The sequence below is a fragment of the Stenella coeruleoalba genome (genome assembly GCF_951394435.1).
Source record: "Stenella coeruleoalba genome assembly, chromosome: 6".
In the NCBI taxonomy this organism is placed as follows: domain Eukaryota; kingdom Metazoa; phylum Chordata; class Mammalia; order Artiodactyla; family Delphinidae; genus Stenella; species Stenella coeruleoalba.
The window spans coordinates 69,958,028-70,072,051 of NC_137151.1; the positions used below are offsets into that span (position 1 = coordinate 69,958,028).

Genomic DNA, 114,024 nt, shown 5'->3' on the forward strand with positions numbered 1-114,024 from the left:
CCAAATGTAAAATAGATAGCTAGTGGGAAGGAGCTGCATAGCACAGAGAGTTCAGCTCGGTGCTTTGTGTCCACTTAGAAGGGTGGGATAGGGAGGGTGGGAGGGAGATGCAAGAGGGAGGAGATATGGGGATATATGTATATGTACAGCTGATTCACTTTGTTGTAAAGCAGAAACTAACACACCATTGTAGAGCAATTATACTCCAATAAAGATGTTAAAAGAAATAATAACAGTTGATAAAAGAGTAACAGGAAAAGAGAGGTTTAGTCATAAAATGAGGTTAGCTAATATTTAATAAGCTCATGATTCCCTAAGGTGTGCCAGGCTCTTTATGAAAGTTATTACATTTAGGGCTTCCCTGGTGGCGCAGTGGTTGAGAGTCCACCTGCCGACGCAGGGGACATGGGTTCGTGCCCCGGTCTGGGAAGATCCCCATGCCACGGAGTGGCTGGGCCCGTGAGCCATGGCCACTGAGCCTGTGCGTCCAGAGCCTGTGCTCCGCAATGGGAGAGGCCACAACAGTGAGAGGCCCACGTACCGCAAAAAAAAAAAAAAAAAAAGAAAGTTATTAGATTTAATAAAGGTGTTAAAACTATGGAAAAAAAATATAGTAGCTGAAATTTAAGGTTTTTTTTTAGTCAATCCTTAGATGATGTGGTTTATTATTTACCATTACATAATAAACCAAGGGAATAATCTAATAAACTGAGTATTTTAAAGAAAGCTAATTTGATCTTTGATGAAAACATCCATTTACATATTAATTTTCAATAAAAAAATTTGCCCTAGAAATAATTTTGCAGTCTAGAATTTTGTAAATCTAGTTCCTATTTGTAAAATTTGCTCCCAAATAGGTTCAACAGGGTTAGTGTTTTCTCTTTTTAATTGATTTTAGGCTTTTATCATAACAACTGTAGAAATTTATCATCCCATCTTTTCCTGAGAAATGGTGGTAACATTTCTCATCTGAACTGTTTCCAACCATAACTCATTACTTCATTACCTAGTTTAGTGATCTAAAGTAATTTAATATTTTACATGATATGAGGTATGATGGGGCAAAAACCAAGCTGTATTCTACTGCATAGCAAATGTAACGTAATAGTTTTACATTATTTTTTGCTTTTAGAAGCTGACTGATCATTAATCGTTATTCCTAAAATGCCAAGCACAGTTTACCTTATTCTAAAAATACTGAAATTTAAATACAAGTTAGGCACGGAATTACTCATTGAGAACAAAGAAAAAGAACAATTGACCATGCTGAAGATTGGTATAAAAGGGGTAGATTTTAATCAAAACAGTATTGGATAATTTTCTCATCTGTGACCCTGCATATTAAAAATTATGAAATATGTGAGGACTCTAATGTCATATTGACTCATGAATAAAATGTGTTTACTGAGTGCATAATTGCGCAAGGCCTTGTGCACAGATCCCATAGGGTCATGAAGAATAGAACAATCTCAGGAGACCCATTTAAGGAAACATTGAAAACGTATAGAAAAGATCTCTCTGATGGCTTCTGCATTATTCAGATTACTCAAAGAAAAGACGTTGGCACTGCAAGTTAAAATAGATATTTTATTGAGAAACTTGCTTTGTCAGTGAGTGAGTAAAAGTTACAAATATTTTTATTTAATAAAATTAGCATATCCTTAATTCTAAAAACATCTCTTAAAAGCTTTCATTATCTGAAACTGCAGATCATTCTGAGTCAGGGTTTTCTTTTAGTGTCTTCCATGGAAAAAGATGCTGCCAATTCCTGTCATGCAAATAACAGAACATGTGTAGTATGACTTGTTCACAAGCAAAACAAATTCCCCACTTGAGTCTGAGTTTCTTGCATGCATATGAATTAATATCTTTATTGCTGTAACTATAAAATTCTCTTGGTACAGCAATGAGGCTTTATGCTTACTCCTGAGGATTCTAAGAGTTATAATAATGTGGTCATATATATTTTTTTAAGTTATGTAGCAGACAGTTCTGCTGAAAAACCCCATTCCCCAGTTATAACTTAAAATTGGTATAGGTTAATACTACACACTAATGTGTAATTTACTTGTTAAGTACACTAGGCTTCCATGCAGGTTTTTTTTTTTAATTACATTTTTGTTGCATTAAAAGGGCAATGATTTAACCCTATAAATTGTTTTCTAAATGGTTTTTACATATAAGACACTAAAAGTATGAGACAAATAAATATTTGAAACGGTTTTAAATAAGTTAAACCAGTACTAACAGCTAATAATTAAGTAGAGGGCAACATTTAGTAATTTTCAAATTTATAAATTTTTATACATGGACACTTAAAAAAACTAAATTGTAAATGTAAAAATAGGATGTTAGGCATAGAATTTTAAAATCTTGGCTTGAATTACATAGTTTTTTCTTCTCTTTAACTGCAGGGAATAAGGTAATAGGTAATAAGGTAATCTCTGTCCTTCTGCCCAGAGATGCTTTGTGCAAACACCAGAAATGATATATCACACAGCAATAATTTTGCTGATAAATTTAAATGGATCTGCTCAAATTATTACTTTTAGTACAAAAGCTAAAGGTTAGACTATACTTCTGTTGATGAATTTTAGAGATAATAATATTTACAGAGGTTCTTATTTCCCTCCTAATGGCACAGATTAGTACGTTGGATAGAAAAGCAAGAGGAGATGAAGCACTTGTTTTTTAAAAAAGTGCTTCTAGTTTTTAATGAGTACTCTTTTTCAAGGGAATGGAAAAATAGAATAAGAAGGCCTCTCATAAGAATCAATGAAATCTTTTTTAGTGCTATCAATACGTGCAAACTGGTGCTATCAATACGTGCAAACTGGTCATAATTTAAGGTCCATATCCTCCCAACAGCTGCCAAATTTGGCAATTTGAAAGAATAGTAAATTGGATATTGATTTTGAAATTACAGCACGCAACTGCAAGGAACAATGTTTTAAAATATTGGCATAGTTTATAGTAATTATTATATTCATTATCAGAACTTTAAATTTGTTTCTCTTTTTTCTAAGTCAATTTCCTGTGTGTTTTACATACACATGAAATCACAGAATATTAGCACGGGGGGTGGGAACATGTCTTGTCAAATTTTACAGAAGAGGCAACTGAGGCTCAGAGAGGTTGTGATTTGCCCAAGGTCCCCTAACTAATAAGTAACAGATCTGGGGCTAGAATATGACTCCATGTGGGCTTGTCTCCTTTATAACTTAGGTCTTAAGGGATGGGGATGAATGCTCAATTTCTTTGTATCTTTGTATCTGTTGGGGAATGTTTGCATTAATAGCAGGAGGACTCTGTTCAGGACTCTTTTGAAGAAATCTGTAAAACAAGTACTCATCCCGAAATTCATAATTGTTGGTGATATGTTGGATGACTCCCCCTTGCACCAGTTTATCTCCGTATATCACAGCTTCACCACGGTCGGAGGCAAGGCCAACTTCAATTAGCCAGCTCACCAGGTCACAGCCACAGAAGGTCCCGACAGAAGTCTTTGCACCACACCTGTATGTCAAAGGAATGATTCACCCATATGTTCTGTAAATCTGGTATCAGCACTGCATGATGGAGGACAAGCAAGGAAAAATAGAAGGAGACAGGGAAAGACAGCATGACAGTTAAAAGGTGGCAGGGATGAAACTATTCTGAATGTAAAGGGTTTATTAAATTACCTGAACCTAGAAAGACCCACCAGAGAAAAACAAAATAGGCCAATAATGCTTGTGAAAACAGAAACACTTAAAACAAATGACTTAGATAATGTAAGTGCATCAACAAATAAATATTCTTTATAGAGTAGATGGTCTTTTATGGTCAGATGCATTCTATAGATAGCAATTATATATTTTATAAGTTATACTCAGTTAAAATAAATAATTTAATTGTCTCAGGAGCATTAAATAATATTTTTGCAAGCTCTTAAGAAGTGACAATTTTTATTAAATTACTGAAATCAAACTTTTTATTTTCTGCTTATCACAATACCTTTCTTCATGCCCTGAGCAAGATAATCTTACTGATATGTTAGGAATTTGCTCCATTAAGAAGCAGGCAGGGCTTCCCTGGTGGCACAGTGGTTAAGAATCTGCCTGACAATGCAGGGGACATGGGTTCCAGCCCTGGTCCAGGAAGATCCCACATGCCGCGGAGCACCTAAGCCCATGAGCCACAACTACTGAGCCTGTGCTCTAGAGCCCACGAGCCACAACTACTGAAGCTGCATGCCACAGCTACTGAAGCCCGTGCACCTAGAGCCCGTGCTCCACAACAAGAGGAGCCACCGCAGTGAGAAGCCTGAACACTGCAATGAAGAGTAGCCCCTGCTTGCCGCAACTAGAGAAAACCCGCGCTCAACAACGAAGACCCAACGCAGCCAAAAATAAAAAAAATAAAAAAAGAATGACTATTAAAAAAAAAGAAGCAGGCAAAGGGTAAGTGAGATCTGTCTTGCTATAAATCTAAGATTTGTTTTTCATAGTTGTTGACTATATTCCCCACACTGTACATTTCACCCCTGTGATTCATCTATTTTACAACTGGAAGTCTGTACCTCTTAATCTCCATCACCTATTTCTTTCTTCCCCCCAACCTCCTCCTCTCTGGCAACCACTTGTTTGTTCTCTGTATCTATGACTCTGTTTCTGTTTTGTTACGTCTGTTCATTTGTTTTGTTTTTTTAGATTCCACATATAAGCGAAATCATACAGTGTTTGTCATTCTCTGTCTGACTTATTTCACTTAGTATATTGCCCTCTAGGTCCATCCACCTTGTCGCAGATGGCAGGATTTCATTCTTTCTTTGTGGCTGGGTGATATTCCATTCTATATATATACCCCATCTTCTTTATCCATTCATCTACTGAGGGACACTTAGGTTTCTTCTATATGTTGCCTATTGTAAATAATACTGCAATGAACAAAGGGGAGCACATATCTTTTCTAATCAGTGTTTTTTATTTTCTTTGGGTCAATACTCAGCAGTGGAATTGCTGGATCATATGGTACTATTTTTAATATTTTGAGGAATTTCCATAAGATTCCTCAGATTTTTTTTTTTTTTTTTTTTTTTTTGGGCATGCTGCATGGCTTGTGGGATCTTAGTTCCCAGACCAGGGATTAAACCCACACCCCCTGCACTGGAAGTGCGGAGACTTTTTTTTTAAAATAAATTTATTTATTTTACTTATTTATTTTTGACTGCATTGCGTCTTCGTTGCTGCAGGCGGGCTTTCTCTAGTTGCGGCGAGTGGGGGCTACTCTTCGTTGTGGTGTGCGGGCCTCTCATTGCAGGGGCTTCTCTTGTGGAGCACAGGCTCTGGGCACGTGGGCTTCAGTAGTTGTGGCGCGTGGGCTCAGTAGTTGTGGCTCGCGGGCTCTAGAGTGCAGGCTCAGTAGTTGTGTCACGTGGGCTTAGTTGCTCTGTGGCATGTGGGATCTTCCCGGACCAGGGCTCAAATACGTGTCCCCTGCATTGGCAGGTGGATTCTTAACCATTGCGCCACCAGGGAAGCCCCAGTGCGGAGTCTTAATCACTGGACTGCCAGGGAAATCCCAGATTCCTCAGATTTAAAAAGTTTTTGATAATAAATCTGCTTCTTAATTATTTAAAATTTGTCTTCCTAATGCAAATGTGAGGGTGCCTCAGGTATGAATAAAAAGACAAGGGAAAAAGAAATGTAAAAAAACAAATTAAGTAGATTCTGTTCATTTTTATACAAGTATGCAATAGACAACATGAATCTGTCCACAAGCATTAGTTAAGCTGCAAAACCTAAAGTGCTTGATAATAGGAAACAGTGGATGAATATCAAGATGAAATGAGAAATAGGTGACAAAAATTTTAAAGCATTTAACCACAAATGAATGTACATTAGCGTTTCATATGAAAATTAGAAAAGAGGTTAATATACATGAAAAAATTTCTCAAGTACACAAAATCACAATATTGTAATATCAGTATTTTACTTAGTAATAGGATATCTTAATTTATGCTTTGCAACTACAAACATCACTTTAAACAAAAGCCTGAATGTTACACCCGGAGCCTGAGCCTTTTTCCTCCCCATTGATTTTAAATTTATAGACCTACACCTTCTAATCCAGATACCAACTGATTAATATTTGCTTCCTGATGACTGATCAGGCAGCTACAACCACAGCCCACGGAGTTGTGCAGAGTGGCAGAGGATTAGCCACTATGCAGGATGCAGAGCAGTCCCATCACCAGCCTGTGCCCATTTGCCATCTGGGATGGAGGCAGCCTGACAGCCCTGCAAATGGCAAAGGGCTATGCCAGTCGGCAATCACAGTGGGCCTGGCGGAGGTAACACAGAGTTCCTTTTTTTAAATTTTAAAAAGCAATTTTAAATAGTTGAAACTATCCATAGATGGTACTTTGAAATAATTGTGTTTGGGCCTTTAAGGGTGGGAAACTAATATTTTTTCATAGCTTACCATTTCCAGAAACTGGGCTAGGCGCATCATATAGATTTTGTGATCTAATGCAAACAACCCCAAGAGCCAGGTATTTTAAAGAAGAGGAAAACTAAGGTTTAGAGACTTAAACTTGCCCAATGTCACAGAGCTAATAAGTGGCAGATCCAGTAATTGAGTTCTAGTATTAGTCCCCACCCAGTGAGTCCCCTTTCCACGAGCTATACCAGGATACCTCAGTTATAATGAAATATAGTGGCATAATATTTGTACATATTCTGAATGGTAATTTTCATAAATTTTCAATTTTTCAGTTATAGACATAAAAGTATTCTTAATATCATGTTTTGTTTTTTTCTCTTTTTTTGACAACCAAAAATATTGGCACTAAAACATTTGTTTATTCTTTTCCTGCTGTATACTCCATACAGGATTAGAAGAATAAATATGCTGTCACAGACTGAAGATTAGGACTTGAGGTGAAAAATAAGCAGCAGAATTAATTAAGAGATAGAAATTTCATTTCATTTTCTTAACAATATCATTAGTAATATGAAATAGCATATGACTAGCATACTCCTAGGAGATGGGGAATATAAAATCACTTCTAAATACAATGTATCTCAAAGGTTTTTGAGAGGTACTAATGGCCAACATGAAGTGAATGTTCATATTCTGCTACATTTTGGTTCATTCTAAAGTCTTCATGTTTTACATGGAAATCAGAAGTTATATGGCATTTAAAAATGTAAAGATCAAAGTGTTATGGCTCCTAAATATGCTGTTTCTTAAACTATAAACTGACCCATAGCTATTTTAACTTTTATGTGTATATGTGTTATTGAAAATAACAATAATAAAGTTAGTCACAAGCACATTACTTAGCTGATTACAAGCCAAAATTAATCATCTAAAATATAATTATCTAGAACCTGTACTTACCTTCTTTCCTTCACAATGTTTTGGATACAGAGGTCACGGTGATAATGGATAAACTGTTGACAGGTCATTTTTATTTCCTCAGGAACAGAAGAATCCCTATTTTCTGCTGTTTCTTTATTGTTCCATAGGAATTCAAGTCTAAAAACCAAAATTTAAGGATGCAATTTTTAAGGAAAGAAAAGCCCTGAGAGAGAGCCCCTTCTTGCTTATCACCCCATCAACATGGCTGTTCCAAAACTGTCACTCACCACAGCTGTCATCTACAACACCCAGACATCCTTAGTCTCTGAAGCAGAAACATATTTAACCTGCATTTGGTGGCTGGGGTGGGGGACTTGAACATTTTATAAACCCTCCAGACATGCTGGACACATTTCAGTAACTACCAAAAAATGAAGTTTCTCTTTCTACATTCTACTGTTTTAAAACGCAAAAGATAACATATAGAGATCAAGTATATTATTTAATCATTTTCCAGTTTTGGTACCAGAGAGACAAATAGCGGGACCTGGAGTACAAAACAATTCTGTTTTGCCAGCCCAGACAATAGATCTGTTGACTCTTTTAACCAATCAACATTATGAAGCTAATAACTAAGTGCAGTGACTTTCCTATTGTGCTTTTCTTCTTTTATGAAAGGACTGTGACCCTAGCAACTATATTTTAGTTGCTAAATGCCCAGGGACCATTTACTGGGCACTTTTTATATAGGCAATAGGATAAATTCCACTAGCACTTCTAGTTTCTACTAATTTTGACTTTGAAAACAAATGAGGAAGTACGGATTCACCCCTCTACCTCCACCACTTCCTCCCACCCCCAAGGTGAAGTGTTCTCATTTCATTATTTTTCATAAAGAAATTCCTGATCTGAATTCAAAGAAACTCTTCACCAAGTTAATTTTAAAAAATTGAAATTTTGAAAGAAGAAAACTTGAGTTTTCTATAAATTGTCGGTTTGACAGAAAGAGAAATCCTGTTGTCAAACAAGAAAGACAATCAAATATAGACCTTTGGGGGCACATCACCTACTATTTCCATTTCTAAATACATTTTCAAGTTTCATTTTACTTTATGTAGTTAATGGCATAGATAGAAGTCAGTGTCCATCAATTCTTGTTAAAATACAAATTAAAATGTTGGATTAATGACAGCTCTTCTGTCATTTTCTCTGCAATTATTTACAACAAATATGTGAATCAGCAGATAACCTTTCTGTGGTTTCCTAGTAGTTTCTAAAGGTTTAAAAATATAAGTATCTTAATAGAATGGCTTTGTCATCACCTTTACAATTACAGCTTTATTTCAAAACTAAAAGTACCTTCTTTTGAAGGGTAGGATGATTAAATGTTTGTCCAATCCAAAGATGCCAAAGGAAATAAATCCCTATGGAAGAAAAAAAAGTTATATTTTATGAGTTCTAAAATAAATTTTAAGACAGAGAAATGATGGAAGCCAAAATATTAGTGCTTGGGGAAGTAAACCTCTAGTGATTAGAGCAACATTTTAAATAGAACACACAGGCAGTACCTCTAAAGTTCAGTGCCTGATGGCAGGTACAGTCAATCTCTGTATCCACAGATTCCATATCCATGGATTTAACCTACCGTGGATTGAAAATATTTGGGAAAAAAATTCCAGAAAGTTCCAAAAAGCAAAACTTGAATTTGCCGCATACTGGCAAGTGTTTACCTAGCAATTAAGGTGATGTAACCAACCTAGAGATGATTTAAAATATACAGGAGGACATGCATAGGTCATATGCAAATACTGTGCCATTTTATATGAAGGACTTGAGCATCCATGGATTTTAGTACCTGAGGGGTGTCCTGGAACCAGTCCCCCTCAGATACTGAGGGATGATTGTATGGTCCTTGGCTACCTCTTCCCAATCATCTTTCCTACTAATTATGACGGGTGAAAAAAGTGAGTGCTGAACAACCACACTGGCAAGCTAGCTTACTGGAGAAAAATGAAAACATTTAAGGGCTATATGACTTTTTTCCCCTTTCTAAAAAGAAAATAAAATATCTCCTATTATGCTTAAGTACTTCTTTATTATTTTTCTGTTAAAACTTCAGAAACTATAGAATTAACAAGCGCTATAGGTTCTGATTATAATGAAGTAACTGAAAAAAATTTATGTGAAATGAAATTGGCTAGTGTTTAGGGAACTGGAAATATTTCAAGAAATTAACGTTAGGGAAAAACTTGCAAGAGCGTCTACTTATAAATGTTAACTAACTCATATGGCCAATTATTTCAGGTTTAATAGGCAAGCGTAATGATTTCAAGTACTGTAGTTTTTTCAACCTGATAATTAATCTTGGGACTAATATTCTTTAATTAAAAAGTAAGGGATGTGGTTAAGACTTCGCCTTCCAATGTAGGGAGTGCAGGCTTGATCCCTGGTCGGGGAGCTAGGATCCCACATGCCTTGTGGCCAAGGGACCAAGACATGGAACAGAAGCAATATTGTAACAAATTCAATAAAGACTTAAAAAAAAGTGGTGCACATCAAAAAAAAAAAATCTTAAAAAAAAAAAGTAAGGGACTGAAGACAATTAAATTTTTACATCAAAATATTTTCCCAATATCTAAAATATTATTTACCCTTAAATATCCATTTTAATAGTGACATAAACAAAGACAACAGCACCTATCATATTAGTTCTTCATGGAATTTTAATTTCTAATTTTTAAACTGGGGGTGACAAGTCTACTTTGCAGATATTCTTGTGATGTTTAAGTGAAATAATTAATGTAAAGAGCTTAAAAATGTTTGGCATATAGTAAACTCTCAAGGAATGGTATCTACTATCCCTGGTCAAATTTTATTTATATACCACATGATTTTTTTTAAAGGATTTAAGTAACTGTAGTTCAAGAAACATCAAAATGTAAATGAAATGATGTGCATTAAAATAAGTTGCTAAACTAAAGGCTCAGAGAAGTTAAGTCATTTTGCCAAAGTAACTTCTTAAGGCCACAGCAAAGTTTAAAAAGAACTTGGAACATCTTGTCCCTGCTAAATTATCATTCTTTATCTCAAAACCAAAGCAAAAAACTATTTGGTATTTCTGATTGAAACACTCAGTGTGCATTCTGATGACTTTAACCAATATAATAATTCATCTCTACTAGGAGATAGGCAGCAGCTGTCAGCTGTCACGCATACCAGCAGCTGGCAAACAAACTAAACCCTTTTGATTTAAAAGAAAACAACAACATCCGTACCATCCCCCCACCCCCACCATCAAACCATCCAGGACAACAAAAACCCCTCAAAGTTCTCAGTAAGTAAATACCTGGCCAAAGTTAAACACAGCACAGAAAAACTGTAACTCAACATATAGTCTCCCAGGCTCTTGGTTGAATAGCCACCATAAACAACTGGAAAGATTCTGTAAAGGAAGGAGAAAATAGTACTTTAAAATGAAGCAAGCTAATCATTTCTCTCTATCCAGAACATAGTACAATAACTTATGTACTTAACAATTAGGAAGAAAAGAACTAAAGGGAAAAACACCAAGAGAATATAGAGGCTTTGTCTTTCAAACAAGAGGTTTCAACCTCTCTTCTTGACAGATGTCATTCAAGCAGCATCTATTCTGATCAGATTTGAAGCAAGAAGACATGAGCCATAATACAGAAGCTTACATAATACATCAGGACTTCGACTAGCCGAAGACAGGTCTGATTTTAAAATTAGTTTTACACAGTGAAAACAATCACATCACCGAGCAGCAGTTCTTGGCTGCATTTCTTACTTCTTGATTTTTGTTCTTAAACAGCAGTTAAAATGGTGCTGGCTGATATGATTCTATGTAATGAGCATCCCAGTTTGGAAAGGGTAAGGGGGTTTCTTCATGGGTTATATGGTCCATCTCCCATCGCTAGGCAAGTTACACTTGAACTATCACAAAGAAGTATACAATAACTGGTAATTCACTAAAGAGGACATAGAACTAATTTTAAAAACCCTTTAGTAGGGCTTCCCTGGTGGCGCAGTGGTTGAGAGTCCACCTGCCATGCAGGGGACCCAGGTTCGTGCCCCGGTCCGGGAAGATCCCACATGCCGCGGAGCGGCTGGGCCCGTGAGCCATGGCCGCTGAGCCTGCGCGTCCGGAGCCTGTGCTCCGCAACGGGAGAGGCCACAACAGTGAGAGGCCCGCGTACAGCAAAAAAAAAAAAAACCCTTTAGTAATCAAAGAAATGCATTTAAAAAATGAAGTGCTATATTTCACTTATAAAATTATCAAATAAAAAATTTATAATATTCAATGTTGGTGAGAGTACTTTACAAACCTATACTACTTCTTTGGAAAACAACTTAGTAGAATGCATCCAAAGGCACAAAAATATTTATATTCTTTGATCCAGGTTTCCCAACTTTGAGAATCTATCATAAGGAAATATATTTCACGGAGATGTTTATTAGAGCATTCTGAAAAACTAGGAACGATCCATAGATCCATAAGGAAGTGGTTGAGTGAATTATAATGCTTCTCCTCTATGGTTTATTGAGGAGCCATTTAAAGTAACGGTTATGAACACTTTGCAGCAATATGAAAATGCTTGACATAAGTCACAAAGCAAGACATAAATCTGAATGTATTATTAGAACCATGAAAAATGTATTGAAAAAGAGAAGGCAGTAGTATGATGGATATTTTTCCTCTTTTCTCTATTTTGTAAGTATCCATTGTATGAAGTGGTTATGTTATTTTCATAATATAAAATTATTTCTAAAAGTTTATTTATCTGAGGACTATCTTCTGAGAGACCATGTAGTCATTTATCCACAGAAGTCAGTCAAGGAATATGTTAGGAGTAAGTGGTCCTGTACACATCATGGAGATGCCTGGTTTTACCCCAAATTCTAGGTTCAAGGCATAGGATGAGTAAGTATTCTAAGCAAAATAAGCCATTGAAGCACTTAGGCAACAGAGTAATGTGAATTATTCATTCTTCCCCCCCCCCATAAACATTTAGCTCAAGATTAGGATTCAGATGGTTGAACTGCCACCCCCCTGTGAAGGAGCAACTAAGTTTCTCCAGATGCCTGAAAAAAACCTTTGCCAAACATTTAAAGAAATGGCCCCAAAACAAAATCAGAAGAAACATTTACAGCAAACAGGCCAATGATGAGAAGTAAACACAAAAACACATGTCGAGTCAGTTGCTGGTCTCCACTCTGTAGATACTGCTCCTCTTCCTGGGCTAATATGCAGCTCTGGGAGTTACAGCGACTCACACAATGTTCATCTATAAAACAGTAAGTACAATAATTTGTAATCAGAGCTTTTTATCTGAATGCATTTTAAATTCATAATGACTTCCTAAACAAACCACCACATATGCACATTCAGCTCAGAATCAGTATTTTATTTTAGTTGAAATCCAAGGAAGTCTCCTTCATGTTGTTTTAGGAGAGTTCTACTTGTAGAATGTTTTTATCCCCCAAAAATACAAGTAGTACGCAATAGTTCTCTTCTACATTATTTAACAATGTAACACACACACACACACACACACTTTTTTAAGGCTAAATTAATAACTCAAGTTTCACCTGTGATAAATCTACACCTTGGGGTAATTTTGTAAAAATGTAAAAATCTACACCTTGGTGTAAATAGGTCACGAATACCCTATTTTGGCTAAGAGCAAAACAAATTTACTACTACCACTTGCCTTTCATTAAAGAGTTTAAAATTTGCCTTAGAAAAGATCTTTAAGGAACCAAATAAAAAATATTATACACTTTGTTCTGTTCGCATATGGAACTAAGTCCAAATCACAACATGACTCTTCTCTGGCCTAAAAGAGAAGTGAGGGGCCTTTCGCAAGAAACCTTTATTCTCCCACCTCAGCTCCACTATATCTAAGGCATCAAATGCAGGGGAAAACATTTTTACAAAATAGATGCTAGTCTAACATACAGTCTTATTACAAAAAGTCAGAGATTAAAAAACACAACTTTACAGCTCTTACCTTTAAGCGAACAAAAATTTATACTTCCTAAAGGCTCTTCTTAGAAAAGAACATACACAACCATTAAACATGGTCTGGCACAATAGCTAATGGCATAGGTGAATGTTCACAATAAAAGTAGGTTAAAAGTAAAAAGAAACCAGGCTGCCAAACAGTTTCTGTAGTATGATCCCATTTTATAACAATTATTTGGGTACATACTGGTGTAGAAAAATTCTAGCAGTATATATAATAAACCTGGTCTTAAAACATTATGTAGAAGTATTATAAAAATGGATAAAAATAAATTTTACTATCTTTTATTTGCCTTTTTTACACATTGCGATATTTATTTTGCCTTTGTGGCGTGTCACCGTTTTGGCGACAAGGAATTAATCACATTGTTAAACTCTAAAAATTCTCATTTGTCCATGGTTTGATTTCCTTTAGACTTTCTTTATTTCAGGCTTAGGAATGGTACTAAATTATGTGGGCAGATGAAGTCCTTATATGATGGCTCTCATTCTATATAATTTTTGTAAAATATGATCAGAAAATCTAAGAAGCCCCTATAATTAAAAAAATTTTTCAGGAATCAGCATTATTAATGGAGAAATGATAAATAAGCAAATTGTAAGGGGATTTTGGGGGGGTAAAAAAAGTTGTTGAATCAAATCACATGTTGAGTTTGCTAATGGACTTTACTATTAGGTATACTGTATAGGGAAGAAAAAGCAAGGCAAACCCTTGGGAATTCTGATGTAAAGAAATATTAGCTTTAGAAAAGAGGCACACAAAACTTGAAACACATGTATCTGAGTGCCAGGAGGGGTTTCCTATTGAAAGTCAGTGAAGGCTCAACATCTGATGTATTTTTACTTCTTTCTATGGAAATAGGAATTCTACTATTTAAGATTCATTCCTAGCCAGCAGAAAGCAGTCAAGTACAAATCCCGCCTGAATAATAACAACAACTACTGCTGCTGCTACTATGTTTAATAAGCATTTAGTTTGTATACCACTCACTGTGCTAAGTGATTTGCACACATCATTTCTTATAATCCTCACAACATTTCTTATATAAAAACATAATGACAGCAAAACAGTTGACGTATGCTCCAGCATAAAGAGGACTTTTTAGGGTTTCCCTTTCTACTTTGATTAAAAATAAGGATGATCAACTGAAGGTACACTGCGATTTCACATAAATGTATTCGGTTGTCTTAAATAATTTGGAATTCAGACCATAAATGTGGTTTAGTCTCTTAGTCTATATGCCAAAAGGTTATTACTTGTAAAGATTTTTCTTATTTTATAAGAAAGGGCATATTTTAAAGCACATGGATTCCAAATGTAATTAAGCACTAACTAATTAGTCCTGGCCCTGGGGGAATGGAGTAGGGGAAAAGTCTCAGCTTCGAAAACAAGAGCCCCCAAAAAATAATGGTCCTTAGGGCAAACTTCTTGGAATTATCACTTGGGTTAAATTTATTGGAAAATTTCCACACAAATTAAAAATCAGTACCCTATGTATGCACAATTATTATACTATTTGTACTTTCTTTGAGAATATTCTCAAACAGTAGCTTCTATAGAAATTCTATATAGAGTTCTTTTAAGGCATAAGAATAAGGAATCTTTTGTTCCTTAGGCCCATCCTCATAGCCCAGATGCACTTACTTTTCTTTCTTTCTTTTTTTAAATATATATTTATATTTTTTTTTACTGGAGTATAATTGCTTTACAATGATGTGTTAGTCTCTGCTGTACAATGAAGTGAATCAGCTAAATGTAGATATACGTCCCCTCCCTCTTGGACCTCCCTCCTACCCACCCCATCCCACCCTTCTAGGTCATCACAGAGCATGGAGCTGAGCTCCCTGCCAGAGGCACTTACTTTCCTCAAACGAGGGAGTCACAGAGCCACTGGTGCTTATGTTTGCTACTGGTTCTGTGGATGAGCAGCATAATTCACCATTTCCCATGGAGCAGGAGCAGCAACCTACATAGACAAAATACCATGTGAGGGAAGAGTCCAAGCACAACAGGAATGGACAGCATGAAGAGATGCCAAGTAAAGCAAACCAAACCCCCCAAAACAAAAAAAAACCCTAACTCATTCATACACACACACAAATTTTCCATACAGCCACATTGTATGGGTATCTATCAGAAAGTATTCAGGGGCTTCCCTGGAGGCGCAGTGCTTGAGTCCGCCTGCCGATGCAGGGGACACAGGTTCGTGCCCGGTCCGGGAAGATCCCACATGCCGCGGAGCGGCTGGGCCCTTGAGCCATGGCCGCTGAGCCTGCGCATCCGGAGCCTGTGCTCCGCAAAGGGAGAGGCCACAGCAGTGCGAGGCCCGCATACCGCAAAAAAAAAAAAAAAAAAGTATTCAAATTCAAATGTCCTTATACAGAAGCTAACATTTAAAGAGTGGCAGACAAAGGATCAGTCTTTTACATATTCCTTTGTGTGAGACAAGGAAAATAAGGAAAATGTTTTTGTTTGTTTGTTCTCCAGCTGATATCTTTTTTGGACCCTCAGGGAATTCCCATAATTAATTAATTTTTTTTTAAGGAAAATGTTTTTATCCATGCTGTTTTATTAGTTTCCACTGTGCTTTGGGAAATAAGAATTTGACCACTTTCCTAAAATACAGCTTTGATTTCATCTCTCCTTGAAAACATGCACTAATGCTCTATTGCTAACTGCAGCTAATTCAAACTCCTTAGCCTGAATTTGAAAGCTCTCTAGGACTCGGCCCCTCTCCCCCTATCCAACCACTCCCATTATTCAACAAAGGCCCTTCCCTTCTTTCAGGACAATTCTCTAGTTGTCCTCCACAAACTTCATGTTTGAGTCTCCTGGCCTAATTTGACATAGATTTCATCCAAACCCTCTCCTCCTCTAAGTTTAGCTCAAAACTCACTTCTTTCAAGAACATGTTTCCTACTAGTTTAGAAGATGCAGTAAAAGCAGTTGTATTCTTTTTTTATTTTTAGATATATACTGCTGAAAGCCTCTTGCTGGTTTATAGGTAAACTGGTTTACACAAGTCATACTGAGACATCTGCTATAGAGCTGTAATTTTACCTCTATATAGTCAGAGAACTGCATGCAGTGTCCTTTAAAACATCTCATATATATGGACACGGTGCTCCTTGACATGGATTATAATAGAATAACTTCAGTGATAAACTGTATTAAAACTTAATGTACTAAAAAGGAACAACTCATAGGCTGAAACTTTCATTGATAATGTGCTTTAATTTTTCAGTAGTGTTCTTAAAAACAAAACAAAAAAAGATTTCAAAGTATAAAGACTATAATCTATAATAAGCTATGACAAATGTCTCTCTAAATTTAAGATAACGATGCCACAGAATAATCGAAAAGAAAATACAGAAATCAGCTGGCCCTGCCCTCTTACCTTCATAAATTTGAAGGCTTAAATTCACTAAGATAAAATTGTTAAGAAAACAGATATAAAGCCAGCCCATTCCAATGACATATGTATAGGGAACACACACACGTGGCAGTTTTTCCCTTCAAATGTAAGAAGGATGTGTAAGTGCCCCATTAGCCTTCTCATTTATGTATGTATATTTGCATGTTGCTCAGTAATACACCATACTTATTTATTACTTTTTTATTTTACCCTTTGACCCCCTTCACCCATTTTTCCTACCCTCTACTCCCTGCCTCTGGCAACCACGAATCTTGTTTTCAGAATCTATGAGCTTGGTTTTTTTTTTTTTTAAGATTCCATATATAAGAGAGATGATATGGCCTTCTCTTTTATTAACTGAACCTTTGCTCTCATAATAAAATAGGTTAATTTTCCTTTCGATTATAATTCCACACTTAAGAGTGTAAGCAAATCACGTGTCTCTGACAAATGTGTAGCGAGGGGCAGAAGGGAGTGAACTACTTTGGATTACTGAGATTTGGGGAGGCCAGGCTGGACATCTAATGTGTTACGTGTTAATACTACTAGCAAAGCAGAAGAGAGCAGGCTTTAGGGAAGGAAAATAACCAGACAGGTTTAAAAACCTTTTTCCTAGGAACGTGGGTGAATAGGCAAATAAACAAGTGCTTTGCCACAGGAGTTTTCAGGGTAGCTTCAGAAAATCATGGCGCATCTTATCGACCATGCATCTATCCATTCATTTAACAAATATTACTAAACATGTATAGGAAGCCTGATACCATGCTAGGTGCTGAGGCTATAATGATGGGCAAGTCAGTCACAGCACTTGCACTCTAGTGGGTTATACTGAAAATTTATAAAGCAATTATAAAGCAGTGAGATAAGAGGAGAGGGAAGTATAAACACTGCAGAAGGTTTTCTATTGAGATAAGCCATAGCTGTCTTCTGGCTCTCCATTTACTTATACAAAAGGTGCAAGCCAGTTTTCCTGCTAGAGATGACGATGACAGGATTTAAAGAACATCTATGGTACTGTTTATTTGCTATTTTTAAAGGACAGCAGAGACGTAGCAGAAGTCTCCGGGCTTAAGACACTTAGTTTAGGACTCCCCACACATGTTCGCAGGCCTTTGGTGGCCAGTTCTAAAACCCTCGCAGGAGAAGAAGATGTAGAGAGTGGTGGTCTTTACGCCCTGTCTGAAAACATAAAGTAGATGGATTTATAGGATAAATGTGAGAGTACACAAAGAAAGCGAGGAAGGAAAGGATGCTGGGCATGATCAGAAAAGTACTCGAGACTTCAGAAAAGTGGCTTTTAAAATCTTAGGGAAAGCATACACATAATCCTTGAAATTCTGTTTTAAAAGGGAAAATAGTCAAGAGGACTCAAAAGAATGAAATGATGATGACATAATCACAAAGGATCTGACAAAGAAATTAGTGAGCACCACCAATAAAATGAACTAAAGGAGACCTGATTGAAGCAAGGTTAATGTAAATCACTAGTTGGCAAACTACAGTCCTATGTAGTGGGAACCTGCAGTCCTATGTAGTTGGTATTAGCAGCATTAAATATGGAAACCAAGGCACAGAGAACTTGCCTAAGACCAAATAATAGTAAACTGTAGAGTCAGATTTGAACCCAGGCAGACTGGCTCCAGATCCGTGTTTCTAACCCCCATGCCATCTACTTCCAGTTTGGGAGGAAGGACAGGAGAGAGGAAGGAAGGCAATGTAAGACAGTAAGTTTTGTGGGATCTTCTTCCTTTTAAGTTAGTTAAAATGCTTTTTAAAATCTCTTTTTAAAAAGAGATTTATTTTTGCTCTTTCTTTACTTATTGCTATTTACAACTAATAGTTTTAAGATTAGTCATCTCTCTACTCCACACACTCTCTAAACAAAATAGGTACCATCATTTACACTTCCTAGCACAGTGGTCTATGTCTATGAAATCTCCACATGCACCAATGAATCCAAAATGCATACTCTATTGCTGAGTTCCCTTCACGAATTGAAGCAAACCCGATAACCGTTAACACATTAACAAAGTCACTGGTTAGGGTCATATTTTCACTTATACCAAGGATTGCCGAATATTTTCTATAAAGGGCCAGATAATAAATATTTTAGGCTTTGCAGTCCATTGAATCTCTGTTGAACGACTCAACTCTACCAATATAGCGTGAAAGCATCCATAGGCAATATATAAATAAATAAGCATGGCTATGTTCCAATAACATGTGATGGACACTGAAATTTAAATTTCATATAACTTTCAAGTGTCATAAAATATTTGTCTTTTAAAATTTTTCTTCAACTCTTTAAAAATGTACAAGCTATTCTTAGCTCTTGAAACATGCAGAAACAGATGGCCCACTGTAGTTTGCCAACTCCCAACTTTCACCATTAACCCTGCTTCAATCAATCCTCTTTAGTTCATTTTATTGATGGTGCTTACCCGATACAATGTTGTTAAATTAACAGACACAGGTGCTTAGTTTCCTAGAAAGGGCCTTCCTTCAGTTGTTACTCTTCTCTAAACTCTCAGGACCAAGGAAGTCTTAGGATTTAAAAAAAGATTATCCTCACAAAAGATTTATAAACAAGAATCTAATAAATGAACTTGCAAGCTCTTTCTATTATTGACTATGATTCAAATTCCTCATTTCATAAATACCTGTGATATTCAAGATAGTTCAAGGAAGTTTCCTTAAACAAAACATTTAGGATACAGGCTATACAGGCATGTAAGAGTTTCTTTATAATTAAGGATCATACTTGTTTCTGGGATAGAACTTGTAAAAGGTTCATGTTCATTTATCGGCACTGGACTGTCCTCGAAAGCAGTGCTTCCAGGCTCTGCTGCTTTGTGGTCTTGAGACTGGTCGAAAACTTCATAGCGTCCTGCTTGGGAGGTGCGGTACATACACATGAGTGATACGCTGGCTATCACAATGCTGCAGAACAGGGTGACTGCCGTGATGATCATCTGTCAACGTTGCAAAGAGACGTTAGGCCACTTTTCACAATTCCAGCTTGAAATCTTAATATACGAGGTTAAGGGCACTTTTTTGGTTGAAAATGCGTTATCTCCATAGCTATAAATGCTCTACAATAGTAGTTCTTAAAAAAGAGGAAGAGTATGGAAGGAATGTAAGCTACTTGAAGAGAAATTAGGGTTTGCTTGTAATCAAACGAGATTTCTAGATGCTTCTTTCACTATGCATCATGTCCTTGGTTTCCTCTACAAGTAATCTAAATGATTACTTAGAGACTTTTTCTTTACTTCAAAGATTTTGCTTGCTTTAGTACACAGTTCAAGTGTATTTCAACTAGAAACTTTGTTATGGTGATAATACTAAAAATAAGTGACTATAGCTAATACTTATTGTGTACTAACTATATGCCAGCACTAGTCTAAGTCATTTATATGGATAATCTTATTTATTCTCACAACAATCCAATAAAATTGAAAATTACAAAACGGAAAAAAAGGGTAAGAAATCAAAATCATTTTAGGAAGTTCTTAAAAAACACATCTTTGGGAGGGGCAAGGTAGGGATGTGGAATGAAGAGATACAAACTACTGCGTATAAATAGATAAGCAACAAGGGTGTATTGTACAGCACAGGGAAATAGAGCCATTATTTCGCAATAACTTTAAATGGAGTATAATCTATAAAAATATTGAATCACTATGTTATACACTTGAAACTAATGTAATATTGTAGACCAAACTATACTTCAATTAAAAAAAAAAAACAAAAACCACACAAATCCTTGGGAATTTCTGATTCAGCAGGTCTCAGAAGCCTCCTACTCAATAGCTTTTCAAGCACACTTTTTCCCCAAATACTTTTTGTTCTGAAATTTATATGTATGATACAATTGAAAGTCAAGAACTTGGCTTTTATTATTACTGCTAACTTATTAAATGGCTTTAAATTAATCACCCTTTCCTCCAATAAAGGGAACATAATTCATAAGTATGCTTAAGAAGACCCAGTTAAGTTTCAAATATTTGGAAATCCTCAGCTACAAACAGACTTAAACATGTGAAATCTTTTTTTTCAATTTCATTTTCCTTTTTATAGACATGTAAAATCTTTACTGCATTTTGAGGTGTGAGTTAACAAAGTGACATAGGATCACCAGTGTGATAGGCAATAAACTGGAATAGACTTTCAAAATTAATTTTAATTTAAGTATAGCAAAACACATTAAGAAGCTAAAGAGAGACATTCTCAAGAACAGAACTGTCAATAAACTCTTCTCACCTGCTCTTTTCCATAAAAGAAGGCTGAGTCAATGCTGTCTCCATTATGTTTTCCAGCTATCAAAAGAATACCAACAAGGAGAGCAGGAATCCTATAATAACAAGAGTTTAGAGGGAGAGAAAAAAAGAGCGAGAGAAAAAAAGAGAGGATGAATAGTAACTGTGTATGTGGGAACGTGTAAGCAAACAGAAAACTACCAACTTACCCCCAGCCAGATATTATGAGGATTCCAACAGGAATTTGTACCCTTTCTCTCTTTTTCAAAAGAAACAAAGAAATTGCTAGAAGGCCTAAGAATAAAAAATAGAGATTGAAAGATAGGTGATTACTCTTGATGTTGATCAGACTTCATGGAACTTTAACCAAGCTTATTTCAATAGTAGTCTGTAGTTCTTGCCCTAGAATTCGCTCCTTTTAAATAAATGCTTTTCCCAATATTTTGAAGCAAGTTTTCTTAATTCAGAATCATTCATGTTTTCCCTCCTACATTGCTTCTTTACTGAAATCTTCTTGTTTAATACATGAAGATTTTTTTCAAAAAGCCCAAATCATTTTGTTCTTTTGACTGATGTGTTTGGAATCGAAGTATATTTGGAAAAAAAATTTTTTTAACTGGATACAGAACGATTCTAAAAATAAAAACACCCCCACTTTGCTGGTGCTAAGAAAGTACAGGCAATTCTTATACAGGTTTTGTTTTGGGAAAATTCACCAAGTCTAAATGATGGACCTTAATACGAATATAATATAAAGTTAACACAAAAACAAATGTCTTAAACATTTAAACAAATGTTTTAAAACAAATATTTCAAGAGCTTTCCTTATATCTTATACCCAATTATTTATAGAAGTAACATTTAATAAATTCTACATAGCTATAGAAGCTTAGAACTTTAGGGCTGGAAGGGACCACTGTTCTAAATTAATGCCTTCATTTTTTTTTTTTTTAATGCCTTCATTTTATAGATACGTAAACAAGGGTTTGCCCAAGCTACACAGCCAGCAGAGGGCACAGCAAGACTAGAAACCCAGCCTTCTGCCAGAAGGTTAAGTCCTTCAACTCTGTCAGTGTTTCTAAAACTCAGATCTGTGGACCCATAGGGATCTGGAAATTTCTGTGAGAAATGTTAAGTCTTTTTGGTTTATTTGCAATGATAATCATCTGGATGACCATCTTACAACCAAAGTACAGTCTCGTTATTTCAGGGCTTACATCTGGTTTTATCTGAAGTTTGAGCCAAGTGAAGGCCAAATAATATCACAACACATAGTCCAGATGAACATTCTGTGGTAGTTTGAAGAAGAGAAAAGCAGCAAGATAACCAGGTCATAAACCCACACATCAAAGCAGAGCCAGGCCAAACCAAAAAAAACCCTACCCAGAGAAAAATGAGTTACATTTTACATTTCAAGCTGTGATTCAGATTAGCAAAATAAGATCCTTTGTCATGTCAATTAATTTTGCTAATTAGAGTTACTGAGCTTGTAGTTTTGTTTAAATCTAATCTGTGAATTTGCTTTGGTTTTAAAATTGTATATTAGCTGTATATAAGGAATTCATACCTAGATTTAAGATTATACAGATTAAGTAACACCGTGCTAGAAATAATACAAATCAGCACTGAGATCCTTGAGAATTGTTTTTCTTTATAGAGGACCCACACAGTACTCAAGTTCAAGAGACACTGTAATACCAGTGCTCCTCCCAATGCATTTGCACACTCTGTTTCAGGTTTTTAAAGTGCCAGGGAAGCAAGTAACCAATCACAAAAGAGTACCAACTGTGTCATAGTAGTGAGGGCACTCTTTAAAATTCCAACGTTTATCATTTCATTCCTGCCTTGTGAAAGTATTGACATATGAAGAACAGGCTTAGTCTAGGCCTGGATGTCTCACTGAGGAAGCTGTGAGAGTTCTTGCCTGAATCAGTTAAACTCTTTGGGCCTTATTTTCCTCCACTGGCAAAATGAAAGATTTAAACTAGACCCGTGTTTCCGAAAGTGCGGTGACTGTAGGTGGCACGGGGGGAACATTTTTTGACTAATTGTGTGTTTATTTTAACATGTGCTTGAAAAATTTTTAACTAACACATGAAACCTGGGATTTTACTGAGATAAGGCTAAATTTATTAAAGTAAAAAAAGTGAGTTAATTTTAAGGTGGAAAGAAAGGACAGGTGGTACGCAGATATGGCAAAATTCATGAGGATGGTTTACAAATGAGTAAAACTGAAAATGGCTGAACAGGATGATTTAAAATGACCTTTTAGGTCTAAAGTTCTGTTATATCACAATAATCTCAAGGTTATTCTTCATCGAGGTCAAGGAATTCAGAACAGCTTCTTTGGAGAGATTTTGGTATGCATGCTTGAAGAGGATATCAGAGAAACTTGGGGCTTTTTGACAGATTGATCTATATACTGCTCTCTTATTCTCATTATAAATTTAACCTTAATAAACCTAAGTATTAGAGATCAAGTTGGTTCATCTGTATTTGGAAATAAAGTATTCAGGCTCTTTTCACTTGACAGCTCGTGAAAACTCTTATGCCTTGCAAGGTGTACTTGCCTTTAAAAAGCAAACCTTCTCCTGTTTGCACTGAATTCATTTTGTATGAATTCCTCGCCACATTGTTGCTTCACTTCAAAAGGCTGTTGACTGAGATGGGTCCTGCTTTGATCCTGAAGGCATGAAATCAAAGGCCTGTCCGCCCCCCAACCCCGCCCCCAGCCACTTCCTGACACCTGCCTCCTAACAGGGTCTATAACCAGTGCTACCATTCTACAGTTTCCTTTTATGTGCCATTTTATAGGTTTGCATTTGTGGTATGAATACAAATCAGCCAGACTGAATGTTTCACAAACATACCAGAATGTACACACCCAAATAAATGTAATACGTCAAAAGAGCAATGTGCTAAAACATTTTGAATATCCTTTATGGGGCCAGTTGAAATGAAAAATAGTTTTTCTTCCTGGGTATTCTTCTCTTTCCATACCCTTTTGTTCACTTGTTTTTCTCGTTCTCATATTACTGCTCTTCCCTCTATTTAATAATATAGTTACATTTGTTGAGTGCCTACCATGTACCAGGCATAAACATCCATATTTCATTTGATTCTCAAAATAACTCTGTAAGGTGTGATAATCCAGGCTTACAGATAAGAAAACTGAGACCGCAAAAGTTAAGTCATTGGCTTAAGGCAGAGCCAGAATTTTTCATTCAGTTCAGTTGGATTCTAATAGCAAGCTCTGCGACACACCTCACATGCCCCATCCCTCTCTGCCCATTCTTTCCTTTCCCTACCTGCTTCTAGTGCCTTTCCCCTTTGATGGCTCCAAAGGGGAGCTGTGCTGACTGTGGCCTAGAACCCAAGACCCGGAAGAAAAAGGACATGTGACTGGAAACCACCTGAGCCCAGGCAGAAACAGAGTGATTGGGGAAGAGAACTCAGCTTTGCAGACTGTCTATGTTAGTGGGTGTAACTGCCCAAGTGAATGCCCTAATCCTGTACTACTAGACTTCAACTAGATAACTAGAAACTGAGGCCTCAAGTGATGGAGGAGAGGGGGACCTAAATATCTCTTCATGATCCAACTTACCTGTCCACAGGTAGGTGCTGTAGAGGGAGCTGTACAATAAAACAAACACCAGAATTTGTCCAACAAAATTTTTTTCTTTAACAAAATGCCATATCATCATTCCAGCACAGACAACAGACTGAAGAAAAAATTATTAAAAAACAGTCAGTCATACTCATATGACTCATACTCATGAGTTTTATTCACAGCAACTATAATTATTCACTTAAAATTATTACTGAGTAATTAACTATTTCATTCTAGTTATACTAAAACTTTGAGTTTTATGATTAAAAAACTTTTTATACCGAGCCTTTAACAAGCCTTCTATTTAATTGAAGTAGATAATGACAACATTCTAAATACTAACCTTATATTTAGAAAAGGTTTACATAGAAAATGTAAACTTCTTTCCTTTATGATTTGAGACATGCAAAGATTTAACTAGAAAAGTAAGATTATGAGAGAGTTTAAGTTGTAATGATTCAATTATTTCTATTAAAAAATGCAAAATTATCACTAAATGTCATTACAGTTGTCTTTCTGTATCCATGGAGGATTGGTTCTAGGACACCTCCTCGCCTCCCCAACAGATACCAAAATCCAAGGATGCTCAAGTTCCTTATATAAAATTCTGTAGTATTTGCTTATAACCTATGCATATATTCCTGTATACTTTAAATCATCTCCAGATTACTTATAATACCAAATACACTGTTAATGCTATGTAAATAGCTGTCGGCATATGGCAAATTCAAGTTTTGCTTTTTGGAACTTTCCGGAATTTTTTTTTCTGAATATTTTCGATCCATTTTTGTTGACTCTGAGGATATGGAACCCACGGATATGGAGGGCCAACTGTATTAGCCTCAACTTTGTATAGTTTAAGACACACTGCAGTATTTAATAAATTCGGCATAAATTAGTTGTAACCAAATTGTAATTGATTGTATTTGGTAAAAAAATACTTTTGACTTTATACCTGGAAAAACCCAACAAAGCGATTTTTTCCTCTATAGTAATATATAACCAATGAGAAAAACACAGCTTTAATTATCTGTAGGTTTACTAACCTGAGCGATGAGTAAATTAGTTGTAAGCATATGAGGAAGCTGTTTATACTTCTTGCTCAAAAGGAGAATAGCCAAAGACCAGATCTTAAACACAGAGGTTCAAAAGTTACTCAGGTTTCTTAATCTTTATAATCACTTATTAATTACTAACTGTTATTTTATAATTACTTTACTAATTACTTATTAGCCTCTTTAAAGAATTCTCTTATCCTGGTTCAAAAAGGAATTGCAATATTTTATTTACTTTAACTTGTGTAGCTCCCAAAAGGGCATTAAGGTAAACTAATAGTAAAAGTAAAGTAAAATAGAAAGCATGGAGAGATCCTACGGTAAATTAACTCCAAAAATGACAGAGTCTTTAAGAACTAGTCCTTGAACAGGGAGGGCCACGTTCCAACTATCCCTACCTTTGGTGGCTGGGGTGGGACACAGGCTCACAGACAACTCTTCAGGAAAGGCGCTTTAGTGGGAGACACAGTTACTATCTTGAATTTTCCCTTTTTGATTCCACCACATTGGCTCGTGAGGTATCTACATTCCAGGCTGTCTTACTTCAAACAACACACGTCATCCACCTTAAGATTAATTTTCCTGCATTCTTTATATTTAAAAGGATACCCAGTAGTCAGCTACGTATGCTGGTTTGATTTCCTTCTTTCTTCTCACCTCATTGTCCATCAAAATTTATATTGTCTCTCCCCCTATGAAACTGCCCTCTTATCAACGGGCATCATTTTTAAGAAAATGTAACAGAAGCAAAATTTCTTAAAAATTACATTAATCACACATTTATTTGTTGCCAGTATACATATTCATCCTTATCTCCTTTCCTTTAACAGCAAAAGTTGTCTTTTTATTTTCAGCCAGAATACTGTTTGAATTCAACAGGCAACTCAATCTACAAGATACTCTAGTTGCCAAGTGTATAAGTATTTAATCTGAGCTAGATATATCCAAAAGTTTCATTAACATTAAATGGATGTTTGGTCTTAATCCCAAAGATCCCTTCCTACAACATGATTCTACAATAGCTAGTATTTATATAGCAATTCACCATTTTCAGAATGCCTTTTACATATATTGTCTCATGTAATCCTTAAAACAAACCATGGAAATACGTTAAATTATTATCTGTATTTTATAGTTGAGAAAATTGAAGCTTAGAGAGGCTTAGGTAACTCCACAGAGAAATAACAGCTAGTTTGTCACAGGGCCAGGAGTCAAATCCAAGTATGACTAAATCTCATGGCTTGTCTGTTATATAACTCTAACTCCCAACTGGAAAGACAAAACTCAGAAGGCTGATACTATATTTTATGGGTAGGCTTTAGCTTTCTGTATTGCATAAGAAATTATATTTTTACTCCCTAACTTTCTGTTACCAAGCTATTCTCAAATTCATTCTGTGATTCTCATTCATTTTTACACTGAAACATACTTACCAAGGAGACCAGACTGATAATACTTATATCAAAACTAACATTCTGGATGGCATATGCCAATGGCTTCGGGTCCATGGTGGGAAAAGTCAGTAACCAGGCAGAGACGTACATGATTGGTGCAGACACAAATGTGCTTATTACCATCCCTGAGGTTATCTGCAAAAAATGAAGTCAAATTGAGGAAGAGTCACAGACTCACTTAAACAATTCTCGTAAACTTTAGCCACAGCACATTAAGGCATTCTAAAATAAAAGCAGGAGTCAGTAAAGAGACATCACAGAATCCAGCATGTTATCTAATATCATATTCCCCTTTTCTTAGAGTTCTTAAAAGAAAACACAGTTAAGTTCCCTTGGCTTCTCTTCCAGTCTATGCTCAATTTATATTTGCATATAACAATGCTAGAAATCCCACATCTGATGTTTATCTCCTAGATTCTAGAAAGTAAACCATATCAATGATCTACTTAAACTGATGACCAGTTTCCTTCCATACTATTTCATAAAATATAGGGCAATAAAAGCAATTTCAAAAAGAGAAAAATTACCATGCAAACATTCTACCGATTAAATAATGGAACTAAGCTTTGGTCAACAATTTAGTTCCTTCATGTTATATTTCAAAAACATCTGCTCTAATGCTGTAGATAACATGCTTAGACACTAATCGATGTTAACTGATTTAGCTATTTATTGCAGTTGATTATGTGGTATTTTGCATCTGGTGGTTGGATTATCAATGAATAAATCAGATTTTTTCCCCTCAAATTTTGAAAGTTACCCTTCTGTAAATAACCTTTAGGCTTAACTAAAATTACAGCATTAAAATACTTGAAACTAAAAAAGACTACTGAAAAAAGTCATGGCTGAATAAAGACCCCAGATTAAATAACTCACTTGTTACACGATGTTACATAATGTCTCTTTATTTATAATGAGGCAATTTACAGATATCAGATTCTCATAAAAGAATGTAGATTTCTGTGTTTTAAAAATTCATTTTTCTACTAACCAATCAAACTTAGAAAGTAATATATACATACAATCTCTACTTCCATGTTGAACTGTGTTGCAAAGATAGCCACTCCTGGAGCTACAGGAAAGACACCATACAAAAATGCATAATTCGATACACTTGCATGGTTCACTACACTGTTGCCCTTGTCCAAGAGTTCCACCATTTCTCGGCACAGAAGTGGCAGCACCAGGCTGAAGAAACAAGAAAGGCATCATTTGCTTGGTATCAAAGTATGCTGGTCCCCAAATAGTAAATTGCTCTAGTGAACTTGGCATTAGGTTATTCTTCTCCTGCCCGGAAGGTATCATTTTATTGAAAGAATAAAAAATTCAACTTGGAGCTACTTAAAGTAAAACAATATTCTAGAAATACTTCAAACATCAGGAATTAGGAGGAAAAAAACTAATTTTTTTTGTTCTATGAATAATTTTCTTGCAAAAAATCTGTAAAAGTTGTAATTATAACTGCTGTTTCTTGCTTTCCCTATTAGTTCATTGAAATGTTAAAAGAAAAAAAGAAGACTGACAATCTGAGTAAACTTTTTCAAGAAAATTACTAAACTCATTCTTGGAAAAATAAATAAGTGGACCTTTATTATGATTAGAGGTTTAAATGGTTCAGGTAATGATAACAATGCTACTCAGTTAGATTTCAAAAACCAGTAGAGAAACAGGTATCTTACAATTAGCTCTTTATCTTAATAAAGAAAAAACGTTTAGCAAAGGGAACTGAAATAACTGAGGTAGAGCAGAAAACTAATGAAATCCAGATCTGGTGAAGAGTTAATTATTAAACAAATCCTCCAGGATTCCATAGAAAGACCATATCAACAGTAGCAAGTTAATGGAGCTTTCCTTTAGAAAGAACAAAACCAAGGTTAATATTGTCACAGCAGCACCTACAGACATGATCTCAGATGGAGTAAAGAACTACTCTTATGTGTTTTTTTTTTAATTAAAAGAAGAAGAAATTACGTAATAGAGATCAAAGAACCAGAAAAAAGATTTTTAAAATGAGAATATTTAAATACTTATAAGTAATGGTTGGTATTACTATTATTGTTAGAACCATATTTATTGCTGTGAAAAACTAAATAAGGGACTTCCCTGGTGGTCCAGTGGTTAAGACTCCACACTTCCACTGGAGGGGGCGTGGGTTCAATCCCTGGTCGGGGAACTAAGATTCTACATGCCATGCAGTGCAGCCAAAAATTAAACAAAAAAACTAAATAATACTTTATTTCCAAGAGCATAACACCACTATTAATAATCTTCAGAATTTATATTCATTTTTATTATTTTGAAAATATAGATACTATTTCATATTGCACTGGTCTCATGAATTTAATTGTCTATACAAGAGCTAAATTCAATAGTTAAATATGCCCCAAGTGCCTTGGGATAATCTTGTAGTAAAATTATGTCACCTTTACCAGGAAGTATAACTCCACGTCTAAAGAGCTAAGGAGGCTGAAGGAACTATCAACTAAGGAGCTAAGAACTTTTCATTTACAGGCTAGGATCAGATGGTTAATAATAATCATTCCTACTGACTTACCTATATTCAGCCACCCTCAGAATTTTAGAATATTTCCCTCAAATTCATGAAATAGAAGTTTATATTCAAAATTATTGTTTTCATCATGGCCAATAGGATTTTAATAAATTTAGAAAACTCAGAAATCCTGCAAAATTCCTTTAAAAATATGATCAAACTAGGACACTGGAAGATATTAAGTAAAATTATATAAAAGCTGAAAGGAGGGCTTCCCTGGTGGCACAGTGGTTGAGAGTCTGCCTGCCGATGGATGCAGGGGACATGGGTTCGTGCCCAGGTCCGGGAGGATCCCACATGCCGTGGAGCGGCTGGGCCCGTGAGCCATGGCCGCTGAGCCTGCGCGTCCGGAGCTCCGCAATGGGAGAGGCCACAACAGTGAGAGGCCCGCGTACCGCAAAATTAAAAAAAAAAAAAAGCTGAAGGTAAACCAATAGTCTTTATCCTCTGACAGTAAAATGTAAAGAGTAACCTACATGGAAATGACTTTCCACAATATACCAACATCACATTTTCCTTTAAATTGTAACTACTCAATTAGGAGGGATTACTACTATCAAACTATTTAATGGAGAAAATAGAGACATATCCCAACGAACGGGCTAAATAAGGCTTTCACAAAGTACAAATCCCCAAGTTAAATAAGTGAAACTTACAGTTTAGCTGTGATGAGAAGAATTAGTACAACAAATGCTGACTTCTTCAGTTTCTTTATTTTTCCTACCATTGTAAGACCAAGATAAAATAGAGCTGATCCAGAAAAAGAATTCGCAAGTCCATCAAGAAAATTTTCCATATATACGGGCACTTTTTGATCAAGAATAAAATTGAAAGCAATGCCAATGAAAACCATAAATACTATTGGGTTCTGTAACACATGCAGAAGTCCAAGTCCCACAATTTTCACTTTGTTTTGAGAAGCATTTGGAGTGTCTTTCCATCTCTGCATTTCACAGAAGATAAACCCTATAGGGTTTAACATCATAAGAGATATTGGCGCCACTAAGTAAATGTACTGGAGATACTCTGGGTATGTCGTTTGATATAAAGCTTCAACTGCAAAATACAAATTAAAATTGATTTTTAAATGGTTACCACAGAAATATATTAATAAATTATGAATATAATGTTTTCCATGCTTAATTATAACATATTGTAAATTAACCTAAATAGTGTAGAATGACCTCATTACCCTAGTTTTGGAAAAGTATGTTTTAGTAATAAAGCTGAAAAGGAAAAAAACCCCACTATATTAAATGACATTTAGCTTATAAAATGATAATCAACTTTTAAAAAGTACTTTTAGTAAAACCCACTAATTGTTACTACTTAGAGGCTAAGACTAGTCTCAATAAAGGGGCAGAACTGTAGAATTCTTAAAACAATTCAAAGTAAAAATCTACTAACAAAATGTTTAAGTAGTCATAGCAATAAGGTGGTTGTTGGTTCTCTTGAGAGAGAAGTTTCATTGGAGTGGTGAGGCAGAAATCAGAGCACAGAGAACGCAGGAGAGAGGAGGAGATAACAGACTAAAAAATGAGCACTGAGGGACTTCACTGCTGGCACAGTGGTTGAGAATCCACCTGCCAATGCAGGTGCCCTGGTCCAGGAAGATCCCACATGCTGTGGAACAACTAAGCCCATGTGCTACAACTACTGAGCCTGCGCTCTAGAGCCCGTGAGCCACAACTACCGAGCCCATGTGCCACAACTACTGAAGTCCGTGCACCTAGAGCCCGTGCTCCACAAGATAGGCCACCGCAATAAGAAGCCTGTGCATTGCAACAAAGAGGAGCCCCCGCTCGCAGCAACTGGAGAAAGCCCGTGTGTAGCAACGAAGACCCAACGCAGCCAAAAATAAATAAAATTAAATAAATTTATTTTAAAAATGTTTTAAAAAAAAGAGCACTGAGGTGATGGAGTCCAAGCTATATAGGAAAAGAAGTGAAGATGGGAGATGGCTAACAGATAGATAGCAGAGTGGTTAGAGACTGGAGGTCCCTGTGAAGTTCAAGAAGTAGGCGTAGCTGGAAGTTTAGGACTTCACAGTAAGTCAGATATTGAGCTATTGGATTTAATATTTCCCAGATGACTGGGTCCAGGATGTGACCATGGGAGTTGGTGGCTGAAGTGGAGTACAGGAAAACATCATTGGAGGTGAGGAGGTCAAGGAACTGAGAGAGCAGAGAATTTGGTGGGTACTTCACATGGATGCTAAAGTTAAACAAGATAACAAGCAAAACTTGGGAGTAGAGAAGATGACAGTGGGCCAGATATTGGTCTTCAATGAATGAGGAGGAATGACGCGTGAGGTCAGCAGATGACAGCAACGAGGATGAGCAGTTTAGCCAGGCAGCAGGAACCTCAAAGAAGCAGTTTTTACAGAAGAGAGAGAATAATGGCCTAGCAGTGGTACAGTGGCTATGAGGATGCCAATCCTGCCTACCCACTGCTCACATGGTATGCAGGCGATAAGAAAATGAGCAGTCTCCATTGGAGAGGAATGAATGCCTTCAGGAAGGAAGACCAGTGAAGACGCTGAAGAATTAGAGATGGAAAGGTGGATCTAAGCAATGTTTGGGAGGAGAATACAGTAAATTCACGTTAATGCACATTTAATGCAAATTCAACTACACTTTCTTAGGAAAACATAGGCTTCATTTTTCTTTTTCATAAAACATGTTCCCAAGTGCAAACTAATTACTTGTTCATTGAAGAAGAGCAATGCCTGCAGAAGAATCTGGCTATTAAACTTATGAGAAATGGTACAATATACACAAAGTACGTGTGCTGCATCTTGTGGGTGATTTGAGGGATTTTTCAAAGGTTCAACTGTATATGATGACTTTAGAACCTAACCATTGCATGAGATGAGTCTCCTCGGAAGGGGATGGGTTGGATCAGACTTCTAGCAGTTTCTTGGTTCATGTGAGGGTTGGTGGCCTGGTCTTGGCTTGATCAGGGCAACTTAGAGCCTTGCAGCATCAAATTGGTCTCAAGGCACATTTTTGGCAATGAATTCTGAAATTATTCAACCTAATATACGCAAAGCCTGATTCATAAATGATTTCAAGTTGAGAAAGACAGATAAAATAAGAACAGCCACAATCACTCACAATCACTTGCTTCACAAGAGAGGCAATCATGTGAAAAAATGAAAAAGATTAGGTTTCTCAATTTACATTAAGATAAAATGACACAGGTAGGAAAATATATTTGTTTGCTTACTCAGGATACATAAGTTCAATTAATGTCAAGCACATGTCCCGTTAGTTATGAAACTAGATTATATAACCTTTAGAATGCCTTGTTCTCATTAGCTAAAAGCCACTTTTTGTAAGATTCAATTCCCTTTTTTTCAACTAAGCACATACAGAGGTCTCTAATATCTTTGAAATGTTAAACAAAATATATTTGATTACATAAAATTTCACCAATTCTTTCCACTGATTTCCAAATTAGATATATAGCTCTATAACTCTGTGGTTCTCTTTCATGTTTCATAAGGTTTCATCCTTTAAGTAAAAAAAAAAAAAAGGAGCACTTTTGATAACTATTTCTAGTTAGCTACACTTCTTCTGACTAGATATTTTAGCTCAAAGAGAAAGGTGTCTATACCCACCCCTCAATTTTTAAAATAGAGAGTATATTTTAGAAAAGCCTTGTGTTTTCAGTCTGAGCCTAAGAATTTTCCCGAGTAGCCAAAGTAAAATGCATTAGGTATTTCCTTTGACAACTTACAGCACACAAAGCTTCTTAAGTTAATGCTTTTTACCAGAAATGTACTTTCCTGGTATAGTAGCACTTAATCACCATTACATAATGGACTTCGGGTTGTTTTAAATGCTCAATGCAAATTTGAACAAAAGTCTATATTTAGGCCTAGCCAATCACCAAGTCCTTTCTTCTTTTGCATGATCTTTTGTATTTGATTCCTACTTGGAATCTTGATTCCTGCTACTCCCACTAGTCAAAAATCTCAAAAGTGGGTTACCTACTCTGTTTACCAACATATACTCTTCTGGTTTTTCTTGACCATCCCCGTTATCCATTTTACTTGCTACCAACAATATCACCTAAATCTTAACTTTCAAAAATTAAGATTTTCCCACAGCTCTCCCTGCCCACAAGACCACATATAAAATCTTTCTTTTGACATTCACAAGCTAGTCGCCACAATTTGTTCCTTATTTATCCAGCTCACCTCTCACTATACCTTAGTGCAAAGCCTCTATCAGCCAGTTTATATCACTGTAATGCTGGATAAATACCAGGTTCATAATTTCTAGTTCTACATGCTGATCATCATTCCCCAACTTCATCATCCCCCAACTTCTTGAAATCTCTCATTTCTTATCCAAATCTTGCCTACTATTTAAGGCCTGTCTCAGGTACCACTTCTTCCACCGAGTCTTCAGTCTACATCATGGATCTCTCCTTCCCTGGATGGCTCTGGTACTTTGTGAACTTTTTGTATCAGTGCCATCTTAACAAATTCTAAGTTCCTTGAAGGTATCATTTTATAACCCCCAGTCCCAGCTGAGTGCTAAGCAAAATCTGAAAATACTTGCTGAATGGAATTAACACATCAATGAATGTCAAAGGTTTCAGACAGACTAAAAATGTGTTTTGTAACATAGCAATTTATAACTAATTGTTATCCATGAATCCATTTCTTTTTATATCCAATTTTTTTTCTTTTTTCATCTTCTGAATATTTATAAAGCAGGCTACTATTGGGGTATTTTAAGTCAGTTGAACAGGTATACAAAGGCAAAAGAAGTATAGTCTAGGGGGAAAGCAAAAAGTTGGGAATAAATACTTGTTTAATTACTAGAATAGGGTTCATATGGGAATTTCAGTTCATTCTGCCATTCACTTGCATAATTACTTAACATTCCATCTTTATAAATAGGCAGCACTATTTTTAAAATTTAATTTATGTATTTTTTATACAGCAGGTTCTTATTAGTTATCTATTTTATACATATTAGTGTATATATGTCAATCCCAATCTCCCAGTTCATCCCACCACCCTCCCTCCCCCGCAGCACTATTCTTTTGTTATCAATCTGAGTACAGTTTTTCAAATCTGAAAAATAATTGAAAGCGGTGACCCATATTAACAAATTAGATTTATAATCATTGTATCAACTATTAAGTTCTAATTAATACTTATAAATAAGGCTCTTGGGGGGAGGGGAGAATCCCACTCTGAGGAATTATTATATAGCTTTGAAGAACTAAGAGACAAAATTAGCCACCCACTGTGGCTCCTATTTTGATTACTGCAGGGTTTCAATCCCTAGCAAATAACACAAAGACCCAGACAAGACCATTCTATTATTTAATGGCATATAGTTAAATGCTTCATTTCCTTTCTGTTTACAGCTCAAGCACTAGAGCATAATTATGATTAGTCAGGGTGCTTATGCTATCAGCATTGTTTAAGAATGAATTATAGCACTTAACTATGCCCTATTGTATCTTTTAATGACAGAGGCAGGGAACCATTCTAATTTGCTAAAATCCACATTTCACCTCAATGGAGTCTTGGTTTCTTCTCATACTCGGATTTCTTAAAGTACCTCTGAAAAGAATTGTTTTTAAAAATAGCAAAAATGGGTTTCCCTGGTGGCGCAGTGGTTGAGAGTCTGCCTGCCGATGCAGGGGACGCGGGTTCGTGCCCCGGTCCGGGAGGATCCCACATGCTGTGGAGTGGCTGGGCCCATGAGCCATGGCCACTGGGCCTGCGCGGGAGAGGCCACAACAGTGAGAAGCCCGCGTACTGCTATTTTTTTAGTCTGCAATAATGCAATGTAGTATTATGTCACTTGAGTATAGATAAATCATTTTAATGCAATTTCATAGACCATTATAATTATAGTATAGAGGAAAAGTAAACAAAGACTGTCCTTTTTCTTTAATCACTAACTTATCTCTTCTGAGTCACCTGTAAATTGGACCAAAGTTGTAGAACAAATGCAGTCGTAAAAAGGACATTTCCTTTAAGCTACCATGCTTATCTGTGAACTAGAGAGTAGGAATTCTTGGGAGAGGCTACATAACAAACAGAAAGAATGGTCTTCTCTCTAGAGACATAGTCTTCTCTGTTCACCCTGAGCATAGCCAGAAGGCAGATGGCTATGAACAGCAGTAATAAATAAACTCATTGGAGCAGATACATGGCCCTAGTTCTATACCACCGCTTCCAATCTGCAGATATATGAAAAAGCACTTCTGTGTATACTGTTGGTTTCTGGTAAAGTTATTGTCTACAACCTAATGTCACAAGAGCTCTTACATTATCTGTGATTTAAAAACAAACAAACAATTACAACTCAAAATCTGCAAGCATAATCATCAGGGGAACTGGGCTAGCACACTGCTGGGAACATGATTATTACCAGATTTAATGTGGGACATGAGAAAAGCAGCAATGAAAATGGCTGACTGTATTTTTTATTTGGAGATTCTGCCTTAATATGAAAATGGATAAACTCATCTAACAGGTCTTTTTCCACTGCTACTCATTTTATGAATATTTTTGAATAATGTAAAGATTATGAAAAACTTTGATTCTCTGTGAAAATAATGTATTATAAGGGCTAGCTGGGTCTTCTGATGATCAAATGGGCATGTTATATAACTGTGTGGCATAAGAGAATGCCCAGGATTTAAATCTAGGTTTGGGTCTCAGTCACCTGTTAGCTGTGTGACCTGGGGTAAGACAATTAAATCTCTGTAAGTCTGCCTTCTTATTTGAAAACGAGGATAATAATATCTGCCCTACCTCAAATGAGATAAGTATATAAGAAAATACACTTATAAAGTTACAAATGTTAGTTCTATTTAGTTATGGGCTTACTACTCTATGACAGCATGAAACTTACAGTTCATGTCCAAATTAAGATATAGCACTATTTATTAAATATTTAACACTATGATACTTAGCCACTTCTAAGGTCCTTATACCATCAATACCTTGACAAATGTACATTATTAATGCTCCTGGAGAGAGGGACAACACATTAACTCCTTGCTCTTTTATTTCCAAAGTCTTTATTTAAATGCTTGGCTCATCCTTTAATTTTAAAATTGATTAACCTTAAAGGAACACCTATCTACTTTCTGACTATTCACAGCTCAGTTATCTAAGAGCCTGGTTTTTCCTCTCTCATAAACCTCCTATTCATAGTTATATAATTTCTTAGGTATATTTCTATTTCTGGTAAGCAATATGGAGGAAGAGAATGATGAAAAGTATAGTCCACTAGAATCCTTTTCGTGCCAGAGGTGTAATAATTTTTTGGGGGGAGTGGGTAGTTAAAAGATAAGAAATTTGAAAGTTAATGGCAGATTTCAATTGTCCATTTCATTAAGTTTCATTCAGTCTCTGCTCAGAAGTTATATCACCAGAGAGGCCTTCACTGACCCTGCTCCCCACCTCAAATGCCATCTCCTTGTAAAATAACACTACTTTGTTTTTATGGCCCTGTCATTACCTGATATTATCTTTGTTTTTATTTTATTTTCCCATTAAAATGTAAATTCAGTATGTACAAGAACTTTGTTCACAATTGTATTCCCAGCAGCTGGCACAGTCACTGGTACTAACAGGTTCCTATGAATGAATGAAGGAATAAATGAATGACTATATCCATAATATTCAGATCCCTACATTAGGATACATGATCAAAGCAAAACATAAACTTTAAAAATATTAAAAATTCATAGAAAGTACGCTGGTAGATGCCAGGGGCTGGGGACTTGCGGCGGAGTAGGGAGGGGGAATGGGGAGTTAGTGTTTAAAGGGGACAGAGTTTCAGTTTAGGAAAGTGAAAAATTTGGGAGATGGATGATGGTGAGAGTTGCACAATGTGAATGTACTTAGTGACACTGAACTGTACACTTAAGTATGGTTAAAATAGTATGTTTTATATTATGTGACTTTTACCACAATAAAAAAACATTAAAAAACAAGTAGTTACTAAGTATACATTTTCTTGGTGGCAGAGAGTTCTGGAAAATAGAATATATTTCTAAGATATCTCAACATCCCCAACTAGTATGTTTACTATTTCATCAGGAAAACATATACACATAGAAACATAAAATTAGGCTGCTTAAAGGGTTGGAAAGTTAAAGAAGGAAAAGTTGGAAAGGTAGAAAAAGTCCTCATTTTGTCCTTAAACAAGAAATTAACTTCGACCAAAGTACACTGATATTTTGAATAAAAAACTCAATAACAAGCATTAATGTAAAATAATATACATTCTAGATGGAAAGAAAAATAAGGAAGGGAAAAAGTCACTCATAAATTTCCACTGCTAACGTTTAATAATGACAGTTTTTAAACAGGTGTATGCCTATGCTTTTTACATAATTTAAATCAGAATCTGATCTCTTCTGGAAATTATATTTCTTTCATATGTGATTATTGAGAAGAAAAAAAATACTATTAGAAAGATGACTCACAAAATTTATTTGGATATGCCCATTTATTTCAGGTAGATGTTTGAAGGTGCCTCAAACTCTGAAAAAATATAATTCATCTAACTTAAGACATATTTAAGAAAAAAATACGAAAGATTTCTTAGATATAAGAATAAGTATAAATCACTAACAAATGCTCAGTTAAAAGATTCAAATTAAAGCCTTACATTTTGTTACCTTCTAAGAGACCTGAAATTTTTTAAAACTTAAAAAATAAAAAGTAACTTACCTATAGGATATCCCAATGCAAAGTCGTTACTTTGTGTAGCAAAAATAGGGAATAGTCCAGCTTTGCCAAATCGACTATCGGGACTGGCAACCAATAAGGTTAATACACATACAATGAAAAATACAGCAGCTTTGGCAATTAAGATACTATATAGAAATGACCAATCCACATTGGAAAAATTAAGTACAACCATGTTTTTGAATAATAAAGCTGGAAGTGCAAACCTGGAGACAAAATTTCCCAGTCCTTTTGCCTGTGTTGATGTTATAACATTGGCCCTTCCTGCTATGTAGCCACAAAGGACTATGCCAAAGCATTCTAGTAAGGCTGGAAAAAGCCTTGTTATTGACATTGAAGGTGGGTCATTAGTGGAATTAAATCCATGTGTTACCGGTGAGGACAAAGTCTTGGTCATATTGACAGCAACGGTCAAGTTCTTGGCAGGTATATCAGAAAAAGAATTCATTTTCTTTCACCCTCCAACTGCAACCTGATCTCTGGAAAGAAAGAAGAAAGATTCAGTGTGAAATCAATGAGAAGAATTCTAGTTGAAAGGATATACTGGCAAACATAGATTTATTAAATGGCCAAATAAATATACAAACTTTTTTCAACAACCATCAGAGAAAAATACAATGAAAAATAAAATGGGTGGAAGTGTCTGCTAACAACAGCCTCTTGACTCTCAAAGGTGGGTCAGCTCAAAATATTTATGTTGCTTTCCGATATCCAGTATCACATATGAGTAAAATAAGATCCACAGATTTTACAGCTGTAATATGATGCCCTGTGGTCCTCTCCAGTGCTCCACAGTCAAGCTCTGCCTAGTGGATAAGAGCATGGCACCCACAGAGTCTACTGAATGTCCACCTGCAGCCAAATTTTCCAGAAATTTCAGAAGTTCTCAGGGCTACATCTAAGAGTCACAATGGACAGGAAGGTCCTTTCCAGCCCGCGGAAGGACTTGACTATAGGATAGGAAGAAGAGTAAAATAGAATATCACTGATCAACTTTGAACCAGTAACTTACTTTTCTGTACCTCATTTCCTCATCTGTGAAATCGTACCTCATAGGAACTTGATATTATTCAATATCAAGTCCTTACAAACACATCTGGCACAAATAAATCACTTAACAAAAGTTAAATATAACTTCTGGTGGCATATAAGAGAGAGAATGAAAGAAAAAATGATGGCATCCCACCAGCCTACTCTTAGTTCCTTTTACACCAGCCAGACATATTGGCTGTCTTGAATTCCCCATAGTCTTTGTGCCACAGGGGCTTTGCCCATGCAGTTCACACTAAAATATTCTCTTCCCTGCCCACCCACATAACAACTACCCATCCTCCGAATCATATCCAAATCAATTCAGGAGTCGTTGTATCAGGTAAGGCTCCTCTAGCACCATAGCCAGGCCAGGAGTCTTTCTCAAATAGAATCATGTTCCTTAACTTTAGGCCACTCTTCTCAGTTTATAATTATACTATGTATTAGAGTGACTGTGTGATTTATGTCTGTCTCCTTGACTAGACTTTAAGTGCCATAGAAGCAGGGACTATGCATGTTTTTGCTCACTTTTGTGTCCCTAATGCCTAGCACCATGCCTGGAGCACACAGGAGATTTAGGAGACTAAAATAATTACCTGCTCTTAAATAAACCTTTCACCCTTTAGTGGATCAATGTTCTTTCTTAGGAACTATCTACTTCATGGACAGAATTTTGTTTTTTTTGTTTTTTCCTGAATGTTAAGTATTCTAAGTTTTTCACCAAGACCACAAAATGTGTTCCTAAATGTTCCAAAGCTGTTCATAAAATGTTAAAGAACACAAAATGTCTTGTAAAATGTTCTAAAGATGTTCAGAAAATGAAGCAAGGAAAACTTTACGTTAATATGACAATACTTACCAGACTTTCCTCTTGCTGCCAGGGACACAATGAACATTAGGTTTGAACAACTCTGCAACTAACCAGCTTTTATTAGTAACTTGAAATTGACATAGTGACAATTGCCAATTCCTAAGTGATTATTCTGGGTTAACCATCTAAAGTAGCCTTATATAAGGTAGAAAGTAAAAAAGCTTATGCTTCCTGAAATGTATAATGCCCAGGTTAAGTTCTCAAACACCCACATCACATTAAGGACTCAGATGGCAGGCCAAAGACCAACAACTGATACAACTGGGGGTGTGGATGAGATAATTTTCTCTGTGCTACCCTGGTATAAACTGAACCATTTAAAAACATTACATTTAATCTGGATCAGGACAAATATTTTCCTCCTAGGATTAGACAGGAGTGGTCAATATACACAAAACCTGTAATACTCACATACTTGAAGTTTACCACATAAGCATCAAATTATATCCTGAAAAGGCTACTGATTGGTATAGGTACCCATAATTGAAGTAAGGAGCTGGTAAACAAGTGAACAAAGGTGTTAAACATTTGGAGCCCCTGAGAGATGTGGACTTGAAAAGGCAGTGCTAAAGATTAAGGTGATAAACTACTCCAGTCTTCTGTTATTTTTTAAAAGTTCCCTATATTTCTTTGCCTGGAGCATTATAACTTACACTGCTCCCTACCCCTTATTTGTACCACACTTGCATATCAATGTATTCCAATAATTTTTAAACCAACAGTTTTAACTAAACTTGCAGTTGTTCAGTGAAAAGAGTCAAATGGCCTGAACCCAATTTGGGGCCTATCACTTATCAACTCTTCGGGTAACTCAGCCTCTCTGCACCATAGCTTCTTCAACTGTAAAATGAGAGTAAAAACCTCCTTAGAGGGCTACTGTGAGGATTGGAGCTTTTTTTTTTTTTTTTTTTTTGCGGTACGCAGGCCTCTCACTGCCGTGGCCTCTCCCGTTGTGGAGCACAGGCTCCGGACACACAGGCTCAGCAGCCGTGGCTCACGGGCCCAGCCGCTCCGCGGCATGTGGGATCTTCCTGGACCGGGGCACAAACCCACGTCCCCTGCATCGGCAGGTGGACTCTCAACCACTGCGCCACCAGGGAAGCCCCAGGATTGGAGCTTTTATACACAGCTTATCACAAAGTAGGCCTTCAAGAAGTGGTAGCAGTTGCTGTTAGGAGTTGTGTGTCCTAATAGTAAGAAGAATGGTAGTAAATTAAATATAATTCATTGTTCTATGCAGTTCTTCAAACATACTTGGTATTAAAGAGCCTCCAACTAAAACAGAGGGATGGGATGGGTTGTAAGGTTATCAATTTTCATTTTATACCAAACAATTAAGGAGTTCAGTTTAATTTAGTTTGATCTTAGTTGTTAGCAGGGAAGGGAGAGCTCTTTATTTCCCTCAAGGTGATGGTCAAATAGCTGTAGCAAGGCCCAGGTTTAACTTTCAGTTAGTCAAAAATTAAGAGAAAAACTTTGGAAAGTAATCTTCCCCTTCCCATGAAGCTTCTTTTAATGTTCCTTGATATTTTAAAAGCAATATCTGCTAATTGAGGGGCAGTCAAAATAACCAAAAAGGACTTACAAATACAAAGTTTTATCTCATCTTAAATTTTTTTCCAACAGGAAGAGAATATACTTCTTTTTTTAAAATAAATTTATTTTATTGGCTACGTTGCTGCACACGGGCTTTCTCTGGTTTCGGCGAGCGGGGGCTACTCTTCGTTGCGGTGCACGGGCTTCTCCTTGTGGTGGCTTCTCTTGTTGAGGAGCAGGGGCTCTAGGCGCGAGGACTTCAGTAGTTGTGGCTCGTGGGCTCTCGAGCGCAGGCTCAGTAGTTGTGGCACACGGGCTTAGTTGCTCCGCGGCATGTCGATCTTCCCGGACCAAGGCTCGAACCTGTGTCCCCTTGCATTGGCAGGTGGATTCATAACCACCGCGCCACCAGGGAGGCCCCGAGAATATACTTCTTAAAGCATTCTTTTAAAATAAATAGGAGCGGGCTTCCCTCGTGGTGCAGTGGTTGAGAGTCCACCTGCCGATGCAGGGGACACGGGTTCGTGGCCGGTCTGGGAAGATCCCACAATGCCGCGGAGCGTCTGGGCCCGTGAGTCATGGCCGCTGAGCCTGCGCGTCTGGAGCCTGTGCTCCGCAACGGGAGAGGCCACAGCTGTGAGAGGCCCGCGTACCGCAAAAAAAAAAAAAAAAAAAGTTGCCTTGTCACAGTAAAAGACCACTCACTGGGGCGGGAGCAGAGAAATGCTATACACCAGCCACTTCTGGCCACTCATATTTGGTTTAGATAACATGGAGGAACCACTAACATTGTAAACAACTGCTATTAAGTGAAAATGGGGAGGAGGGTTCTGACGGGTTTCAAAGAGAAAGCTTTAAACTCTTAAGCTATTTCTCAAACACCCAATAACATTTAGCTGGTGGGAAAAGCATAATACAGTGTGGGCCTATTCAAGCACACTTCAACACCAGGAGTCACACCATCCACCCACTCCCACCTACTTGCAGGAGACCAAACGTCTTCCCTAAAGACCCAGAGTGGGGAGGGAGTGCTGAGCACTGCCTCTTCTCTTGTCGGCAGGGACAGACTTTGGCCCTCTAAGATAAGGATGTAGAGAATCCGTAACCAAATAGGCCGCCTAAAGAACAGCTGCCACCCAATGCCTGGGCAGGCAGCAGTGGAAGTGTAAAGGCAGCCTAGGTTCTGTGCCTGGGATACAAAGTTGGTCGCTCAGCTTCCCCAGGGCATGGCAGTCACAAAGCATGGTAAGTGAAATGCTCCAAAAAGGGCTAAGGGAGAAAATTTGGCGGAACGCTCCAGGTACCTGGGCAGAAGCTCCCACGATGGCATTCACTGAGGCCACCCCCCCGGAATAAAGGGAAGAGTCTGAGAATGGTAGGGTGGACGCACGTACAGTGATGTGCTCCTCAAACTGAGGGATGGCAGCTCCGTCACCAAAGGGGACAAGCCGCCCCTTCCCCTACGTAAGTCTTCCCGGGTGGCCCCGCACGTCCTAAAGGCGGGCGCTACGGGGCAGAGGCGGGCAGGCGCAGGCAGCGGATTGCGGGTCTGGGCGCTGCCCACCTGCTCAGACTCGAGGGGCGAGAGCGGGGTCACCAAGGGCCCGCAAAGCCGAGCCGGGACCGCGCAGGTCGGCGCCCCGGGGGCCCATCTCACCTGCTACGGCTGCATCCCGGGGCCGCGGGAGAAGGGAGTCGATGTTCGAGGTGGGCCAAGCAGGGAGGAAATCACCGTCACCTCCCACCCCAGCCCTCCCAGCCGAGAGCTGCCGGCTGCCAGCTGCCCACTATAGCAGCTCATTCACAATCCGAAAAAGTGAGGCGCTCATAAACTGGGACCGGGTCAGCTCCTCCCTGAGCCACCGCCCCGCCTCCTGGCCCCGCCCCCGGCCGGGGGAACCACAGAGCCGCGCCGTCCGAGGCCCCGCCTTCAGGCTCCGCCTCCCGCCGCGAGACTCAACGCCGCGCGACCCCGGCCCCGCCCCTGGCTCCGCCCCCGACCGCTGAGACGCGGAGGCCCAAGGTCCTCCGCTACGCCAGCCTCCAGCCGCAGGCTGCGAGCTTCCCAGCCGCTAGACGCCGGCGGCGGGACTTCCGGCCGTTCGGCTCCCGCAAAATGGCGGCCGCCGTGAGGGCTCTGCCGTTTCGTTTTCCTCTCCGTAAATTCAGGTGTAGAAGCCTCTTGCCTTTCCGCCTAACCCCAGCCTCGTGTGGTCTGTCAAGTCCTCTCTTGATTAGCCTAGTCGTTTTTATAGCACAGTTTAAAGCAAGGTCTTTAATCGTGGGTCAGACTCCTGCCTTTCATCTTTCTCAAGGCAGTGTGACCTTGACCTTCCTAAATCAGAGACTAAAATGTCTGTAAAGCTTTAGCCCTGTGCTTGGCTTAGAATAAGCATCCAGACCCTGACTGCTTGTGTTTTCTATTGTCGGGGGAACGACATCCATATCCCCTCAGTGTACTGAGCGGAAACTGTATTGGTGGAAAACTTACAGAGCAGGAACTGAATATATAGAACATGAATTCTGCTCCTGTTCTCCTCACTTCACCCTTGTTCTCTATCTTCTTAACTTTTAACAGCTTCCCTGTTTCCCTTGAACCTGGATGCTATTTTTTTTAAATCTCCTGATTATATCTCAAAGCTAAAAGGATTTGTGTTTAGAAAGTATGGAGATTAATTCAATTAAATAAATATTTATTCGGCTTTGACTTTTAGCGGAATACTGGAAGATAGACCTGGAAAGGTAAGTTAGGGTGAACCTCTAGGAAGTTCCTTAGGTTAGCCTTACAGTTTGGACCTATCCTCTGACCACAGTAAAACCATCAAATTCTTTTTTCATGAAAACATGTCTTAGTGATCACACTATTTTCGGATATGCAATCTGGAAGCTTTCCCAGGATTAGCTGAAAGACTGAAAGCAGGAAAAACATGACTTTGGGAAAAACCAAGCCACGAGGAAATAAAGATGTACTCTGGGGTGGTGGTAATGAAAAGAATGAAAGAGGCTTGAGAGACATTACAAAAGGAGAACTGAGGGGACTGGATTACTGATAGGGCAAGAAAAGGAAGGAGATAATGAAGGTATGTATTTGTTCATCCATCATACTAAAGAAAAGGAATTGAGCTAGGGAGACTCTAACATCCTTATTAGTTCTAAAGTTCTGCTGTTTCCTATCGTTCTATTATCTGAAGATGAAGAAATGTTTCAAGTGAGGGAAGTGGTTACAAGAAGATAATGAATTTGGTTTTAGGCCTAAAATCTAAAACCTCAAGAAACTTAGTTTAGTCTCCTCTCTTGAAGAAGTTATCGTCATTTTCTTTATTTAAGGTCCTGGAGATTAAGTCATTGATCTAAGAACAGCCAGCAAGTGAATGAGAGTCTAAGTGCTTACTGTCCTGTGAACTAACTGCTCATGAAGGTATCAGCACATGTAAGTAGAGATTTCTAGTAGACACCTAAAGAGAAAACAGAAGCTCAAGAGAGAAAAAACAGAGCCAAAGGTGTGGTTTGGAGACATTTGTATGGAGTGGACAAGTAAGAGCAGCTGGCAGGGCGGACAGTGACTCTAGGAACAAAGTGTTTACGGAATTGAAGGACTTCATTAAAAAGTCATTCTTAGATAAGCAATTACTGATGAATGCCATAAGGTACTAATTTAATTCCACTATCATGTCTGCCAGTCATTCTGTGAGATGCTGACCTATATATACTGTTAACTGAAAATAGGAAGTGAAAAGCACAACACCTAAGATAACTTCTGTTAACGTTTTACTACATATGTATCACTTTTTCCTGTGCATATATAAATCAGTGAAGAAAAATAGGGTCATACAATACACATTATTTTCATATAGATGATTTTTAGTAACCTTTTTCATTTAATATATAACCTTTTTATTCAGAAATATAGATCTGTGTCATAATTTTCAATACCTATTTAATATTCTGTATCAAAATTTTGAGGATGATCTCCCTTGAAAAATTTGGACTCTGGGCCATCCATAGAGTCTAATCAAAGATGAGTAAAGAAGAGGAAGATAAAATAGTACAAGTGTTTAGAGTGACTTAAAATGTGTTGTTTGAATATGTCTAAAATGATTTCTAGTTTCTTTAAAACTGCCTGTCCCCTTCCTGTCAGTACCAATTTCTCCTTAGAGATTCATATGATTCCAGAGAAGCTAATCTCACTCCGCCTTCAAAGGTGATGTAACTAACCTATGCTAACCAATCAGTATGTTCTGTTCGTTGGACTCAATCATTGAGTCAGGATGGGCATTGGCACCAAGGTGTTTTGATAGAATGGCTCTTAGAACATTTGCTGAGAATGCTGACGTTCATTTCTACTGCCAGGAAGATACTGGCAGCTATCTAGGGACCATGAGAGGAACCAGTCTTAGAATGATGCAGACACCAAGGAAAGCACAGCAGAGGGAAGGAAATAAACAGGTCCTTGATGACATATTGAGTTGTAGGATCAAGTTTCACCTGAAGCCAGTCAACCTGTGGACTTCTCACTCATGTGAGCCAATCAATTTTCTTTATTGTTTAAACAAGTTTGAGTTGGGTTTTCTGTTACTTAAAATCAAATGTATAAAAAAATTCTAGAAGAAAATGCCAATAGTAATTATCTTTCAGTGATAAAAATACACTTTTTTTTTTCTGTGTAGAAAAGTTCCCAAAATTTCTACCAAAAAATGTGTATGTATTTTATCAGGAAAAAGTCTGAAATAAGTCATAAAGTGTATATTTTGGCTATATGGAAATGTTGAACCATAATAGTAAATATGTTTCTAAAATTCACTGCTAAGTATTAAACCAGATAGGTGTACAAAATCCACCTATAAAATAGAACAATTTAAGAGCACTGATACAGTGCCATATATGAACTTACACAAGGCTAAGGCCTTGTTTTTGTTAATCTGTGTATCCCTAGCGTTTATAATAGTGCATTCCATGACATACAGCAGCTGTTCCGTAAATGGTTTTTGAATGACTGAATAAAACATAACTGCCTGCCAGCTATCCAAGATACCTTCTTTGTATTCAATGGGAATGATGGGGCTTGGGGCAGGCCGTTCCCAAATAATGCCAAGGTGGCATATTGATTATTTTGATTTAAAGTTACTCGAGAAACAGCTTGTATAAGAACACTCTGACCCTCCTTTTTTCCCCTGAAAGCAGAAAACAAAGCTCCCATAGGAAGGTATCCTCCATATGCCCTGAGGATGAAAGGCATTGAGATAGGGAATTTGAGTCCGGGAAAGGTGTATAAACAAACTTTGTTACTCCTTCATTAATTTGCTACCCCAAGCAAAAACCCCTTTGTTTTGTCAAATCTTCACAAATGTTTGATTCTTTTTCTAAAAAGGTATGTAAACAGCCTGCTTTGTTCTCTTCTTAGGTATGTATGGAGTTAAATTTGTTTGTTTTTCTCTTGTTAATCTTCCTTATGTTAATTTGATTGTTAGACCAGTGGAAGGAACCTAGAAGGGAAAGGAAAATTTTTCTTCCCCTACAAGAAGCTGTTTGATACAAGCAACTGTGGTATAGCTCTTTTATAGTGGCTGGATTTCTTATTTTTTCCAGCTTTTCACTTGGCCCAGGTTTATATCTTTATATAAACATTCTCTGAAACTATGGCTTCTGTTTGTTATTTTTTTATTTTTTATTTTTTTCGGTACGCGGGCCTCTCACTGTTGTGGCCTCTCCCGTTGCGGAGCACAGGCTCCGGACACACAGGCTCAGCGGCCATGTCTCACTGGCCCAGCCGCTCCGCGGTATGTGGGATCTTCCTGGACCGGGGCATGAACCCGTGTCCCCTGCATCGGCAGGCGGACTCTCAACCACTGCGCCACCAGGGAAGCCCTGTTTGTTATTTTAAATGCTATAATTATTTTAATTTCTGATCTGTCAAGATAAAACCCTGAAAATTATCTTTTAATTTAATATTGTGTTTTTGTAAATACATAATAACTTTTTCCCCTTTTCAATTTGCTGTTAAAATATTCTTACAGGGTTTCTGGGTTGGTGGGCACATGGAGGTACCTGGAGAGTGGCTCATCCAGAGAGGGCATGGAAGCTCCATACTGTGCCCTATGCATCTCTTCCATCTGGATGTTCCTTCATCATATCCTTTTATAATAAACTGGTAAAAATAAATATATATAGATTTTATATACACATGTAATATGTGTATTATATATATATTCTTACAAAAGCAGTGAGGGAAAATAGAATCTAAACATCTCACCTTGTTATTGATCTTATTGACTTCAGGTAAGGCTCAAATGTAGTTACGTAGGCAAGGGCTTTTGTCTGGGCCAGCACTTAAGAAGTTTTAAGCAGAAAAACAATGAAACCGGAATTAGATTATGAAACTGAAAGTTAAATCAGTGACTTAGATAAGAAAGGGTGGAGAAACCATGCAATAGCAAGATGATGACTTTGGAGCCCATCCCGTTTGTCTCAGGATTTAGCAGCTTGATACTTGTGGTTTTGTTTTGATCTTTTTTTTTTGTAAAGGGGTTAGAGATCAGGTAAATGGGTATGAAAAACAAACGAACAAAAAATACTCCTGTTTTTACTGCTACTCTGTTCAGTTAAAAATGTGCTCACAAATTTATGTAATAGGCAGTCACTCAACAAAGAATCTTATAAATGTGCAGAACATTTTGTGATTTGAATTATGTCTAAGATGAAACACCATAGAACTAACAAATTTTGTATGATATAAAGAGGAAGTGGCAAAACCCTCAGATTTAGTTTTGACTTTGGAGTATGAAGTTCTTTAGCTGATTCTAGTTAAAACCTGGGTGGAACTTTTGAGTAAATAGCTAATTCAAAAAAAGGTTATCTATCATATCCTCAGCATAACAATTAAGCACAGACCTCAGAAGCACTCTTCCAGTAGAGTATGTGTTTCAGGAGTTCAACTGTCCTTCCCTCCTTGAAGGGGCAGGCACTCTATCTGTGTTGATTTCCATAGTATCCTCAGTACCTGGAACAGTGCTTGGCACATAGTAGGCACTTGGTAAATGTTAACCTACCAACTCTTGGAATGCCAGCTAAACATGTTTATGAAATTTCTGTATTTAGAGAACTTAGAACGGAAACACCTGCTCTTTCTTGTGCTGCTTCTTTCAACTATTAACAAAAATAACTGAAGGGGCTTCCCTGGTGGTGCAGTGGTTGAGAGTCCGCCTGCCGATGCAGGGGACGCGGGTTCATGCCCCGGTCCGGGAGGATCCCACATGCCACGGAGCAGCTGGGCCCGTGAGCCATGGCCACTGAGCCTTTGCGTCCAGAGCCTGTGTTCCGCAACGGGAGAGGCCACAACAGTGAGAGGCCTGCGTGCCGCAAAAAAAAAAAAAGTAGCTGAAGGAGAAGTATCAGAACTCAAGTCTCTGTGTAGCAGCAGAGGAACCAGATGGTTTTGTGACTGACAGTGGCTGGAAAAGCCAAATCATGAGGAATTATCATTGGTTGTGACATAGCATAAATGTGATAATGTCCCAAGAATCAATTCTACAAATATTTAAATGTCCTCAGAATTCCAAAAATTATTTAGACTTTCCTTTTACCTTAACTTCTATGCAAGCTTTCCCTAAGCCATTCCAAAAAGTTGAAACAGGAAAGAGAACTTAAGACTTCTGAACTACAAGAACATTACCCAGACTAGGTCAGAAAGAGGCCTGGGCACTAGGTTTGGAGACAGTTGTTCTTGGAGAATAAAACTGATAAAAGTAAGTTTTTCAGTGCAGTATTAATTGGCACCTAGGCTTCTATAGCCTATAGCTGATATCACTATTAACTATATCCTCAAGTCTGGCTTATTAGTTCTAACGGCCTAACTCAAGCCCTCTCCCATGGGTGTACATCAACATTTTGGAGACAAGATGTTTATAGTAATGCTAACATTTGATAAAATTCTTAGAAAAGTCTTAGAAATTTAATTTCATATGTTGCCTCAGTAACTGGTCAAGGATTTTGTATTTTAACATAATAGTTTTTGTCAAACAAAGAGCTACTATTAAAAGTTTAAGCCCAGAGGTATACATTTTATAAAACGTTACCATGAAGCTCATGACTGACCTTTGAATGGTAGGAGTTTTAAGTATGCTGTTGAAAATCTGTAAAGGACAGTTAAGAAAATTATCAGACTGTAAGAGAAACATGTGAGCTCACCAAACAAGAGTTTTAGTGTAGACTTTGTCTTTTTTATTTATTTATTTTTGGCTGCGTTGGGTCTTTGTTGCTACGCACAGGCTTTCTCTAGTTGCAGTGAGCAGGGGCTACTCTTTGTTGTGGTGCACAGGCTTCTCATTGTGGTGGCTTCTCCTGTTGTGGAGCACAGGTTCTAGGTATGTGGGCTTCAGTAGTTGCAGCTGGTTGGCTCAGTCGTTGTGGCTTGCGGGCTCTAGAGCACAGGCTCAGGAGTTGTGGCACATGGGCTTAGCTGCTCCACGGCATGTGGAATCTTCCCGGACCAGGGCTCGAACCTGTGTCACCTGAATTGGCAGGCAGATTCTTAACCACTGCACCACGAGGGAAGTCCCTAGACTTTGTCTTTATCAAATGAAGTTAAAGGAACAAGTTGAAGTTTGAATGGAAGAGCCTTCCCTTGTTCCACATCCGGTTGTTGCTGTTTGCATTCCTTTATTGAGCCTACATCTTCATAAGCTTTTTGGCAGGTATATGTTGAACACTTCTGTTTCATGGTCAAGACAGGATCAGAGGCCATGGATACTGACAACTGATTTGTCTGTTTTCTTCTGTATTTTTCCATGACTGTATCTACTGCCTCATCTTGATTTACAAGCAAAACCTAGAAAACCTACAAAAATAAGTGTTTTGTGGTTTATCTAGGAATAATACAGAAAATATTGCTGTTATTTTTGGTGAAGAAAATCAATTTTGTATAGGTTATTTCAACCTAAATAAAATGTGAATTTCGTTTAAAGAAAAAAATGTTTAAGCCCAATATTTGCCATAGTGAATGTAATTGTTTATTTTAGAGACAAAAGGAGACTATCCCTGAGCGCAATTGAAACAGTTTTTAGAACTCTTCAAACCCAGGCAGTGACCCCAGAGAAATTCAGAAGCATCTCCCTGAATCTTTCTTCTCAGCCACTTTAATCTCACTCATCCAACCATGTGTGTCAGAAATTGGAGTATGAAGGAAATGACCATTTTTCTTGTTTGTCCGAAATTCCTCTGCTAACTTTGGAAGGTGGGAAGCAGGAAAGAAGCATGACCTCTGTTACAGGGAGTTTAGCCTGTGTGAAGAGGTTGGAGAGGAAAAAGCCTTCATGACTTTTCATAGTGGCTAGTTCAGAAATGTAGAGGGTTCATGAAAGTAATTACAGAGTAACCTGAAGAAGAGAAATTTGTCTCCTCCACTCTTGGAAAGGGAAATAAGAGAAGCTTTATATAAGTCCCTCTGAGGGGAGGCAACCAATGGGAAGCTGTTGCTAAGGGGCCAGCTGGTGCAGGGATTATGCTGTAGGTAATTTCTATAAAAGGATAGAGGGCGGAGGTTAGAGTTTAGACATTTCCTCCAATTTGACAAGAGCTGTTCCATTGTTTCCTCTTTTAATCCTCAGTCTTGATGTGCTTTCAAGCACTCTATCATTCTTTCTCTTTCTCAGCATGTTCTCATCTTCTCATTTCACTATTATTACAGGTATAGTTTGGAGATATTGTGGGTTTGGTTCCAGGCCTCCACAATAAAGAGAATATGGCAATAAAGTAAGTCACATGAACTTTGGGGTTTCCCAGTGCCTATAAAAGTGATGTTTACACTATAGTCTGTTAAGTGTGCAATGCATACAAATGTACATTATGTCTAAAAAGCAATGTACATACCTTAATTAAAAAATACTTTATTGCTAAAAAATGCTAACCGTCATGTGACAACACAGGATTTCCACAGACCTTCAATTTGTAAAAAGCACGATTATCTGTGAAGTGCAGTAAAGCCAAATGCAATAAAATGAGGTATGCCTGTACATGCTAGCGATTTGGTGCTAACAGGCTACCTGCTTGCACCACACATTATTTGTTCAGTATGATTTTTGTGCATAGGTTACTGATCAAGGACCTAGGAGAGTCATGTGAACAAACAGATGGAATAACACGGGGCAGGATCATAAGAATTGAGGTACAGAGGGTAAAAAGTAGAACGATTAATCATAGTCAGGAGCCCAAAGGTCTGTCACAGTGCTCAGTCAGCTTCACACTAGAATCACTTGGGGAATAAAATTTTTTAAATTGAAGCGTAATTGACCTACAATATTATGTTAATTTTAGGTGTACAACATAATGATTTAACATTTGTATGCATTGCGAAATGATCACTTGGGGAATATAATTTTTAAAAGTATAGATGCCAGGGTCCCTGTCAGACTTACTAAATCAACATCACTGGGATTGAGTCCAAAACCCGTATTTTTTTTTTTAAGATTCTGCAGATGATTCTAATGCAAATTTCTAAGTGAGAGCTACTCATTTAGGGAATAAACTAGAAATTAGAAATCTGTTTCAAGGGCAGGCAGGAATATTTGTCTCAGAGGAGGGCAGAAAAAATTTCCAGAGTCTCGGTACTCTATGGGGAGAAATGTGTTCTTACTATACGAAAAAGGGCACATTGAGTCTGGTAACTTCCTTTGGAAATCCATGTCAATAGCAGTTTTCCTATCAGGACATATTTCTCACATGAGACCCATTTCTTTTTGGTTTGTGGACAAAAGCAAAACAAAATAAAACTGACCACCGTCTTCGTTTCTTGTATATGTACACCATGTCCTCGCTGTAGTGCCGTTAGCAAATTCCAGTCAGAAAGTTCATGTTGGGGGTAAAACTGGGTCAAGTAATTTTCTGGCACATTCAGTAACTAAACCAATATATTTATTGTATCGTGGATTATGTAGCAAAACCCCAGTGCAGTCATTTCATCATCTCTTAAAGCTTCAGTTTTTGAGAAACAATCATAATTCCTCTTATCTTTCTTCAGAGATGTTATTTTCTAAAATACGGCTTTTTACTAATCTTTTCTTTTATAGTTTGTGCATTTGGTGTCTTATTTAAGAAATCCTCACCGGCATCAAGGTCATAATGATATTCACCTACATTTTCTTCTAAAAGTTAAATGTCTTTCAAAATTGTTATTCTTTGTACCATTTTCCAAATGCTATTAGAGCCCCACTGTAGGTTCAAAGTGTAGAAAGTTCCTGCCCAGCACAGAGAAGAATGCTTCTATAGCTCCTGCTACAGTCTAGATCCAAAAATCCTCAATGCAGGGTAAAATAAAGTAGGAATGGACAGAGATAAAAATCTATCAAATGTGGTAAAAAGAAGATAGAGTAGTATCAGCTAACGGAAATATAAATTATCTTAAAGTCAATGTATATTTCCCCTAGAGATACTGAAGAGATGAGACCTTAAGCCTTGAGAAGAGCGAGCAAATGCAGGACGTGTGGACTAATGACTGGTAATCATGCTGTGGTTACACTTATTGCATGTTTGTCAGATGTCTAGCAGCGGGATACTTATGTGTTTGCCAAATGTCTAGCAGGGATATACTTATGTTTGTGAAATGTCTAGCAGGGATATACTCATGTTTGTCAAATGTCTAGCAGGGCCTTTAAGATGTCCTTGAGTTAAAAGTCACTGTACAGCTCCACGTCAGCTCTAATGAAAAACCAACTACTTCGAAGAAAGTGATCTTTTGATAAAATTCCTAGAAGATAACCCATATCTGAACCCCTGCTCTGGCATTCCGTACCCAACTACTCCCTCAGGTTCTTGGCTCAGTTTTGGAACTGGCTGTTGGACTTGGGGCTCCAGCTCTTGCACTGCTTTATAAACGTCTGTTGTCTACTGTCTTCCACCTGCCTCCAGGATTGTGTCAGATATCCAGTTGGGCCTACCTGTGATTGACTTGGCTCAGTTGTATACTCTGCTCTATCTAATCAGAGTCATAGGGCCTCTGTGTAGGATCCTTAATGTCATCTCAAGCTGATGAGAATGAGCTTCTGGCCCCCACTTTCCAACTGTTACATAGTGGGGACTAAGATTTGCATTAACAAAGCCAAGCCTTTAGGATACTCTCCATATACTCAAATGATCTAATTGACAATTGTCCCAACAAAGGAGGCATCTCTACTGATAAAAAAAATAGTCCATTTTCAAAGGTGTGACTTGTGTTAGGTTACCCTGTGCAGAATAGCACCACCCTTTGTGGGAGGGCCTGTTTCCCTCTCATCAAGTGAGTCTGCTAGTTGGGTGGGCCCAAGGGGTGATTCTGCTGCTCACCAATAGCAGCTTTCCCTACTCTCCACGGTAAGAAGTGTTACTGCTGTCCCTGCAGCCTTGCCTAGGATTGGATGGGCCTCTGGATGTGAGGGGGAACTGACAGGGTTGATTCAGTTGCCTTGGCGGGCTAGGCTAATGGCCCCTTCCTTCCTCACTGCTTTGTGTGCCTTCCCCTAGTCTGCCTCTCAGTAAAAAGGCACAGCCTGATATTTTTTCATTTCTGCCACTTCCAAATGCCCTCTGCCCTGGTGAGTCCAAAAATCTGAGGCCCTGTCATCTTGGATCCCCCCAAATACCCTTCTCTCCTACAGTCATTGCCTTTGGGCTCTTATCTGTGCCATGATGTGGAGTCCTGGTTAGCATTCGACACTGAAGCAGGCCACAAGGATCCTGTGTGTCTCCAAAGTCCCTGTGGCAGCCTAGGGCCCTGCTTAGCTTCCCTTCAAGAATCGTAGGCCTGGGTTCCCTTGCACTTTCTTCACAGTCCCAGGTGCGCTATGATAATTCCCAGTGTCCCCTCCCTGCTGATAAACCTCAACCTGACCAACCCTTGAGTTACAGCATTTCTGTCAGCTCCACAAAGAATTCCGGTCAGTTAGAGTTTACAGCTCTGTCCTGGGCATGCGGACTAGATCACTTAGGAGTGGCACCATCACGCCCTGGGTACATCCTCAGTAGTGTTCCCTGTCCTGTGCCAGGAGTCAGCATGTGCCCATGGCCCAGGTGAAGCTTAGTGTGAGTGGACCTTCTGCCTCCCTTGCAGTCCCCAACTCTAGTAGAGAGGCATTCAGTGAGGCTCCCTCGCTGATGTTCCTATTGTGAGGAAGCTGGCCTTTGCGTAGCCCTTAATGTGCGCTTCAGGACCACTGAACCTTTGTAGGCTTTTCGGGTCCTACTCCACCTGGGAAAATATGCGTATTATGCATGTTGTATAAGTTTCCTATTGTTGCTGTAACAAATTAACCACAAACACAGTGGCTTAAAACAACACAGACTTCTTATAGTTCTGGAGATTAGAAGTCCAGAATCCTCCTCACAGGGCTAAAGTCAAGGTTTCTTCCGGAGGCTCTAGGGAAGAATCTGTGTCCTTGCCTTTCTCAGCTCCTAGAGGCCACCTCGGCTTGGGAACCCCTTGCTCCATACGCAAAACCAGCAATGTTGCATCTCCCTGACCCTCCTTCTGTAGTCACATCTCCCTCTGACCACAGTTTTAAGGACTCATATGATTAGATTGAGTCCACCTGGGTAATCCAGAATAATCTCCCCTTCTCCAGGTCCTTTACTTAAACACACATTTGCTTTGTGTAATTTTTCCAAGTCCCTTTGGTCGTGTAAGATAGCATGTTCACAGGGTCTGGGAATTAGGACAGGGACATCTCTGGAGGGCCACTTTCGGCTACCACACATATTTTCATAGGAACACCAACAAACCAGATTATTCACAAACTAAATTAATTCTATCCTGTAAGAGCCTAATTGCCCCTAGTGTATGTCTTCCTGACAGATTATAAACCCCTGTTTTTGGTTCCTAGCATTTAGCTCAGTTCCCTGAATACTGTAAGTACTCAATGGAGCTCCGTTTATAAGAATAAGGATGCCCAGTCTTGGGGGAGGGGGCACAAGTCTGTCTCTGTGTGTGTTGGGGACAGCGGAGGTTCATGGTAGCAGACATGATAATATGGGCTGCAGTCAGTTGTCAGAGTTATCATTGGACAAACTGGTCTGATTGGGCGTGACGTCTGGTAGAGGATACAATGAACCAATGTGCCAAAATGCTGAGTGAGAGCAATTGTGCTGCTAAAGCCAACCTGTAGCGTGAGACTGCCACACTGGTCAAACTTCCTGTCATAGGGAGCCATTCTTTTCCTCAACGCAGTTTTCCTTCCCTAGCCACAATCATGGGTATTGTCATCTGAGGAAAAAACGAAGCTATCCTGCTGGAGCAGGACGTCAGCCTGTGTGCACGGGGCCTGGGTCCCTCCTCCCCTTGATCACGCACCTGGGGTTGGACTACATGTCAAGATGTGCTTGCATTTTTGTCTTATTTCCCCTCCCTCAACCATGCTTTTCTTTGTTTGCTTTTAGTGATGTTGAAGGCTATAAGTATTTCTAGTAACACAGAGAATCCTGATCCACAAAGAATGTTTCATATAAACTGCTATTTGAGGTCAATAGGGACAAAATATCCAAAAATAGTGGAATGGCCAGACAGAGCAAAACATGACATTTTCTTTTTTCTTTTCCCCCCAAATCACAACCTTTCTTTTTCTTTTCTGATTATAATAATGGACAGTATGTGTGCACACTTTAAAAAATGTACCAACATTTATGTAGTAGAAGACAAAAAGTATTCAGTAACGACAACAGAAACAATCTTAGTTAACATATGCAGAAACATGTATACATATATATATATATATACACACTCAAAAGCACATATATGTTTATTAAAATGCAAACATTTTATAACCTCTTTTTTTTTACTCAATATATTGAGAATATTTTTCCATTTCAACTCGCACATCCTTTTTTTAAACTGGGTTATATTATTCTATATATGTGTGTCATAGTTCATTTACTTAATTCTCTAATGGGAATTTCAGTAAATTTCATGAATATTTTCTTTATTTTTTTATTAACACATGTATTTAAAGTTAACAAACAACCAAAAAAAAAAAAAACCCAAGGTCTGAAATTAATCTCTGGCTCCTTCCTAGACAAGAAAAGAAATTTAAAACACTTCACTATTGAACACAGCTCGCCTCCCCTATCACCCTACAATCTTCCTTATTAGTATTGCTCAGAATTTTAATTTTGCCTCTTTGAAAAACCACAGAATAATTCAATTCATTAAAGTTTAGAAAACATATCACCCATTCTTACTAATTTCTGTGCTCACTAGTCTTACCTGAATCTGACTCCTCCCCACCTGGGCTCTGGAAGTGGCAGCGATGTGCAGAAGCTCCAAAGCCAGACTGCCTCCATCAGACTGTTAGTTCTGCCACTTGAAAGCTGCGTGGCTTTGAATAAGTGACTTAACTTTTCCGTGCTTCAGTTTTCTCGTCTATAAAATCAGGATAATTATAGTAACTACCTCATCAAATTGCTGTGAGAATTAAATAAATTAATGCCTTTGAACGGTACCTTTGCACTAGTAAGTTGTCAATAAATATTTGCTACAATTATTATATTCTTATAGTAGGTTCTTTCCACTGAGGGTCTTTCAGTTACATACATATGTTTTCATGTTACTAATTAGCATCCTTTCATTTCAGCTTGAATAACTCCTTTCAGCATATCTTATAACACAGGTCTAATGGTGATGAACTCCCTCAGCTTTTGTTTGTTTGGGAAAGTCTATCTCTCCTTCGTTCCTGAAAGACAACTTTGCTGGGTAAAGTATTCTTGGTTGGCAGATTTTCTAGTTCTTATACTCTGAATATATCATCCCACTCTCTCCTGGCCTGCAAGTTTTCTGCTGAGAAATCTGTTGGTTATGGCCTTTTGCAGGTACCCTTTATATACGAAGAAGTTTTTTCTCTTGCTGCTTTTAAAATTCTCTCTTTGTCTTTGATTTTATATAGTTTTATTATAATGTACCTTGGAGAAAACCATTTGGGGTTGAAATTTTGGGATGACCTATTAGCTTCATGAATTTGGATGTCCAGACATCTCCTCAGATTTGGGAAGTTCTCAGTCACTGTTTCTTTTTTTCCTTTTTAATTTTTAAAAAAATTTTGGGTGCGTTGGGTCTTCGTTGCTTCGCGCAGGCTTTCTTCTAGATGCGGCGAGCAGGGGCTACTCTTTGTTGTGGTGCGTGGGCTTCTCATTGCAGGGACTTCTCTTGTTGTGGAGCATGGGCTCTAGGCACGTGGGCTTCAGTGGTTGTGGTGCGTGGGCTCAGTAGTTGTGGCTCATGGGCTCTAGAGCACAGGCTCAGTAGTTGTGGCGCACGAGCCTAGTTGCTCCACGGCATGTGGGATCTTCCTGGACCAGGGCTCAAACCTGTGTCCCCTGCATTGGCAGGGGGATTCTTATCCCCTGCACCACCATGGAAGCCCAGTCACTATTTCTTTAAATAAGCTTTCTGCTCCTTCCTCCCTTTCTCCTCATTCTGGGACTCCAATTATGTGTAGATTGTTTCTTTTAATGGTATCTCATAATTCACATAAACTGTCTTCCTTCTTTTCATTCTTTTTTCTTTTTGCTCTTCTGACTGGATGATTTCAAATGACCTGCCCTTTAGTTAACCAATTCTTTCTTTTGCTTGATTGAGTCTATTTCAACTCAGTTGAAACTGTTGAATTCTTCAGGCAGTGTGTTCTTCAACTCTAAGATTTCTGTCTTTCTTTTCTTTATGGTTTCTGTTTCTTTGTTGAACTCATTTTCTTCATGCATTATATTCCTAAATTCATTTAATTGTCTGTTTTCTTTTAGTTCACTGAATTTCTTTAAGAGGATTATTCTGAATTATTTGTCAGGCAGTTCATAGATCTCCATTTCTTTAAGGTCAGTCATTGGAGTTTTAATAGCTTCCTTTGGTGGAGTTGTGTTTCTTTGATTATTCATGATCCCTCTGGCCTTGCGTTGGTACCTGTGATTTTGAGGAAGTAGTCACCTCTTCCAGTCTTTACAGGCTGACTTTGACAGGCAGAGCCTGTCAGCCTATCCAGAGATTCTGGGTGGATCATCTGGTGTGTCTATGGGCAGGCTTGCTGCTGGATTCCTTGGGCAGGCAGGTCTGGTGCCTGGGTTAGTAGGTAGAAAGGCTTGGTGTTTGGGTAAATGGGGATCAGCTTGGTGTCTGGGTCCATGATGGCTCACTGGGGCAGGCCTGGTGCTTGAGTCTTGCACTGATGGGCCTGGGACCTGGGTCTGTATGGGCAGACCTGGATCTTGGGTCCACAGGAGCCAACCAGGTGCCAAGGACCAGTGGATGGGCCCATCATCTGAATCTGTATGGGGCTTATCTGGTACTGGGATGGACTGGGAGCCTGATTTCATAGGAACTGGCCTGGAGGCTGGAGCCACAGGGCCAGCCTGGCACTAGGGCAAGCCTGGAGTCTGGGGCTATAGGAGGCATCCTGTCACCTGGGGCCTCAAGGGCCAGCCTAGAGGTTGTGTCTGTGGGTCCAGACTGGTTCTGGTGCAGACTGCAAGCCTGGGTCCATGGGAGCCAGCCTTGAGGGTAGGGCCTCAGGGCCTGGCCTAGTGATGGGGTGGGCTAGGAGCCTGGGTCTGTAGCAGCCTATCTGGAGTCTGTATCCATGGGGGCCAGCACGGCACTGAGGTGGGATGGGGGCCTGGGGTTATAGGAGCTGGCCTGGTGCTGGGTTGGGTCAAAAGCCTGGTCTTTGGTAGTCGGCCTGGTGCTGGGCCCAGCCAGGAGCCTAGGTTGGTGGGAGCCCACTTGGAGCCTGGGTTTGTGGGGGGGTGGGGGAAGAAGGGAAGTGTCTTATAGTTCTATGATTAAGTCTCAGTCTTTTAGTGAGACTGTGCCTCTGGACTGTGAACTTCACATGTGCTTCTCAGTCCCCCCACCGATACGCTGAGATGGAACAGGATGGCTAGAGGGGGCTTGAACTGGGTATTTCCCCTCCCTAGGCCATTTAGGCTCTGATAAAACCCCACCAGGTTAGGCTCTGGTTAAATAGTTTCTCCTGAAGGCAGACCTTGTTAGGAACTGAATGTTCTGGTTTATTCCAAAATAGTTCCTGCAGAATAGTTCTGCCAGAAGCATGGTGGGGAAGCAAGTTGTGGTGGGATTTTTCTTCAGTGTTTACTGTGAGAACCTGGTGGAGATCCAGAAGGTAAAACTCACAAATATGTGGAAGCCCCCAATGACTGGGGCCCCCTTGAGTTTTCAGAGTTCTCCACACTGAGCCTCCAGCAATTTGTAAATCATAGTTCAGGTTTCCCTACCTCGGTGCTGGTTCCCACAGAGGTTGCTGCTCCAGTGAGCTGTGATTCTCAGTATTTGCCTGTTGGTCTCTCCAATTTTGGGAGCAGCATTTTGCCCTGTGACTTCACTTCTCTTTTGGGTCTAAGAAGATGTGTTGATTTTTGCCTTTTACTTATTGTTAGGTTGGAGCGGCAACTTCCAAGCTTCTTATGTGCTGGACTAGAAACCAAAAGTCTCTTTTTACCTTTTCATCACTGAAATATGAAAAGGCTTAGTGATTTTGTATGAATCATTGCTAGGCCTCTTTCTTCCAGCAGTTCTTATCTGTTTCCCTTGTTTACCCTATTATTTTACTGAGGCTCCCAGAAGTTATATGTCAGTGGACTTCATGTTCTATTGACAGAATGTCCCCTGGCCAAAATAGATGAAAAAGTGAATAACTAGAATGGCTTGATCAGTCCTACCCTGTCTAATAAGGTTTTCCCAATCTGTCATTCAGTAAGCCTACCCACTTCCTTTTGGTTCTTAATGACCCCTCTTACATTCCAAAAAATAACCCAACAGTTCTCACTAGTTTATCTTATTTTCACAGATGTTTATTATTTTTTTCTTTTTACTATACTTAATGGTTTTACACACTGCTTTATGGAACCTGGTTGTACGTTTTGTGATGAGTGAGTACTTTATATATTTTAAATACTTATGGCTTTACATCTTTTGTTGCTAGCGGATATCATCTGTTGGACTGTGATTGGGCTGAATCTTCAAATAAATGTCTCTTTCATCTTCAACCTTCCAGTTCTCTTGTGTTTTACATCTGTTTCCTTGGGAGTGGGCTCAAACTTTCACTCACTATATTCCTTAAATTTTTCCCCTTAGCCTTTTATTGAGTGTAAGAATTCCGGTTGTATTGATATAGATTTGCCTCACACATCAATTCTCTCTTTCCAATGACTCTTCTTCTCACTGCTGCCTTGTGCCTTATCACTGCAGACCTAGTCTCCCACCTGGTCTAACTCTTTTCAGTGTCTCCCCATTCCATATTATTTTTCTAAGACAGTGGAATACTTTTAATCTCAAGTACCTAAAAACTCAACTCAGACAATTTTTAGGCAATGAGTGTAGTTTACTGGCTAATAGAACGAAAAAGTCCAAGGTAGTATAGGCTTCAGGGTTGGTTTGATTTAATAGTTCAACCATGTCCTCAAAGACCTGGATCCTTTACCTTTCTCTGCTCTGCCTTCAGTCTTGTCAGCCTCGTTCCAAAACTGGCTTCTCTCCGAGTGGCAAAATGAATCCAGAAATTCAAATTTCATATCTATATATCACTCTGCCCAGAAAGGGAAGAAGTCTCCCTTATGGTGGCTCTTCCAGAGAACTGAAAAAGCTTCTTTCCTAGAAGCCCATTCCTGTAAAGGATACATTATGTGTTACTGGACAAAATTAGCCCAGATGCCCTTCCTGTACTGACATGTGTGCCTGAGAAATGGCATGCACTGTGTGGCTTAGCTGGGGCTTATATGATCCAGTCATTGTAGAAAGAGGAATGGTTTGACCTAATGAATTTAGACCAATCTGAGACCACTCCTCTAGTGCTGGGAGTTCAGTCAGCTTCTTGATAAACATGAGAGAGACATCTGACTGAAAGTCTGGAAATTCTGAGGAAGGCGGAATAGGGAAATGGATGTTGAGTAAGAAATGCCCGGAACCTTTACATGGTTACTTTAAAAATTGATAAAACACCAGTTTTATTTTATTGTTCTGCTGCTCTAGTCCAAGAACAAAATCTGTCCTGCCACCTGTTTCTGTAAGATTTTACTAAAACACAGCTGCACTCATTTAAAAAGTATTGTCTATGACTGCTTTCACACCACAATGGAGAGTTGAGTAGTTGTGACAGAGACCCTATGACCTGCAAAACCTAAAGCATTTATTATTTGGCCCTTTCAGAAAGTTTGCTGAGCCTTGGCCTGAGAGATTAAATCTAAACTCATCCTGGATTTCAAAGTGTTCTATCATCTATTATCACTCTACTGATCTTATTTAATTGGCATTATCCACTGTATACAACCTCTCTAATCCAGTCAGATTAGTTTATTCACCTACCCCAAATAGTGCATGTTCATTCTTCACTTTTCTCTTTTGTTCCTGGCTTATCCAACTTGGAATGTTCTCCTTCAGTCTTATGTATCCTTGAAGGCCCATCTCAAGTTCATGAAGTTTTCTTTCTTAACTTCACCCACACTGGAGCCTTCTTTCCTACATTTATTGCCTCTATCACACTCTGAAGCATTTTGAGTCTGTATATGTTTTATAAATATATCAGATAAATACACATCTGTCCAATTAAAAGCAAAACTCCTAGATATTGGAGTCTTGGTAAAATAATATTTTTTTGTGTCTTTTCTAGAAATTCAAGCAATACTGGACCAAGAGAAGGCACTTAACTAATACATACTAGTCCTGTCAAACTCCGCCTCACACATACCCAGAATTAGTCCACTTCTCAGCATCCCTCTCCCACCCTAATCTGAGCTCCACCTCCTCTCATTTGGCCTAATTCTACAGTCTCCCAAGTGACCCCTGCTCCTTCTAGCCCATACAGTCTTCTCCCTACATAGCAAACGGACTGACTGTAAATATTTAAATCAGATGATGTTATTCTCCTACTTAAAATCCTCCACTTCCATGACATATCTAGAAGTTGTGATCTGTTTCTGCCTAGATCTGCCCTTTCATCTCCTTTCGCTTGTCGGTGGTCACTCAGCTCTAGGTTCTCGCAGTCCCTTCTGCCTGGAATACTTCCCTCTGGGTCATGAACATCTGGCTTTTCATAATTGAGGTCTCAGCTCTCTCCTCCTTGCCTGATCACCCAATCTGTACTGACTCCTCACTTCCTGTATATCACTCTATATCACAGCATGCAGCTTCACTTTCTTCATTGCCCTGATCTTGACAAAATTTGTCTTGTTTACTTGTTTAACTGTTTCCCCTATAAATGCAGCTCCATGAGCTTACCTAATTTGTTCACTGCTAATTTGTTCATGGCTATATTTCCAACCCCTACAACAGTGCCTGGTGCATAAGAGGTATTCAGTAGCTCTTTGTGGTCGTAGATTTATTTTCTTTTGAAATAGGAAAAAAAGACTTTTGTTCACTTTCATTAAAATGCATTTACTAAGCCCCTACTTTCATGGTGCTTAGTAAATGCATTTTACCACTTAGGGTTTTGCCAAAACTGTTCTTAGGGGCTATGTTAGTTTCCTAGGGATGCCGTAACAAATTACCACAAACTGAATGGCTTAAATAACTTTATTCTCTCGCCATTCAGGAGGCCAGAAGTGGTGGCAGGGTTCATTCCTTCTGGAGGCTCTGAGGGAGAATCCTTCCCATGCCTCTTTCCTAGCTTCTGGTGGTTGCAGCAATCGTTGGCATCCTGTGACTGATAGGCACATCACTCCAATCTCTCCTTCCATCTTCGCATCACATTTTCTCTGTGTGTCTCTCTGTGTCCTCTTCTGTCTCTTATAAGGACACTCTCATTGGATTTAGGGCTCACTCTAATACAGTAAGATCTAATCTTGATCCTTAACTAATTACATCTGCAGTTGCCCTATTTCCAAGTAAGATCACATTCTGAAGTCCTTCCTGAACATGAATTTGAAGGGGGGGGACACTGTTCAACCCATTACAGGGGTCTACAATATGACACAGAAATTAACAATCTACTCTTCCTCTAGTTTAGTGCACCTAGGTTGTTTTTTGAGTGGCCAGCAATCATCTCCCTTCCCAGGAACACCCCAATTTCTTATTGGGGAATTACTTCTCCCCTTTTGTGGACAATCTTGGTAGGGATGTAAATCAATATTTCTCATCCCAGTGTAACCAAGGAGCCACATGTGACCCAAGGGAAGGCAACTGGACTCCTGGGATTTTTATTTTTCCAAATTTATGTTTCTTTGTACTTTGGCAGCCTTTCACAACAGAGCCTTTACTCCATACTAAATTTCCCATGATTGTAGCACTAGAAATCTGTGAATTCACAGAACACATTAAACAATCTAGACTCTTAGAACTTTTAACGTTGAGTTAGGGACGTACAAGGATGGGAGATAAAGTGTGAGTATACATTGGAGCAGCAGCACCTTGACAAGATCTGTAAGTTGTTTTTGCTGCCTGGACCCCAGGAGCCTGTCCTCATTCCTGTCTTGTGTCCAGGTCTGGCCCTCTAGCCCCCTGTCCATCCCATGAGTTCCTGGCTAGTACTCTGTTAAAGTCCGTTTTTGCTTGTTAGCCAGAATCCATTCCTATCATTTGCAACCAAAGAAACTCAGCTGTTACACTGAAATCCAGATTTGTTCGGTACTGGTGCAGTTTTGCATATTTAGCTCTGAATTCTGACATGCTGAGTTTACTACTACATGAGATACTACCTTCAAAATGTCAATTTCATCTCAAACCTACAAATTAGTGCAATTACAAGACAGCATATTAGCATTATTATTAATTTATTTATAACCCGTCTTGTTCCAAAAGGATTGCATTGTGTTAAATTATCCTACAAAGCAAGGAAAAGTACATTTAAAATAAGAAATGAAAATGAGGCAAGGGAAGAATAGGATAGAAAAGTGAGATGGGGCCATGAGTGAACCTAATCCATAAAATGGTTACTGAGAAGACCTAGACAATAGGTAGAGAAAAGATGCAATAACATGAGAGGGTCCACAGGCTACTGTTTTTGCTATGGTATTGAGCAACAGTATTTTCTACTTGAAATAATACCTTCTCAACCTACATTTCTGTTAAAAAAAACTTGAAATCTCTTTATAGTAAAGTGGGACCATGAGATAATTAAGCAACTTGCCAAATAGGAACTGCCAAATACCAGAAAAGACAGTGAATTTGCTTAAAGTCATTATGTTATCAGTTTAAAGATGGTAAAAAAAGAAAAAAAGTCCTAAAACATCAGCTTTAAATTTATTTATTTTTTTGGTTAATATTACTCAAAAAACCTTTAATCTATAGTGCCTTATTTTAAATTGGTGATAATTTATTTTGCTTTACATAATAGATGGATCTTGGAAAACTTAATTTTATAATCTTTTGTTACAGATTAAAATATTTTAAATACAATAGAGAAACTGACTGTTTCAAAGAACACCTGTAGTCAGTTTTTTTGCAAATCAAATATTACCCCCTTGTTTATTATTTTAGTGACTTGGGGTTTTCACATACTATAGAAATGCTGGTTCCCCTCTTGCAGTTTTTATAAAGGAAGCAAAGCCCAGATTTTAAATGCAAATGCTGCATAAAGATATTGCTCATACACAGTAACACAGTAAACATAATCATAAGATACTGATTTTCATTATTATAATGAAGATTTTCCCATTTTAATATTTATTGCATTTTTTTCCCCTACCAAACCTTTTCCAAAAAGGATCTGAGGCAACTATTGAATACATCACAAGTGCCACCTAGTGCTTTCTGTGAGAGTAACATTTTTATTTTATTTATTTATTTTAAAAATATTTATTTACTTATTTATTTGGTTGCACCAGGTCTTGGTTGTGGCAGGCAGGGTCCTTAGTTGTAGCATTCAAACTCTTAGTTGCGGCATGCATGTGGGACCTAGTTCCCTGACCAGGGAGCGAACCCGGGCCCCCTGCGTTGGGAGCACAGAGTCTTAACCACTGTGCCACCAGGGAAGTCCCAACATTTTAATTTTTTTATAAATTTATTTGTTTATTTTTGGCTGTGTTGGGTCTTTGTTGCTGTTCACGGGCTCTCTCTAGTTGCGGCGAGCGGGGGCTACTCTTCATTGCTGTACACAGGCTTCTCATTGTCGTGGCTTCTCTTGTTGCAGAGCATGGGCTCTAGACTCATGGACTTCAGTAGTTGTGGCATGTGGGCTCAGTAGTTGTGGCTTGCAGGCTCAGTAGTTGTGGTGCACGGGCTTAGTTGCTCCACGGCATGTGGAATCTTCCCTGGCCAGGGATCAAACCTGTGTCTCCTGCATTGGCAGGCAGATTCTTAACCACTGTGCCACCAGGGAAGCCCGGAAAGTAACATTTTTTTTAATCTTCAGAAAGAAGAATGAAACAAGATGTGAAAGACCCTTACTCCCAGTGCACAGCCTGTTTAAATAGCTCTGCTTCCTAAAAAAGAGTCTGTTTTCAGTCAAAAAAGGATATGAAAGAAGAATACGGAAGTAAGTTTGACTGTAGTTAGATCTTCCAATACTGGTTGGTTTTATTTCTACATAAGTACAGGTTTCCTCTCTCTCTGAAAGTAGAGTGTTCCTGTGAAACCTTTTATAAGCCAAAATGACGTAAAGCAAAGAAGCAGTTACCTTAGGACACTTCTTGCTAAAGGATGCACAGAATAAATTGAGATAAAGCAGAAGTGCTCATAGACACAGCTCAAAGCCATGGAGGCTTGATGCTGAGATGCTGAGTGTATGTAGTTACCGGGGAAGGAGGTTGGCAGTGCTACTCTACTGCTTAGGGTGTGCGCTGCCTCTATAATGGCTTGCTGCAAAACAAGCACTGAACACTATTTTTGCCTTGTTTTGTAGAAGTGAAAATCTTTTTCAGATTTCTTTTAATAAGTGAAAACAGGTACTAATGTAGGTCTTTCGTAAAAGCGAAGTGGCATAGAGCAAAGTTTGGAAAAGCAGGGGATCCCTGTATAGATGGAGTTAAGTAAAGGGTACTAAAGAAAGGAAAAATGAAGGTATTTCACTACAGAGGTAACAGCAATATTTTCAAAAGTACTTTCTTTGAACTTCCAATAGGAGCTGATATCTCTCAGAAGCTCTAATTCTACCATCATTATTTTATGCCCCAAGTCACTCCTCCTCCCCACTGTCCTTAAGGCACTGAAACATCATTGTTATCATCATCACCATCACCACCACCACCACCACGTACAGTCACACAATCACAAGCACCAGCGGAGTGACTCTTGTTGTAGGACCCAGTGCTGCCGTCAAGGAAACAAACACAGGCTTTAGTCTCTAGAGTCAAAGGAGCTTAATGTCAGCTTGGAGAGAGGAATAGAAGGAGGAGGAGGAGGAGAAGAATGAGCATAATAGTAAAACAGCAACACTAGATAACAGCCATCACCGCTTTCCCAGTTCACAGACCAGAAATCACTGGAACTATCCCCAGCCTTTACCCACTCCTGATACCAGAGTCCTGTAGTCCTTGTCGGAAATGCCTTTCTGGTTGTTCTCTTTTCCTCCTCTATTGTCCATATATTCCTCCACCTCATGCCTGGAAAATTGCAACAGGCTTATCCTTTGGCTCCCTGCTTCTCCTCCTGCCAGCTAACATCACTGCAGTGCTGCCTTTATCTTTTCATTCTCCTCCTCAAGAACCAGTATGGCTCTCTGTGCTTATCAGACCGTGGGCACAAATCTCTGAGTCCAGCTTTGAAGGCCTTCTGTAATTTACATGGACTTTGTCCATTCAATTTGATGGGCCACTACGCTCCCAACACGAAATTTTTATCCCCAAGGGGTAGTTCTGTCTTTACTTTGAAACCAAGGGCCACACTATGCTTTCATTTCCTTTTTTAAATTGTGTGGGGTTTTTTTTTTTCTGGTATTTCTACTCTTTTTTTGGTCTTTTGTGCCGTTTGCTTAGTTTCAACTTTTCCCAATTATTTCATTATATTGTTATTCTATCACTTATTACCATTCTCCTCCCCACCCCTTTTTTTCCTGCTACCCTCCCTCCTGGGCATCACATTCTCCTCCAATCTCTCCTGGTTGCTCTTTCATCTTGCTCCACGGCAAATCATATTGGGAACTTCCCTTTCCTGCTCTTTTGATTTATTTTGCCGTTTCCTGGGTCACTGGTCTTCCCCTTTTTTTCCTCCTTGTTGTGCTGCAAAATATTTTCAAGCAACTTCCCCAAAATGAGCATGTTAAGAAATAAATGTTCCAAGTTCTTGCATGTCTGAAAATGTCTTCATTCTACTTTCACACTTAATTGTGTTTGTCTGGATACAATATTCTAGTTTATAATCATGTTACCAAAGAGCTTGGTATCTGTTTCCTCACCGTGTGTTAGTACCTGAGTTTCTGATAAGAAGTTTGATGTCAGTCTGACTCTCGTTCTTCTGTAATGTGGAAGATGAATTCCTACTATTTCACTACTGTCAAGTCAAATCCTAACAATCCATTTTTCCATTTTAAACCTGAGCCCCACAGGTCTGTGTTCTGCTTTTAATGCTAACTTATGGTATTTCAGAGATGGACTTTGAAAATATAGAAAAAAGTCTAGTAAAGAGATGAAGAAAATGTTTCTTCTCTACTGCAGCTACAAAGGGAGAGGCATTCTTCCTCATCTTAAAACTTGGTCAAGGGATCTGATGAGGAAGGTGGTAAATGTGTACTCTCACAAGGACACCATTCTTGTTTCCTATGTGGTATGAAGTCTTGTACAAATATTCATAACTGTTACCAGCTCATTCTCTTCTCTCTAATATAAATCTATCATTGGAATTATTATGTGAGCAAAGGAGTCTTGTAGATGCTAGAGATTTTAAAAATTATTGCCATGTCATGTGAACATAACCTTCAGTGATACCTGTTTTACTTGTTATGGTTTGTAAGGATAGTCTTATTTGTTGTCCTGGTGATAATGTTGTAGTTGACACCTGTGTGTCAAGTGGTGTAAACATTATCAGAAGAGGATTCTTGGCTCTCTCCTCTTCCTATTTGCATAATGGACAAATAAGTCTACTTTGCTAGAGTCCTTAGTATGACGAAGAGTTTGAGTCTTGTCCATTTACATTTCCACATGGTTGTATATTCAGTTGTTTCAGCACCATGGAACACAGCGACAATTTCTCAAACCAAGAGTTAGTTTTTTTTTAATTTAATTTAATTTTATTAATTAATTTATTTATTTGTTTTTGGCTGTGTTGGGTCTTTGTTGCTGTGCACGGGCTTTCTCTAGTTGCGGTGAGCTGAGGCTACTCTGCGTTGTGCTGCACGGGCTTCTCATTGCAGTGGCTTCTCTTATTGCAGAGCACGGGCTCTAGGCACCTGGGCTTCAGGAGTTGCGGCTCGCAGCCTCTAGAGCACAGGCTCAGTAGTTGTGGCGCACGGGCTTAGTTGCTCCATGGCATGTGGAATCTTCCCAGACCACGGCTCGAACCTGTGTCCCCTGCATTGGCAGGCGGATTCTTAACCACTGTGCCACCAGGGAAGCCCCAAAAGTTAGTTTTATAAGATATTTTGCTTCTAATACCTGAGTACTATTCAAAACCTGTCACCTACAGCAGAAACTAACACACCATTGTAAAGCAATTATACTCCAATAAAGATGTTAATAAAAAAAAAGTCACCTTTTCAGTGTTCCTTGCAACATATTTGTATCATTTCAGTGTCCTTCAGGAAGTTTGGGAGGGGAGAGGAATATTGAACAACAATATAAAAATGCAAAGTGGGGCTTCCCTGGTGGCGCAGTGGTTGAGGGTCCGCCTGCTGATGCAGGGGACGTGGGTTCGTGCCCCGGTCTGGGAGGATCCCACATGCCGCGGAGCTGCTGGGCCCGTGAGCCATGGCCGCTGGGCCTGTGCGTCCTGAGCCTGTGCTCCGCAACGGGAGGGGCCCCAACGGTGAGAGGCCCGCGTACCGCAAAAAAAAAAAAAAAAAAAAGCTAAGTGGCAGTACCTTTAATTTAAAAAAATGTTACCCCCTGCCTCCAGACACACAAATATTCTAGAATATTCTTCTAAATATGGTAAAAATCTTCCTACCAACACCAAAATTATTCTCTGTATTACCATAACATTAAATCTTTACTAAATCTATTATTCTATAGAGTAATCAGTTCTAGGACATAGAACAATAGAAAAAAATTATATTGTGGAAAAGGAACTTTCCTTAGATCCATGTGAAGCTCCATATCATAATTGAAAGTGCTCAAATAGATAATAGATAAGCAGAACAGAATAGAGTCCAGAAATAGGCCCGCATATAGAAGATCACTTGATTTATCACAAAGGTGCCAATGAAATTCATGGGGGAAGGAGAGACTTTTTAATATATGGTACTGGTTCAAAGGGTATTTGCATTTTAAAATTGGATAGATATTATCAAATTATTCACCAGAAAACTAACACTAATTTATACTCACCAACATGGCTGAAGAGCACTTCATGGCCTAATCATATAAATATTCAAGGATGTTTGCAAAGAATGGATATTCTGTTTATTGAGCACAAAGTACTCTTTCTGTATAATGCAATTCCTTCATTATTCAAGTGACAGGTATTTCCTAGATGCCTCCTATATTCTAGGTACTGCTTTAGGCCCTGGGGACTTGGCTGAAGGCAAAGTACCTGCTTTTTTGGAGCTTACATTCTTGGCGGGGTGGGAGGAGGGTGCGGAGAGATAATAAACAGATACAAAAAATATAATTTTATAGGGTTCTAAGTTGTATGAGGGAAAAACCCAACAGGGCAAGGGGTTAGAGAGACTAGGGGTGAGGGCTCTAGTTCAGATAGGAGAGTCAGGGAAGACCTCTCTGCAGAGGTAAGAAGGAGGCGGCCAAGCAAAGTTAAAGGGGAAGGTGTGTGTCCAGGCAGAAGCTCAGCAAGTAGAAAGGCCCCAGGTCAGGAAAGTGCTTGGTGTGGGAGAGACTCCAAGAGAGACTAATGTGGCTGGAGAGTGTAGGAGAGATGCTCACAGAAGTAGGCAGGGGCTGGTTCGTGCTGACCTTGTTGGCCATAGCAACGTTTAGATTTTATTCCAGTATAATAGGAAGCTGTTGAAGCTGTGGGATCCTCCCAGACCCTTCAGCACTGATGTGGCATGATCTGATTAATACTTATAGAAGATAATTTTGATTGCTCTGGGAAAATGAATTGGAGGGGAAAGAAATGGGGCAAAAAGACCTTTAGTTGTGGCCAGAGGGACAGTAGTTTGGACTAGGTGGTAGCTGGGGAAGTGTTGAAATGTGACCAAAATTGGGACATACCTGGATGTTATAACAGTTAGGACTTGCTGACGGTTTGGCTATCAGGGGTTGGGTGGGGCTGGGGGAAGAAGGGAGTCAAGGATGACTCCTAGATTTGGGGCCTAAACAACTGGGTCAGTGGCAGTGCTGCCAACTGAGACAGAGATGATTGAAGGAGACAGTGGGGGGCACTGGAAGAAAAACCTTGGTGTGTATGAGTGGAACAACCCAATGCCCATCAATAGGTGAAAGGATAAACAAAATGTAGTATATCCATACAATGAAATATTATTCAGCTGCGAAAAGAAATGACATACTGATACCTGTTACAACACGGCTGAACCTTGAAAACATTATACTAAGTGAAAAGGAACCAGACAAAAAAGCCCACATACTGTATGACTCCATATCTATGAAATATCCAGAATAAGCAAATCTATAGAGTCAGAAAATAGATTAGTGTTTGCCAGGGACTCAGTGTGGGAGGAGGAACTGGAGAGTGACTGCTTAATGGAGGTTTCCATTTGGGGTGATGAGAAAGTTCTGAAGCTAGACAATAGAGGGGGCTGCACAACATTGTGAATATACTAAATGCTATGGAATTTTATACTTTAAAATGGCGACAGTGGTAACTGTTATTTGTATTTTACCACGGTAAAAAAATCTGAGACAACAACAAAAATTTTAGGATGTATGTAGGGAAACTCAAGAGTTTAGTTTGGGACATGTTAAATGTGAAATGCCTATTAGATATTCAAGTAGAGCTAGATAAAGGAAGCTGGAGCTCAGGGGAAAGTTCAGGACTGGAGAAATAAATCTGGGAGTCATTAGCATAGGGATGATATTTAAAGACTGAGAATTGGGTGAGAACTGCCATCTAGGCAGTGTAGGGAGAGAAGAAAGGAAAGACTGAGCCTGGACTGCCTTGATACTGGTCAGGAATAGGAGGAGGAGCCAGCAAAACAGGGTGGGCACACTGCTCCACAAAGGGTGGGAAAGTAGGAGAATGTGGTATCTCTGGGGCTCGGGTAGAGAGCATTTTGGGGAGAGGCGCACCAAGTGTCAATTACCGTTGAGAGATGGAGTAAAATGAAGACCGTTGGATTTTGTGCGTTGGAAATCCCTGTGATCTTTACAAAGTTGTTTGTAGTTCTAAGTGGTTTTATGCATTACTCAAATATACTAGCTTAAAATATTTTTTTGGTCTATTAATTTCTCCAATAGATATATTAAAATTTTCCACCATCAATATAGATTGATCGGTTTTTATTTCTCCTTGTTGAATTTTAAAATTCTGTATTAAGAGTATTTGTTCTTGACTCTCATGTCTTGTTAGTGAATTGTGATTTTTATCACTTGAAAATAGCCTTCTTTCCTTTTAATTGTAATGGCATATGTAGCTGGACTTTTTTTTTTACTCCAAATTAAAACTTGGTTTTTTAATATGGGAACTTAACTCATTCACATTTTGTATTGTTAATATGTTCAAATACACTCATGTTTTCTTGGCTTATGTTTTCTATTCAGGTGTTTTTGTTTTTTTCTGTTTCTTCTTGCTGTCTTTTGTTTGAGCAAGTTTTCTTTATTCCATTTTCTTCAGGGGTTGGCAAAGTTATGAGCTCAGTTTTGGTTATTTAGATAGTTAACTTAAAATTTGAACTCTCATGGTTCTACATGTTTTTTATCAGCATCTAGAATTAATCCACCTTCATGTCTTCCCATTAAACAAGAAATTTTTACTCTGACTTCCTCCTTTTGCCTCTATAGGTGTAAGCAATTTACCAAATTAGTTTTATTCTAGTTAAGTTTTACTTTTTGTTTTGACTCAGTTTTTTCCTTTTACTCCATATTATCTTTTTCTTTGGGTTACCTTTTGTCATTGTTCTTTTGTTCGAGTGCATTTTTGAGAGCCATAATTATTTTAGAGATAGTGTGATTGTGGCAAAACTCCTGAATCCTTGTGTGTTAAAAATGTCTCCAATTTGCTCTCACAGTTGATTGTGCATTTCCCTTGGTATAGATTTCTAGGTACAAAATCATTTTTCTTTCAGAATTTGGAATGTATTACACAGGTGTCTTTAGCACCCAACATTGCTGATGAGAAGTCTGATGCTAATCTGCTTCTTCTCTGATCATAAGTAACAGAAACTGGCTCTGGCTAATTTGTGCAGAAAAATAATTTGTTGGCAGGCTATTGGGTAGCTCACAGAATTACCTAGAAGGCTGAAAATCAGGCTTGGAAAGCCAGCAGGAACCAAGGGGGCAACAACCAAGGATACTTTGTAGGAACAGTCTGGTTAGGTCATTGCCACCAGTCTTTGTGGGTATCACTCCAGATTCAGGTCCTGGGTGGAACAGCTAACACTCAAATTGCCAAACCTGAAAGCGGGGTTATTTGCCAGGCGCCCAATAACCACATGTGGTAGGCAGAAAAATGGTCCCAAAGATGTCCATGGCCTAATGCTTGGAACCTGTGAACGTTCCCTTAAATGGCAAAGGGACTACGCAGATGTGATTAAGTTAGTTTGATTAGCCTGGATTATCCAGGTGGGCCCAATTACATGATTCCTTAAAAGTAGAGAAGCTCTCCCACCTGTGATCAGAGGGAGCTGTGACTAATACAGAAGGGTCAGAGAGTTGCTGTCTCTGAGGATGGAGGAAGGCGGCCATGAGCTAAGATATATGATGGCTGTTGGTAGCTGGAAAATGCAAAACACAAATTCTCCCCTAGTCTCCAGAAAGGAGTGCTGACACCTTGAGCTTAGCCCTGGACTTCTGATCTACAGAACGGTAAAGTAATAAATTTGTGCTGTTTTAAGCCACCGTTTGTGGAAAATCGTTATGGCAGCAATAGAAAACCAATACACCACACATTTGTAGTATTTCTTTGTCTTGATACTAAAGCCAGGAAGGCCTCACTCTGGCGGCAACCTGTGAGCATTTTGTTCCTTGCAGAGCTACCTTGTCATCTAACACTTCCTCTTGGGTGCTCGCTTCCTATCCCCCTCTGTCCCTGTGAAAACACTCCTGATGGCTTCTTTCTGCTAGTTCAGGGGCAGGGGAAGGCTATTGGGCCCCATGTTCTGAATACAGTGCTTTTTTTTAAATATATAAATTTATTTGTTTTTGGCTGCATTGGGTCTTCATTACTGTGCACGGACTTTTCTCTAGTTGTGGCGAGCGGGGGCTACTCTTCGTGGTGGTGCGCTGGCTTCTCATTGCGGTGGCTTCTCTTGTTGCGGAGCATGGGCTCTAGGTGCTCGGGCTTCAGTAGTTGTAGCCTGCGGGCTCAGTAGTGCATGGGCTTAGCTGCTCCACGGCATGTGGGATCTTCCCGGACCAGGGATCGAACCCGTGTGCCCTGCATTGGCAGGAGGATTCTTAACCACTGTGCCACCAGGGAAGCCCCTGAATACAGTTTTTTTTTTTTTTTTTTGCGGTACGCAGGCCTCTCACTGTTGTGGCCTCTCCCGCTGCGGAGCACAGGCTCCGGACGCGCAGGCTCAGCGGCCACGGCTCACGGGCCCAGCCGCTCCGCGGCACGCGGGATCCCCCCGGACCAGGGCACGAACCCGCGTCCCCTGCATCGGCAGGCGGACTCTCAACCACTGCGCCACCAGGGAAGTTCTTTAATATATTATCCTGCTGGTTGATTCAGAGCCTTCTGTATTATTGTAAATGTCTCTCTGAGTATGGAAACTCTGGATTTGCTCTTTCCATTATTTTAATCATTTATTTGGTTTGTTTTCTGCAGCCAGTTTGGGGATGTGATTTTTCCTCACTCTTGTAAATGTTGATTAACTTTTATCTTTTAAGTATTTCAGAACTTTCTGATAATAGTGCCTTTTCCTGTTTATCAGTACCATGTGAATTTCTTTGGGGCTTCCCTGGTGGTGCAGTGGTTAAGAACCCGCCTGCTAATGCAGGGGATATGGGTTCGAGCCCTAGTCAGGGAAGATCCCACATGCCATGGAGTGACTAAGCCTGTGCGCCACAACTACTGAAGCCCGCACGCCTAGAGCCTGTGCTCTGCAACAAGAGAAGCCACGGCAATGAGAAGCCCGTGCATCACAACAAAGAGTAGCCTCCGCTCGCTGCAGCTAGAGAAAGCCCGCGCGCAGCAACGAGGATCCAAAGCAGCCAAAAATAAATAAATTTTAAAAAATTAAAAAAAAGAAAACAGTAAATAAATTAATCCTTTAAAAACAAACAAAAAAACAACATTTTGCACCTGTCATTGTAAGAAAATTTGGGTGGAAGGGGACATGATCTTATGAGCTCATTTCACCATCTTGATCCAATTGTTGCCTATTACTTAGGCTGATTATTCTGAACCCGGGGCTCAGACAGAATCTGAAGGACTAGAAAGTTCCCTGAAGAGTGGGCTGTGTGGTCTAGTCTCAGCAGCATGGAGGCCCAGGAGGAAGCCAATGGAACACAGGGGTTGGGAGGGCCCAGGTGGGGGTTGGGGAAGCCCTTTGACAGGAAAAGACAAAACAGACCTGAGTTCAAACCCTGATTTTGCCCCTTTCCAACTATGTAAGCTTAAGCAAATTTAGCCTCTGTGAACTTCAGTTTCTTCACTTTAAAATGGTGATAACACCAGCTATCAGACAAGGTTGCTCTAAGAATTAAATGAGACAATATTGGTAAAGTGCTTTTCATAGGCTTGGCATTTAATAATAATGGGTATTTGCTGAGTGCTTTTACCTGGATTAATCTTGTTTAATCCTGATTTTTAAACCTGTTACACAGATCAGGAAACTGAGGTGTAGAGAATTAAGTAAGCTGCTTAAGGCTGTAATCAAAAAGTGGCAGAGGAGGGATTTGAACCTGGGCAGTCTGGCTGACATCTCTGCACACACACATCATGCTACAGGTTACCCCCATGGGTGAGGGCTATTGGGCTGAGTGCTCTCCTCTGGTGTTTAAAATTTCCTGTGTGGTTTTGGTGGAGGGAGCCAGATTAATTTTAGGAATTAGGAAGGGATTGAGTCAGCAAGAGAGGATTAAGTGGCCCCAGTAATAGGCAAGCTGGAGCTGGTAGGTCATTGTAGGTTACTGTTTAGTATCCAAGTTTGTTGGCTTATTTGCTTTTATTATGTACTTATTTTGTGGAGGTAACACACAATACGTAACAGTAATGTGCACATATCTTAAAGGCACAGCTCAATGAATTTTCACACGTATTTACACCTGTGTAATCACCATCCAGATCAAGCTATAGAATATTTCTAGCCCCCTAGAATATTTCTAGCCCCCTAGAAGGCTCCCCTGTGCTCCCTCCCAGTCAATACCTGGCCAAAGGTTAGTAGTACTAACCTCTGTCATTATGGGTCAGTTTAGTCTGTTTTGCACTTCATATAATCAAACATATGGTTTCTGTTCTCTCATATCTGGCTTCTTTCACTCAGTCTGTTTATTTTGATAAAGAACCAGATGCTTTGGATCTGTGAGCAGATGACTACATTCCATGAGCAGGTAGCTAAGCTCCGAGCGTTACCCCAAGGGCTCTGTACACAAGTACAGCCTTTTGTGCATCTCAGTAGCCAGCTGTGGGAGATGGGAAAGAGAAGGAAAACTTGCCCAGGCAGGGCTGCCACTGGCTCCACACCTGAAGGCTCTCAGGACGCCCTGGGCTCAAGGGTAAACGTTCTAGGTATGCTATGGCTATGAAGTGAATGTTAGTTCCTTTCCTCTTTCTGGGATTCCCCATGAGTCAGGTTTTGAGATGGGACAGCTGCCTGAGTTTGGTTGAGGGTGGCACGTTCTTTGCCCTTTTGCAGCTATAGTGGTGCATTGGAAAACTCTGAATTGTTCTACACACTTGGATGCAAGTAATGTCCACACCTCTCTCCAGCCTCTGGGAACCCATCTTCTCAGGGTAGGGGCATAGCTGTCTTACCTGTGAAACATTGCCTTCCATCTCCTCCCTTTTTAGGGTAATTCCAGCTTCTTTTCTTGAAAAGACAATAATTCTCCAAGTCTGTAAATTAAAAAAAAAAGACTTCCCTGGTGGTGCAGTGATTAAGACCCTGTGCTCCCAATGCAGGGGGCCCGGGTTCCATCCCTGGTTGGGGAACTAGATCCCACATGCATGCTGCAACTAAGAGTTCGAATGCCACGACTAAGGAACCCTCAAGCCACAACTAAGACCTGGTGCAACCAAATAAATAAAAAAAAAATAAAGTAAGTCTGGCTTTTTCCGGTTCTTAACCACAAAGAAGCTCTTAAAGCTCTTACAACTGAGCATAAAAGGGTCCTGTGCCTCAGAACAAAAAGCCAGGTTTCCTTCCAGAGAGGAAAGGAAGGGCGAAATCACCTTTCCCTCTACCAAGTAAGTCTCCAATAGAAGTAAGAACAAGGCACAAATGACTACATCAGTAATCTCTCCGGTCCCACAGCACTGGGTTCCAAATCTGCCCTCTGAGACTAACCATGGGGAAAACCTGGCAAAATCGCACTCTAATCATCTCAGCCCCAGTTTTTTCTGCTACAAAATGGTGACGATACCAACCTTGCAAAGTTGTTGTCATTGGTAAATTAGCTATTTGTAAAGCTCCATACTTAGGGTCCTAATGAGTGTATTTTCTTTTTTTCTACAGGAGGAATCACCTGCTTGTATGGAAGTAGGAACAGCTGAACTGGGTGGCCTGGATTACAGGGCTCCAAGAACAGAGAAGCGATGCACTTTGCCAGGTAGTTGGGAAGCAGGCTGGAGCTCAGAAAGGCTTTTCTCCCTTTTCTTTATGGTTCCAAGCAGGTAAGTGATATGACTTAGGAGGTACTGCGAGGTGGCCCTGTACTCTCAACATAGTGCCCGAACCTGACTGATCATTAGAATTTCATGGAGAGTTTAAAAACATTCCTACCCAGCCACTTACTTTCTCCCACTCTGGCTGAGAATCTGATTCAGGAAAAAAAAAAATCCCCAGGTGATTCTGCTGACTAGTAAGGTTTAGAGACCTGTTCTAAAATATATTCTTGCCTGAAAGTCCAATAGTTTATTTATTTTTTCAGCTTTGAGGAAAGTCTTTAATATCATTGCCCCACACAGTGAATTTGGGTAAAAGAGGAAACAGATGGAACTTTAACAGGCAAGTCTGGAGCCTGAAGCTTCATGGGAGCCCCTGGCACCAAATAGAAGTGTAACAGGTCACCTGCACCCTTTCATGGCATTAAGAACAGAAACGCAGTGCATGGGTCTTGAGTTTTAGGAAAGTCCAATAGTTTAAAACATTTCCATATTATCTCAGTGGGGGGCATAAAAAATAGGACTGGGGGAGTCATGAGTCACCTTGACTACCCCGAAGGAAAAAACTTTTGTGGAACTGTCTAGATTACATGAACCTTTATCACATACATTGTAAAGCCTACGTCTTGATTTCTGTGACAAAATTTTCATCAGGGTAGAAGAACAAAGCTTACCAGTACCTTGTTCAAGCAATTGGTACGACCCTCATTTCCAAACACTAACTAAACTGTACGTGTAATTGGGAATTTTTATTACATTAAAGTAAATTAGAATGATCAGGCATATTTTTCTCTTCTCTGTAGCCCCTCCTTAGCTTGTTATTGAAGGCATATTAATAACTACCTCTCTAGGATGCAGCTGCTGAGCATTCTGATGAGAGAGAACGTAAGGATGATAGATCCTTAGGACTGTGAGCTGGTAGCTGAGAACGTCCATTAGAAGTAGTTAGAATCCTAACTGCTAGATTAGGTCAGCACACGGAGAGAACGGGAATTAGAATTCTGATGGAAGATGGCTTTGGGGGATCAAACAAATCTAAAATTCTAGTAGTGTTTTATTACATATTGCTGTGATTGAAACCTTAATTTCGGAATTTATAATTGAATTTGGGAGCATTGAAAATTTAGAGAGAGGGCAGAAATGAGAAAGGCTCAGGGAAGCCAGAGGACGTGGGCACAATACAAGCTCAGGTGGGAGATGAAGAGGGATGGAGTCAGAAAGTAAGAAGATTGTAGAAGGGAGAACAACACCAAAAATAACAATTATTTCCTTCAACCCTTTATGGTCCTTGCTGGGCAATTCCCATTCCAATTTTTCCCGACCTCTTGTTATTATTTCGTCCTGGTAAAAGGGAGAACCAAACTAGTTTCTTGAGGTAGTCTCAAGATCATTTAAGTAGAAGTCTAGGAGATGCTTAGATATAGCCAGGAAAATACCTACATGTATCAGATCACAGCTTTGCCCTGTATTGTTTAGATGCCTTATTGGGGGCGGTGCTCATGGAACTTTTGCAAACCATCTGGAGTTTGGAGGGTGTCTTCATCACTCATAGTTTTGAGAATTTGAATCCTGTCTGTGCTGTTCAGTGTATGTGTGTGTTGCATTTGTTTTTTTGAATTTGAATTCCTATTGGAACAAAACTGGCTTATTGCTGTGAAGAGGTTTGATTTTTGGTTTTGCTGTACTTATAGAAAGCAAATGAAGTCTAAAAATTAAGTTTCTTGGTTCTAAGTGCACCAGATTTATACCTTCTCAAAATGAACGGAGGCTTTATTGATAGTGAGTAAATGACTATAAATCTTCATAGCATGTCATTCCTCCCACTTTAACTTCCACCTATGCTCCCACTGGGTAATTTATTTTTTTTTGACTGTGTCAGGTCTTAGTTGTGGCACACAGGCTCCAGGGCACGTGGACTCTAGTTGAGGCTCTTGAGCTCAGTAGTTGTGGCAAACAGGCTTAGTTGCCCCATGGCATGTGGGATCTTAGTTCCCTGACCAGGGATGGAACCCGCGTCCCCTGCATTGCAAGGCGGATTCTTTATCACTGGACCATCAGGGAAGTCCCCCCACTGGGTTATTTTGAGGCATCTGAAGTAAATCTCAGATGTCATTTCGTTTCTGCTGTAAGCATTTCAGCATGTGTCTCTAAAAGATATGGACTCTTTTTAAAAACATAACTGCATATTTGGATTAAGTGACTAGCAAAATAAAAAGGGATGCTTGCAAAACAAAATATAACCACAATACCTTTATAACTCCCCAAAATATTGATAAAATTTCCTTAGTATCAAATATCTAATCAGGTTTAAATTTCCTGCATCATTTTTGGATTTTGCTGATTATTTCACTGAGATGTTGCTTAACAAATTCCTGTTTCCTGTACATCCTATAAGCTGAGTGTTAGATCTGGAAGTTTAATCTGACTTGGCTTGGTTTTTTTGGCAAGAACACTTCATATGTGGCATTATATAATTCCGTAGGAAACATATGATGGTAACAGGCATTAATTATCATTGTCTAGAAGATTGTACATTTTTGACCGCCCTCAACTCAACCATCAAGCTATACACACCCTTAGACACACCTCACATATACCCTCTCCTTTTTACTGTTTTTTTTTTTTTTCTCATCTCTAAAAACACCATTGTCTATTAACCATCACTGCAGATCCCTGCAGGTCAGGGTGTTCTGCCTGATACTCCACACTCGCTGTTAATTATGATAATTATGTATACTTTGCATCTGATGCTTACGTGTTGCCACTGGCATCTGTTATCCTGAAATCTTACTCTTCCCATTGACACTAGGAAGATTAATTTTGTAAAAGCACCTATGACTGTTTTTTGTTTATTTGTTTTGTTTTTATTTTATTGAAGTATAGTTTTTTAATTTATACATCTTTATTGGAGTATAATTGCTTCACAATGCTGTTATTTCTATTGTACAACAAAGTAAATCAGCCATGTGCATAGTTGGTTTAAATGTTGTATTTTTTTCTCATTAGTTACCTATTTTATACATAGTATCAATAGTGTACTGTTTTAACTGATTAGAAAATCGTTACTTGATTGTAAACTCATCTCACAGACATAATCTCCTTGGAAAATAATCAGAAGGTTCCATTAACTTTCAATATATGTAAATAAACATTCTCTCAGTTCCCACCTATGGTGATATTGTTGGTTGTCTATTCAACTGCCATCCCTCTCACCCTTTTCATGTGCTGACAGAGAGCCCACTTCCCATTAAAGAGGCTGACCACTTTCCAAAGTGCCTGGTTTCTGGGAAACTCTTTCTTTCCCTCTTTATGAGGATACTGTCATCTTTGGTTCTTTACATGGGGTGTGAGGTTGTTATTTGGTGCTGCAATGACCGTCCTCTGACCATAGGGAGCAGGCTAAAGGATTAACACCAATGTGCCCAGGATGATGGGATGGAAATGTGGGAAGAATCCAGATGCTCAGTAAGTCACTGAGCCCCTGAAATAGCCAACCTTGCAAATGCCATACCTCCAGACTTCTTATGTGAGATTATAAAAAAGGGGTATTTCACCCACTTTTCATTGATCATTTGCAGCTATAAACAACACACCAGGTATATTCAGATACACTTCTTTTGTGTTTCTGCTTACTATTTAAAGCCCTGATGTAGGGAAAAAAACCCTATAGACTTTGACCTTGAGTTTCCTATAAAATCAAAGTCTCTCTTAACCACTCTAATAGAGCTAAAATGGTGATACACATAGCATAAATCATTGAATCATCAAAATAAACTTGTTTTGATGTCATTTTAAAAAAATAAAATCAGTTTTTTGATAAGATACAAGTTGAAAAAGCATACAGTAACTTAAAAGTGGAGATAGAGGCCTAAATGTTCTATGTTGGTGATAGGAATTAGAGTTGAAATATTTTCCAAGGCTCATTCTCAAAGCACATAACTAAGAGTTGACTTTGAGTGTTGGCAACAAAGGGAGACTTTTCTCCTATTACATTATGCTGGACATAATACTTGTATTAAGCAGGAGAACTGGAATTTCTGAATCTCCTCCTTTGCAGCAAAACAATTCCCAAGTTTCAAATTGAATGCACAAGATTAGCAGGCAGAGTGATGAGGATTTAATTTTTAAAAATAGTATGATGTTTGAAATCTGTCTAAGCAGCAGCTATAGAACCAAACACGTGAAGGATAGCTATGAGCTGTCTGTGCTTGCTGCTGCTTGTGTTTTTTTTAAATTGAGATATAATTGACATATAACAGTATGCTCCTGCCTGTACTTTGCATTCCCAGACTGTTATTTGGAAGCAAAGCTTCATTGATTTTTGGTCAGTAGATTGCACCTTTGTCCTTGCAGACAAGGTGATGACAGCAAGTAGTTCCATGAAACCCTTGGTAACAGACCTTCTTTGTGCTGTGTGAGGAAGCCCTGGCTCATAAGTGGATGACATCAGCAGGCTTCCACCCACTCCTCTGGATCCCTCAGTGTACAGACTCATTGGTAATGACTTGCACTCTGAACAGCTGCCGGTCTCACTGCCTTCATTCACTGTGAAGATGGTGATCATACATCCCAGATTTCAAATAATCTGTCCTGTTTTCAGACCATGTGTCAGGCTATCTGCCCTTGTGTCTGATTAGGAAAATATGATCACCTTAATTATGGCACAACCCCTTCCAACTTCTCTGCCTGCTTGGAGGTTTTCCCAACATGTCTCGTTGTTTGGGATACCTCTCAGGCGGTGTCCCTTCTCCTTCGCTAAATAAGCAAAATTACCCATGTGTTCAATGGAAATACCCTCCTTTAGGGATCCTGTCTAGAAGGGATTTCAACATAACCAGTACTTAGACACAGTAAGGCAGAGCCTACCTGCCTATGAAAAGCTACCTGATCAGAATTCTGAGTGAATTAAATGTCCATTAGCACAATAAAATTCAAAGCCTTTGAAAATGCATAAGGTGATACATTTAAGCAGGTGAGCATAGCTTATCTTGGAAAAGTCACTGAAAGGAAGAGGGCAGGGTTAGAATTCAGCTTTGGAGATGAGATAGGAGCAAAGGGTAACTTCAGAGCCCACTGGGGGCAGCCTTGCTGTCTATAGGTTGTGGGTCAGGCAGCAGGCTCACTGTTTACTCTGACATTGTGGCTTGGAGAACATAACAGCATCTCTGCTATCTTTGGTGTCCTTAATTCAGTGAGCCAGGTACACGAAAGGTGCTCAGGAGATACTTGTTGAACTGCATTGACAAGTAACTTTTTCTTTCATCACTGTGTTTGATACACGAGATACACTTGCAGCCATCTTTCTGGTTCAGAGTATCAAAGCTGGTCTGAAATGCCATAAAGAGTGTTTGTACTTAAGGATAGTTATGGGGGTAGGACTTTGATTTTCTGAAAAAAAATTTTTTTTTTTACCTATGTAGCCAGAATATTAGAAATAAAATTTAGGAGGGGACAGACAATCCTTGGGTGTAAGGAGATTGGTAATGGCTTGGGACAGCTGAATAAATATATTTATTTTGTTCCGTGCGTGGGCCTTACCCCTTTTCACAACTACCAGGTGTTTTATAGACACGTTTTTCTATGAAGTAGTCAAGCTGTAAACACATTGAATCCTGACTGATAGTCATGTCTTTAAAAAAAAAAAAAAAGAAACGAAAGGGAAAAGAGAAGCACTACTGTCATTCTCCTAATGGAAATATCTTTTGTCTCTGGAAGCACAGGACCAAGGGTGTGGACCATCACAGGGCCTTCACTCTACTTTCAACCCATCCTGATTATGGGCTTCCTGTAGGTCTGTCCCTCATATGTAACTGTGGTGCTCTGAGAGGAAACTCTGTACCCACTGCACCCCAAGCCCAATCTCACGTTTCTGTACAAAGAATGGTGGGTGCTCAGTAAATGTTTGTTGCGTAAAAAACATCAAGTATTTAGCAGTATTGGTGAACAGTGTAGCTTCTCCTTCATGTTCACAAGTTAAATCACAGGGTTAAATCTTTCACATCCAGGTGTCTTAGTATACAGATGTACACAGTAAGCGTTTATGTCTGAGTGAGCAGAGCAAGGGCCACATTCATGAATACCATGGGAGCCTGTGGTGTTAACCTTCCCCCCATATCACCAGCGCTGCCTGCTGAGCAACAGAGATGTTTTCCCTCTTCCTTTTTTTAAAAAAATAAATTTTATTTATTTATTTATTTTTGGCTGTGTTGGGTCTTCGTTGCTGCGCGCGGGTTTTCTCTAGTTGCGGCAAGCGGGGGCTACTCTCATTGCGGTGGCTTCTCTTGTTGTGGAGCATGGGCTCTAGGTGCGAGGGCTTCAGTAGTTGTGGCACATGGGCTCAGTAGTTGTTGCTCTAGAGCGCAGGCTCAGTAGTTGTGGCTCACGGGCTTAGTTGTTCTGCGACATGTGGGATCTTCCCGGACCAGGGCTCGAACCCGTGTCCCCTGCATTGGCAGGAGGATTCTTAACCACTGTGCCACCAGGAAAGTCCTCTCCCACTTCCTTTCAAGGTCTCACAGGTTCATTGTAATACGTGGGAAAGGACCAGAGAGATTTTTAAGCCAAACTCTTCATTTTATAAGTGAAAAAACTTAGGTCTGGAGAGATGGAGCAACTTACCCAAGATCATATATAGCTCATCTTTGGCAAAACCAAGAAAGAATCTGAGTCTCCTTGAAAGTCATTTTTCTTCCCGAAATACTTTAAAGTTTTATGTAAAAGATCTTCATTTCATGGCTATATATATACCATCAAGTAGTTGTTATCAGTTACTCCTCAAGGAAACCCTAAAAACTTTTAGCTAATTATTTCCCATTTGACACATTTCAGGATGTCAAATAAGAAGTTCTTACTGAGACATCAAGATAAAATACGTGACAAGCCAAAGAGGAGAGCCATAAAAAGATAGATCATGGTCTTTCCATGATCTCTTTCTTTTCAAAGCACTCTCCCAGCAAATAGCACGCTAGTTAAACCTGTTGGTGAGTAAACTTAAGGAAATATGTTAAAGGACTCCATCCAGTCCTGCCCAAAGCCAGGCAGAGGAGGCCAACTTGAGTTCTCACCACCATCCCCCAACACCCTTTGTTGTTTGCTCAGAATAGTTTCCCCGGTAAGACATTAGTGATTCCTAGGGCTTCTTTAAGAAGTTTCTTTATTATGTGTGAAGTGATTGAAAACTGCCAATCATGAATCTGGCAATCCCCTCTCATGAGCTTCAAGACTGTTCTGATTACAATAATTACATTTTTATGAATATCCTACCTAGAGAGTAACAATTTTACTATGTCAGACTACACCACACGAAGATGCATCAGTTTCATCTGCAATGAAAAATAGAGCCTAATAGCTCAGTTGTATATTTATGATAGTCAGACATCAAGATGCAACGTAAATACTTCAGCTGAAAGAATTCTGATCATTATTTAACCTTGAGATGATAAGGGTGAAGGCTTGTCAGCTTTCATGAATTATTTTTTTCATGATTTTTGCTATTTTGATTTGATTTTTAAAACTCCATAACTTAACACTTATTAACATTTGGATTCCACCCCACCCCTCATGATATGTAGACAAGGCACACCAACAAAAGATTAATAGATATGATTGATAGTCAAAGGGAGAGGATTAGGTAGTTGTAAGACATAATTATGTTTCAGGTACAATAGTGCCCGTCCAACGAGTTTTCTTCTTGCCTAAGTTTCTTCACCCATGATGCAAATAATGGACACAGTGTTTAGGTTTGATGAATACATATTAGTTTAATGCAAAGAAAAAACTGTTGCATTATTACAAATAGTGGTCAGTGCCAGTCGAAGTGTGCTCTGAGAACCCGTAGCATCAGGCATCACCTAGAAGCCTGTTAAGGATGTAAATTCTCAGGTCCCCACCCCAGACTTGCTGAGTCAGAATCTTTGGCCGTGGAGCGCAGGACTCTGTCTTAACAAGCCCTCCAGGTGATGCTCTGAGGTTTGAGAACCACTGCTGTAGCATCTTGTAGCTATTCCCATTGGCTGCAGTGAAACGTTGCCAGGTGTGGACGTGGCAGTCCCAGCAACACTGTAGGTGTTCCCTGTTAACTGCAGTAGTGTGTGTTCCAGGGCAGCTTAAGTGAACAGGCTCTTTTGGTCAAATTCCTGAGTGCAGAGGTTCCTCTTAAGTGGATTTTTTTCTTCTCTTTAAATCCCCAGATGTTGCAAGCCATAGTTTCTTCCCATTCCACTCGTAATTGTTAGTTTATCCTCCCTGGTAGAGGGATGTTATGATATCCTTTCTAATGACAAGATTTCCACCACCCTGAACCTCTGCTGATCCTTTCCCTTTGTTACAACCATTTCCCTAAAGTCATCTTGAGTTGTTTAAAAAATTTTAACATCCAACATGATGCCCTTTATATTTCTTATGGCAGTACCATAAGAAATGCACTCTATCTTTTGATAGCACTGTGAGTGAAAATTATTTACCGTAACTCACCAGAAAATGGTATAGGGAATTGTCACACATTGCAAGCACACTTAATTCAAGAAAACATGGTAGAACATACTTAGTACAAATGCTGATGCTCACTAACCAGGACTGTGCAGTGCTGTCAGTGACACAGTTTTTCTTTGAGAGGTTAAAATAGCTCTCGGTGTAAAGGAAATGTATCACAGAATTTGGTAATGGATTAAAAAGGGGGAGGAAGGGGAAGAAGGGAGTGAGGGAAGGAAAGAGGGAGATTGAGAGAGAATATTTTAATGAAAATATTTTAGAGACAAGTAGCATTTTAATGAATCAGCATGCGTGGGGCAATGTTAAATGGAGTAGAAGAGTATGACAAAAAGTGAATTGCCATCTTATGATTTAATCTTCATATTACTTTATACATTCTCTATATAAAAATATATTCTTATATATATATATGAATATATTCTTTTAAAGACCCAAATGCAAGGGTAAACAGTGATTCTAAATCCTGAATGTGTATCAGAATGACCTTGAAGCTTGTTAAAAATACAAATTCCCAAAAAAAAACAAAAAACAAATTCCCGTGGTCATGGTTGCTTTGGCAACACATATACTGAAATTCAAGCGATACAGAGAAAATTAGCACGGTCCCTGTGCAAGGATAACATGAAAACTCATGAAGCGTTCCATATTATTTTTCGAATTTTATTTTATTTAGTTTTTTTTATACAGTAGGTTCTTATTAGTTATCTATTTTATACATATTGGTGTATATATGTCAATCCCAATCTCCCAGTTCATCCCACCCCCCCTCACTTTCCCACCTTGGTGTCCATACATTTCTTCTCTACATCTGTGTCTCTGTATCTGCCTTGCAAACCAGTTCATCTGCAGCATTTTTCTAGATTCCACATATATGCGTTAATATACGATATTTGTTTTTCTCTTTTGACTTACTTCACTCTGTATGACAGTCTCTAGTTCCATTCACGTCTCTACAAATGACCCAATTTCATTCTTTTTTATGGCTGAGTAATATTCCACTGTATATATGTACCATATCTTCTTTATCCATTCATCTGTTGTTGGGCATTTAGGTTGCTTCCATGACCTGGTAATTGTAAATAGTGCTGCAATGAACATTGGGGTGCATGTGTCTTTTTGAATTATGGTTTTCTCTGGGTATGTGCCCAGTAGTGGGATTGCTGGGTCATATGGTAGTTCTGTTTTTAGTTTTTTAAGGAACCTCCATACTGTTCTCCATAGTGGCTGTATCAATTTACATTCCCACCAACAGTGCAAGAGGGTTCCCTTTTCTCCACACACTCTCCAGCATTTATTTGTAGATTTTCTGATGATGCCCATTTTAACTGGTGTGAGATGATACCTCATTGTAGTTTTGATTTGCATTTCTCTAATGATTAGTGATGTTGAGCAGCTTTTCATGTGTCTCTTGGCCATCTGTATGTCTTCTTTGGAGAGATGTCTAGGTCTTCTGCCCATTTTTTGATTTGGTTGTTTGTTTTTTTAATATTGAGCTGCATGAGCTGTTTATATATTTTGGAGATTAATCCTTTGTCCGTTGATTTGTTTGCAAATATTTTCTCCCATTCTGAAGCTTGTCTTTTCATCTTGCTTATAGTTTCCTTTGCTGTGCAAAAGGTTTTAAGTTTCATTAGGTCCCATTTGTTTATTTTTGTTTTTATTTCCATTACTCTAGGAGGTGGGTCAAAAAAAGATCTTGCTGTGGTTTATGTTGAAAAGTGTTCTTCCTGTGTTTTCCTCTAAGAGTTTTATAGTGTCCAGTCTTACATTTAGATCTTGAATCCATTTTGAGTTTATTTTTGTGTATGCTGTTAGGCAGTGTTCTAATTTCATTCTTTTACATGGAGCTGTCCAGTTTTCCCAGCACCACTTATTGAAGAGACTGTCTTTTCTCCATTATATATCCTTGCCTCCTTTGTCATAGATTAGTTGAGCATAGGTGCGTGGGTTTATCTCTGGGCTTTCTATCCTGTTCCATTGATACATATTTCTGTTTTTGTGGCAGTACAATATTGTCTTGATTACTGTAGCTTTGTAGTATAGTCTGAAGTTAGGAAGTCTGATTCCTCCAGCTCCCTTTTTTTCCCTCAAGATTGCTTTGGCTATTTGGGGTCTTTTGTGGCTCCATACAAATTTAAGATTTTTTGTTCTAGTTCTGTAAAAAAAAAATGCCACTGGTAATTTGATAGGAATTGCATTGAATCTGTAGATTGCTTTGGGTAGTATAGTTATTTTCACAATATTGATTCTTCCAATCCAAGAACATGGTATATCTCTCCACCTGTTTGTGTCATCTTTGATTTCTTTCACCAGTGTCTTATAGTTTTCTGAATACAGGTCTTTACCTCCTTAGGTAGGTTTATTCCTAGGTATTATATTCTTTTTGTTGCAGTGGTAAATGGAATTGTTTCCTTAATTTCTCTTTCTGATCTTTTGTTGTTAGTGTACAGGAATGCAAGAGATTTCTGTGCATTAATTTTATATCATGCAACTTTACCAGTTTCATTGATGAGCTCTAGTAGTTTTCTGGTGGCACCTTTAGGATTCTCTATGTATAGTATGATGTCATCTGCACACAGTGACAGTTCTACTTCTCCTTTTCCAGTTTGTCTTCCTTTTATTTCTTTTTCTTCTCTGATTGCTGTGGCTAGGACTTCCAAAACTATGTTGAATAATAGTGGCGAGAGTGGACATCCTTGTCTTGTTCCTGATCTTAGAGGAAATACTTTCAGTTTTTCACCATTGAGAATGATGTTTGCTGTGGGTTTGTCATATATGGCCTTTATTACGTTGAGGTAGGTTCCCTCTATGTCCACTTTCTGGAAAGTTTTTATCATAAATGGGCATTGAATTTTGTCAAAAGCTTTTTCTGCATCTATTGAGATGATCATATGGTTTTTATTCTTCAATTTGTTAATATGGTTTTCCCCATTGATTAATTTGCGTATATTGAAGAATCGTTGCATCCCTGGGATACATCCCACTTGACCATGGTGTATGATCCTTTTAATGTGCTGTTGGATTCTGTTTGCTAATATTATTTTGAGGACTTTTGCATCTATATACATCAGTGATATTGGTCTGTAATTTTCTTTTTTTGTAGTATCTCTCTCTGGTTTTGGTATCAGGGTGATGGTGGCCTCGTAGAATGAGTTTGGGAGTGTTCCTTGCTCTGCAGTTTTTTGGAAGAGTTTGAGAAGGATGGGCGTTAGCTCTTCTCTAAATGTTTGATAGAATTCACCTGTGAAGCCATCTGGTCCTGGACTTTTGTTTGTTGGAGGATTTTTAATCGTGGTTTCAATTTCATTTCTTGTGATTGGTCTCTTCATATTTTCTAATTTTCCTGTTCAGTCTTGAAAGGTTCTACCTTTCCAAGAATTTGTCCATTTCTTCCCGGTTGTCCATTTTATTGGCAGAGTGTTGCTTTTAGTAGTCTCTTATGATCCTTCGTATTTCTGCGGTGTCTATTGTAACTTCTCCTTTTTCATTTCTAATTTTATTGATTTGAGTCCTCTCCCTCTTTTTCTTGGTGAGTCTGGCTAAAAGTTTATCAATTTTGTTTATCTTCTCAAAGACCCAGCTTTTAGTTTTATTGATCTTTGCTATTGTTTTCTTTCTTTCTATTTCATTTATTTCTGCTCTGATCTTTATATTTCTTTCCTTCTACTAACTTTGAGTTTTTTTGTTCTTCATTCTCTCGTTCCTTTAGGTATAAGGTTAGATTGTTTATTTGAGATTTTTCTTGTTTCTTGAGGTAGGCTTGTATTGCTATAAACTTCCCTCTTAGAACTGCTTTTGGTGCATCCCATAGTTTTGGATTGTCATGTTTTATTCTGTCATTTGTGTCTAGGTATTTTTTGATTTCCTCTTTGATTTCTTCAGTGATCTCTTGGTAATTTAGTAACGTATTGTTTAGCCTCCATGTGTTTGTGTCTTTTACGTTTTTTTCCCTGTAATTTATTTTTAGTCTCATAGTGTTGGGGTCAGAAAAGGTGCTTGATATGTTTTCAGTTTTCTCAAATTCACTGAGGCTTGATTTGTGGCCAAAGATGTGATCTGTCCTGGAGAATGTTCCGTGTGCACTTGAGAAGAAAGTGTAATCTGCTGTTTTTGTATGGAGTGTCCTATAAATATCCATTAAATCTCTCTGGTGTATTGTGTCATTTAAAGCTTGTGTTTCCTTATTAATTTTCTGTCTGGATGATCTGTCCATTGGTGTATGTGACGTGTTTAAGCCCCACACCATTATTGTGTGACTGTTGATTTCCTCTTTTATAGCTGTTGGCATTTGCCTTATGGATTGAGGTGCTCCTATGTTGGGTGCATATATATTTATAATTGTTATATCTTCTTCTTGGGTTGATCCCTTGACCATTATGTAGTGTCCTCCCTTGTCTCTTGTAACATTCTTTATTTTAAAGTCTATTTTATCTGATACGAGTATTGCTACTCCAGTTTTCTTTTGATTTCCATTTTCATGGAATATCTTTTTCCATCCCCTCTCTTTCAGTCTGTATGTGTCCCTAGGTCTGAAGTGGTTGTCTTGTAGACAGCCTATATATGGGTCTTGTTTTTGTATCCATTCAGCGAGCCTGTGTCTTTTGGTTGGAGCCTTTAATCCATTCACATTTAAGGTGATTATCAATATGTATGTTCCTGTTACCATCGTCTTAATTGTTATGGGTTTGTTTTCGTTGGTCCTTTTTTTCTCTTGTGTTTCCCACTTAAGTTCCTTAGCATTTGTTGTAGAGCTGGTTTGGTGGGGGTGAATTCTCTTAGCTTTTGCTTGTCTGTAAAGCTTTTGATTTCTCTGTCGAATCTAAATGAGATCCTTGCCGGGTAGAGTAATCTTGGTTGTAGGTTTTTCCCTTTGATCACTTTAAATATATTGTGCCACTCCCTTCTGGCTTGTAGAGCTTCTGTTGAGAAATAGCTGTTAACCTTATGGGAGTTCCCTTGTATGTTATTTGTCATTTTCCCCTGTTGCTTTCAATAATTTTTCTTTGTCTTTAATTTTTGTCAATTTGCTTACTTTGTGTCTCGGCATGTTTCTCCTTGGGTTTATCCTGCATGGGACTCTCTGTGCTTCCTGGACTTGGGTGGCTCTTTCCTTTCCCATGTTAGGGAAATTTTCGACTATAATTTCTTCACATATTTTCTCGGGTCCTTTCTCTCTCTCTTCTCCTTCTGAGACCTCTATAATGTGAATGTGTTTAGAGGTGCCTTTAATATCGTCCCAGAGGTCTCTTAGGCTGTTTTCATTTCTTTTCATTCTTTTTTCTTTACTCTGTTCTGTGGCAGTGAATTCCACCATCCTGTCTTCCAGGTCACTTATCTGTTCTTCTACCTCAGTTATTCTGCTATTGATTCCTTCTAGTGTATTTTTCATTTCAGTTATTGTATTCATCTCTGTTTGTTTGTTCTTTAATTCTTCTAGGTGTTTGATCTTTAATTCTTCTAGGTCTTTGTTAAACATTTCTTGCATCTTCTTAGTCTTTGCCTCCATTCTTTTTCCGAGGTCCTGGGTCATCTTTGCTGTCATTATTCTGAATTCTTTTTCTGGAAGGTTGCCTATCTCCACTTCACTTAATTGTTTTTCTGGGGTTTTATCTTGTTCCTTCATCTGGTACATAGTCCTCTGCCTTTTCATTTTGTCTATCTTTCTGTGATTGTGGTTTTAATTCCGCAGGCTGCAGAATTGTAATTCTTGTTGCTTCTGCTGTCTACTGTCTGATGGGTGAGTTACTTGTGCAAGCTTCCTGATGGGAGGGACTGGTGATGGGTAGAGCTGGGTGTTGCTCAGGTGGTCAGAGCTCAGTAGAAGCTTAATCAGCTTGTTTGCTGATGGGTGGGGCTGGGTTCCTTCCCTGTTGGTTGTTTGGCCTGAAGTGACCCAGCACTGGAGCCTACCTGGCTCTTTGGTGGGGCTAATGGCAGACTCTGGGAGTGCTCACGCCAGTGTCCTTGCCCTGCAGTGAGCCACAGCCACCCCCTGCCTCTGCAGGAGACCCTCCAACACTAGCAGGTAGGTCTGGTTCAGTCTCCTGTGGGATCACTTCTCCTTCCCCTGGGTCCTGATGCACACACTACTTTGTGTGTGCTCTCCAAGAGTGGAGTCTCTGTATCCCCCAGTCCTGTCAGAGTCGTGCAATCAAATCCCACTAGCCTTCAAAGTCTCATTCTCTGGGAATTCCTCCTCCTGTTGCCAGACCCTCAGCTTGGGAAGTCTGATATGGGGCTCAAAACCTTCACTCCAGTGGGTGGACTTCTGTGGTATAATTGTTCTCCAGTTTGTGAGTCACCCACCCGGCAGTTACGAGATTTGATTTTATTGTGATTGCGCCCCTCCTACCATCTCATTGTGGCTTCTCCTTTGTCTTTGGACGTGGGGTATCTTTTTTGGTGAGTTCCAGTGTCTTCCTGTTGATGACTGTTCAGCAGTTAGTTGTGATTCTGGTGCTCTCACAAGAGGGAATGAGTGCACATCCTTCTACTCTGCCATCTTGAACCAATCTCTGAAGCATTCCATATTTTAAAAAAATTCCTGGGTTCCAAGACATATTTATTTTGGTAGGTCTGAGGTGGAGCCCAGGAATCTGTATGTAATAACCACTCCAGGTGATTCTGGTGCAGGTGATCCTTATCTTTCGTTGTGAGAAACACTGCAAATCTCACTCAGAAAAAGCAGAGAAACACGTGTGAGTGTGAGGCAGTAGGGCTGAACCAATTGCACATGAGTTGCACCTTCTTTGGATCCCAGTGGTTCAATAAATAAAGCTTTTGAACAACATGTATATTCTGCCTAGTTCTAAACTTATTTGTACACTTGCCTCCACTCCCAAAAGACTGTAAGCTCCCTGAAACACAGGAATTATGTGGTATACTGACATTTGTATCTTCAGCTCGACTCACCCCCTGCCTTCTTATTGAGAAGATGCTCAGTAATGTTTGTTAAATGAATGAAGACAATAAGGGTATAAATGTAATTGAAAGAGTGTGATTGAAACAGAGAGGGGTTTAGTCTTGGCCTCCTTTCACCCACCAGCTAGCTATGAGACCTTAGAGTCACTTTATCTCCTGATGTCTCAGCCCTGCATTTATTACATGAGAGATCAGTTTCTTCCTCCTTCATAGGGCTTCTGCGGGGTAAAAATGATATAATGTATGTTAAAATTTCCTTGAAATTGCAGAGCCACTTGTTTCATTTTTTTAGAGTGCAACTGTCTATTTTTCTAACCTTTTTTCCTGTGAATGAGTGCAAGGTTATATGACTGGGGCAAAGTACACAACATTCACTTCTGGCCATTATGGGGAAGCAAATTCTATTATTTGGAATTTAAAAGAACTACATGACTTTTCCAACTTCAAGGAGAGTAAAAAATAAATTCGATACTAAAAATTTATAATGTAAATGGAATAACTGCCCCACAAATAATGGGCAGTACAAAGGAAGGGAGGTACACAGGAGCAAATTAACTATTCACATTGATGTTTGATTCTGAGATGGGGACTTTCAGATACCTGTGTTTAATGAAATGATCTCTGAATTTTAGTGGCTCCCCTAAGATCACCATAAAAGGTAACAGTTATCTGCTAAGATGAGCTGAAAAGTACAAGTATATAACATCCCTTTCAAAACTCAAGGTAGAGATTATGATTACCCCTCAAGCTGTAAAGAACCAAAGAACTGAAAGAAACTAGGTCACTTACAAGAGGTGACGTGCCCTGGGTAGTAAATGCTGGTCCAGGACTGGAGCCAGTTTATATCCCGATGAGGAAAATAAGGACAATGTAGTGAGTTTTCCATGAAGCTATATTTATTCAATTGAGCCTACTGTCTTTAATGTATGTATGTATTTATTATTTTAGTAACTTTAAAAAATTAAAGTATAGTTGATTTACAATATTTTATTAGTTTCAGGTGTACAGCATAGTGATCCAGTATTTTTGCAGATTATAGTCCATTATAGGTTATTACAAGATAATGGCTATAAATCCCTGTGTTATAGAGTAAATTCTTATTACCTATTTTATACATAGTAGTTTGTGTCTGTTAACCCATACCCCTAATTTGTCCTTCTCCCCTTACCTCTCCCCTTTGGTAACCACAAGTTTGTTTTCTATATCTGTGAGTCTGTTTCTGTTTTGCATATATATTCATTTGTATTAGGTTTTAGATTCCACATGTAAATGATATCAGACAGTATTTGTCTTTCTCTGACTTATTTCACTAAGCATAGTATTCTCTAGGTCCATCCACATTTCCACAAATGGCAAAATTTCATTCTTTTTTATGGTTGAGTAGTATTCCATTGTGTGTGTGTGTGTGTGTGTGTGTGTGTGTGTGTGTGTGTGTGTGTAGCACATCTTCTCAATCCAGTCATCTGTTGATGGGCTCTTGGGTTGCTTCTATGTCTTGGCTATTGTAAATAGTATTGTTATGAACATTAGGGTGCATATATCTTTTTGAATTAGCATTTTTGTTTTTTCTGGGTAAATGCCCAGGAGTGAAATTGCTGGATCATATGGTAGTTCCATTTTTAGTTTTTAAAATTTTTTCAATAGGTCTTTATTGGAGTATAATTGCTTCACAATACTGTGTTACTTTCTGTTGCCCAACAAAGCAAATCAACCACATGCATACACATGTCCCCATATCCCCTCCCTCGTGAGCATCCCTCCCATCCTCCCTATCGCACCCCTCTATGTCATCACAAAGCACTGAACCCATCTCCCTGTGCCATGCTGCTGCTTCCCACCAGCCAACTATTTTACATTCAGTAGTGTATATATGTCGATGCTACTCTCACTTCACCTCAGCTTCGCCCTCCTACCCCATGTCCTCAAGTCCATTCTCTGTGTCTGCCTCTTTATTCCTACCCTGCAGCTAGGTTCATCAGACCATTTTTTATTTTAGATTCCATGTATATGTGTTAGCATACGATATTTGTTTTTTCTTTCTTACTTCACACTATATGACAGACTGTAGGTACATCCACCTCACTACAAATAACTCAATTTTTTTTTTTTTTTTTTTTGCGGTATGCGGGCCTTTCACTGTTGTGGCCTCTCCTGTTGCGGAGCACATGCTCCGGACGCGCAGGCTCAGCGGCCATGGCTCACAGGCCCAGCCGCTCCGCGGCATGTGGGATCTTCCTGGACCGGGACACAAATCCATGTCCCCTGCATCGGCAGGTGGACTCTCAACCACTGCACCACCAGGAAAGCCCTCAATTTTGTTTCTTTTTATGGCTGAGTAATATTCCATTGTATATATGTGCCACATCTTATTTATTCATTCATCTGTCGATGGACATTTAGGTTGCTTCCATGTCCTGGCTACTGTAAATAGAGCTACAATGAGCATTGTGGTACATGTCTCTTTTTGAATTATGGTTTTCTCAGGATATATGCCCAGTAGTGGGATTGCTGGGTCATATGGTAGTTCTATTTTTAGTTTTTTAAGGAACCTTCATACTGTTCTCCATAGTGGTTATATCAATTTACATTCCCACCAACAGTGCAGGAGGGTTCCCTTTTCACCACACCCTTTCCAGCATTTATTGTTTCTAGATTTTTTTGATAATGGCCATTATGACCGGCGTGGGGTCATCGCAGCCTTGATTTGTATTTCTCTAATAATTAGTGATGCTGAGCAACTTTTCATGTGCCTCTTGGCCATCTGTATGTCTTCTTGAAGAGATGTCTATTTAGGTCTTCTGCCCATGTTTTAACTGGATTGTTTGGTTTTTTTGATATTGAGCTCCATGAGCTTTTTGTGTATTTTAGAGATTAATCTTTTGTTTGTTGTTTCATTTGCAAATATTTTCTCCCATTCTGAGGGTTGTCTTTTTGTCTTGTCTTTGGTTTCCTTTGCTGTACAAAAGCTTTCAAGTTTAATTAAGTCCCATTTGTTTATTTTTGTTTATATTTCTGTTACTCTAGGAGGTGGGTCAAAAAAGGTCTTGCTGTGGTTTATGTCAAAGAGTGTTTATCCTATGTTTTCCTCTAAGAGTTTTATAGTGTCTGATCTTACACTTAAGTCTTTATTCCATTTGGAGTTTATTTTTGTGTATGGTGTTCGGTAGTGTTCTCATTTCATTCTTTTACATGGAACTGTCCAGTTTTCCCAGCACCACTTATTGAAGAGGCTGTCTTTCTCCATTGTATGTTCTTGCCTCCTTTGTCATAAATTAGGTGCCCACATGTGTGTGGGTTTATCTCTGGGCATTCTATCCTGTACCATTGATCTATATTCTGTTTTTGTGCCAGTACCATACTTTCTTGATTACTGTAGCTTTGTGGTATAGTTTGAAGTAGGTGAGCCTGATTCCTCCAGCTCCGTTTTTCTTTCTCAAGATTGCTTTGGCTATTTGGGGTCTTTTGTGTTTCCATATGAATTGTAAGATTTTTTTTTTTCTAATTCTGTGAAGAATGCCATTGGTAATTTGATAAGGATTGCATTGAATCTGTAGATTGCTTTGGGTAGTATAGTCATTTTTACAGTATTGATTCTTCCAATCCAAGAACATGGTATATTTCTCCATCTGTTTATGTCATCTTTGATTTCTTTCACCAGTGTTTTATAGTTTTCTGAGTACAAGTCTTTTCCCTCCTTAGGCAGGTTTATTCCTAGGTATTTTATTCTTTTTGTTGTAGTGGTAAATGCGAGTGTTTCCTTACTTTCTCTTTCTGATTTTTCATTGTTGGTGTATAGGAATGCCAGAGATTTCTGTGCATTAATTTTATATCTGCAACCTTAACCAAATTCATTTAGTTCTAGTAGTTTTCTGGTGGCATCCTTAGGATTTTCTATGTATAGTATCATGTCATCTGCAAACAGTTTTACTCCTTTTCCAATTTATATTCCTTTTATTTCTTTTTGTTCTCTCATTGCTGTGGCCTGGACTTCCAAAATTATGTTGAATAAGAGTGGTAATAATCTTTTTCCTGATCTTAGTGGAAATGCTTTCAGTTTTTCACCATTGAGTGTGATGCTTGCTGTGGGTTTGTCATACATGGCCTTTATTATGTTGAGGTAGGTTCCCCCTATGCCCGTTTTCTGGAGAGTTTTTATTGTAAATGGGTGTTGAATTTTGTCAAAAGATTTTTCTGCATCTATTGAGATGATCATACGGTTTTTATTCTTCAGTTTGTTAATATGGTCTGTCACATTGATTGATTTGCGTGTATTGAAGAATCCTTGCATCCCTGGGATACATCCCACTTGATCATGGCGTATGATCCTTTTAATGTGCTGTTGGAATTTGTTTGCTAGTATTTTGTTGAGGATTTTTGCATCTATATACATCAGTGATATTGGTCTATACTTTTCTTTTTTTGGGATATCTTTTTCTGGTTTTGGTATCAGGGTGATGGTAGCTTCGTAGAATGAATTTGGGAGTGTTCCTTCCTCTGCAATTTTTTGGAAGAGTTTGAGAAAGATTGATGTTATCTCTTCTCTAAATGTTTGATAGAATTCGCCTGTGAAGCCATCTGGTCCTGGACTTTTGTTTGTTGGAAGATTTTTAATTACACTTTCAATTTCATTACTTGTGATAGGTCTGCTTATATTTTCTAATTCTTCCTGGTTCAATCTTGGAAAATTGTACCTTTCCAAGAGTTTGTCCATTTCTTTGTGGTTGTCCATTTTATTGGCATATAGTTGTGCGTAGTAGTCTCTTAAAATCCTTTGTATTTCTGCAGTGTCATTTGTGATTTCTCCTTTTTCATTTCTAATTTTATTGATTTGAGTCCTCTCCCTTTTTTTCTTGATGAGTCTGGCTAAGGGTTTATCAATTTTGTTTATCTTCTCAAAGAACCAGCTTTTAGTTTTATTGATCTTTGCTTTTGTAGTCTTCATTTCTGTTTTGTTTATTTCTGATCTTTATGATTTGTTTCCTTCTACTGACTTTGGGTTTTCTTTGTTCTTCTTTCTCTAGTTGTTTTAAGTGTAGGGTTAGATTGTTTATTTGAGATTTTTCTTGTTTCTTGAGGTGAGATTGAATTGCTATAAACTTCCCTCTTAGAACTGCTTTTGCTATGTCCCACAGGTTTTGGGTTGTCGTGTTTTCATCATCATTTGTTTCTGTGTATTTTTTAATTTCTTCTTTGATTTCTTCAGTGATCTCTTGGTTATTTAGTAGCACACTGTTTAGCCTCCATGTATTTGTGTTTCTTTACAGGTTTTTTCATGTAATTGATTTCCAGTCTCATAGCGTTGTGGTCAGAGAAGATGCTTGATACGATTTCAGTTTTCTTAAATTTTCTGAGGCTTGACTTGTGACCCAAGATGTGATCTATCTTGGAGAATGTTCCATGTGCACTTGAGAAGAGAGTGTATTCTGCCACTTTTGAGTGGAATGTTCTATAAATATCAATTAGATCTATCTGGTCTATTGTGTCATTTAAAGCTTGTGTTTCCTTATTTATTTTCTGTTTGGATGATCTGTCTGTTGGTGTAGGTGGGGTGTTAAAGTCCCCTACTATTATTGTGTTATTGTTGATTTCTCCTTTCTTGGTCGTTAGCATTTGCCTTACGTATTGAGGTGCTCCTATGTTGGGTGCATGAACATTTATTAATGTTACATCTTATTCTTGGACTGATCCTTTGATCATTATGTAGTGTCCCTCCTTATCTCTTGTAACAGGCTTTATTTTAAAGTCTATTTTATCTGATATGAGTATTGCTACTCCAGCTTTCTTTTTTTTAAATTTTTATTTATTTATTTATTTATGGCTGTGTTGGGTCTTCGTTTCTGTGCGAGGGCTTTCTCTAGTTGTGGCAAGCAGGGGTCACTCTTCATCGCGGTGCACAAGCCTCTCACTATCGTGGCCTCTCTTGTTGCAAAGCACAGGCTCCAGGTGTGCAGGCTCAGTAGTTGTGGCTCACGGGCCCAGCCGCTCTGCAGCATGTGGGATTTTCCCAGACCAGGGCTCGAACCCGTGTCCCCTGCATTGGCAGGCAGATTCTCAACCACTGTGCCACCAGGGAAAGCCTCCAGCTTTCTTTTGATTTCCATTTGCATGGAATATCTTTTTCCATCCCTTCACTTTCAGTCTGTATGTGTCCCTAGGTCTGAAGTGGGTCTCTTGTAGACAGCATGTATAAGGGTCTTGTTTTTGTATCCATTCAGTGAGCCTGTGTCTTTTGGTGGGACATTTAATCCATTTACATTCGAGGTTATTATCGATATGTATGTTCCTATTACCATTTTCTTAGTTTTGGGGGGTTTGTTTTTGTGGGTCTTTTTCTTCTCTTGTGTTTCCCACTTAGAGAAGTTTCTTTAACATTGTTGTAGAGCTGGTTTGGTGGTGCTGAATTCTCTTAGCTTTTGTTTGTCTGAAAAGCTTTTGACTTCTCCATTGAATCTGAATGAGATCCTTGCTGGGTAATCTTGGTTGTAGGGTTTTCTCTTTCATCAGTTTAAGTATATCCTGCCACTCCCTTCTGGCCTGCAGAGTTTCCGCTGAAAACTCAGCTGATAACCTTATGGGAATTCCTTTGTGTGTTATTTTTTGTTTTTCCCTTGCTGCTTTTAATATTTTTTCTTTGAATTTAATTTTTGTTAGTTTGATTAATATGTGTGTTGGTGTGTTTTTCCTAGGTTTAACCTGTATGAGACTCTCTGTGCTTCCTGGACTTGGGTGACTATTTCCTTTCCCGTGTCAGGGAAGTTTTCAACTATAATCTCTTCAAATATTTTCTCAGACTGTTTCTTTTTCTCTTCTTCTTCTGGGATCCCTATAATTCGAATGTTGGTGCAATTAGTGTTGTCCCAGAAGTCTCTGAAACTATCTTCAATTCATTTCATTCTTTTTTCTTTATTCTGCTCCTCAGCAGTTATTTCCATCATTTTGTGTTCCAGCTCACTTATTTGTTCTTCTGCCTCAGTTTTTCTGTTATTGAATCCTTCTAGTATATTTTTCATTTCAGTTATTGTGTTGTTCACCTGTGTTTGTTTGTTCTTTATTTCTTCTACATCTTTGTTAAACATTTCTTGTATTTTCTTAATCTCTGCTTCCATTCTATTTCCTAGATTCTGGATCATCTTTACTATCATTACTCTGAATCCTTTTTCAGGTAGATTGCCTATTTCCTCTTCATTTATTTGGTCTTGGAGGTTTTTACCTGCTCCTTATTCTGTGACATTTTTTTGCCGTCTAATTTTTTTTTTTTTAATGAGTGGGATTGTGTTCCTGTCTTACTGGTTGTTTAGCCTGAGGCTTCCAACACTGGAGTTTGTAGGCTATTGGGTAGAGCTGGGTCTTGGTGCTGAGATGAGGAACTCCAAACTCCAGGAGACCTCACTCTGATGAGTATTCCCTTGGGTCTGAGGTTCTCTGTTAGTCCAGTGGTTTGGACTCGGAGCTCCCACTGCCGGAGCTTTGGCCCAACCGTGGGCTCGATAACCAAGATCCTGTAAGCTGCGTGGGGTGGCCAAAAAAGAAACAATATCAAAGAAAAAAATAAAATTAGACTAGGAAACTATCAGATATGTTAGAAAGAATGTAAAAGTAAAAATATAGACGAATCAACAACTGGAAGGTACATCAGTACCACAATAGGAAAAAAGAGGAGGAGGGAAAAGAAAAGAAAAAAAAAACAAGGGGAAAAGGCCTTGGCTGTGGAGGGTGGGGCCTAAGCAAGGTCGAGTTTTGGGCTGTGGGCAGGGTCAATGCTCAGGACCCACATGGCTGCAAAAGACCCTGGGGACTGTGGGGGTTTGGGCTTAGGCTCAAGGAACAGAATGTGCCCAGGCGTGACCCCCAGCCCTGGTCTCAGAGAGCAGGGGACCTCACTTGGGGCCCAGTAGGCTTCCTGGGTTTGAGTGGGCAGGGCATACGCCCTCCTCTCCTGCTCCTCTGGTCTGGGAGGGCCCCTCCCGGCTCCCTCTGCTGATCTCCCAGGCCTCCCTCCTATGCCCCCAGGACCAGTGCGGCCAGGGGGGAGGGGGAGGGCTTGGAGGGCAGGGGACTGGCCTGGGATCTCAGCAGGCTCCCTGTGCCCAAGTGGGCAGGGCAGTTTCCCTCCCTCCTCTCCTGTTCCTCAGGATGGCTCTTCCTGCCTGCCTCTCCTGATCACCCTGACCTCCATCCTATGCCCTCAAGTACCCACACGGCCTGGAGGGGGCCTTGGAGGGCCAGGGATCGACCTGGGAGCTCCGCAGGCTCCCCGGGCCCGAATGGGTGGGGCAATTGCTTTCGCTCCTCTCCCACTCTTCCCAGAGAGTTCCTTCCACCTGCCTCTTCTCATCTCCCCAGGCTCAGGGACGCCAATCCTGTCTGGCCTCCACTTTTCTTCCCCCATCAGTCCCCCTACATCCTACTTGTTCACTTTGGGGTTCCTCCCACCTCCTTGGGCATCAGAGTCCCTCACCAGCGGCCGGCAGGCGCCCTAGTTGTGGGGAGACGCTAACTCTGTGTCTTCCCACACTGCCATCTTGACTCTGCCTCCATTTTTAGTTTTTTGAGGAACCTTAATACCGTTTTCCATAGTGGCTGCACCAATTTACATTCCTACCAACAGTGTACAAGTGTTCCCTTTTCTCCACATACTCTCCAACATTTGTTGTTTGTAGACTTTTTGATGATAGCCATTCTGACAGGTGTGAGGTGATACCTCATTGTGGTTTTGATTTGCATTTCTCTAGTAATTAGTGGTGTTGAACATCTTTTCTTGTGCTGGTTAGCCATCTGTATGTCTTTTTTGGAAAAATATTCAGATCTTTCTGTTTTTTGATTGGGTGTTTGTTTTTCTGATATTGAATTGTATTCTCTGTTTACATATTTTGGATATTAATCCCTTATCAGTCACATCATTTGCAAATATTTTCTCCCATTCCGTAGATTGTTTTTTTGTTGTGTCCTTTGCTGTGCAAAAGCTTTTAAATTTAATTAGGTCTCATTTGTTTTTGCTATAATTTATATGGCAAAGAGTGTTCTGCCTCTGTTCTCTTCTAGGATTTTTTTGGTTTTCATTCTTACATTTAGGTTTTTAAACCATTTTGAATTTATTGTTTTATTTGGTGTGAGGGGATACTCTAATCTCATTGGTGGCTGTCCAGTTTTCCCAGCACCACTTGTTGAAGAGGTTGTCTTTCCTCCACTGTATATTCTTGCCTTCTTTGTTATAGATTAATTGACTATAGGTGCATGGGTTTATTTCTGGGCTTTATACTGTTCCATTGATTCACGGGTCTGTTTTTGTGCCAGTACCGTACTTTTTTGATTACTGTAGCTATGTGGTATAGTCTGAAATCTGGGAGGGTTATGCCTCCAGCTTTGTTCTTTTTCCTCAAGATTATTTTCAGGGTCTTTTGTGGTTTCATACGAATTTTAGGATTATTTGTTCTACTTCTGTGAAAAATGTCATGGGTATTTTGATAGGGATTCCATTAAATCTGTAGATTGCTTTGGGCAGAATGGCCATTTTAACAGTATTCTTCCAATCCAAGAGCATGGCATATCTTTCCTCTTTATATCATCTTCAATTTCCTTCATCAAAACTTTTCAGAGTATAGGTCTTTCACCTCCTTGGTTAAGTTTATTCCTAGGTATTTTATTCTCTTTGGTGAGATTTTAAATGAGATTTTTTTTTTTTTTACTTTCTGATATTTTGTTATTAGTGTATAGAAATGTAACAGATTTTTGTACATTAATCTTGTATCCTGTGACCTTGCTGAATTCATTTATTAGTTCTAATGGTTTTTGGGTGGAAGCTTTAGGGTTTTCTATACAGAGTATCATGTCATCTGCAAATAGTGACAGCTTTACTTTTTTCCCTTCCAATTTGGATACCTTTTATTTCTTTTTCATGTCTTATTGTTGTGGCTAGGACTTCCAATTCTATGTTAAAAAGAAGTGGTGAGAGTGGGCATCCTTGTCTTGTTCCTGAGTTTAGTGGGAAGTTTAGTTTTCATCATTATGTATGATGTTGGTTGTGGCTTTGTTATAAATAGCCTTTATTATTTTGAGATATGCTTCTGTTATACCCACTTTGATGAGAGTTTTTCTCATGAATGGATGTTGGGTTTTATCAAATGCTTTTTCTTGTCTATTGAGATGATCATGTGATTTTTATCCTTCCTTTTGTTATTGTGGTATATCATGTTGATTGATTTGGGAATATTGACCCTGGAATAAATCTAACTTGATCATGGTGTATGATCCTTTTTATGTATTGTTTGATTCAGTTTGCTAACATTTAGTTGAGGATTTTTGCATCTATATTCATCAAAGATATTAGCCAGTAATTTTCTTTTCTTGTAGTGTGTTTGGTTTTGGTATCAGGGTAATAGTGGCCTCATGGAATGAATTTGGGTGTGTTCCATACTCTTCAATTTTTTTGGAATAGTTTGAGAAGGATATGTATTAGTTCTTCTTTATATTTTGGTGGAATTATCTGTGATGCTGTCCCATCCTGGAATTTTGTTTGCTGGGAGTTTTTGAATTACAAATTCAGTTTCACTTCTAGTGATGAGTATTTTCAAATTGTCTGTTTCCTCTTGATTCAGTCTTGGCAAGCCATATGTTTCTAGAAATTTGTCCATTTCTTCTAGGTTGTCCCATTTGTCGGCATGTAACTGTTTGTAGTATTCTGTTATGATTTTTTATATCTCTGTAATATCAGTTGTAATTTCTCTTCTTATTCTGTTTGAGTCCTCTTTTCTTCCTGGTGAGCCTGGCTAAAGGTTTTTCAATTCTGTTTATCTTTTCAAAAACCCAGCTCTTGGTTTCACTGATATTTTCTGTTGTTTTCTATCTCTGTTTATTTATTTCCTCTCTGATCTTTATTATTTCCTTCCTTTTGCTGACTTTGGGCTTTGTTTTTTATTTTTCTAATTCTTTTAGGTGGTAGTTTAGGTTGATTATTTGAGATTTTTCTTGTTTATTTAGGAAGGCCTGTATTGCTATAAACTTTCCTCTTAGAACTGCTTTTGCTGCATCCCATAGATTTTGGAAAGCTGTGTTTCCATTTTCATTTGTCTTGGGGTATTTTCTGATTTCCTCTTTGATTTCATTGACCCATTGTTTTTTTAGTAGCATGTAGTTTAGTCCCCACATGTTTGTTCTTTTTCCATTTTTCTTTATGTAGTTGATTTCTAGTTTCATACCATTATAGTCAGAAAAAATGCTTGATATAATTTCTATCCTCTTAAATTTGTTGAGGCTTGTTTCGTGCCCTAGTATCCCAGTATGTTCTTCAGGATAGTATGTGGTCTATCTTGGAGAACATTGCATGTGCAGTTGAAAAGATCGTGTGTTCTGCTGTTTGGGGATGAAATGTCTTGTAGATAAATCTATTCAATCCAACTGGTCTATTTTTTTTTTTTTTTTTTTTTGTCGAATGGTTTTTATTTTGCTTAAGTACCCCTCCATTTTTTTTTTAACATCTTTATTGGAGTGTAATTGCTTTACAGTGGTGTGTTAGTTTCTGCTTTATAACAAAGTGATACAGTCACACATATACATCTATCCCCATATCTCTTCCCTCTTGCGTCTCCCTCCCTCCCACCCTCCCTATCCCACCCCTCTAGGTGGTCACAAAGCACCGAGCTGATTTCCCTGCCAACTGGTCTGTTGTGTCATTTAAGCGCTGTTGCCTTATTGATGTTCTGTCTGGATGACCTGCCCATTGATCTAAGTGGAGTGTTAAAGTCCCCTACTATTATTGTATTATTGCCAGTTTCTCCCTTTATGTCTGTTAATATTTGCTTTAGGTGCTCCTATATTGGGTGCATATATGTTAAGAAGTGTAATGTCCTCTTCTTGTATTGATCCCTTTATCATTATATAATGCTCTTCTTTGTCTTTTGTTATAGCCTTTGTTTTAAAGTCTATTTTGTCTGATATGAGTATTGCTACCCCTGCTTTCTTGTCATTTCCATTCATGTGAAATATCTTTTTCCATCCCCTCACTTTCAGTCTATGTGTGTCTTTAGCCCTGAAGTAAGTCTCTTGTAGGCAACATGTTGAAGGGTCTTTTTTTTTTTTAATCTAGTCAGCCACCATATGTCTTTTTTTTTTTTTTTTTTGCGGTACGCAGGCCTCACACTGTTGTGGCCTCTCCCATTGCGGAGCACAGGCTCTGGATGCACAGGCTCAGTGGCCATGGCTCACGGGCCTAGCCGCTCTGCGGCATGTGGGATCTGCCCAGACCGGGGCACGAACTCGTGTCCCCTGCATCGGCAGGTGGACTCTCAACCACTGTGCCACCAGGGAAGCCCACCATATGTCTTTTGATTGGAGCATTTAGTCTGTTGATATTTAAAGTAATTGTTGATAGGAATGTACTTATTGCCATTTTATTTTTTGTTTTCCACTTGTTTTTGTAGTCCTTTTCTGTTCATTTCTTCTTCTTTTTGTTTTTTCCCTTGTGGTTTGATAAATTTCTTTAGTAGTATGCTTCTGTTCCTTTCTTTTTGTTTTTTTGTGTATCCATTGTAGATTTTTCATTTGTGGTTACCATGGGGTTCATATATGTTGACCCATAATTATATCTACTTGATTTAAACTTATGGTCATTTAAGTTCAAACACATTCTAAAACATCTACATTTTTTACTCTCCTTCCCCACATTTTGTTTTTTTAAATGTCATCTTCATGCTTATCCCTTTAACACTTTGTTGTAGTTATAGTTGCTTTTACAATTTTTTGTGTTATAATCTACATACTGGCTTATTCAAGTAATCTTCAATTCTTGCTATATATCTGCCTTTCCTAATGAGATTTACCCTTTCCTCTAGATTCTTCTTTTCCATTTAGAGAAGATCCTTCAAGCTTTCTTTTAGGGTAGGTTTAGTATTGCTGAATTCTTTTAGTTTTTGCTTGTCTGAGAAGTTCTTTATCTCTCCTTCTATTCTAAAGGATAATCTTGCTGGGTAGAGTATGCTAGGTTGCAGGTTTTTCCCTTTCAGGAGTTTGAATATATCATGCCACTCCCTTCTGGCCTGCAAAGTGTCTGCAGAGAAATCAGCTGATAACCTTATGGAAATTCCCTTGTACATGACTCTTTGGTTTTCTCTTGCTCCCTTTAGAATTCTCTTTATCTTTAATTTTTGCCATTTTAATCATGGTATGTCTTGGGTCTATTTGGTATCATCTTGTTTGGGACCCTCTGTGCCTCCTGTAACTAGATATATGTTTCCTTCTTTAGTTTTAGGAAGTTTTCAGCCATAATGTCTTCAAATACATTTTCTATACCCTTCTCTCTCTTATTCTGGAACCCCTATAGTGTGAATGTTGGTGGGTTTAATATTATTCCAGAGATCTCATATGTTACTTTCATTTTTTTTCTCCTTCATTTGTTTTTCTGTCTGCTATTCTGATTGGGTGATTTTCATTATTTTATCTTCCAAATCACTTATGTGTTTTTCTGTGTCATTTAGTCTGATATTCATAGCTTCTAGAGTGTTTTTTTATTTCATATATTGAATTATCTATTTTTGATTGGGTCTTTTATATTTTCTAGTTTCTTGTTAAAATGATTTATGTTTAGATCAATTCTCTTCCCTAATTCGACTAGCATTTTTATTACTAATGTTTTGAACTTTTTTTTGTAAAGGGACGACATATATTCCTTTTCCAAATGTTACAGTAAAACCAGGTGGAAGAAAATGGTTTTAGCAGTTAGGAAGAAAAAAGTACACAGCTGGAGTTTGGCCATTAAAAGTAATTTACAACACTGAGAGGGGAAAAAAAAAGACGAGAAGTTGTTTCCCATTACAGACCTCCCCACCACCCCAAAGCTTAATACTTGCTTACCAAGTCAAAAAAGTGACAGTTGATTCACAAGCTGGAGGTTTGAACTTGAGGAAGGCATTTATAAAAACCCAGACAGGGGCAGTGTCCTCCCTAGCCCAGGGGCCACTAGGCACAGCACAAGAGATTACAAACTCAGCAGGGGAAGGCTGGACACTCAGGGTTTGGGAGTGTAGGCACCCCCACCTCTGGCTCAAGGATTTGGGGAGTAAACAAAACCTGCCTGGAAAAGAATTGTGGACGAAAACCAGCAATTGCCTTCTGCATGGATGGGGACAGGGAAGGAGGTAGGGCCAGGGGCAGGAGCATTTCACATCACTAACCTAACTTAGGAAACTGCAAGGGACCATCTTCAACTGCCTTAAGAGGAAGACCAGATGGATGATGGGAGAATCCACAAGAGGGAGAGGAGGAGAGGGAACGTGGCTAGGGGGCAACAGCCCCTTCCCTTCTGGGCACAGGAAGGCAACCAGGGCACCAGGTCCAGGCAGTGACCACAAGGACAGCAAGGACAGCTTAGAGATCACCCATCTGCCCCCACCCAGCTACTCATTCTGCCTGCCCACTGGTGTAGGGCCTCTCTCCGGCCCGAGGAGTGGATCGCTCTGTGCCTGGGGCCCTGCCTCTTCTGTGTCTCCTCCCTTGGAGGCAGCGCCAGCCTCTGCTCCTTTTGCCTGGGGCTCCTGGCTCTCGGGTAGCGGCAACCTTCCCTCCCTGGGCAGTGCCTTCCTCGCTGCAGGCACCAACTCCCCCCGCTCCTGCCCTTCCTCTGTGGGTGGCGAGGCAGACAGATCATCCCCCCCACCGGCTTCCAATTTCTCCTGAAGGCCAGGCCACTCAATTTGGAAGGCTTCTTGAAAGAGAATGTCTTCTTCTTCTTGGGGGTCTCCTCCCCCTTGGCCTCAGTGCCCTGGCTAGGGGGTGCTGGCTTGATGGCAATGCCAGTGGCCCCAGCTGCCTCCTCTGTTCCATTCATGGGGGAGGGGGCGACTCCCCTTCACCTTTGGGGGATAAGTCTCCACTGCTTTTCACGCAGCCGTTCTTGTGGCCGTTCTCCTGTCCATTGACCTTTGCGGGGGAAGTGCCTGCTGCCTCCTTGGCGGTTACATTGCCCTGGGGAGCCTTGGAGCTCTGGCTGCCCATGGTGGGGTTCTGCTGGAGGGGCTCCTGGAGCCACCCTGGGCTTGTGCCACAGGAGATAGTTTGGTCAGGTGGGCCTCACCGGCGGGGGGGGGGGGATGGGGTGGGACTCGTGGCTGAGGGAAGGGGCCCCACTCCATGCCCCCCTCCCACTAGCTGTGCCGGCCCCACTCTGTGCCAGAATGCCACCCTGTTTTGAATTTTTTATCTGGTAAATTGTTTATTTCTGTTTCATTATTTTTTCAGGGGTTTTCTCTTGTTCTTTCAATTGAGGGTAGTTCCTTTTCCTTTTCATTTTACTTAACTTTCTCTGTCTATGAATTTAGGTAAACCGTTACCTATTGTGGTCTTAAAGAGGTGTTCTCATGTGGAAGCCTCCCTATGCAGAGCGCGTGTGCCCAGTGCCTTTGGTGGGAAGGCTGGAAGTTATGTGGATGCCAGTCATGTCTTTCCTCAGGTTGTGCTGGTTGCTGTCACCTGGTAGGCAGTGTGGCTGGTGATGGAGGAGCTAGAGGCTCACAGTTTGAGGTGGGACTTCCTCTCTGCTCGCTGGCTGTCATCGTCCTATCAGGGGCGGGGTCTGATCCCTAGTTGCTGGAGCAGAAGCCCTGAGGGTCAGGCTTGCATTGGCTCTGTTCTGTTTAAGTGTGTATTTTTCCTTCTCCCGCACTGGGACCTTTGCCCCGAAGGAGTGGAGTGCTGAAGCAAGTGGGGCTTGTGCTGTTATAGAGGACCAGTGTGTTGCCTGTGTAGAAGTCTGCAGCTCTGCTCGATGCAGCCCATGGTTGCATCTTTTCCCTGGTCTTGGCTGCCCCAGATCTAGTGCTGTGCTGCCATGGAGTGAGTGGGACTGGAGCGGGGCCAGAGCATTGGCTCAGCTTGGGCTGGGGCATGCAGTGAGGCAGCTGTGGAAAATCTGGACAGCCACGTTGCTGTCAGAAGTTTGAGCTGCTTCTGGAGTGCTGCTTTGAGTGAGCACCAACAGTGGCTGCTACCGCCCCACCTGGACTATGTCCTGGGCTGCCTCTAAGTCCTTAGCTCAAGTCTTTACCCAGGTCCTGACCACCCTAGATCCAGTGCCACACTGTGGAGTGGAGTGAGGAGGGTCGAGGTATTTGCTTGAGTCTGTCTTTTTTTCTAAGATCAGGTCTTCCCTTGCTTTGGCTTATTGAAATGTCCTTGCTTCTATGAAATATAAGTATTTTTTAAAACTGGCAAAGAAAAAGTGGACAATGATATTATGTCTCCTCATTCAAATGTATTTACTCAGCCTTGAGTTTGACTTCTGGATCCATTCAAGATAAGTGGCTTGAGGTAAATTTCTAATTTTGATTTCACCACATGTAAAGTCACAGAGGTTCCTAATAACACATGTAATATTTGCAAATAACATATTTGCAAAGACCTTAGCACACTTTGTAGTACATAGTAGATGATCAATAATTTGTGGTAGTTATATGAAAAATAAAGACAATAGATAAGTGTCATCATCCAGATAAGTAAATTAAGAGGAGTGTATTGATGGTATAAACTTATCATGTTTACACCACTGTGTTAGCTAAGTTTTTCCATTTTTCCACGGTGGCTTCATTTGGGACCTATCCATTCTTTTGGCTCCAAGAGTACGTCTAAGCAGTAAGCATCAAGGGGGAATTTTCCTTTCATGCACACAGCCAACCAAACAGACCTGTGTTAGCTGTGAGGAGCATTCCAGAACCAGTGGTAGAATGAGGTTGTGCCTACTGGCTGAAGTTCTTGTTGGATCTAGAATTTAAACTCACCTCTTTGGTTCTAGGACTAGTATTTCCTATTGTACAATGCAGATCTTTGTATTTCCAATGCTTAATAAATCATAGTTTTTTAAAATTAATTAATTTATTTATTTTTGGCCACGTTGGATCTTCATTGCTGTGCGTGGGCTTTCTCTAGTTGAGGTGAGCGGGGCCTATTCTTTGTTGCGGCACGTGGGCTTCTCATTGCGGTGGCTTCTCTTGTTGCAGAGCATGGGCTCCAGGCATGCGGGTTTCAGTAGTTGTAGCACACAGGCTTCAGTAGTTGCAGCTCACGGGCTCAGTAGTTGTGGTTCACGGGCTGTAGAGCACAGGCTCAATAGTTTTGGTGCACGTGGCATGTGGGATCTTCCCGAACCAGGGCTCGAACCCGTGTCCCCTGCATTGGCAGGCAGATTCTTAACCACTGCGCCACCAGGGAAGTCCAATAAATCATAGTTTATCAGTGTTTGTTGATGATTTAAATGAATAAATGTGAAAATGCACCTAGGGGAATACAGTAGGTCCATAAAGCATTAGGGTTTTCTCAATTATCTGCTGCTATTTGTTTCAGGGACCTATCTGAAATAGATAGCATTTTCACAGGTGACCTTTAACTTACTAACTTAAGAAAACAGAAAACAGGAAAAGGGTGGGAATTACTCTTGACTAAGACACATTTGTGTTAAGTCCATGATGGGTATTACAGGTATTCTGACAGGCATCTTCCTGGTCAAGATTTAAGTTAAATTTGAGCTCAATGTCTAATAACATCCAGACTTGTTTCCCAGGCACCTCAAAAGTCGAACATGGGGGCCTCCCTGGTGGCGCAGTGGTTGGGAGTCCGCCTGCCGATGCAGAGGACGCGTGTTCGTGCCCTGGTCCGGGAGGATCCCACGTGCCGCGGAGCGGCTGGGCCTGAGCGTCCGGATCCTGTGCGCCGCAGCGGGAGAGGCTGCAGGGGTGAGAGGCCCGCGTACCGCAAAAAAAAAAAAAAAGTCGAGGGCTTCCCTGGTGGCGCAGTTGTCGAGAGTCTGCCTGCCGATGCAGGGCACATGGGTTCGTGCCCCAGTCCGGGAGGATCCCACATGCCGCGGAGCGGCTGGGCCCGTGAGCCATGGTCACTGGGCCTGCGCGTCCGGAGCCTGTGCTCCACAACGGGAGAGACCACAACAGTAAGAGGCCCACGTACCGCAAAAAAAAAAAAAAAAAAAAGTCGAACATGTTTTCCTAGATAGGTGACATTGTGGGACCTTTAACTGACAATAATGCAATGTGGGCAGTGCAATGACTGAATGATTTTAGAAATATTGATATCTATAGGCCACTCTATGAGTAGAGAGGAGGCAAACACTTTTGCTGTCTCATATTTATCTGGGATTCTCATGTCACTCTTACGGAAAGCTGGTGGCGTAAAGTTTTTAAGACATCCACTTTGTTCAGGTTCTGCATCAGAAGCTAGGGAGGGCCATAATGCAAGGACAGATCCAGGTTTTGTGAGGCCTGAAAGTTTAGACAATTTAGGGTGCTCTATTGTTAAAAAAAAAACCCATACAATCATAAATTTAAATATTTGATATAAAAGTGAGTAATTAGAAGGGATCAGTCCTTGCAAGTAGAGGTCACAAAGCTGGTTTCATTAGCTTCCTGTAAATGTGCCTCTGTAATACTGGAAGCAACATTTTAAGACAAAGGGATTTGTGATAGAATGTTGATGGGTGGGGCATTTCCAAACATTTACCAGTAAGAGACACATGTATATGCTAAATGTAGCTCCAGAGATAGACATTAAGTGCCAAGTGCTCAGAGTGGAGGGAAGCCGGGTTGTAGGGAAGACAGCAGAGAAGGGGCCACTGTCAATTATGCATTCAGGAAGCCTTCAGTTAATTGGAATGCTTAGGGAGCTGGGAATCCTTGAGTTGACTTTTCAAATTAATCAAAAACAACAACAACAAAACCCTATCATTTATTGGCCATCAGAACTTTTTAAAAATACAGTCCTTTTCTTTTTTCCAATTTTCCTGTAGGTTTAAGAATTAAAAGAAAAAAATCAATCAATGTAATTTACCCACTGAGTTTAAGGAGAAAAGAAACCAAATAATTACTTAGAGGGGGAAAATAAAGTATTCACTTCCTGCCTTAATAGAAAGTCCTCTGTTGCTTGGGTGACTGAAGTAGCACCCGTGCCTGGTGGGAACAGGAATGCTGGCCTCCTTAACTGCCTCTCAGAGGTCATTTGACCGGTAGAATTATGGTGGGGACATTGGTTTGATTGTGGTGTAGCTGTAAGTGCTCAATAAAAATTCCTTGAATGGATGAATGAACCAAATGAATGGTTCCAGTTTGAACAGATAAGGACAGTTTTGAAAGCATTTTTTATTCCTAAGAATTCTGTAATTAAATTTTATCAGACTCTTTTGAATGCACTGAAAATTCCTTCCTGAATATGGCCTAGGTTTGACAGCAAAAGGATTAGGAAATGGAACTTTCACTGAGCGCCTGACATATGCCAGATATTTTGCTGATGTCTGTATATTTATTTAAGCCTTGTAACCATTTTGCAGTGGAGGAAAACTAGATCTCAGGACTAAAATAACTTGTCGGTGGCCTTCCAGGGAGCAAGTGGCAGAGCTAGGATTCAGATCCAAGTTTCTGTGTCCAGGGTTCATTCTCTGACTCTAACTTGTCATTTGACCTTTCTTTCCAGCAAATGTGAAAGACACATGAAACAGAGACTTTAGCTAGAGGGAGGAAGGATTATAAAGAAGGGAGTGTGGTGTGGTGCAGAGTTATGCTGCTTAGCCATCGGTAGTATGTGACTTGGGGTCTTAAATTACACATCTGTAAGATCAGAGGACTGGAGTTGATGACCTCTGAGTGGGGTGACCACATGGCCCAGTTTGCCAAGGCAGCCCTGATTTATACCAGTTGTACCAAGGTGACTATGATTAGCATTCCCTTCCACTTTCAAAAGTGTTCCACTGTAGATCGTAAAGTCTAAGGCTGCCCTATATATGAGATTCATTCCAGGTCTTAATTTCTATGATTTCAAATTGAATCTAATAGTTTCTTTGATTACTGAAGCAATAGGAATTTTCATTTCCCAGGCCCGTGAGGTGTGAGGGACTGATAGCACATCAAGTGACCTCTGTCTAGAGTTTGCTTTACATTTCTGATACAGATATTTTTTCTGATATTGCCCCTTTCCTTTAAAAGTACACTAGTTAGGGACTTCCTTGGTGGTGCAGTCGTTAAGAATCCGCCTGCCAATGCAGGGGACATGGGTTCGATCCCTGGTCCAGGAAGATCCCACATGCCACGGAGCAACCAAGCCCGTGTACCACAATGACTGAGCCCACGTGCCACAACTACTGAAACCTGTGTACCTAGAGCCCTGCTCCGCAACAAGAGAAGCCACTGCAACAAGAAGCCTGTGCTCTCCAACGAAGAGTAGCCCCTGCTCGCCGCAACTAGAGAAAGCCTGCACACAGCAACGAAGACCCAACTCAGCCAAAAATAAATAGTACACTAGTTCATCCCCTTCTGGTCAGTTTGGTTCCAGTAAATTGGGGATCATTATATAAATATTTATTTCTACTAATAGTGGCCATCACTTACTGAGTGCTTAGAATAAATCATTATTCTAAGCACTGATTACATTATCTCATTTAATGCACTTATTAATATAAGATAGTTTCTCACTTTCTAGATAAGGAAATTGAGGCTTAGAGCAATTAAGTGACTTGAAGGAAGAGGTGAAAGCAGGTATTCCTAATCTCTTAACCATTATACTATAGTAAGGTATGTATACAAACACAGAGCAGATAATTTAAAAAACTATCAGAGTTGGAGACACAATGGTGGGTAGAAGGACTTGAGCTTACCTTCTCTCATGAAAACACCAAAATCACAACTGACTGCTGAACAACCATTAACAAAAAAGATTCAAACCTACCAAAAAAGATATTCCTTTCAAAGACAAAGAAGAAGCCACAAGGAGA

At 39.3% G+C, this 114,024-nt stretch overlaps 2 protein-coding genes and 1 pseudogene across 5 annotated transcripts; 1 reads left to right on the plus strand and 2 right to left on the minus strand.

Annotated features, from left to right (window-relative positions):
• Positions 1–1,511: 1,511 nt before the first annotated feature.
• Positions 1,512–43,719, minus strand: GPR155 (G protein-coupled receptor 155). Of its 3 annotated transcripts, none has more exons than XM_079925184.1 (16): positions 43,575–43,719; positions 38,461–38,957; positions 30,392–30,791; positions 28,207–28,372; positions 27,164–27,319; positions 25,722–25,805; positions 24,670–24,787; positions 21,275–21,359; positions 21,070–21,160; positions 19,571–19,781; positions 15,256–15,360; positions 12,517–12,653; positions 10,694–10,789; positions 8,707–8,771; positions 7,387–7,524; positions 1,512–3,516 (listed from the first exon to the last, which is right to left on the minus strand). In XM_079925184.1, the coding sequence occupies exons 2-16, from the start codon at positions 38,924–38,926 to the stop codon at positions 3,222–3,224; spliced, it is 2,613 nt and encodes an 870-aa protein (XP_079781310.1). In that variant the 5' UTR covers positions 38,927–38,957; positions 43,575–43,719; the 3' UTR covers positions 1,512–3,221. The 3 variants fall into 3 exon arrangements, with proteins under 3 accessions (XP_079781310.1, XP_079781311.1, XP_079781312.1); XM_079925185.1 differs by having other exon boundaries at positions 3,479–3,569; XM_079925186.1 differs by lacking the exon at positions 1,512–3,516 and adding an exon at positions 5,603–5,651.
• Positions 43,144–84,378, plus strand: LOC307187811 (uncharacterized protein; the record flags this gene model as incomplete). The annotated part of the gene is made up of 5 exons (XM_079924346.1): positions 43,144–43,162; positions 43,358–43,624; positions 43,777–44,086; positions 44,632–44,659; positions 77,713–84,378. The coding sequence occupies 5 exons, from the start codon at positions 43,144–43,146 to the stop codon at positions 77,872–77,874; spliced, it is 786 nt and encodes a 261-aa protein (XP_079780472.1). The 3' UTR covers positions 77,875–84,378.
• A 20,911-nt stretch (positions 84,379–105,289) lies between these two features.
• Positions 105,290–109,586, minus strand: LOC307187545 (MARCKS-related protein-like; annotated as a pseudogene). The gene has a single exon. The product of its transcript is annotated as an MARCKS-related protein-like (transcript).
• Between the last annotated feature and the right edge of the window lie 4,438 nt (positions 109,587–114,024).

Excerpts from the sequence above, each read along its gene's own strand:
- GPR155 (XM_079925184.1), bottom strand. The coding sequence starts at position 38,926 with ATGAATTCTTTTTCTGATATACCTGCCAAGAACTTGACCGTTGCTGTC. Across the intron at positions 10,790-12,516 it reads TCATCATTGGCCTGTTTGCT|AATCTTTCCAGTTGTTTATG; the intron begins GTAAATGTTTCT and ends CTTCCTTTACAG. Across the intron at positions 8,772-10,693 it reads CTGTGTTTAACTTTGGCCAG|GGATTTATTTCCTTTGGCAT; the intron begins GTATTTACTTAC and ends TTTCTTCCATAG.